The 120,211-nt window shown below is 34.6% G+C and overlaps 9 protein-coding genes across 24 annotated transcripts in view; 7 read left to right on the top strand and 2 right to left on the bottom strand.

Moving 5' to 3' along the window:
• Positions 1 to 14,112: 14,112 nt before the first annotated feature.
• Positions 14,113 to 14,893, bottom strand: LOC147399543 (transcription factor bHLH113-like; the record flags this gene model as incomplete). Its single annotated transcript, XM_086446536.1, has 4 exons — positions 14,113 to 14,375; positions 14,478 to 14,528; positions 14,612 to 14,677; positions 14,843 to 14,893. Coding segments are annotated over 4 exons (324 nt in total), but the record flags the coding sequence as incomplete, so codon positions are not given.
• A 3,458-nt stretch (positions 14,894 to 18,351) lies between these two features.
• On the top strand, positions 18,352 to 50,632 carry LOC147399540 (UPF0481 protein At3g47200-like). Its single transcript, XM_086446534.1, has 4 exons — positions 18,352 to 18,481; positions 42,140 to 42,211; positions 42,359 to 43,459; positions 50,138 to 50,632. Exons 2-4 carry the CDS (start codon positions 42,205 to 42,207, stop codon positions 50,437 to 50,439), a joined length of 1,410 nt encoding a protein of 469 aa, XP_086302660.1. The 5' UTR covers positions 18,352 to 18,481; positions 42,140 to 42,204; the 3' UTR covers positions 50,440 to 50,632.
• On the top strand, positions 26,032 to 38,410 carry LOC147399542 (uncharacterized). The gene is made up of 4 exons (XM_086446535.1): positions 26,032 to 26,197; positions 26,365 to 27,736; positions 29,689 to 30,220; positions 36,904 to 38,410. Exons 2-4 carry the CDS (start codon positions 26,430 to 26,432, stop codon positions 38,371 to 38,373), a joined length of 3,309 nt encoding a protein of 1,102 aa, XP_086302661.1. The 5' UTR covers positions 26,032 to 26,197; positions 26,365 to 26,429; the 3' UTR covers positions 38,374 to 38,410.
• Positions 43,810 to 49,914, bottom strand: LOC147399541 (cysteine-rich receptor-like protein kinase 2). 12 transcript variants are annotated; one of them, XR_015179084.1, is made up of 9 exons: positions 49,483 to 49,913; positions 46,942 to 47,130; positions 46,662 to 46,713; positions 46,480 to 46,594; positions 46,194 to 46,395; positions 45,833 to 46,053; positions 45,200 to 45,250; positions 44,720 to 44,870; positions 43,810 to 44,237 (listed from the first exon to the last, which is right to left on the bottom strand). XR_015179084.1 is itself a non-coding variant. In XM_086444935.1 (8 exons), the coding sequence occupies exons 5-8, from the start codon at positions 45,907 to 45,909 to the stop codon at positions 44,136 to 44,138; spliced, it is 381 nt and encodes a 126-aa protein (XP_086301061.1). In that variant the 5' UTR covers positions 45,910 to 46,053; positions 46,194 to 46,395; positions 46,480 to 46,713; positions 46,942 to 47,130; positions 47,214 to 47,418; the 3' UTR covers positions 43,814 to 44,135. The 12 variants fall into 12 exon arrangements, 6 of the variants coding, with proteins under 6 accessions (XP_086301062.1, XP_086301059.1, XP_086301061.1 ...); XR_015179085.1 differs by having other exon boundaries at positions 46,480 to 46,713; positions 46,942 to 47,099; positions 49,483 to 49,914; XM_086444935.1 differs by lacking the exon at positions 49,483 to 49,913 and adding an exon at positions 47,214 to 47,418 and having other exon boundaries at positions 43,814 to 44,237; positions 46,480 to 46,713.
• A 4,448-nt stretch (positions 50,633 to 55,080) lies between the features above and the next one.
• Positions 55,081 to 57,025, top strand: LOC147399539 (UPF0481 protein At3g47200-like). The gene is made up of 2 exons (XM_086444932.1): positions 55,081 to 55,203; positions 55,513 to 57,025. Exon 2 carries the CDS (start codon positions 55,598 to 55,600, stop codon positions 56,882 to 56,884), a length of 1,287 nt encoding a protein of 428 aa, XP_086301058.1. The 5' UTR covers positions 55,081 to 55,203; positions 55,513 to 55,597; the 3' UTR covers positions 56,885 to 57,025.
• A 17,692-nt stretch (positions 57,026 to 74,717) lies between these two features.
• On the top strand, positions 74,718 to 76,732 carry LOC147399538 (UPF0481 protein At3g47200-like). Of its 2 annotated transcripts, XM_086444930.1 has the most exons (3): positions 74,718 to 74,833; positions 74,935 to 75,006; positions 75,182 to 76,732. In XM_086444930.1, exon 3 carries the CDS (start codon positions 75,247 to 75,249, stop codon positions 76,555 to 76,557), a length of 1,311 nt encoding a protein of 436 aa, XP_086301056.1. In that variant the 5' UTR covers positions 74,718 to 74,833; positions 74,935 to 75,006; positions 75,182 to 75,246; the 3' UTR covers positions 76,558 to 76,732. The 2 variants fall into 2 exon arrangements, with proteins under 2 accessions (XP_086301056.1, XP_086301057.1); XM_086444931.1 differs by lacking the exon at positions 74,718 to 74,833 and having other exon boundaries at positions 74,842 to 75,006.
• A 1,105-nt stretch (positions 76,733 to 77,837) lies between these two features.
• LOC147399537 (UPF0481 protein At3g47200-like) lies at positions 77,838 to 78,737 on the top strand. The gene has a single exon (XM_086446532.1). The coding sequence runs from the start codon at positions 77,838 to 77,840 to the stop codon at positions 78,735 to 78,737; it is 900 nt and encodes a 299-aa protein (XP_086302658.1).
• Positions 78,738 to 78,812: 75 nt separating this feature from the next.
• Positions 78,813 to 96,822, top strand: LOC147399536 (uncharacterized). The gene is made up of 6 exons (XM_086446531.1): positions 78,813 to 79,106; positions 85,809 to 87,227; positions 90,516 to 91,927; positions 92,387 to 92,916; positions 95,351 to 95,369; positions 95,451 to 96,822. Exons 1-6 carry the CDS (start codon positions 78,813 to 78,815, stop codon positions 96,793 to 96,795), a joined length of 5,019 nt encoding a protein of 1,672 aa, XP_086302657.1. The 3' UTR covers positions 96,796 to 96,822.
• An 8,918-nt stretch (positions 96,823 to 105,740) lies between these two features.
• Positions 105,741 to 120,211, top strand: part of LOC147399535 (anthranilate synthase alpha subunit 2, chloroplastic-like) — a 14,994-nt gene continuing 523 nt past the window's right edge. Inside the window, exons 1-10 of one of the 4 annotated variants that reach the window (XM_086444926.1) lie at positions 105,741 to 105,921; positions 106,018 to 106,202; positions 106,284 to 106,473; positions 116,110 to 116,261; positions 116,895 to 117,010; positions 117,116 to 117,362; positions 117,531 to 117,587; positions 117,883 to 118,035; positions 118,837 to 118,917; positions 119,567 to 119,653. In XM_086444926.1, the coding sequence (XP_086301052.1) occupies positions 105,756 to 105,921; positions 106,018 to 106,202; positions 106,284 to 106,473; positions 116,110 to 116,261; positions 116,895 to 117,010; positions 117,116 to 117,362; positions 117,531 to 117,587; positions 117,883 to 118,035; positions 118,837 to 118,917; positions 119,567 to 119,653 (1,434 nt within the window). In that variant the 5' untranslated portion in view covers positions 105,741 to 105,755. Of the gene's footprint in view, positions 105,922 to 106,017; positions 106,203 to 106,283; positions 106,474 to 114,513; positions 114,800 to 114,891; positions 115,077 to 115,173; positions 115,372 to 116,109; positions 116,262 to 116,894; positions 117,011 to 117,115; positions 117,363 to 117,530; positions 117,588 to 117,882; positions 118,036 to 118,836; positions 118,918 to 119,566; positions 119,654 to 120,211 lie in introns of those variants that run through there. The other 3 variants (XM_086444925.1, XM_086444927.1, XM_086444928.1) reach the window with 3 other exon arrangements.

Below are 120,211 nucleotides of genomic sequence, written 5' to 3'. Positions count from 1 at the left end.
AGACATAGGGTGGGACAACTTGACGTGGTAGCGTGTGTGTGTCTATAAATGCGTTTTATTAGTATCTCAGAGAAAACGCATCTATAGACATGCACGTGCCACCATGTCAAGATGCCTCCTGTGTATCCCCCACTGAGGTCACTCTTAACAATAATCATCCATATAAGATCACCTACTAAGAAATTTCATTAAAACCCTCATTTGATCGTCCTAGCCCCCGGTGGGTTAAGACCAACTATAGATTGGTCTTCAATTTACATTAAAAATAAAAATTATTATATGTAAGAGTAAGTTTTAAAAATGCTATTGCGGCAGATGCCCCATTTGGTAAAAAAACCCTAACCAGAGGCCAATATAGTAATTTTGGCTTCTTGCATACCCGGTCTTAATTTTCCCATTTACCAAACCACCATTTTCTATATATATATATTGGGTCAGGCTACAAACAAACCAAGACATGGCATAAAGAGGATTCCAATCTAATTTTCTTTATTTCTTCTAGATAAAAGAAAGGAAATCAACAAAACTTTTGGTCAAGCCCTTAAAGAGATCAAATTTCTTCTAGATTAAATAATTAAACAAGCAACGTTATTATAAATAAATTAGTCTGGGATCAAAGAAAGGATCAAGAAATGAAGGAGAAAGTCTAAGGTGTTGAGGAGGATTCATAAATTGAATCCGTTATGAATTATGCCATTTTGGAATTGAGGTAACCTCACTCACTCTCTGTTTCTTGTTTAGAAGAAGGAATCTCCATTCAAACAAATTGAGACTTCGATGGGTGGCAATTATCAAGCAAAATAGATTGCTAGAAAACATGTCCCGATCTCTCCATCAAAGATACATATTGAGATTGAGGTGAGGGAAAACACAGCTTTTCTAGAGATCTATTTTGCCCTAGAATTGTTAAGATTATTGTATCATATGTCTCTTATATAATGGTTTATAATTTCCTTGAATTGTGGTTTACATTGGTTTATAATCCATCATGTATGATCTTTACGAAATCCATCTTGGATTATGGTTTATGTGGCATGTATTGTGGCGTGGAAGGAGGGTTTCCACCCTCCACCCTGTGTGCATACAATCCAGACTCTTTTTTGACTTGGCTTTTATACACTTTTCCACTAAATATTTTAAAAGTGGGTCTGGTGCTGTTTCATTATTTTATTGCCTTTTATTTTAGGGACTGACGAGTTGCACTCCACCCATTACCAATTGCACTCCATCACTTGAAAATTCTCCTTTGCACATCATTTGGATGATTACACTCCAAAAATAATTACAAAATGTTGCACTTCTTTTTTTTTTTTTGTTCTTCCTCAACTACGCCCAAAGAAATTATTGCTAGTTCAATAATTTTTACAAGAAATATTTTTTTTTGTTTTTGAATCATTTTTACAAAATTATGTTCTCTTGAAATATATAGGCTCAATTTAAACCTAAACAAAGGTTAGAAAATCAGTGCCTTAATTAAGTTGGAGTAAAGAAAACACGAACAAAATCAATCACAAAACACGGTCAAAGTAGACCATGAGCAAAATAATACAAAATTACAAGTTAAAATAAAGTTTAAATCCTAAAAGGTTGGATATTTGGAGTGCAAGTAGTTTGTTAAAATAGAGGTTATAAAAATAACCCCCCCCCCCCCACCCCCTCCCCAAAAAATAAAAAAAATGATTTTTTAAGGTTGGTGTGCAACTAATCAGCCCTGTTTTATTTTATTTTTTGTGGGGTGGGTGGGTGTGGGGGTACTTCCTTGCACTCTCTCTTCAATGTCTCTCATATTAAACATATTACTCTCTGTTCTCCCACTTTGAATCCATTAAACCCATTCAACTCTATCTTAATTTCATCAAAAGAGATGGTAAATCAGTCAACAATGTCAACGAAAAATATCAAATCTTTAAGATTCATCAAAGCTTCTAGTATTCTATAAGCCAGTTTTGTAAAGATGAGTTAGGCCATGGGCTTCTACAAGATAACCTGGAAACATAAGTTGGAGATGATGACATTCTTTATTTATTTTTACAATCAACTCTATGGTACAGTTTGTTGGTTTGTTTTCCTTGAACCACTTAAAGAGAGAGTGTAACATGTAACACATAATATGGGTCAATTGACCTGCTTTTGGGTCAATGAGCAAATAATTCTTGGTAGGTTGGTAGTTGGTTATTAATTTGGGAGATCGTCAATGATGTCAGTAGCTAATCTTATTTGATGTTTGGTTTAATGGAAATTTTTACCAAAAAAAGTGAGGAAGATTTAGAAATTACAGGAAATAATTACATTAAAAACTTTTAAAAAAAAAAAAAGAATTGTCTGAGGGTACTTCTATAATTTTGAAAAACGTTTTTTTTACTACATTGGCCGCTCATCTTTGTGGCATCGAAAAATGTGATTGGAATTTTAGGAAAGTTAAATGATATATTTTTTTCGATTAAAAATCAATGGTTTACCTAACGAGTTCGAATCCGGGGTTAAAAAAAAATTATCTTAGATAGGAGGAGAATCAGAGGCCCTTTATTTTGTGGTTGAAGATAAGAAAATTTAGATCATTTCAATAACTGATGTGAAGGGGATGTATCAAAGGGGTATCTTAAATATTGAACAAGACTAGGAAGGACAGAATCAAGAAACAGAGAGAGAAGACAAGAGGGGTTAAGGTGTGAGACATTTCTAACCTCAAACGTTCCTTTAAAACTAGTACAACTAATAGAAGAAATTGTATTGAATTATTTTATAACTACTTTGAAAAATGAATTTATATGAGTCGAGACGTCAAAACGAATTTTAGGATTTTCTGAGAGGGCGGTACATGTGACCGTGGGATTAGTCCCACTAGAAGGGTGAGGAAACCCGCAATATAAAATAAATAAATAAAAATTAAATAAGATTCAAGACTTTGATTTTAAAACTTGTTTTGACATCTCGACTTGTCCGTAAACGAGATTAAATCATGGCTTTAAATCTTGTCCGAGTCAAAGTTTTTGAAAAACCTACACTCGAATGATAGTTTTTTCATGCTAACTTGAGAACATACCATTCAAGAGTAGGTTTTCCATGTTTAGCCAAAAAATGGCTCTTCAATAGCCACTCCAAGTTTGTTTTTGTAAATTTGAAAAAATCGTATCTTTTATTAAAAATAATATTTAATTTAGATTTAAAAAAAAAAAAATTCCACTTTCATCTTTGGTCCTATGTAGAGATTTCTAAATCCCTGATCCTACTACATGGCATCCTGACTATATTACTTGAAGAGATGTTGAAATATGTCAATTTTCAAACGTACCCTAGATAGTGAGCTACGTAGTGAACACTACTCACTCGAAGGATGTGCCCATTGGTTCAATATAGAGTAATCAATTATAGAAAGAAAGAAATCAATTTCTATTCAACTTCAAAAGATCAGAATATAATGTTGGTGCAACAAAAAGTATTTGTGATTTCTCTCTAATGTAATTACCATACATTCAATTGAAGGGAAGGGAGAGAAGTAAGGAAGATAAAATCAAGAATACAAATCAAATCATACAAGAGAAGTTGATTGTACATTATGGGAATCTAATCCCTGAAAGCTTTACTAATAATAGATTGCATATTTAGGAAATGTAACCCCTTGATGCAAAAATGTTGCTCCTTCATGAACTCTCCAAATAATATTTAGCGATCTCAAACCCAGACTCAACTTTTAGTTCCATCGTTGCCGGTTCAAGCGATCCCATGATAATATTTGATTTTATTAATTAAAGGATCTTGCCTGTTGCAGGAACAATTGGAATTTGTAATTGGATCCTTTGTCATAATATCTGTGGAAGAGTAACCATTATTATTAAACAAATAAATGGGAAGTTATACAAGTTTGTAAACCTACAAAATTAAATGAAAGAAAATAAATGCCTTAACCCAAAATATTTTGGTGGGCTGAGTGAAATTTGTTCCTTAATTCAATTCTATACTTCTATACAGGAGTAATCCAAAAATAAGTGGATTCCAGAACCAAAAAATCTGCAAAAAGATATTTTACGGGAATTGCTATTACCACACCAACTTTTACTAATGCCACATTAATTCCTATGTAAACCACCAAAACATTACACCTAATTGGTGTGGCGTTAGTAAAAGTATCCGAAACAGAACCGAATGTGTTTTGCTTGAAACAGAAGTCAAACGAACAGAAAAAAATTGAAAAAAATTTCATTACAATTCTCAAGATATAAAAAAACCATTTCCAATTTGAAAAATCGATTTTCATCAAAATTTTACCGCGCTACGGTTGTCCCTTGGTGCGCCGCGGTGACGTGGCAATATTTTCTGCTGATTTTTGTTGGACAAGTTTCTGACATCATGGACATTGTAATGGTCATATTGGTTTTTTTTTTCTTAGTATTCTGATTTGAATAATTTTGTTCTGTTCAGGTGAAGGACTCGACGGAAGGCGACACGTGAAATTTTTTATCCACTAAATTGGTTCTATCACCAAGAAGATCATCACATTCAAATTTTCTCTGCATTTTTATTTTTCTTAGAAAACAATTTGTATTAGGTACTTGAATTTGTATTAAATTTTAATTGTATCCGAGAGGGCTCGGATTGTAATAGAATTAAGGACGGACGATAGTGGGACGAAACTATCTCAGCCCCTCGGGTTCGTACACCAAGTTTGGTGTTGGTGGCCCGAGTCGACTCAAATCGATCATCCCCCGTCTAGAACGGGAGGTAAATTTCGAAACACTCACGCATCACTCGCTAGTGAGTTTCTGTATTTCTTTTGAGTGACTAATTTGTACACATTGGATTGCACCTAGTAACAAGGGCACCCTTACGAGGATGGCACCATAAGATAAGAATCGGAGTTCATTACCAATTTCTTGCCCTTCTAGGAAAATCAAATTCACAGCAAATTAATTAATTAAAATTTGATTAGACTGGACTCTAGGTTTCATCGAGCTCATTAAGCAAAGCTAATCAAAAGTTGCACCAATTGCACTTCTTGATCGTGAACAGTGCCTAGCGCAATCTTGCCCTGTAGTTCTACGTGAATTCAGGGGATAGACTACGTCTATTCAAGACGAGAGGTGATCTAAGAGTGCCCTTGCTCAGCATTGTGCGCCACCTCTCCTCTGGAGATTAAACTGACTGTTTCGATTTCAGAGATTTGGGTTGGAGGCTTTGATTAATCCTTTGAACCAGTTAGGAGCTGTCTAGTAATAGGCACCCAGTTCTCACGTGTAAATTTCTCCCTCCTATTGTGTGCAATTTGGTAGTGTATGTTAGGTAAGAGATCGCAGAAAAATCCAATTGTATTTGATCCGGAGATCACAAGGTCTCACCCTCTACCTAAGGTTAGAAGAGAAAGCGACACCGTTCTCACTCCACCAGTCCCAGAAATGGATCCACATCCACTTCCACCTCATTACATCCATGAGGATCAACGAACACTCAATGAGTTGTTCGCACCTATTACTGCCAACCCTCCATCATGTATAATTCTACCTGCCGCTAACGTGGCACAATTTGAAATTCGGGCAGCCACCATCAATATGCTGTCCAAATTCCACAGTTTCGAAAGCGAACAACCGTACAATCACCTCAATAAATTCTTGACCTTATGCCAGACATTCAAAAATGGTCACCTCGACGATGAGAATGTCAAGCTTAGGTTATTTCCACTCTCTCTTGAAGACCATGCTGCGACTTGGTTAAACTCTTTGTCCTCCAACTCTATCACTACGTGAGATGAGTTGTCGAGAAAATTCATGGCCAAATTCTTCCCTATGGCGAAGACGGAACAATTCAAAAATGCCATTCGGAACTTCAAGGGAAGACCGGATGAAGAATTCTCCCAGACTTGGGAAAGGTTCAATGACCTTCTTGTCAAGTGTCCGCATCATGGGATAGACAAAGCCCAATTAGTTAATTTCTTTTACCGAGGTCTCCCAACAGCCCAGCGTATTCTTCTCGAGTCTATGCATCAGGGTAAATTCATGAATCAACTCCTAATCAAGCTTATGAATTCTTAGTCGAATTGGCTGAGAATGCTCGAAATTGGAGCACAAACATAGGAGATTTCGATAGAGGAGATTTAGGAGCCAAGAAGTCGGGCATGTATGAGGTTAAGTCTGACCCTGAACTCAAGAATGTCATGAATAGCCTTGTGAGTAGCTTACAAAGTCTCAATAAGAAGTTCGACGCTTTCAGTGTCAAATCCAATTTCCAAGAAGTCACTCCAATTTTGCAAGTCGCCACAGAGACATTTTCATCATGTCAGCTGTGTGAGAATTTTAATCATTCTACGGAGAATTGTCCCACCTTGACTCTCTCGCAGTCAGAGCAAGCCAATGCTGTTGGAAATTACAACACATATAGGAAACTCCCTGCTAACTCCTATAGTCAGACGTACCATCCCGATAATAGGTTTCACCCCAATTTCTCCTATCGACAAAGTGAACCTATCCAATCAGGAGGTCCTCCAGGGTTTCAAAAAAGTTTCAATCGTCAAACTCATGCTAGTACGAACCTATCTTTGGTTCCGCAACAATCCTATTCTTCACCTCAAAATTCTGATCAACGGGCGATCGTTGTCGACCCTATGACTAATTACTCTCCTCCGGTTGCTCAACCAAACTCAGCATTAGAATCAATGATGGCTGAGATATTAAAGCAACAACAGCAACTTATACATCAACAAATCCAAACTACCCAGAACCAGTCTCAGACCAACCAGGTCACTGCGCAAGCAATCAAAAATTTAGAGGTTCAGATGGGTCAGTTAGCTTCATCCATAGGAGAGAAAAATAAAGGCCAGTTTCCCAGTCAAACTGTGCCAAATCCAGCGGGAACTGTTCCAAGAGGACAGTATGAAATCAATAGTCAGGCAGGTCCCTCTAATTCTGTCCAAGCCGTCCACACCTTACGATCTGGCAAATTAGTAGACAATAAAGTTGAAATGCCTGAGGAGGTTCTATCCAAAGAAACAACCTCTAGTGCACCTTCCACAGAAAAAGAAGACCAGTCTAAGGAAACACCTCCTCCTCTCGAAAGTCGAGTGATCATTCCCAAAGCTCCGTTCCCTCGTAGACTTCTAGACAACAAAAAGGAAAAATAATTGGAAGGAATTCTAGAAGTATTCAAAAATGTTCAAATAAATATTCCCTTCCTTGACGCAATTCGTCAAATTCCCTCATATGCCAAGTTTCTCAAAGATCTCACCACAGTGAAGCGAAAAACTCCTGTGCCAAGAGAGGCTGTGATGACAGCCCAGTCTTCCTGTCTGATTCAGCAGATAATTGTTCCCAAATTCAAGGACCCAGGCTGTCCTACAATTTCTGTGCACATTGGAGATACGATGATTGAGAAATGCCTATTAGATCTTGGGACTAATGTGAATCTTCTTCCTTTCTCAGTCTACCAGCAATTAGGTTTAGGGGAACTTAAACCTACGGATATCACTCTAAGTCTAGCAGATAGATCGGTGAAGATTCCCAAGGGCATAGTGGAGGATGTGATTATCAAAGTGAAGGATTTCTACTTTCCTGCTGACTTCGTGGTTCTTGACACTGAACCTGTCATTAACCCAAATTCTCATGTTCCAGTCATCTTAGGAAGACCCTTTTTAGCCACTTCCGATGCAGTCATCAAGTGTCGCAATGGTATCATGACCCTATCATTTGGGGACATGAAGGTCAAAATGAACGTCTTCCAAAATAAATTTCAATCTACTGACATGGATGATTTTGAAGAAGTCAATATGATCGACACCCTGATCAGTAGCACATTTAAAGAAGTGGAGAACAAGGATCCGCTAGAAGAATATTTTGGCCAATTCGACCTTGAGTTCGATACTGAGAAATCCATCAGGGAGGTGAACTCTCTTCTTGAATCTGTCCCTATGATGGATTGGCAGCCAAAAATTCAGAGTCTGTCCTCTCTCTCGTCATCTCCAATTGTGGAAGAAATTCCAAAGCTCGAGTTAAAGCAATTACCTGATACGCTGAAATACGCATTTCTGGGTAATGCTGAAACTTTTCCTGTCATTATCTCCCCTACTCTAGAAAAATCACAAGAAAATCGGTTACTTGACGTTCTGCGTGAAAATCGAGAAGCTATTGGGTGGACCATAGCTGATATCAAAGGCATCAGTCCTTCTGTGGTCATGCATCAAATTCATCTTGAGGAAAATTTCAAACCATCGAGAGAACCACAGAGGCGACTCAATCCGGTGTTACAAGAGGTCGTTCGAAAATAAGTCATCAAACTTTTAGATGCGGGTATTATATACCCCATCTCGGATAGTAAATGGGTTAGTCCAGCTCAGGTTGTCCCTAAATAGTCGGGTGTCACAGTTGTGACAAATCAGGATAATGAACTCATACCTACTCGAGTCTAAACCGGATGGAGAGTTTGTATAGACTACCGAAAACTGAATACGATGACACGTAAGGATCACTTCCCTCTTCCATTCATCGATTAGATGCTTGAACGTTTAGCCGGTCATGCTTATTACTGTTTTCTTGACGGATATTCGGGATACAACCAGATCCCAATTGCTCATGAAGACCAAGAAAAGACAACGTTTACCTGTCCATTTGGGACCTTCGCCTATCGACGTATGCTCTTTGGGCTATGTAATGCTCCTGCCACCTTTTAAAGGTGCATGTTGAGTATATTTTCTGATATGGTCGAAGACTTTCTTGAAGTCTTCATGGACGATTTTTCTGTATTTGGATCGAGTTTTGATGACTGTTTGGATCATTTGAAGTTAGTTTTGAAAAGATGTCGAGAGAAGCACCTCGTGCTAAATTGGAAAAAATGTCACTTCATGGTCACTTCTGGGATAGTTCTAGGGCACATTATTTCCCACAAAGGAATTGAGGTAGATAAAGCCAAAGTCGATCTCATCGCAAATCTCCCTCCACCTAGAACTGTGAAAGAAGTTCGTTCATTCCTAGGGCACGCAGGGTTTTACAGAAGGTTCATCAAAGACTTCGGAAAAATTTCAAAACCCCTGTGTGATTTGTTAGCCAAAGACATTTCTTTCGAGTTTTCTACAGCTTGTTTATCCGTTTTTGAGAAGCTGAAAATTGAGTTGACCTCAGCACCTATTATCCAACCACCCAATTGGGATCTCCCATTTGAGGTGATGTGTGATGCATCCGATTACGCTATAGGTACTGTATTGGGGCAACGAGTTGACAAACTCCCCCCATGTCATCCAGTATGCCAGCAAGACGCTTAATGATGCCCAGCTCAATTATTCCACCACGGAAAAGGAACTACTAGCAGTAGTTTTTGCCTTAGATAAATTCCGTTCCTATCTTATAGGGTCCAAAGTAGTCATTTTCACTGATCACGCAGCGCTGAAATACCTTCTTACCAAGAAGGATGCGAAGGCGAGGTTGATACGATGGATCCTTCTTCTTCAAGAGTTTGATCTCGAAATTCGAGACAAAAAGGGATGCGAAAATGTGGTTGCAGACCACCTATCTAGGCTAGTAGTTGAAACTCTCTCTGACTCTCTTCCGATTTCTAAAATTTTTCCTGACGAGCAAATCATGGCAATTTCTAATTCTGACACACCTTGTTACGCTGACATTGTCAACTACCTGGTAACAGGTCAAACTCCCACCTCTTGGAGTAAACAAAATCGCCTGTGCTTCCTCGCCCAAGCCAAATGGTTCTTCTGGGATGATCCGTATTTATTTAAATACTGCCCAGACCAGATAATTCGTCGGTGTGTTGATGAGAGAGAACAGAGTGGTATTCTCGAGTTCTGCCACAATCACGCTTGTGGTGGGCATTTTGGAGGAAAGAAAACAGCAGCTAAAATCTTGCAGTGTGGTTTTTATTGGCCCACAATATTTCGTGACCCTCATCTCTTTACTAAATCTTGTGATAGATGTCAACGTCTAGGAAAAATCAGTCGAAGAAATGAGATGCCCCAACAACCAATTTTGATAATCGAAATCTTCGATGTTTGGGGCATTGACTTCATGGGTCCCTTCCCCATTTCACACGGATTCCAATACATTTTAGTCGCAGTCGACTACGTGTCAAAATGGGTTGAAGCCACAGCTTGTCGAACGAATGATCATAAGGTTGTTGTTCAATTCCTCAAAAACACAGTGTTTGCCCGATTTGGTACCCCTCGTGCTATCATTAGTGATGGAGGGAAACATTTCTGTAACAGAGTTTTCGAAAGCTTGATGCGCAAATATTCAATCACTCATAAGATAGCTACTCCGTATCACCCACAAACTAGTGGGCAGGTTGAAATTTCTAATCGTGAGATCAAAACCATTCTTGAAAAAACCGTCAATCCGACTCGTAAAGATTGGTCCTTACGATTATCTGATGCCTTGTGGGCCTACAGAATAGCGTTCAAAACTCCAATAGGAATGTCCCCTTATCGTTTAATCGGTAGGGCTTGTCATTTGCCAGTCGAACTCGAGCATCGAGCTTATTGGGCGATAAAACATTTAAATTTTGATCTAGCAAAAGCCGACGAGCTTAGAAAGCTCCAACTCACTGAGTTGGAAGAATTAAGGAATGATGCTTACGATAGCGCAAAACTATACAAAGATCGAACGAAAATCTGGCATGATAGGCACATTCAGAGAAAATCTTTCCACGTAGGCCAGAAAGTGCTCCTGTATAACTCTCACCTTCATTTATTTCTAGGGAAATTAAAGTCCCATTGGACTGGACCATTTTTGATTCACAATATTCACCCTCATGGAAACATCGAGGTACTCAATCCAGCCAATGGAAATATTTTCCAAGTCAATGGCCAACGGCTGAAGCCATTTCAGACTCTCCCTCTTTCATCAGAAAAAGACTCATTTTTGAGTAATCCTGTGTACCAGGATTAGTTCCAGTTCCATGTCTGGCTGAAGACATTAAACTTAGCGCTATTTCGGGAGGCAACCCTTGATTTTTGTGCATATTCTGTCAATTTTTTTCCACATTTACTCACCTTCTCAAAAAGTTTAAATTTCGAAAAAAAAAAAAATTCGGACCACTTATTTTGGCATACTTTCTATTGCTTGAACTCTATGTGGCGTGCTTCTTCGCTTCTACATCTTATGCGGAACATTTCTTTTGGTTGTACCCACAACTTCTGCGATGTAATGCAATCCGTTTTCAGGTGTATTCTAAACACATATTTTTTAATCATTGAGGACAATGCTAAATTTAGGTTTGGGGGTGTGGGATAGCACATTTTAATTTTTGTACATTGTTTTCGGTACATTTTCAAAAATACCTTCATCAAAATTTTTATATGTACTGTCATCATACGAATTTTTAAACCAAGCTCATGTCCAAGTTGTTTATAAATTCTTATTCCTCAAAAACAAGATATTTTGAAAAATAAAATTCACGCCACTTCTGATTGTAGTGAAAAAGTTATTTTGGATTAAGAGTTGTCTTCTTCGTTGTCTAGAATGAGAAGGAAAGCCTGAAAAATACTGAACTTTGACCTCATTGTCCTTTGGTTGGCTGAATAGAAGAAAAACAGAACTGTAGTTGATATTTTTGAGACAGCAACCATAGGATTAGACTGGGTACCTTGAAAAGGGCTACCTGCTTTTTGAAAAAAAAAAAAAAAAAGAGTATCAGAAAAATGATAAAGGGTGAAAAAGGTTGAAAAGAAAAGTAGAAAGTTGTGAAGGTTAGAACTGAAAAAGTACAAATTGTGAAAAGAGTCCAATGAGACCAAAATAGTTCAGTAGGGTGAAAGCCGTCAATGGTAAAAACGTGAGTACACTGGAATATCACAGATAAAGCCCCTTAGAGGTATTAAAGTGAACATCCATACTTCTCACAATCCCAGACAGGAGGCTCAGTTTCGAGTTAGAAGTTAGGCAGACCCAACCATTTTAACAGTTAAGAAGGGAAACCCTGTTCTGAAAAATCTTTGTTACAATCAGAAAAATTTGTGCACACACTCAAGATATTTCTGAAAATGAGGAATAAAAAAGAATTTTTACTCAAATAGACCTTTGACTGGATTTTGAAAATGGGTGTGATGGCACTATATGCAATAATTTTGAAGTTGTTATATTTCAAAATGTTAAAATTTTGTGGGTATATTCACTGTAAACCCTCACGAGTCAAACTCGTCCACTAGGGGTAACCTAGGGGTTTAAGGGCTTACTGCATAAGTTAAATGCAGTCGGGAACCTCACGAAAGAAGAGTTGTTTAGATTTAAGTTTTGCTCGGGACTAGCAAAATTGAGATTTGGGGGTGTGATAAGGTCCCAATTATTCGATTTTGAGACCGTAATTGCATTAAGATTACCATTGCATAAATGTTAGTTCCTTTAAATAATTGCAAAATTATTTTATTTATCCAAATTAATAGAGCTAATGATATATTAGTGTTAATTGTAGCGCACGTGGAAGTTATCAAATCGTGAAACAATTACGGTTACAATACACGAGCCGAAAGGAAGCATCCAGAAAAATCTCGAGGATTTTGGGCGCCACGTCACCGCGCCGCGGCTAGCCATGACCACGCCGCGGTCATTTCGAGGAATTGGCCCTCGAGATTTTTATAGAAGCTTCGGTGGTTGTAACTGATTGGGTCATTCGAATCGAATTATCCGCCAAATCACTCCGATTACCCCAATACGAACATTATAAATTGGGAGGTTGATTTCAAAGGAAATGGTTCTTCTCCTCCTCTCTTCTTCCATAATTTTTGGTTTTTCTTCTTTTAATTCTCTGTAATTTTTCCTTTGGTTGAGCTTTTGAGTGTAGTGAGAACATCAAGAGTAAGCCATTGGCTCTATTGTAACTCTTTTGAGAGATTATCAAGAAAGGAATCAAGCTGCATTTCTATTTTACCTTTTCTTTCCATCTATCTTCTTGCTTTTAGTATTGTTGAAATTATGAATCTTGCAATGAGTGGCTTGAACTCTCTAACCCCTCTCTCTTAAAATTTCAATCTTTATTTTCTGTTTAAATTTCAATTTAGTTTCTACTACAACTCTGTTTTGTTTTTAAAACTAATCTGTTTTTGTTTCTAAATTCTGTTTTGACCTTTTATTCGAATGAGATCTTGAATCCAAACTGTCCCTATGGAACGAATTCGACTTACCCAAAGTCCATTTCTTAATCTCTATCTCTGCATCTTTATTGCAAGATCTACAATCGATCAAGGGTTATAAATGTAATTTTACATTTTTATTCCATATGGATCATGCCCCTTTTAAATTAAAAAAAAAAAAAATTTATTTGCTAATAATATATATATATATATATATATATATATATATATATATATATATATATATATATATATATGGGAAATGTTCAGCACCCTAAGCTTTACCACACACTTTAACAAACGTTTTTTGTCCTACATGGGTTAGAAGTTTTGGAATGGGTTGATTTTTGGTGAGGATGATCTCTATGATTAGAAGATCATCCTCCCCAAAAATCAGCCCATTCCGAAATGTTTAGCCCCATGTTTACAAGTTGAAAAATCGTGGACCATCTATTTTTTGTAAATCATTTTTGAGGGGGTTAGAAGTTTTGGAATGAGCTGATTTTTGGTGAGGATGATCTCCTCACCATAGAGATCATCCTCACCAAAAATCAGCCCATTCCAAAACTTCTAACCCATGTAGGACAAAACACGTTTGTTAAAGTGTGTGGTAAAGCTTAGGGTGTTGAACATTTCCTTATATATATATATATATATATATATATATATATATATATATATAGGGGGCGGTTCGAGGGACGTGTAAGAAACCTGCTCAAAAACTGATGGATGTCAATCATTAGATTTGGGAAAAACAACGGTTTGGATCGAGTGAAACGTCAATTCAAGTCTTTTATAATATTTATAATTAATTCCAAACACCTCCCTCTTTTTTTTATTTTTAAAAAAAAAAATTATAAACTCTCTCTCTCTCTCTCTCTTCTCTCTCTCCCTCGTCACTGTCTCTTCTCTTTATTGATGCAGAAAATGAGTTTACAACACATGCAATCCTCCATTATGTGTGATAGTCAAGGTTGTTTCAAAGAGTTTGATGGGTTGGGCTCTCTCTCTCCACCACCATCTTCTCTTCCTCCTAGTTTTTGGATTTCTAAGATGGGTTTTCAGGATTTAAATCCTCCATTGGAGCAACATAAGAAAGGTTGGACCTTTCAGCCCTTTGATGGTAGCAAGAACATGAATGAGAGTGATGGGGAGGAGAAGCAAATATTCAGTGCTTTGATGAGGTACTTCCCATAGCTGGCGACCAGAAATCAGCACCGTTACTTTTTGCCACCTGTACAGTACATGCAACTGGGACCAGACATAGTCCCCTGCTCCTCAAATCGTATTTCGTTTCATCTTCGTCAACTCCTCCTCTTTCATCCTATATAATTAAAGAAATAAATTAATCACTAAAAATTACTACTTTAAAAATAATAATAATATTAAATAATAGAAATTAGAGAAGGGAATTGTCTTTATTTACAAGCTTATGAACAAATGAAGGTAGGCGTTGCAAATATGGAGAACTCAGGACCTGAATCAAACCATTAAAAAAAAAAGATATTAATAGATGTCTAGACGCTATATTTTAAATAATTTTCCTATAATTTTTCTTACCTGAACTTGGTCGTGAAGAAATCTGATGTACCCCATTGCTTCATGAAGAACTGAAGCTGTGTCTGTCTGCATTTTAGTCAAAGTTAAACAGTACAAATATCATTGTCGTTATTTCAGTATTAATTTTCTTTCAAGTGTTTAACTTTCAACCTACAATAAAATATTAAAACTACACAACAGATTTACAGTTTTTTTTTTTTTTTAAATTCTCTAATACTTGTTCTACTTCACCTTTCCAAAGGGAGAAACTAATTGTTGTAACGCTGTTATTCGTTCTCCAATTTTGAGAGAGAGAAGAGACAGTGACGAGAGAGAGAGAGAGAGAGAGAGAGAGAGAGTTTATAATTTAAAAAAATAAAAATAAAAAAAGAGGGAGGTGTTTGGAATTAATTATAAATATATAAAAGACTTGAATTGACGTTTCACTCGATCAAAACCGTTGTTTTTCCCAAATCTAACGATTGACATCCATCAGTTTTTGAGCAGGTTTCTTACACGTCCCTCGAACCGCCCCCATATATATATATATATATATATATATATATATATATATATATATATATATATATATATATGGGAAATGTTCAGCAACAAACATTTTGACAAACATTTTGGCAAAACATTTTTCAAAACATGGGTTAGAGGTTTTGGAATGGGCTGATTTTTGGTGAGGATGATCTCTACTGTGAAGAGATCATCATCGCCAAAAATCAGCCCATTCCAAAACTTCTAACCCCATAAAAAATGATTTACAAAAAATGGATGGTCCACGATTTTTCAACTTGTAAACTGGGGCTAGAAGTTTTGGAATGGGCTGATTTTTGGTGAGGATGATCTCCTCACCGTAGAGATTATCCTCACCAAAAATCAGCCCATTCCAAAACCTCTAACCCATGTTTTGAAAAATATTTTGCCAAAATGTTTGTCAAAATGTTTGTTGTTGAACGGGACCTTATATGTATATATGTATGTATGCATCTGTTTTTGAAACTATTTTGAAAATATAATTGGATCCATGATTTACATTCTGATTTTTATAACTCTATGTAAAAATGGGATGTGATAGCACTGTTTATAATGAGAAACATGGGTGGATTAAGAGTGAAAATTTTTTTGTGGGGTCAATAGTGATGGATATTTTTACCCACCATTGTTATATGTCACAATAACTCTTAAATCTTTAAGATTTTGAAAATTCTTATGAGGGCAACTAAGAGAGAAAAAAATGTGGGGCCAATAGTGATGGATATTGTTATCCACCATTATCACAATAGCTCTTAAATCCCAAAGACTTTGAAAATTCTTGTGGGGATAATTAAGAGAGAAAAAATAAATTGTGGGCCCAATAGTGATGGATATTTCTATCCACCGTTGTTATATATCACAATAGCTCTTAAATCCTGAAGACTTTGAAAATTCTTGTTGGAGCAAGTGCCTCCACTGTCTTTATTGTAAATCCACCGCTAGTATAACACGTCATAAATGATTTTATTATAAATTCATCGTGAAAAAAAATCGAAGTAATGGAGAACTAAAAAACAAGATGCAATCACACACACAAGCGCATGCAATTATTGTTGAATTAAACAAAAGAGAAAAGAGAATAAAATCACACACCAAACACAATGATCTACGTAGTTTGGCAAAATTGCCTAATCCCATGGGTGGTGATGAATATATCTTATTGATGAAGTCACAAAAACAATACAATTTTAGGTTTTTTGAAGTAAAATATATAAGATTCTTTGGCTTCCAACATATTTCCTATCACCGAAAAAAAAATTCCATCACTGACAATAGGGGTTTGTTAGCCCCGAAACCCCCACACACTACCACAAACTCGAGTCTTGAATACCACAAACTGAGTGAAATTTGTTCCTTAATTCAATTCTATACTTCTAGACATGGGAGTAATCTAAAAATAAGGGGATTCCAGAACCAAAAAATTTTCAAGAAGATATTTTACGAGAATTGCTATTACCACACCAACTTTTACTAATGTCACACCAATTCCTATGTAAACCACCAAAGCATTGAACTAAATTGGTGTCGTTAGTCAAAGTTAGTGTGGCAATGGTAGCTCTCTATTTTAAAGGAGGGTTATAAATGTAATTTGACACTTTTATCCCATAAGGATCATGCCCCTTTTAGATTTAAAAAAAAAAAAAAAACTTATTTGCTAATATGTATGTATCTGTTTTTGAAACTATTTTGAAAATGTAATTAGATCCATGATTTACATTCTAATTTTTATAACTCTATGTAAAAATGGGATGTGATAGCACCATTTATAATGAGAAACACGGGGAGCCAGGATTAAAAGTGAAATTATTTTTTTTGTGTGGGCAACTAAGAGAGAAAAAAAAAAAATTTGTGGGGCCAGTAGTGATGGATATTTTTATCTACCATTGTTATATGTCACAATAACTCTTAAATCCTTAAGACTTCGAAAATTCTTGTGGGGACAATTAAGAGAAAAAAAAAACGTGGGGTCAATAGTGATAGATATATTTATCCACCATTGTCACAATAGCTCTTAAATCCTTAAGCCTTTGAAAATTCTTGTGGGGGCAACTAAGAGAGAAAAAATAAATTGTGGCCCAATAGTGATGGATATTTTTTTCTACCATTGTTATATGTCACAATGACTCTTAAATCCTTACGACTTTGAAAATTCTTTTGTGGGCAAGTGCCTCCACTACCCTCATTGTAAATCCACCCCTAGGATAACACGTCGTAAATGATTTTATTATAAATTCACTGTGAAAAAAATCGAAGTAATGGAGAACCAAATAACAAGATGCAATCATACACAAAAGCACATGTAATTATTGTTGAATTAAACAAAAGAGAAAAGAGAATAAAATCACACACAAAACACAAGGATCTACGTAGTTTGGAAAAATTGCCTAATCCCATGGATGGTGATGAATATATCTTATTGATGAAGTCACAAAAACAACACAAATTTAGGTTTTTTGAAGTAAAATGGAAACATAAGTTCGAGATGATGACATTCTTTTATTTATTTTTACAATCAAGACTATGGTATAGTTTGTTGGTTTGTTTTCCTTGAACTACTTAAAGAGAGGGTGTGTTATATGTAACACATAATATGGGTCAATTGACCTGCTTTGGGGGTCAATGAGCAAATAATTATTGGTAAGTTGGTAGTTGGTTATTAATTTGGTAGATCATCAATTATGTCCGTAGCTAACCTTATCTGATGTTGGTTTAATGGACATTTTCACCAAAACAAGTGAGGAAGATTTAGAAATTACCGGAACAGTGTAAATGTTGTTCCCAAAATAATTACAAAATCAGTAGTAGCTATTATGGATAGATTATTTTGACTACATTAAAAAGCATTGTGAGAGGGTACTTGTATAATTTTGAAAAACTTTATTTTTGACTAAATTGACCGCTCATCTTTGTGGCATCCAAAAATGTGATTGGAATTTTAAGAAAGTTAAATGATATATTTTATCCATGAAAAGTTAAATGTGATAGGTTTTACCTAACGAGTTTGAATCCAAAGTTAAAAAAAAACTTATCCTAGATTCTGAAGAGTTTGTAAACAAAAGTTCTTTAGGAGGAGAATCAGAGGGTCTTTAATTTGAGGTTGAAGATAGGACAATTTAAGTCATTTCAATAACTGATGTGAAGGGGGGTGTATCAAGGGGTATCTTAAATATTTAACTAAACTAGGAAGCACAGAATCAAGAAACAGAGAGAAGAGACAAGAGGGGTTAAGTTAAGGTGTGAGACATTTCTAATCTCAAATGTTCCTTTAAAACTAGTATTTTCCATGGGTGCATTGCAAGGATTGAGAGAAGGGGAGGATAAATTAGTAAACTGAGGTTAGGAGAGGTGAGGCTTCTTAACTTTATAGTTCTTCAAGTCTCATTTAATTAAAGAGAAAGGGAGCTTTTTAATTTTTTTTCTCCATTTTTTTCTTTCTCTATTAAACGCAGAACCTCGGAATTAAAATTTAAATCTCCATAACTTTTAATCATAAATAATAATACAAATTTACGAATAATTTCTTTGCATTACAACACCCAATTTGTATGAATTTGGAGTGACCTCAGCGGGGGACATAGGGTGGGACACCTTGACATGGTGGTGTGTGCACGTCTATAAATGCGTTTTACTAGTATCTCAGAGAAAACACATCTACGGACATGCACGTGGCACTACCTCAAGATGCCCCCTATGTATCTCCCACTGAGGTCACTCCAACATTAATCATCCATATAAGAAATTCCTTGGATTATGGTTCATGTGGCATGTATTGTGGTGTGGGAGGAGGGTTTCAATCCTCCATCCTGTGTGCATACAATCCAGACTTTTTTTGAGTTGGCTTTTATACATTTTTTCCACTAAATATTTTAAAAGTGGTTGTGGTGCAGTAATTTCATTATTTTATTGCCTTTTATTTTAGGGACTGACGAGTTGCACTCCACACATTACCAATTGCACTCCATCACTTAAAAATTCTGCCTTGCACACCATTTGGATGATTACACTCCAAAAATAATTACAAAATGTTGTACTGCTCTTTTTTTTTTTTTTTTTTTTTTGTGTTCTTACTCAACTATGCCCAAAGAAATTATTGCAAGTTCGGTAATTTGTACAAGAAATATTTTGTTGTTTTAGAATCATTTTTATAAAGTTATGTTCTCTTGAAATATATAGGTTCAATTTAAACCTAAACAAAGGTTAGAAAATCAGTGCCTTAATTAAGTTGGAGCAAAGAGAACACGAACAAAATCAATTATAAAACACGGTCAAAGTAGACTACGAGCAAATAATACAAAACTACAAGTTAAAATAAAGTTTAAATCCTAAAAGGTTGGATATTTGGAGTGCAAGTAGTATGTTAAAATAGAGGTTATAAAAATACCCCCCCCCCCCCTCCCCCACCTAAAAAAAAAAAAGATTTTTTAAGGTTGGTGTGCAACTGATCAGCCTCATTTTATTTTATTTTTTGTGGGGTGGGTAGGTAGGGGTGGTGGGGGTATGTCCTTCCACTCTCTCTTCAATGTCTCTCTTATTAAACATATCATTCTTTTTTTTCTCCCACTTTGAATCCATTAAACCCATTCAACTCTATCTTAATTTCATCAAAAGAGAAGGTAAATCAGTCAACAATGTTGGTCAACGAAAAATATCAAATCTTTAAGATTAAAGATTCATCAAAGCTTCTAGTATTCTATAAGCCGGTTTTGTAAAGATGAGTTAGGCCCATGGCTTCTACAAGACAACCTGGAAACATAAGCTGGAAATGATGAAGATGATGACATTCTTTTATTTATTTTTACAATCAACACTATGGTACAGTTTGTTGGTATGTTTTCCTTGAAAAGAGAGAGTGTGTAATATGTAACACATAATAATGGGTCAATTGACCTGCTTTTGGGGTCAATGAGCAAATAATTCTTGGTAGGTTGGTAGTTGGTTATTAATTTGGGAGATCATCAATGATGTCAGTAGCTAATCTTATTTGATGTTCGGTTTAATGGAAATTTTTACCAAAAAAAGTGAGAAAGATTGAGAAATTAGAGGAAATAATTACAAAATCAGTAGTAGCTACCATGGATAGATTATTTTGAAAGCATTAAAAAGAATTGTCTGAGGGTACTTCTATAATTTTGAAAAGCTTTTTTTTTTTTACTACATTGACCGCTCATCTTTGTGGCATCCAAAAATGTGATCGGAATTTCGATTATACGAGTCGAGACGTCAAAAACGAATTTTAGGATTTTCTGAGATGGCGGTACATGTGACAGTGGGATAAGTCCCACTAGAAGGGTGAGGGTGAGGATACCCGCAATATAAAATAAATTAATAAAAATTAAATACGATTCAAGACTTTGGTTTTAAAACTTGTTTTGACATTTCGACTCGTCCATGAAAGAGATCATATCATGGCTTTAAATCTTGTCCGAGTCAAAGTTTTTGAAAAACCTAAACTTGGATGATATTTTTTCATACTAACTTAAAAACATACCATTCAAGAGTAGGTTTTCCATGTTTTGCCAAAAAATGCCGCTCCAAGTTTGTTTTTGTAAATTTGAAATTTTTTTTATCTTTTATTAAAGTAATATTTAATTAAGATTTAAAAAAGAAAAAAAAAATCCACTTTCATCTTTGGTCCTATTTAGAGATTTCTAAATCCCTGATCCTACTACATGGCATTCTGACCATACTACTTGAAGAGATGTTGAAATATGTCAATTTTCAAACGTACCGTACATAGTGAACACTACTCACTCGAAGGATGTGCCCATTGGTTCAATATAGAGTAATCAATTATAGAAAGAAAGAAATCAATTTCTATCCAACTTCAAAGATCAAAATATAATGTTGGTGAAACAAAAAGTATTTGTGATTTCTCTCTTATGAAATTACCATACATTCAATTGAAGGGAAGAGAGGGAAGGGAGAGAGTAGTAAGGAAGATAAAATCAAGAATACAAATCAAATCATACAGGAAAAGTTGATTGTACATTATGGGAATCTAATCCCTTAAAGCTTTACTAATAATAGATTGTATATTTAGGAAATATAACCCCTTGATGCAAAAATGTTGCTCTTTCACAAGCTCTCCAACCAATATTTTCATGCATAGGATCTGACGCATCGAGGAGCTTTAATAGATTGATTGATTTAGCGATCTCAAACCCAGACTCAACTTTTAGTTCCATCGTTGACAGTTCAAGAGATCCCATGATAATGTTCGATTTTATTCAAGGATCTTGCTCGTTGCAGGAGCAATTGGAATTTGTAATTGGATCCTTTCTCATAATATCTGTGGAGAGTAACCATTATTATTAAACAAATAAATAGGAAGTTATACAAGTTTGTAAATCTACAAAATTAAATGAAAGAAAATAAAAGCCTTAACCCAAAATATTTTGGTGGGCTGAGTGAAATTTGTTCCTTAATTCAATTCTACACTTGTATACATAGGAGTAATCTAAAAATAAGAGGACTCCATAACCAAAAAAATCTGCAAGAAGATATTTTACGAGAATTGCTATTACCACACCAACTTTTACTAATGCCACATCAATTCCTATGTAAACCGCCAAAGCATTGCACGTAATTGGTATGGCATTAGTAAACATTAGTGTCGTAATAGTAGCTCTCTATTTTAAAGGAGGGTTACAAATGTAATTTTACATTTTTATTCCATATGGATCATGCCCCTTTTAGATATAAAAATAAAAATAAAAACTTATTTGCTAATATATATATATATATAGGGTCCCGTTCAGCAGCAAACATTTTGGCAAAACATTTTTCAAAACATGGGTTAGAGGTTTTGGAATGGGCTGATTTTTGGTGAGGAGATCATCCTCACCAAAAATCAGCCCATTCCAAAACTTTTAGCCCCAGTTTACAAGTTGAAAAATTGTGGACCGTCCATTTTTTGTAAAATATTTTTGATGGGTTAGAAGTTTTGGAATGGGCTGATTTTTTGGTGATGATGATCTCCTCACCGTAGAGATCATCCTCACCAAAAATAAGCCCATTCCAAAACCTCTAACCCATGTTTTGAAAAATGTTTGTCAAAATGTTTGTTGCTGAACATTTCCCATATATATATATGTATGTATCTATTTTTGAAATTATTTTGAAAATGTAATCTTATCCATGACTTACATTCTGATTTTTATAAGTCTATGTAAAAATGGGATGTGATAGCACCGTTTATAATGAGAAACACGGGTGGAGCCAGGACTAAGAGTGAATTTTTTTTTTGGTGAGGGCAACTAAGAGAGAAAAGAAAAAAAAATTGTGGGGCCAATAGCGATGGATATTTGTATTTAACATTGTTACATGTCACAATAGCTCTTAAATCCTTAAGACTTTGAAAATTCTTATAGGAGCACCTAAGAGAGAAAAAAAAAAAATTTGTGGGGCCAATAGTGATGGATATCTTTATCCACTGTTGTTATATGTCACAAAATAACTCTTAAATCCTTAAGACTTTGAAAATTCTTGTGGTGGCAATTTAAAGAGAAAAAATCAATTGTGGGCCTAATAGTGATGAATATTTTTATCCACCGTTATTATATATCACAATAGCTCTTAAATCTTTAAGACTTTGAAATTCTTTGGGGGGCAAGTTCCTCCACTGCCCTCATTGTAAATCCACCCCTAGGATAACACGTTGTAAATGATTTTATTATAAATTCACCATGAAAAAAATCGAAGTAATGGAGAACCAAAAAACAAGATGTAATCACACATACAAGCACATGTAATTATTGTTGGATTAAACAAAAGAGAAAAGAGAATAAAATCACACACAAAACACAAGGATCTACATAGTTTGGCAAAATTGCCTAATCCCATGGGTGGTGATGAATATATCTTATTGATGAAGTCACAATAACAACACAATTTTAGGTTTTTTGAAGTAAAATATATAAGATTCTTTGGCTTCCAACATATTTTCTATCATCGAAAAATAATTTCATCACTAAAAATAGGGGTCTATCAGCCCCTAAAACCACCACACGCTACCACAAACTCGAGTCTTGAATACCCCAATCTAACCAACTTGACATTAGGGCCAAAACCAACGATGATTTACATGGTTCCCTTAGGATTGAGGTGCATCCACGGATCCACACCAATTCTACTATGAAAAGAAAACTCTTTGTTATAGATTACACCCTTTTACCCAATAAAGAGAAATATATATCCCCCAAGAAACGTAGTTACGATTTTATAATAGTGAGGTTTAATATAATAGTGAACTTATGAAAATATCCTTTGTAATGATGAACAGTACACTTTTGTTGCGACCCAAGGTTCCAAAAACCACAACTGTTATGACTGTAACATGTTGACTTATACTGTGAATTTGATATTTATAATTGCGTCAGGAAAAACTTTATCATATTGTATTTTCAAATCTTTCTAAGGATCGTTGGGCTCACACGAACTATCAAATTGGTAATCCAATACCACAATCTTTTAGATTTCATGGAAAAACTTAGATTCGAAAGAAAATAATTAAAAATATATATCCTTTTGGAACTTGATCGAAGGTGTTGAAAATGGATGGTCACTAAACTCCCAAAATTAAAACTAAAATTCAAAGGTGAAAATTAACTTTTTTTTTTTATTATAAAAGTTCTTAGAACTTTGTCCTTTATAACCCTGTGACATCAGATCATGTTTTTGGATGTCACAAACTAATGTGATTATGATTCACTCCAAGGTATGTTAAGTAACAAATTAACCATATCAATTTGAATTTTATGATATGGATCCCCACTCCAAGGTTTCGTGGGTAACAAACTTGAAAAATAAGGTTTGGTGGGTAACAAGTGAAGAAGAGTAAGATATGAGTGATAGTCCCACATCATCTGGATTTCATGACCTTGGACTTATATAAACGTAGAGCAATTCTCAACTTAAAAGTTGGTTTTTGTGAGGATGAGTTAGGCTCATGGGCTTCTACATGGTATCAGAGCGAGTAACCATAGGAATATATGAGACACGTTACATGTGAGGGGGAGTGTGAGCATAGTCCCACATCATCTCGGTATTATGACCTTGGATTGTATGTAAACTTACTCAGAGCATTTCTCACCTTATAAGTCGGTTTTGTGAGGATGAGTTAGGCCCATGGGCTTCTACAAGATAACATGGAAACATAAGTTGGAGATGATGACATTCTTTTATTTAATTTTACAATCAAGACTATGGTACAGTTTGTTGTTTGTCTTCCTTGAACCACTTGAAGAGAGAGTGTGTTTTATGTAACACATGGTGGAACAATTAAATCCTTGAAAGTAATTAAAAGATAATCATGAAAACACTAGCATGATTGAGATTGCCCAACTTATCTTCTAATTTTTCACATAGCATAGTCATTCTTGAACTCATCTAAGTAATGGCTATCTAAGTTGGATCAGAATTATAAGTTGGATTACCTTAATCAGAAGAGAGTTTTCAGATTTAGAACATGTAAGCAAAACAAGAATTTAAATCTACACTAGAGGGATTAATTTGCTATGGCTTCCTTAACTTCTCTAATGAGAATTTAGCCAATCATTGCAAGAACTAAAATTGCAGAAATTAATAAAAGAGAAAAGAGAGAATGGGTGAAGAAGATGATGATTGATTAGTAATGCTCCTTTAATAGCTCTCCAAAGGATTACAAGAAGTATGAATGGATCACTCTTGAAGTTCTCACTACACTCAAGAGGTCTCTCAACAGAAAATTACAAAGAATTCTAAGAAGAAACTAAAGACAATTAAAGAAGAAAAGAGCCTAAGAGGAACCCAAGAGGGGACCCCTTCTTTGAAATCAACTCTCAAATTTATAATGTTTGTATTCGGGTAATCGGGGTGATTTGGCGGATAATTCGACTCAAATGACCCAATCAGTTACAACCACCGAAGTTTCTAGAAGCTTCTGTAAAAATCTCGAGGATAAATTCCTCGAAATGACCGCGGCGCGGTCTTGGCTAGCCGCGGCGCGGTGACGTGGCGCCCAAATCGATCGATATTTTTCTAGAAACTTCCTTTCGGCCCGCGTATTGTAACCATAATTGTTATTTCTTTTGTTGGTTTCCGAATGTGCCCTTTTCACCTGAAATTAGTAACAAACTATTGTTAGTCACATTAATTTGGGATTTAATAAAATTTATTATTATTTTAAGGGAACTAGTATTTATACGATGGTAATCTCGGTGAAATTACGGTCCCAAAATGATATTATTGGAACCTTATCACAAGATAACATGGAAACATAAGTTGGAGATGATGACAATTCTTTTATTTAATTTTACAATCAAGACTATGGTACAGTTTGTTGTTTGTCTTCCTTGAACCACTTGAAGAGAGAGTGTGTTTTATGTAACATATAATATGGGTCAATTGACCTGCTTTTGGGGTCAATGAGCAAATAATTCTTGGCAGGTTGGTAATTGGTTATTAATTTGGGAGATAATCAATGATGTCAGTAGCTAACCTTATCTGATGTTGGTTTAATGGACATTTTTACCAAAACAAGTGAGGAAGATTGAGAAATTACAGGAACAGTGTAAATGTTGTTCCCAAAATTATTACAAAATCAGTAGTAGCTATTATGTATAGATTATTTTGAATGCATTAAAAATAATTATCTAAAGTTATTTTTATAATTTTGAAAAACTTTTTTTTTACTATATTGACTGCTAATCTTTGTGGCATCCAAATGTGATTGGAATTTTAGGAAAGTTAGGTCATTTAAATAACTGATGTGAAGGGGGATGTATCAAGAGGGGATAAGGTGTGAGACATTTCTAACCCCAAATGTTCCTTTCAAACTAGTATCTTCCATGGGTGCATTGCAAGGATTGAAAGAAGGGGAGGATAAATTAGTAAACTGAGGTTAGCAGAGGTGAGGCTTCTTAACTTTATAATTCTTCAAGTCTCATTTAATTAAAGAGAAAGGGAGCTTTTTAATTTTTTTTCTCCATTTTTTCTCTCTATTAAATGCAGAACCTCGGATAATTTCGGTCGGATAGCCATTTTTAGAGCACAAGACGGAACTTGAATCCCTGAAAATGCCATGTGAGTGGACTATGTCTTTTTTTTTTTTTTTTTTTTGTTAATGTTAAATAATATACTTTTTGACTTATAGATGTCTCTCAAATCTACTTTGGCATAGGAAAGCAGACTGACATCTTCCACTAATTTAACAAAAATAATTTTTTATTTTTTATTTTTTTCCTTTGTAGTTTGGATTTGATGCAGGTGAGTTTGATCGAAACAATTGACATTTTGAAATTAAGAAGAGAATTCTATGAGGATATCGCCTGAGAGTATGTCGCGCAGAGGAGACCACACTTACATCAACATTGAAGATGCATACAAGCCATCTATGGATTCTATTGAAAAAAAGGTCATTCACATGCCTTCAACGTATTCAGGTGGTTATATTTTCAGGGTTCCTGAAACCCTTCGCAAAGTAAATGAAAAGGCCTATACCCCTAAAATAGTTTCAATTGGACCATTTCACCGTGACAATCAAAATCTGAAAGCTATGGAAAATCATAAAGGACAGTACATGCGTGACCTTTTTGGTAGATTGCGACAACCAAGAATAATTTTTGACGATTGCTGCAAAGCCATTTGGGGATTGAAAGAAATAATCAGTAAAAGCTATGCACCGACCATCGACTTTGAAAGCAATGATTTTCTAGAAATGATGCTACTTGATGGTTGTTTTATACTAGAACTGCTCCTTAAATACTCAAATAAGAAGTTGAGAGACAAAAACGACCCCTTATTCAATCAACCTTGGATGATAAATGCTGTCAAGCGCGACTTGCTATTGCTTGAAAATCAGATTCCATTTACCATCATTGAGTCTTTATATGATCGACTAGCAGTAACTTTAACCTCATACTCCCTTGCGAATCTCACCTTGCTTTTGTTTCCATCAGTTTTGAGCAGTCAGTATCTCTTGGTAAAGTCGACGTTTACACTCATAAGTGGCAAACATTTACTCGATTATTTGCACAATATTTACCGTCCATCATCGGGGCAAAAGAGAGAACCAATATGGAAAATCATACCTTGTGTAACAGACCTCATTCATGCGGGAATCGATTTTAAGAAGGGTATAGATGGAGACTTATTCGATGCAAGCTTTAGCCATGGAGTGCTGACAATCCCACCTTTAAGCATTCAAGACAACACAGAATCGTTCTTTAGAAACCTCATTGCTTTGGATCAATGTTGCCATGGTATGGACCATTACATTACTTCATATGTCATGTTCATGGATTTCCTCATCAACTCCCCACAAGACGTCAAATTACTTCAAGGTCAAAGAATTATAATCAACCACTTGGGTGATGAAGAGGCTGTTTCAGTTCTCTTCAACAATCTTTGTAAGGAAGTTACTATAACTGGTTTCTATTTCACTGAGCTCTTCGATCAGGTGGATAAATATTATCAGAAACGTCGTCACAAATGGAAAGCAATCTTTAAGCGCAATTATTTTAGTAATCCATGGAAAATCATTTCACTCATTGGTGCCATTATTCTACTCATTCTCACGATTGGGCAGACTGTATTTTCAGTCCTTTCTTACTATTCCCCCAATTAATCATGGATTTTGTCATTTTGGTTAGAGTATTAGTTAATGTTGCATTGTATTGAGATGTATGGAGTTATATCCAATCATGTTTGATGTTAATTAGGATTAGATTATGTTATTTAGTATCAAAACTACGTGGGCTACCTCTGTTTCTTCGATCCTTCTAATAGAATATCTTTGGAGATCAACATTATCTCTGCTCAATTAATTTATTAAAAAATCTTTATTAATATCAGAGCATTGACAACCAGATTTGTTAATTAATAAAGAAGGGGTGTCCACTTACAAGCATAGTCAAACAATTATGACCAAACATCCGCAATTTAATCACCAATATTAAGAATTGTTGATATGGATACTAATTGTTAAGAAAATAATTGCAATCGAAACATAAAAACGAATCAAAAAATCAAATAGAAGATGCAATCACACAAAGAAATACAAAGATTTTACGTGGTTCCTTTTAAATTGAGGTATGCCCACGGATCACACCGATTTCACTATGAAGAAAAACTCGCAGCTATACATTACACCCTTTCACCAAAAACGAGAAATGTACAAATACCTCAACTTATCTTAGGAGGAGAATGAGTGGGTCTTTAATTTGAGGTTGAAGATAAGAAAATTTAGGTCATTACAATAACTAATGTGAAGGGGATGTATCAAAGGGGTATCTTATATATTCAACAAAACTAGGAAGGACAGAATCAAGAAACAGAGAGAAGAGACAAAGAGGGGTTGAGGTGTGAGACATTTCTAACCTCAAACGTTCCTTTAACACTAGTATTTTCCATGGGTGCATTGCAAGGATTGAGAGAGGGGGATGATAAATTAGTAAACTGCGGTTAGGAGAGGTGAGGCTTTCTTAAATTTATAATTCTTCAAGTCTCATTTAATTAAAGAGAAAGGGAACTTTTTAATTATTTTCTCCATTTTTTTCTTTCTCTATTAAATGCAGAACCTCGGAAAATTTCGGCCCAAAAGCCATTTTTAGAGCACACGACAGAACTTGCATCCCTGAAAATGCCATTTGAGTGGCCTCTGTCTTTTTTTTTTTTATGTGAAACAATATTTTTTTTTGAGTAATAGATGTTTCTCAAATCAACTTTTGCATAGGAAAGCAGACTCACATCATCCACTAATTTAACATAAACAATTTATTTTTATTTTTGTTTATTTTTCCTTTGTAGTTTGGATTTGGTGCAGGTGAGTTTGATCGAAACGATTGACATTTGGAAATTAAGAAGAGAATTCTATTAGGATATTGCCTATGAGGATCTCGCGCAGAGGGATGGCTGGTAATAAAAGAGGAGACCACACTTCCATCAACATTGAAGCTGCATACAAGCTATCCATGGATTCTTTCAAAGAAAAGGTCATTAACGTGCCTACAACATATCCAGGAGGTTGTATTTACAGGATTCCTGAAAACCTTCGCAAATTAAATGAAAAGGCCTATACCCCTAAAATAGTCTCAATTGGACCATTTCACCATGGCAATCAAAATCTGAAAGCTATGGAAAATCATAAAGTGCAGTACATGCGTGACCTTTTTCGTAGAATACCACAACCAAGAATAATTTTTGATGCTTGCAGTGAAGACATTTGGGGATTAAAAGAAATAATCAGTAATAGCTATGCAGAGACCATCGACTTCGAAAGCAATGATTTTCTAGACGAAAACGACCCTTATTCAATCAACCTTGAATGGCAAATACTATCCAGCGTGACTTGCTATTGCTTGAAAATCAGATTCCATTTACCATCCTTGAGTCTTTATATGATCGACTAGCAGTACCTTCAACCTCATACTCCCATGTGGAACTCACCTTGTCTTTCTTTCAATCGACTTTGTGCATTGAGGATCCATTGTTAAAGTCGAAGGGTGAACGCCTAAGTGGCAACCATTTATTGGATCTTTTGCGCAATTTTTACCTTCCATCGTCTACTGAAATAGGGCCAAAGAGCGGAGAATAAGGGAAATCATACCTTGTGTAACAGACCTCCATCAAGCGGGAATCGATTTTAAGAAGGGTACAGATGGAAACTTATTCGATGCAAGCTTTTGGCTTGGAGTGCTGACAATCCCACCTTTAAACATTCAAGACAGGACAGAATCGTTCTTTAGAAACCTCATTGCTTTGGAGCAATGTTGGCATGGTTGGGACCATTACATTACTTCATATGTCATGTTCATGGATTTCCTCATCAACTCCACACAAGATGTCGAATTACTTCAACGTAAAAGAATTATAACCGACCACTTGGGTGATGAAGAAGCTGTTTCAGTTCTCTTCAACAATCTTTGTAAGGAAGTTACTGCAACTGGTTTCCATTTCACCGAGCTCTTCGATGAGGTGTATAACTATTATAAGTTCCCTTGTCACGAGTGGAAAGCAATCTTGAAGCGCGATTATTTTAGTAATCCATGGACTATCATTTCATTCATTGCTGCCATTATTCTACTCATTCTCACGATCGCGCAGACTGTATTTTCAGTCCTTTCTTATTATTTCCCCAATTAATCATGGATTTTGTCGTTTTGGTTAGAGTACAAGTTAATGTTGCATTGTATTGAGATGTATGGAGATATCGAACCATGTTTGATGTTAATTAGGATTAGATTATGTTATTTAGTATCAAAACTAGGTGCACTACCTCTGTTTCTTCCATCTTTTTTGTGGAATATCTTGGGATATCAATATTATCTCTGCTCAATTAATTTATTAAAAAATCTTTATTTGTATTAGAGCATTGTCAACCAGATTTGTTAATTAACAAATAAGGGGTGACCACTTAGGAGCATAATCAAACAATTATGACCAAACATCCGCAATTTAATCATTAATATCAAGAGTTGTTGATATAGATACCAATTGTTAAGAAAACAATTACAATCGAAGTAAGAAAATGAATCGAAAAATCTAACACAAGAGGCAATCACACAAAGAAACACAGAGATTTTACGTGATTTCTTCTATATTGAGGTACATCCACGGATCACACCAATTACACTATGAAGAAAAACTCGCAATTACAGATTACACCATTTCACCAAAAATGAGAAATATATAAATATCTCAAGAAATCCTGCTAGTGTTTTATATAATATTAGTGAAATTGCAAAAATACCCTGAAAAAAATTTCTTCATAAAAATTATTTAAGTTGGATGAGCATGAAGGCATGACTTGATTTATTGTACCTCCTTGTTGACCAGTACTATCACACTCCACGAACCCCAAAGTAATCAATATATTGCAAGTTTCTTATTCAAAGAAACATGCATTTGTGAGAGACAGTATTAGTTTATTTCGCATCTTATCAAGGTATATGCAATTGCGTGGAAACATGTTTGATGTTAATCAATGATGGATCTGATTTATGATTACCATTAAATTAACATTTGGATCGTATGGTCTTGAGTGGCTCCGTACAGATCCCTAAAACAACATAGTTACGACTATCAAGGATCAACCTACTCCATACTACAGTTTTATGGGAATTTTAAGAATACTCCTGAAGAATTGGAAATATTAGGTTTAACTCCTGCAAGCAAAACGAAAGATTAGGTTAGCCTTAAGTGAAAGTCAACCCGCATTTCATATATGAATCCTTTGATAAATCTACAGATCTTCTATTGGCCCCCCAATCAAATTTAAAAATTCAAAAATTAATAAGGTGAGAATGTCATTCTCTCGCACTTAAGGAAACAACGGTATGTTTGAATATTTTCTTCTCTTTGATGGAGAAATTTCGAAGAGGGAAAAGCATGAGATTAACATTAAGAGGTCAAATTAGAGGATAGTCTTTAATGTCAATTTATTCTTTTTTATGGTTTATTGTCAATACTAGCAAATCGTAATTTTTTTTTTATCTTTTGCGTGGTTACGAACAAAAATTTTGATGTAAAAATGTTAATTTCTATTTTAAATGGGGTGCGTAAATTTTTAGTTAGGAATTGATAAATAATAAAGTAATTGGAGTATTACAAGTAATTTGGGGTGCCAATATAATTTATCTAAACCTAGGATTTGAGAAAGAGAGATTCTATTGCCACATCAACTTTTGCTAAGACCACCCCAATTCATGTGCAAATCACTAAAGATTAACACGAATCTTGGGGTTGCATTAGTAAAAGTTAGTGTGGCAATAGCAGCTCTCTTTGAAAAATTCTTCGCTAATTTAGACTCGTCCCCATTGTTTTGTTGAATATTAGAGATACCCCTTGTGTTTTAAAACTCCATAGTATATCTACTCAATTTTTTTTCAATTCATCGTTTTCAACCAAGAACTAATCCATTTACATAAAACCCAAGATTTTTCTCCCTAAAATCCATTGTTTTCAATTTCTCCAAAATTCCCCTTTATTTTTTACTTCCCAAAACAAGTCATCTTCAAGATCTTCAACCTCTATGATAATTTTATCTTCGTCCACCATTTTTTACCTTGTTTCTTTCATAGAAAATCCTAGATTTTTATATCCAAAATTTCATCATTTTAATACTTCTTGTAAAATTGTATCTTATTTTGATATTTGAATATTGAAAACTTGAAGTAGATAAAATCTTAAGTTAGATGATTAGTGTTAAATTTGTATTAAAAAAGATTGAAGACGATAGGTTTTGAGATGAAAAATTTGAGCTTTTGACTAGAGGTTGAAGGTGAGGGCATTTCAGTCTTTTCCCATTAGTTTATTTAGAAGACTAAGGTCAAGAGATGCATGTCATCAATTTTAAAATACAGGGAATATCTCTAATATTCAATAAAACATATCTAAATTACCCGAAAACTCTTTTATAGATCCAATTAAACATATTCAAGTGTGAATCCTTTGATTGAAATAATTTTAAATCACAATTTTCATTGATTCATCAAAAAAAAAAAAAAAAAATTCAATCTGTGTTCTAATAATAATTGTTGTGATTTAATCCCCAAAACACATACATAAAGCATGATCTAGAGCTTTATAATTAATTAGAACCAAAAGTTTTGATTATCATATATCTATGAAATTTAAATCTCCACCATTTTTAATCATAAATAATAATTCAAATTTATGAATAATTTCTTTTCATTACAACCCCCAATTTTATCAATATGGAGTGACCTCAACGGGGGAATAGGGTGGGACACCTTGACGTGGTGGCGCGTGCATGTCTATAAATGCGTTTTACTAGTATCTCAAAGAAAACGCATCTACAGACATGCACGTGCCACCACGTCAGGATGCCGCCTGTGTATCCCCCACTGAGGTCACTCCAACATTAATTATCCATATAAGATCACCAACTAAGAAATTTCATTAAAACCCTCATTTGATCGTCCTAGCCCCTGGTGGGTTAGGTCCAACTATAGATTGTTCTTCAATTTACATTAAAAATAAAAATTATAAAATAATAATGTTTTATTTAAAAAAAAGGTTCCAACATATATCACCCTGATGGAAGCCAACTACCTTCCTCTTTTATTTATTTAATTTTTTTTTTAACATTGATTGTTAACTATATAATAAAGTTGTTCTTATAAAAGTCCATATAATTTTACGGACATAGTTTCAAGACTTTGTCTGACGTCTCATCTGGTTCATGAACAAGACCGAATTGTCTTAGACGAGTTAATTTGTCTCGGACGAGATAAACCATTTAATTCGATTTATAATTATTTATTCACGTGTATATATATGGGAAATGTTCGGCACTATATTGTTTACCCTACATTTTGCCCCTGCGTGTTTTTTCCAACATGAGTTTTAGGAGATCATCCTCACAAAAAATTAGCTCATTTCAAAACTTCTAACCCATGTAGGATTAAACACATAGGGAGAATAGTAGGGTGCCGAACATATATATATATATATATATGAAACTAATTATAATTCTATTTGATAAAATAAAGTAGATTAGAGGATGTTTAATCATATTTTATTTAGATAATAAATATTTAAATTTAAAAAATAATAATATGTACAAAATCCCAATTGACTAGAACGAGTTTTACTAAATCAAACAAGATTTTCAAAATATTGCCCCAATAATCTTGTTTGTCTTGCGAGATTTTGCATTTGTGAGACACTTAGCCTATCCGTCTCGGATGAGATTTAAAACCATGATTGGTGGCAACTCAACGAATCAAAAAACACATCACTATTTGTGATTAATTAGTTCACTTTGCAAAATAATGAAACCTTTAGTCATATAAAAATTTTCTTTGCTTCTAGCTAACTTTAGGATTGGATGAGAATTTTCATGATCTTTTCAATGCACTTCCACATAGGCCATATAGTTAGACCCCACCATTAGATTGTCTACTTTTATTTAAATAAAATAATATAATTATGATTTAATATTAATTAATTTTCCCATTAAAAAATTCCAGTGGCATACTCAAATGACTCCATGACATGACAAGTTTGGGTATTGTAAATCTGATCGCCTCTGGATAAACAATTGCACTTCTCCAAAAAAAAGTTATCCCAAGGGAATGGTGTATCCCTAGGCATACAGATCTACGGTTCTCGAATTTATCCTCGTCATTGAGTCATTTGATTATGCCACCTGACAAGTCATATTATCGGGACTCTTTAAAAAATGACCTTGAGACATTACATGTCGTAGATATATATACAATCCACATTGGATTGGGTCATCAAGGTTAATCCTGAACTGATCCAATAGATTGTCAGATCACGTACAAGGGTCCAAAATCGATCAAGTGTTGAAAATCCCACGAAGCTATGAATTTCTTGGGGCCACCCTCTAGGGTCATTTGACCCTTGACTTATCCTTTTGCCTGTAGGACTTTCTTAGGGGGACAGTGACAGTTGGATCAGTCCTACCCAAAGAGTGGGAATATCCATGATATCTAAAAAAAAAAATGTGGAGAAAGTCCATTCAAACTTATCATAAAATAATAAGCCACCGGAAATATGTAATGTAAAGAGACTCAGGATCCAATACAATGTCCCGTGCCTATAAAATAGGTTAGGTGTCTACATGGCAAAATTTGATTAGGAAATAAATACATTGATTAGGAGTCTTAAGATGTTTAAAAGATCAATTAAAACCTGCCACGTAGACATCTAACTTATATATAGAAACGGGACACTGCATGGGATCTTGACTTATGTAAAGAATTCAAGTCAATTTGTGTTTGGTTAGAGGAAAAAAAATATAACAATACTTTTCCGATTTATGACAACAAATGCAAGATTGTTGCCACATTAAATATTTAAACATGCAAGTTTATACATAGGGGCACGTTATTATAAATAACAAAGTCTGAGATCAAAGAAAGGATCAAGAAATGAAGGAGAAGGGACTAACGGTGTTGGGGAGGATTCATAAATTCAAACTTTTATGAATTATGCCATTTTGGAATCAAGGTAACTTCACTCACTCTCTATTTCTTGTTTAGAAGAAGGAATCTCCATGAAATGAATTGAACGACTTAGATGGGTGGCGATTATCAGGCAAAATAGATTAATTGCTAGAAAACATGTCCTGATCACTATGAATCTTGTATATATATATATATATATAGATATATATATATATATCCATCAAAGATACATATTGAGATTGAGATGAGGGAAAGTGCGACTTTTCTAGAGATCTATTTTGCCTTCGAATCGTTATGATTATTGTCCCATATCTCTCACATCTAACCGTTTCTAATTAATTATTATAATTTTCTCGAATTATGGCTTACATGGAATGTATTTAGGTGTGGGTGGAGGGTTTCAATTCTCCACCCCGAGTTTATATGATTTGGATGCTTTATGAAATCTGCCATGTATGGTCTTTTAATGATTATGCTTTCGTACTTTAACTAACCTAGCAAGCCTGCACCTTTTAAAAATTGTGGTCATTTATTTCAATTTGTGAATAGTAGAAGGGACAGTCCAATCAAAAATTTCGTTCTAAATAAGATTTGAATTGAGTATAAAAAAATATAAATGAATCCATTGTTTTCTAATGAAAAACAACGAATTTGTTGTTTGGCATTGAAGAAAGCAACGAATTCGCTGCTTGGTATTGAATTATTTCTTCCCCAAAGAGTGCTAGATGGAATGAGTATTTTTTTTTTTTTTTTACATGGCTTTTATACACTTTTTTTTCTAATTTTTTTAAAAGTGGGTGTGGTGTGGTATTTTATTTGCTTTTTTTTTTTTTGGTTGGAGGGGTTGTGTAAATGTCTTGTATATTGTTGCGTTACACAAAGCTGTTGGGATGGAGCTCCCGACCTGAATTTTTTAAGGGATATGAAAAGGGCAATCGTGTAATATTTTTTTTAAGGGTTTTCTAATTTATGGGGTTCTCTGTTTTGGGAAGTTCTACATGTTTTGGTAACTCTCAGTTATATATATAGATATCTCTAGGGCTGTAAAATAATATGAGAAAATAGTGATTATTCTTGTTATGTTCCGTGGACGTAGGCACACTGTCGAACTACGTAAATCCTTATGTTTTGGGAGATTATGTTGTCTTTGTTATTTCGATTTTTCACAGAGGGGTGGGTGGAGGTATTTCTTCGCATTCTTTCTCTTCTGTTTCTCTCATGTTGAACATTTTCCTCTTTCTTTTCTCCCACTTTGAATCCATTCAACTCTTGTCTTAATTGCATCGAAAGAGATGGTAAATTAATCAACAATTTTGATCGAAAAAAAATATCAGATCTCGCTATAAGATTTGTCAAAGCTTCTAGTAGTCTATCATATTTTGATATGTACTATGTGTTGTGCAAAAGCGTGCAATGAATAAAGCCAACTATGAGCAAGAAATCTAAAGCAAAAATAAAATAGAGAAAACAAAACAGAAGACATGATTTACGTGGTTCATCAAGATGCCGACGTCCACAGGCAGCGATGATCAATCCACTATATCAAAACGAGATTTCTACAAACTTCTTTAGAAAACCCTAGTCCCCTGTTACACCCATTCTAATCTCTCTCTCTTGCGGCTCTTATTTCTCACACAAAGAATGAATCCTAAAAAATACCCTAATCAGATCATACGGTCGTTAACGGATCATCAAGAATTCGAGTTGAATTCATGACAACTCTCCAACACTATGTTGACAATCTTTTCTCAAAAACAAATTACATATTTTTTTTATAGGTAATTGCATGTTGTATTGTTATAATGGGTTAATCAAGTATAATTATTATCATTTCTATTTTTTTTTTTCTTGCTCCATAAGACTAGTAGTGATGCAGGTGAGTTTGATATTGAAACAATTAAGGGCTTGAAATTACAAAAGACATCTCTACAAGCCCATTGCATAGGGATGGCCGGTAGCTGTAGTGGAGCATCGCAAAATGAAAGAAAAAGCCATACTTGCATTTATCTTGAAGACCCATACAAGCTTTATATGAATTCTATCAAAGAGAGGCTTGAAAAAGTGCCCCCAACATACAAAGGTTGTAGTATCTATAGAGTCCCTCGATTACTTCGCAATCTAAATGAAAGTGCATATAACCCTCAAATAGTCTCAATTGGACCATATCATCATGGCAAACAAAATTTGCAAGCTATGGAAAAGCTTAAATGGCGGTACATGCACAACTTACTTCATCGAGCATCAGAAGAAGGAGTAAGCTTGGATGATATTGGCAAAGCTATTTGGGGATTGAAAGAAAGAGCTAATAGTTACTATGGAGAGGCCATTGATCTTGAAAACAATAATTTTGTTCAAATAATGCTAGTTGATGGTTGTTTCATACTAGAGTTATTCCTTAAGTACTCGAAATGGGAATTGAGAGACAAATGTTACCCCTTATACAATACAGCTTGGATGTTTAATGTTACTATGCGCGACTTGCTATTGTTAGAAAATCAGATTCTGTTTATCGTCCTTGAGTCTTTATATAATCTTCTAGTGGGGCGTGTGTCAGATCTTCCATCCTACTCTCTTGTGCTTCTCATCTTCGATTTCTTTGGACCAATTTTGAACATGGAGCAAGAAGTGTTACAAAAGAAGAGCAATCTAAGTAATGGCAAACATTTACTCGATCTTTTGCACAATTGTTACCTTCCCTCGTCACCTAAAACGATGACAACATGCAATGTGAAGTGGGGATCCTTGCGTTGTGCAACAGAGCTCAATCGTGCAGGAATCCATTTTAAGATGGGTAAGAGTAATAATTTATTCGACATGTCGTTTAACCATGGAGTGCTAGAAATCCCACCTTTAATCATTCAAGAATCGACAGAGTGGCTATTTAGAAACTTTATTGCCTTGGAGCAGTGTTCCCATGGTATTACACATCACATTATATCATACACAGCATTCATGGATTTCCTTATCAACTCGACGGAAGACGTCGAATTACTTCAAAAGAAAAGAATTATAAACAACTACTTGGGTAGTGAGGAAGATGTTTCAGTTCTCTTCAGCAATCTCTGCAAAGAAGTGACCATAGAGGACTTTTATTTTACTAAGCTTTGTGAGCAGATGGAAGCATATTATATGACCCGTTGGCACACATGGAAAGCAATCCATTGGCACAAATGGAAAACGATATTGAAGCGTGAATATTTCAATAGTCCATGGGCAGTCCTTAAATTCATTGCTGCTGTTGTACTCCTCATTCTCACATTCATACAGACTTTAATTTCAGTCGGTCCTTATGTTCATCATTAATCTTGGGTTTTATGTCAATTATTCTCTATTAATCCTTATGAAGCATTTACATGTGTCAAAACACTTGTGCACCTTACATGCCCAATAGCAAGAAATCTGATTTTTCTTTCATACCTCAAGATTTCTGCCACAAATCATTAGGATTGGATTACTTCTATAAATAATCTCGAGATTAATTTTTTCCTTGATCTCTATAAAATTTTCAGGTTAATTGATTTCTCTGCTCGTATACACTAACACTATAGTTTACTCTAAGAGCTTTTATCTCCCTCCAACAAGTAGAGTTTTCCAAAAAATTTCGAAGTCATCCAAAACGATTGGGGTAGTGCTCTCTTGCTCTTTTGATCTTACCTCTACAGATTGCTATTTTTAGACCCTCGGTTCATCTTCTTATAAGAATAATGATTTCTGACTCCCCCTTCTCACAAACTCTCCCCAAACTCTCTTGACGTGGCGTGTGCATGAACCACTCGGGTGCACAACTGCACATATTTATGGGGATGTGCAATTGTGTATCCCAATGAAAAATCTATGGTTCATGTGCATGCCACGTCAGGAGAGTTTGTGAGGAGTCAGAAAATCACAACTCTTCTAATAAATGCCAATTTCGAAGATGAGTCATGATTTTCTAACTCCCCCCGACAAACTCTCCCCACGTGGCTGTGCAGTTGTGTATCCCAAGGAAAAAAAGATATAGTTCTATGCACAGCCATGTGGGGAGAGTTTGGGGGCAGTTTGTCTGAGGGGGGAGGCAATTTGTCATTGTTCTTTCGAAAGATGTAAGAGTAAGTTTTAAAAATGCTATTGCAGCAGATGCCCCATTTAGTAAAAATACCCTTAGCAGAGGCCAACATAGTAATTTTGGCTTCTTGCATACCCCATCTTACTTTTGCCATTGACCGAACCACCATTTTCAATATATATAGGGTCAGGCTCCAATCAAACCAAAACACTGCCTTAAAGAGGATTCCAATCTAATTTTCTTTATTTCTTCTGGATAAAAGAAAGGAAATCAACAAAACTTTGGTCAAGCCCTTAAAGAGATCAAATTTCCTTGTGTAATTCTATTTGTGTGCTTGAATAGGGTGGCCAGAATATTGCATTATTGTGAAACCTTTGAAAAAAAAAGTAAAACATATAAAAGAAATATTGTTTTTGACGCATGATATAGAGTGAATGATTGTTTTTTTTTAATGAAAAGTAATACAGAGTGAATGATTGTTGTCATACAATGTTGTCGGTATTTAATGAGACTGGGCATAATTTTATTTTTTTTCCCAAACTCCCCCTTTAAGGAAATGAAAGAAGAGGGAAAAAGGCTTTTAAGAACAGAGAAAATATTATGACTACTTAACACTCCAAGTATAAATGAAACAAATGATTGAGAAAGTCCTAAACTAAAGAGATTCTGTTGGGTTTTGGTAAATACAAAATCATCATCTTTTGTTTCCTAATGTTGATGGGTATTTTGGGTAATACCATTTCATTAGTTTAAGGGAATCCCTAGATGGTAGTTATGATCCATAAAAGGGATTTTCTTTTTTGTATAAAGTATTGAATATTTGTGTGTATTTTTCTTTTTTGTAAAATCTAGAAGTTCAAGGTCATTGAGGATGATCTTCATATTATTGTAATGGGTTTGTAACAATAGGAGTGGGATTGAGATTTCTTGTTTGGATTTTTACTGTAGTTGAATGTAGAGATTTGGTGAGTGCTGGAGATAAGTTTAGATTTTCATTCTTGTAATTTCTTCCTTGATTAGTGCATTTTGTTGTCGGATTGCCCGTGGATGTAATCTCATTGTGGGTGAACTAAGTAAATCTTGTATTATTGTTGCGTTCATTTCGTTACTCTCTTTATTGTTACTTGTATTTTTTTTTGCAAGACATTCTTGGGATTTAGTTGTTGGCGTTGATTGTTTGGTTGTTAGAGGAGATTAATTTCGATAGTCGATTTCCATGTGTGGCTAGTGATCTAACCACAACAGATTCCTATTGGAGCATCAAAATTTATAAACTAAAGAAAATCCTATTAATTCTGGTCTTAATAATCCTTCCTCAAGTAAAGAATGAGTTAAATATTTGTTATGTTGAAACAAGGATAACCTGACCGAAGTGCTTTAATAAAGATTCTGACTACTTGTTTACTTGGGAAAGCAGATAAGAACTCACTCCCATTAACAAAAGACTTGGCTTCCAATAGAGTGGAATAGAAGAACAAAATTTGTTTAGTCGATCCCAAATCATTGGAATAAGGTTTTGTTATTGTCAATGAACTAATTAACCTTTAAAGTTAAAAAACAAAGAAAAAAGAATATTGTTTGAAGAGAGGACGGATGAAGGTTGGGTGGGGTCAGCCCAAGGCTTTTAAATATCGTTCTCTATCACCTATATGCTATATCCAAATCCATCTTGCAAAGTGCTCCATATCTCTATCTGTTTCAAGTAAGTCTCTCTGACTCTCTCCTCTAATATTTTTATAATTAAGTCTCTCTTAAATGAATGAAGACGTATTCTAGTGTATGCTTACTATAGAACATAGATTTGCTGTTTTCAAAGTTATGTGCTAAGCTGATGAACCAATGGCACGATGCCATGTGTACTAAAAAAAATAAAGTGCTTAACAGCTCATAAATTTTCTCCTGAAATTTTCTCTCATGACCAATCACTTTTGCTCATTTAATACACATGGCCGGCATCATGCCATTGGTTAATCAGTTTAGCGCATAAATTTCAAAACAGCAAATCTCAGTGCCTTACTATATCAGTCTACCTCTCTCACGTAAATGATTAATGGGGAACCTTTTTTTAGCCACCCATTAATATTAGACACACCTGGTGACTATATGGCCCTGCTTGGTACGCTACAAATCATTTGCACTACAAATGATTTGCGATGAATGATTAACTATTTATTGGTAAGCATTGGAAAATTTCTTACAAATCTTTTTTTTGTGATTGGTTGAACTTTGCAATAAAAAATTCCATTGTAGTTTTGCAAATGATTTGCGGGATAAAAAGTAGAGCAAATCATATGCCGAAATTTCTTAAGAATCTAGGTGATCCATGCAAAGTTTTTGAAATGCAAATCATTTGTATTGTGTAACCAAGCACCAGTAAAATTTATTTCTGAAAATTATTTGCATTCGTAAATGATTTGCAACGTACAAAGCAGGGCCTACACATATCAGAAATAAAATTGATTTCGGTAAAAAAAAATTATAAATACATATGATTGTTGGATTACCGAAAGAGAGTGAATCTTTTTAGTTGGATTTTCATTTTTTTAAGGTTAAAATTGTAAATATATATGTAAAACAAAAAAAGGGTATTTTCCGTAAAAAAAAAATATATTTTACTGTTTTTACCGTTTTGGTAAAAAATATTAATTCCGAAAATGATAAATTTACCGTTATCGGAATTAATTGCTACAATGTACCGTTTTGATAATTAATTTCGAAAACTCTACCGTTTTGGTAAATTATTCTATATTTTATCCATGAAAAGTTAAATGTGATAGGTTTTACCTAAAGAAGTTAAAAAAAACTTATCCTAGATTCTGAAGAGTTTGTAAACGAAAGTTCTTTAGGAGGAGAATCAGAGGGTCTTTAATTTGAGGTTGAAGATGGGACAATTTAAGTCATTTCAATAACTGATGTGAAGGGGATGTATCAAGGGGTATAGTTCTTCAAGTCTCATTTAATTAAAGAGAAAGGGAGCTTTTTAATTTTTTTTTCTCCATTTTTTTCTTTCTCTATTAAATGCAGAACCTCGGAAAATTTCGGTCGAAAAGCCATTTTTAGAGCACAAGACAGAACTTGAATCCCTGAAAATGCCATGTGAGTGGATTTTGTCTCTTTTTTTATGTTAAACAATATACTTTTTGAGTTATAGATGTCTCTCAAATCAACTTTGGCATAGGAAAGCAGACTCACATCTTCCACTAATTTAACCAAAACAATTTATTTTTATTTTTTCCTTTGTAGTTAGGAGACAAAATAAAAGAGGAGACCACACTTCCATCAACATTGAAGATGAATACAAGAAATCTATGGATTCTATCAAACAAAAGGTCATTCACATGCCTCCAACGAATTCAGGTTGTTGTATTTACAGGGTTCCTGAAAACCTTCGCAAATTAAATGAAAAAGCCTATACCCCTCAAATGGTCTCAATTGGACCATTTCACCGTGGCAATCCATATCTGAAAGCAATGGAAAATCATAAATGGCAGTACATGCGTGACCTTTTTAATAGAATGCAACAACCAGAAATTTTTTTATACGAGTGCGGTGAAGACATTTGGAAATCAAAAGAAATAATCTGTATTAACTATGCAGAGACCATCCGCTTCAAAAGCAATAAGTTTCTAGAAATGATGCTACTTGATGGTTGTTTTATACTAGAATATTTCTTTAAATGCTTATTTCGGAAGTCGAGAAACCAAGAAGACCCCTTATTCAATACACCTTGGATGGATAATGCGGTCCTGCGCGACTTGCTATTGTTTGAAAATCAGATTCCATTTACCATCCTCAAGTCTTTATATGATCGACTAGCAGTAGGGGTTATGTCACCTTCAACCTCATGCTCCCTTGTGGAACTCACCTTGCTTTTCTTTCAATTGAATTTTAGCATTGAAGGTTGTTCACTATCAAAGTTGAAGTGTGAATCCCTAAGTGGCAAACATTTACTCGATCTTGTGCGCAATTTTTACCGTCCGTCTACTGAAATGTGGCAAGGGGGCGTCCCAAGATATAAAAGCATACATTGTGCAACAGACCTCAAACTAGCAGGGATCGATTTTAAGGAGTGTATAGATGGAAACTTCTTCGATGCAAGCTTTAACCATGGAGTGCTGACAATCCCACCTTTAAGCATTCACGACAACACAGAATCGTTCTTTAGAAACCTCATTGCTTTGGAGCAATGTTGCTATGGTTTTGACCATTACATTACTTCATATGTCCTGTTCATGGATTTCCTCATCAACTCCACACAAGATGTCAAATTACTTCACTACGTCATAATGCGTCAAAACCGACTGTCCAAGACAGTCGTTTTTGAAAAAAACGACTGCCCTTGCAGTCGGAAAAAAAGTCGTTTAAAAAGGAGTGGTTTTTGAAAAACGACTGCCCTTGACAGTCGGCAAAAAACGACTGTCTTTGACAGTCGGCAAAAGCGACGGTAAAAACGACTGTCTTTGACAGTCGGCAAAAACGACGGTACAAACGACTGTCTTTGACAGTCGGTAAAAACGACGGAAATAACGACTGTCTTTGACAGTCGGCTAAAACGACGGTCTTTAACCGTTGTTTTTTTTTTCTGCAATACGATTTTTTTTTTTTTTTTTTTAATTAAAAAATTATTCAATATCTAAAAAAGTGCAAATTGAGGCTGCATCATCATTTCTATTATTCATTTCAATGTAATAATTTTTTTATTAAAAAGAATGTGAGATCCAATAGAAGACCCTACAATGTCACAGCAAATTAGGGGGATACAACAATGACTTCCCCTCGATTGTAATAGTTTGGGTATCACTTAATGAAAATGGTTCCATGATAGGTTGAGTTCAGATTCCTATGGAAGAAATTAGGGAGATAATGCTCTCTGCACTTGTTATCTAATCTCTATGCAACTGCACCCATTATTTCTTCTCAAGCTCCTCTTCATCATCTTCTTCAACCTTTCAACGTCTCCCCAATCGCCATTATCCGCATATAAGTTCGACAACAACAAGCAGCTCCCTGCACTCTCAAGTCATGTAAATATCACTAGTGCCATCACGTACTCATAGCCCCTCGCTTTGACAGAACTCCACAACCCTATGGTCTTCATCACCGGCCTGCATGCTTGCGATATCTGTTCACCAGACACCCATAATTGAATTTAAGATAAAGTGATGAATCTCAATATCATATATATATGACAAATCGTATTTGCCAAATAGTTGGCACACCAACTATTTTTATAACATGCCAAACAAACAATTAGAGACAAAAGGGATGAAAACAAAGAGGAAGAACAGAGCAGTGGCAACATTTAGAGCTCGAAAACCCAAACTGAAGAGCCTCTTGAGAGAAGTAAATGACAAGGTGGAGCAGTCATTAAAACAATATAATAGTTATCTGCACCTCAGATGACATATTTATTTCCATTGTTGGGTGTGTTATAAGTAAGAATCAGGATCAGGTAAGGTGTTCCGTTCTAGAAACGGTGTCCACATGGCATATAATAAAAAAAGTCGATTGAGATGGTTTGGTTATGTATAACAAATACAAGTGTGAGAACTTTGGTGCAGGGCATTGTAAATGATGTCAATGAAATATAAGTGTAGAATTTACATCTGTTAAGAGACTGTCCAAGTAATTAGAGGTTTTGTTCCTGTTGTTCTGTCTCCCGGCTACAATCTCTATCAAAAGTACCCCAAAGCTGTACACATCTGCCTTTTCTGTTAGCTGACCGTGGGCTAGATATTCGAGAGCCATATATCCACTGTAAATTAAATAAATAAAAAACCATAGTCATCATAAACATAGTCCATTATATACACACATCAGACCTAAACACCTTCATGTAGATAGATTAGTTGTGGGCAGTTCTTGTCCAGGGGCATAAATATGTTATACGTGCATGTGTGCACATAGAACAAATGTTTGTGGAGAAAGAAATTTATCATCCCCCCAGGAGGTTGCATAGTTGCATGATGCTTTCTATGGAAGATGAATCACAAGGATGTTAAAGTTAGGAGTAGTTATAGAGATCAAATCATTCTAACAAACGAAAATTCACTTTACAACTATTCTAAAGGTATACATACTTACAGTGTTCCTGCAATTACAGTGCTTATGTGGCTTTTATCATCTTGGAAAGACCTTGCCAACCCAAACGTGTTATTTGTTTCTTGTTCATGTGTCATTTTTATTATCTCACATAATTGGTTAATTGTCTCCACAAACAATAACAACATTCCCATTGTGATAGTAAATATTCTCATAGCAATGAAATATTTGACGTCAAGCTAGCATTAGAAAGTGTTTATGTGCTGGCTGTTAAAACTATGCTGACTTCCCTAATACTCAATCTTGATGCCAATTTCTAACAATGAAAGACTAACAATGGACTAATATAATGTAGTGAAGCAAATTCTACGAACTAAAAATGGTACCATGGATTGAATTATGTTTCCAATATTTTTTTTCTAATCAAGCAAAGTGATAGTTTTGTGATTAATATAATATAAGATAAGAATGTGCGGTTGGAACATCTATTAATTCAGAATATAACAATACATAATAAGCTTCAATTTATATACCTTGATTTTTCAATTTATTGTCAGACAGATTTGACAACGCTTGGGCTTGAGAACCTCCAGTCGATATAAGTTGACATTTCGCAAAATAACTTGGATGAGTCAAATAGAAATAAATCCAATTTAAAAAAAAAACAAAAATTACCAGTCCCATTCACTATCAATTTGCTTGAAATCGACACCTTGTTGGATAATTCGACGATTTCGATTAAGGAATAACATGTTGCAGTAAGAACACCATGAAACATAAACAGTAACTCTAAGAAGACAGATGATGAGAAGATGTAGGCACCAATCATCCTTTTGGGCATCCTCATAAACCCATGAGTAGAGAACTTTTGCAATGAGAGGTCCATACAACAAATACTGCTCCACAAAAGGAAAAAAATTAAAATTAAAAAATAAAGAAAATGATCCATGAAGCAAGACAGAAAAATAGATGGATGGATTATAGTTTGTATAGATGGATGGAGGGATAGTGCCATACGGACTATGGGAGTATGGACCTTTGGTGAGACATGAACTAGTTGAACCGTAGATATTTAGGGATACCCCTCGTTATTTAGGTGATATTTGAGATGTCATTGTGCTGTAATCTATGATACACCTCTATGGGCACTAAGTACTCCATAGCACTATCAGATCATCGCTCGTCTTTAATCGAAGAATCCACAGAGTTGGAACTTCCAAGTCTCAACTACTTCCATACTGAGGACAGAAATTCAGATTTGTAGGAAATTTCTTTTTGAAGAGTGACACATTAATTAATATTTATAAACTAAAGAAACATACCTAAGATTAGGCCAGCTGAAAGCCATCCTCCTGTTTTGGATCTGTCAACTGGATTTCCTCTGAAGTCTACTGCTGTTCTATTATCTTCACTGTCACCATGGGTTGCAGCCGAAACCTACAAAAAAAAAAATAAGGAAAATGGATAAGAAAGAGAACCCATTAGCATGTTTTTTCATAATTACCTTCCTAGAGTTTTGTGGTGCAAAATGAGCCCCAATCCAACACCATCCACTCCTGCTCAAGTCAATTGACAATTAGAACCCAATAATGAAATCTCCTACTTACCCACACACACACATTTAATTAAATTAAATGTAAAGGAAGAACAAATAGAAAAATAGAATCCATCTCTTGTCAATGAAAAACTACACCTGATGAGACAAATTGGTAAAATACATTGAAATCACAAGACCTATTGAATGCACTTGGCCTCCCTGATTGAATGCACTATACAATGTTTACCTCGGCTAAGAAGCTGAACTCAATATATTTCTTCCAATTTCTTCACTCTGGTTACTATGCCTTTACTTACTTCAGCATTGCCATAATAGAACACGTTGTCCCATAAGACCGATTCTTCCTTCCTAAACCTCTTCAGTTTCAAGTTTCTCTGGAGTTACCTTTCAAACACAATTCCTCATTTTAAGCCCACTGTCATCCATTCACTAAAAAGTAAGTTTCATAAAGCAAGAATAGCAAATTCAGAATTTATTGAATTGGAACAAAACAAATACCTTTGAAAGCGGGGAAAGGGAGAAGTGATCGTTTCAAACAAATACCTCCAACAGTCATCCGAACTTGGGACCATCCTTTTCCCTCCTCCTTTATCCGGGCTTGGGACCGGCAATGTAAAACATATAATTTTACATTGGCGGAGTTAAAAAGGGGTTAATTAACAACAACAAAAATAGTTATAAAAGAAATCATAAAACATACGTAGGTAAAAAGTCTATGTAGTGAGATTAAAAGAACAGTTCATGAAGAACAGTTCAAATTGTTCAAAAGACCCGGAGGCACAAACAGGACGTATGAATGAATGGTAGAATTCGCAAAACAAGGATTTGGATAAATTATGTTACCTTTACGGAACAAAGTGGTGGTTGTGCAGTTGTAGAAAAAGAGCAGATTGGCAACATTGGGCCCAAATTTGAAGGTGAAGTTCTGAAACATCTGGTTCAATCAATGACCCCTTCTTTATTTACCATCCAGACAGCTCTCCGCATAGCAGAAAATCTGGTCTTTCATTAACAGACCAAATACATAGACCTTGGTGTCATTTTGTTCGTAAAAAGATTTTATCCCAGTTCTTAGCACAGCAATACATCTATAACCCACAACAGATAGCACACATTTTTTACAAAAACATTGGGCAAATAGTATTTGCAATACTTAAATCAGCAAATTAGGTGCTGTGTCCTTGATGTGCACACTCCAATGTTGGACCAAGGATCAGTCCTGTTTATCTATCTCATCCCTACAACTTAGGGGATTAACTCTTTTTATATGTGCATATAATTTAGTCATATATATATCTATGGTGATGCGTGAACTGTTGACAGTGGTGGATAAGGATAACTGGTAATAATTATGGTTTACATGAAACAAATAAAGCGAGTAAAAGAAGAATGTCAATTAAACTAAATAATTGAAAGAAAGAATATGAAACCTATTAGTCATAGAAAATTATCTTAAAATATATATATATATATATATAAAGACATGAAAGTGTATAACCCATACTATTAGATTAAGATAATGTTCTAGTATATGAATTTACACCTTAATACTCTGATAATATTATCTAATAATCTAATACTTTCAGAAGTTTCTGAAGAACCCAATATGACCCCCATTAGATGATCTGATCATCGCTTTACATCATGAAGGATGCATATATTCCCTTGTGAATTCCTAGGAAATTTGTTCACATTTAAGCAGTTAATTTGTTGGACATATATATATATAGCTGAACGTTAGAAGAGTCCTAAAAAAAATTATACAACCAAAGTAAGATATTTGGCACGTGCCCTGCTTCTCCAGCATGGCTCACCCATGTACACCTTGTCTTCTCTCTCTCGATCATCCAGATTTGTACCTCATGTGATCTAATAGCTAACACATGTGAACTAACTAAATTGGAAATATATGAACCAGAAAGTGATACATATTCAGCCCATACAGACCACAGACCACAGACCAAAATTATGTGGGGCCACAATAGAGTAAAGCTGTTGTAACCGTCAATGTGGCTATAACTATATTTGCAATCAACCCAATCAGATGGGTCCACCACTTGTTGACAGTCCAGATTGATGATAGCCAAGTAATGTTATAAGAAGGAATTAGTGGAACATATCCACAATATGAAAGGAAAGATAGCTAGGAATAGTATTCTTGTGGGATTTTAGTTCATCTTAAGTCTTCGCATTCTTCACGTAATGTAACGACATAAAGGCAGACCTGTTTGAAGTTTGGACCCTCCGTCACGCTCTTCACAATATATACCTCATTTTTCTATTTCTTTAAGTCTGGTGATCCATTATGACATCCCTTATGGGGTACTCTTACTCTATACCCTAACGCTCCGTGCAAGTCACATTTTTTGTTTTACAAATAATTTGGCAATGACATACTAGATTAAACAAATAATTTCAACAAGAGTAGATCATCTACCTACTGCTTAAATTGGATACTTCCCCAGCTAGTCTCATTTTACAAGTTTTCCAAAACATTCCCCCAGAAATGAACACATTAGAACTACTAAATTCTTTCAAATATTTGTTTTAAATTAACTTATAGTTGTTTAGTCACAATAATGTTTAAAAACTCAATCGTGGCTAGGGATTTGTTGGTGGATCTTAGTTCTGTGAACATGATATGAATTGCTACAATTAGAAATCAGGAATAGGCGATTCAAATAAGGTTATTTTCCAACATAATATCAATTAAAAACCTTTAATGCCTTCAAACGTAAGAAATAATTTGAGATGGGCGAATCCGTACCTCCTTCTTCTTCAAATCTGCTAAAGATGACGCTGGTAATTTGAGAGAATCGAGTGAGAGATCGAAGCCCTAGATCAACGATTTTGAAATCTGATTGCGTCTGGAAACCCTAGTTATTTTTCTTCAAAAGCCGAGATCCTGTGAGTGAGAGATCGAGCGAAGAATTAATGTTCAAAATCAGATCGATTCTGTGAGTGAAAGAGAGTCGATCTAACGAAATCTAGTGTGAGTGAACGAGAGAGAATCGATCGAACGAAAACAAGTGTGAGTAGAAGAGAGAGATTCGATCGAACAAAACCGGTGAGTGAGAGACAGAGAGATTCGATCGAAGAAAAGCCGGTGAGTGAGAGAGAGAGAGAGAGAGAGATCGATCGAAGAAAAACCAGTGAGTGAAAGAGAGAGAGACAGAGAGAGTCGAGAAAGAGAGAGACACAGAAGAGTCGATCGAACAAAATCGAGTGTGTGAGTCGAGTTTGAGTCAATAATAACGATACGAATTGACTCAAACGAAAAAACGCCTGAGTCGAGTCGAGTTTGAGGCGGAAATGTATCATTTTGTGGATTAGCGACTGCGGGAATCCGTCGCTTAAAACGACAGCTCAAAGCTGTCGTTTTTTCCGTAAAATTGCGTCGCTCTTTACCCATTATGACGTAGTGCTTCAAGGTCAAAGAATTATAACCAACCCCTTGGGTGGTGAAGAAGCTGTTTCAGTTCTCTTCAACAATCTTTGTAAGGAAGTTACTACAACTGGTTTCCATTTCTCTAAGCTCTTCGATGAGGTGGATGCATATTGTCAGATCCCTCGTCAAAAATGGAAAGCAATCTGTCACGAATGGAAAGCAATCTTGAAGCGCAATTATTTTAGTAATCCATGGACAATCATTTCACTCATTGGTGCCATTATTCTACTCATTCTCACGATCGTGCAGACTGTATTTTCAGTCCTTTCTTATTAGTTCCCCAATTAATCATGGATTTTGTCGTTTTGGTTAGAGTATTAGTTAATGTTGCATTGTATTGATATGTATGGAGTTATATCGAATCATGTTTGATGTTAATTAGGATTAGATTATGTTATTTAGTATCAAAACTACGTGCGCTACCTCTGTTTCTTCGATCCTTCTAGTAGAATATCTTTGGAGATCAATATTATCTCTGCTCAATTAATTTATTAAAAACTCTTTATTGGTATCAGAGCATTTACAACCAGATTTGTTAATTAACAAATAAGGGGTTACTAGTTACAAGCATAGTCAAACAATTATGACCAAACATCCGCAATTTAATCACTGAGGTATGTTGATATAGATACCAGTTATTAAGAAAACAATTGCAATTGAAACAAGAAAATGAATCGAAAACCAAATACAAGGTGCAATCACACAAAGAAACACAAAGATTTTACGTGGTTCTTTCTAACTTGAGGTATGTTCACAGATCACACCAATTTCACCATGAAGAAAAACTCGTAATTACAGATTATACCCTTCCATAAAAAACAAGAAATATATAAATACCTCGAGAAATTCAACAAAGATTTTATATAATTTTAGTACAAATTATGAAAATACCCTTAAAAAATTTCTTCATAAAAATACATAAAATTATTTAAGCTTGACCAACGTGAAGACATGACTTGACTTACCGTACCTCCTTTCACCAGTAGTATCACCGTCCACAAACCCCAATAACCGATATATTGCAAGTTTCTTCTTCAAAGAAACATGCATTAGTGAGAGATGGTATTAGTTTATTTTGCATTGTATCATGGTATATGCAATTGCATGGAATCGTGTTTGATGCTAATCAGTGATAGTAGATCCGATGGATAGTACACATTTACTGATCTGATTAACGGTACCATTAAATTAACATGTGGATCGTATGGTCTTGAGTGTCTCCGTACAGATCGCTACAACAACATAGTTACGACTATAAACCTACTTCATACTATAGTTTTAGGGGAATTTTAGTAATATCCCTGAAGAATTGGAAATATTAGGTTTAACTCCTGCAAGCAAAAACGAAATATTAGGTTAGCCTGAAGTGAAAGTCAACCTCCATTTCATATACGAATCCTTTGATAAATCTAGAGAACTTCTATTGGCACTCCAACCAAATTTAAAAATTCAAAAATCAATAAGGTGAGAGTATCATTCTCTGGCACTTAAGGAAACTATGGTACAAAATCCCAATTGACTAGAATGAGTTTTATCAACTCAAACAAGATTTTCAAAATATCACCTCTGTAATCTCGTTTGTCTCGTAAGATTTTGCATATGTGAGACACTTAGTCTATCCATCTCGGATGAGATTTAAAACCATAATCGGTGGCAACTCAACGAATGAAAAACACATCAATATTTGTGATTAATTATTTCACTTGCAAAATAATGAGACCTTTAGTCATATAAAAATTTTCTTTGCTTCTAGCTATCTGTAGGATTGGATGAGAATTTTCATGATCTTTTCAATAAACTTCAACAAACGCCATATAGTTAGACCCCACCATTAGATTACCTACTTTTATTTAAATAAAATAATATAATTATGATTTAATAATTAATTAATTTTCCCATTAAAAAATAGAGTCCTGATAATATGACTCACGAGTAAATGACTCCATGACGTGACAAGTTCGGGTACCGAAGATCTGATTGCCTTGGGATACATGATTCCACTTCCAAATAAGAAGGTATCCCAAGGGAATGATGTATCCTGAGGCATACAAATCTACGGTTCCCAAACTTATCCTCGTCATTGAGTCATTTGATTATGCCACCTGGCAAGTCATATTATCAGGACTCTTTAAAAAATGACCTTGAGACATTATATGTCATAGATACATATACAATCCACATTGGATTGGGTCATCAAGGTTAATCCCGAACTGTTCCAATAGATTGTCAGATCACGTTCTTGGGTCCAAAATCAATCAACTGGACCCAATAACTGGTTCAAGACTAGATAATATTGGATCGTAATTAATTGTATTATTGGGCTAACCTAGACCATTGAAAGCTTTAATTGTGCTACATAAAGGTAGAGTTTGAGTCAACATATGTGGAAAAAGTCAAGTGTTCAAAATCCCGCAAAGCTATGAATTTCTTGAACCCTCTATGGTCATTTGACCCTTGATACAACCTTTTGCTTGTAGGACTTTTTGAGGGGCGGTGCATGTGACAATTGGATAAGTCCATTCAGACTTAATCATAAAATAATAAGCCACCAGAAATACGTAATGTAAAGAGACTCAGGATCCAATACGGTGTTCTGTTCCTATAAAATAGGTTACGTGCCTACATGGTACATTTTGATTAGGAAATAAATACATTGATTAATACTCTCAAGATGTTTAAAAGACCAATTAAAACGGGCCATGTAGACATCTAACCTATATATATAGAAATGTGAAACCGCATGGGATCTTGACTTATGTAAAGAATTCAATTAAGTCAATTTGCGTTTGGTTAGAGGAAAGAAAATATAACAATACTTTTTTGATTCAAGACAACAAATGCAAGACTTTAGCCACATTAAATATTTAAACATGCAAGTTTATACATAGGGGCACATTATTATAAATAACATAGTTTGAGATCAAAGAAAGGATCAAGAAATGAAGGAGAAGGGACCAGAGGTGTTGGGGGAGGATTCATAAATTCAAACTGTTATGAATTATGCCATTTTGGAATCAAGGTAACCTCATTCACTCTCTATTTCTTGTTTAGAAGAAGGAATCTCCATCAAACGAATTGTAGGACTTAGATGGGTGGCGATTATCAGGCACAATAGATTAATTTCTAGAAAACATGTCCTGATCACTATGAATCTTATATATATACATCAAAGATACATATTGAGATTTAGATGAGGGTAAGCGCAACTTTTCTAGAGATCTATTTTGCCTTAGAATTGTTATGATTATTGTCCCATATCTCTTACATCTAACCGTTTCTAATTAATTATTTTAATTTCTTCGAATTATGGATTTCAATTCTCCACCCTGAGTTTATACGATTTGGACGCTTTACGAAATCTGCCATCTATGGTCTTTTCAAGATTATGATTTCATATTTCAACTAACCTTGCAAGCCTGCACCTTCTTAGAAATTACAAGAACAGTGTAAATGTTGCCCCCAAAATAATTACAAAATCAGCAGTAGTTATTATGGATGGATTATTTGTTGAGAAAAATTTAGAGTATTCAACTTTAAATGTTCAAATATTAAATATAAATAAGTAAACAAATTACTTGTACCATAGTCTCAATAAAAAATATCACTCACAATTTGAAGAAGAAAATACAACATTTACAAATACTCATATTTTATACAACCTCTCCACTTAAGACCTCTTACTTATTTTTTTATTACTACTTGATATTTCTCACAACTTGAGATAAAATAAAGGAACTCTCCCCTATTTATATTAGTGGAACCTCCTTAACCAATGGATAGAATTGTGCCAACACATTTTTAATCTAATGGTTACAATTTGTCATCTAGAACTTTCTATCAAAATATCTACTATTCTAAAATTTTTTACTTTTCTTTCATCCAAAAATATCTAGAGTTTTTTCTAGGAAGATTCTAGAAATTAGACTCTAAATTGTCATTGGATTTAGACAATAAGTTTGGACTTTTCCCAATTGGATTGGTATTAAATTTTAACATTATTTTGAATGCATTAAAAAGAATTGACTCAGGGTACTTCTATAATTTTGAAAAATTTTCTTTTTAATTAAATTGACCGCCCTTCTTTGTGGCATTAAAAAAATATGATTAGAATTTTAGAAAAGTTAAATGATATATTTTATTCATGAAAATCAATGGTTTTACCTAACAAGTTTGAATCCGAAATAAAAAAAACTTATCTTAGATTTTGAAGTGTTTGTTAACAAAAGTTCTTTAGGAGGAGAGTGAAAGGGTCTTTAATTTGAGGTTAAAGATAAGAAAATTCAAGTTATTTCAATAACTGATGTGAAGGGGATGTATCAAATGTTGAGGAAAAACTAGAGTACTTGACTCTAAATGCACAAATATTGGATATAAACAAGTAAACAATTTACTTGTACTATACCCTCAATAAAGATATCACTCACAAGTTGAAGAAGAAAATAACACTCTATTAAGAAAAATAAATTTTACAAACACTCACACTTTTTACAACCTCTCAAGACCTCTTACTCACAACTTATTTCTCACAACTTGTTTCTTACTACTTGATTCAAAATGAGAGGACTCACCCTTATTTATACTAGTGGCACTTCCTTAATTAATGGCTAGGATTGTGCCAACACATTTTAAATCTAGTGGTTACAATTTTGTCATCTAGAACTTTCCAAAAATATCTATTAGTCTAGAGTTTTCTACCAAAATATCTACAATTCTAGAATCTTCTATTTTTCTTTTATCTAAAAACATCTAGAATTTTCTCTAAGAAGATTCTAGAAATTGGACTCTAAATAGCCATTGGGCTTGGACAATAAATGTCGGCTTTTCTCAATTTGGGCTGATGTTGAATTTTAACATCAAAGGGGTATCTTATATACAAAACTAGGAAGGATAGAATCAAGAAACAGAGAGAAGAGACAAAGAGGGGTTAAGGTGTGAGACATTTCTAACCTCAAACGTTCCTTTAACACTAGTATCTTCCATGGGTGCATTGCAAGAATTGAGAGAAGGGGAGGATAAATTAGTAAACTGCGGTTAGGAGAGGTGAGGCTTCTTAACTTTATAATTTTTCAAGTCTCATTTAATTAAAGAGAAAGGGAACTTTTTAATTATTTTCTCCATTTTTTTCTTTCCAAAAGCCATTTTTAGAGCACAAGACAGAACTTGCATCCCTGAAAAAGCCATATGAGTGGCCTTTGTCTCTTTTTTTATGTGAAATAATATACTTTTTTGAGTTATAGATGTTTCTCAAATCAACTTTTGCATAGGAAAGCAGACTCACATCTTCCACTAATTTAACGTAAACAATTTATTTTTGTTTATTTTTTCCTTTGTAGTTTGGATTCGATGCAGGTGAGTTTGATCGAAACGATTGACATTTTGAAATTAAGAAGAGAATTCTATTAGGATATCGCCTAAGACGATCTCGCGCAGAGGGATGGCTGGTAATAAAAGAGGAGACCACACTTCCATCAACATTGAAGCTGCATACAAGCTATCCATGGATTCTTTCAAAGAAAAGGTCATTAACGTGCCTACAACGTATCCAGGTGGTTGTATTTACAGGATTCCTGAAAACCTTCGGAAACTAAATGAAAAGGCCTATACCCCTAAAATAGTCTCAATTGGACCATTTCACCATGGCAATCAAAATCTGAAAGCTATGGAAAATCATAAAGTGCAGTACATGCGTGACCTTTTTCTTAGAATACCACAACCAAGAATAATTTTTGATGCTTGCAGTGAAGACATTTGGGGATTAAAAGAAATAATCAGTAATAGCTATGCAGAGACCATCGACTTCGAAAGCAATGATTTTCTAAAAATGATGTTACTTGATGGTTGTTTTATACTAGAACTGCTCCTTAAATACTCAATTCCGAAGTTGATTAACAAAGACGACCCCTTATTCCATCAACCTTGGATGAAAAGTGCTATCAAGAGCGACTTGCTATTGCTTGAAAATCAGATTCCATTTACCATCCTTGAGTCTTTATATGATCGACTAGCAGTACCTTCAACCTCATGCTCCCTTGTGAAACTCACTTTGTCATTCTTTCAATTGACTTTGTGCATTGAGGATCCCTTGTTAATAAGTGGCAAACATTTATTGGATCTTTTGCGCAATTTTTACCTTCCATCGCCTACTGAAACAGGGCCAAAGAGCGGAAAATTAAGGGAAATCATACCTTGTGTAACAGACCTCCATCAAGCGGGAATCGATTTTAAGAAGGGTACAGATGGAAACTTATTCGATGCAAGCTTTAGGCATGGAGTGCTGACAATCCCACCTTTAAACATTCAAGACAGGACAGAATCGTTCTTTAGAAACCTCATTGCTTTGGAGCAATGTTGCCATGGTTGGGACCATTACATTACTTCATATGTCATGTTCATGAATTTCCTCATCAACTCCACACAAGATGTCGAATTACTTCAACGTAAAAGAATTATAACCAACCACTTGGGTGATGAAGAAGCTGTTTCAGTTCTCTTCAACAATCTTGGTAAGGAAGTTACTGCAACTGGTTTCCATTTCACCGAGCTCTGCGATGAGGTGTATAAGTATTATAAGTTCCCTTGCCACAAGTGGAAAGCAATCTTGAAGCGCGATTATTTTAGTAATCCATGGACTATCATCTCATTCATTGGTGCCATTATTCTACTCATTCTCACGATCGCGCAGACTGTATTTTCAGTCCTTTCTTATTATTTCCCCAATTAATCATGGATTTTGTCGTTTTGGTTAGAGTATTAGTTAATGTTGCGTTGTATTGAGATGTATGGAGTTCTATTGAATCATGTTTGATGTTAATTAGGATTAGATTATGTTATTTAGTATCAAAACTACGTGCGCTACCTCTGTTTCTTCGATCCTTCTAGTAGAATATCTTTGAAGATCAATATTATCTCTGCTCAATTCATTTATTAAAAACTCTTTATTGGTGTCAGAGCATTGACAACCAGAATTGTTAATTAACAAATAAGGGGTGACCAGTTAGGAGCATAATCAAACAATTATGACCAAACATCTGCAATTTAATCACTGATATCAAAGAGTTGTTGATATAGATACCAGTTGTTAAGAAAACAATTGCAATCGAAACAAGAAAATGAATTGAAAACCAAACATAAGATGCAATCACACAAAGAAACACAAAAATTTTACATGATTCCTTCTAGATTGAAGTGTGTCCATAGATCACACCGATTCCACTATGAAGAAAAACTCGTAACTACAGATTACACCATTTCACCAAAAATGAGAAATATATAAATACCTCGTGAAATCCAATCAGGGTTTTATATAATATTAGTGAAATTACGAAAATAACCTTAACAAATTTCTTCATAAAAATACATAAAAATTATTTAAGTTAGATGAGAGTGAAGGCATGACTTGATTTACTGTACCTCCTTGTTCACCAATACTATCACGCTCCACAAACCCCAATAAGAAGTAATCAATATATTGCAAGTTTCTTATTCAAAGAAACATGCATTTTTGAAATACACTATTAGTTTATTTCGCATTGTATCAAGGTATATGCAGTTGCATGGAATCATGTTTGCTGTTTATCAATGATGGATCTGATTTATGGTACCATTAAATTAACATTTGGATTGTATGGTCTTGAGTGTCTCCGTACAGATTGCTAAAACAACATAGTTAAGACTATCAACCTACTTCATACTATAGTTTTATGGGAATTTTAGTAATACCCCTGAAGATTTGGAAATATTAGGTTTAACTCCTGCAAGCAAAACGAAAGATTAGGTTAGATCTTAAGTGAAAGTCAACCTCCATTTCATATACGAATCCTTTGATAAGTCTAGAGAACTTCCATTGGCACCCCAACCAAATTTAAAAATTCAAAAATTAATAAGGTGAGAATATCATTCTCTCGCACTTAAGGAAACAACAGTATGTTTGAATATTTTCTTCTCTTTGGTGGAGAAATTTCGAAGAGGAATTAACATTAAGAGGTCAAAGTAAACGATAGTTGTTGATGTCAATTTATTCTTTTTTATGGTTTATTGTCGATACTAGCAATTCGTAATTTTTTTTTTATGTCTTTTGCGTGGTTACGAACGAAAATTTTGATGTGAAAAAGTTAATTTCTATTTTAAATGGGGTGCGTTAAATCACTAAAGATTAACACGAATCTTGGGGTTGCATTAGTGAAAGTTAGTGTGGCAATAGCAGCTCTCTTTGAAAAATTCTTCGGTAATTTAGACTCATCCCCATTGTTTTGTTGAATATTAGAGATACCCCTTGTATTTTAAAACTCCATAGTATATCTTCTCAATTTATTTCCAATTTATCGTTTTCAACCTAGAACTAATCCATTTACATAAAACCCAAGATTTTTCTCCCTAAAATCCATTGTTTTCAATTTCTCCAAAATTCCTCTTTATTTTTTTACTTTCCAAAACAAGCTATCTTCAAGATCTTCAACCTCTATGGTAATTTGATCTTCATCCACCATTTTTTACCTTGTTTCCTTTGTTGAAAATCTTAGATTTTTCTATCCAAAATTTCATCATTTTAATATTTCTTCTAAGGGTCAGGTTCAAGGGTTATATGAGAAAACATATGTAAAAACTTTCGTTTTTAATAAAATTTTAAAATATGAGTTAGAAATTTTGGATTGAGCTAATTTTTTGTGAGGATGATTTCTATGATGGGAAGATCATCCAAAAAAAAAAAAACAATCAGCCCAATCTGAAACTTCTAACCCCATTAAAAGTGATTTAGAATGTGGACCGTCGATTTTTTACCAATTTTTATCACTAATTTGTAAATCACTTTTGATGGATTTAGAAATTTCTGATTGAGCTGATTTTTTGTGAGGATGATCTTTTCATCATAGTGACCATCCTTGCAAAAAATCAGCTCAATCCAAAACCTCTAACTCTTATTTTGAAAAACGAAAGTTTTTTCATATGTTTTCTCATATGGCCCTTGAACCGCCCCCTTCTTCTAAAATTGTATCTTATTTTGATATTTGAATATTGAAAACTTGAAGTAGATAAAATCTTAAGTTAGATGATTAGTGTTAAATTTGTATTCGAAAATATTGAAGATGATAGGTTTTGAGATGAAAAATTTGAGCTTTTGACTAGAGGTTGAAGGTGAGGGTATTTCGGTCTTTTCCCATCAATCTATTTAGAAGACTAAGGTCAAGAGATGCATGCCATCAATTTTAAAATACAGGGAATATCTCTAATATTCAATAAAACATATCTAAATTACCCAAAAACTCTTTTATAGATCCAATTAAACATATTCAAGTGTGAATCCTTTGATTAAAATAATTTTAAATTACGATTTTCATTGATTCATCAAAAAAAAAAAAAATACTCAATCTGTGTTCTAATAACAATTGTTGTGATTTAATCCCCAAAACACATACATAAAGCATGATCTAGAGCTTTATAATTAATTAGAACCAAAAGTTTTGATTATCATATATCTTTGAAATTTAAAACTCCATAACTTTTAATCATAAATAATAATTCAAATTTACGAATAATTTCTTTACATTACAACACCCAATTTGTATCAATTTGGAGTGACCTCAGCGAGGGACCTAGGGTGGGACATCTTGATGTGGTGGCACAGATGCATTTTACTAGTATCTCAGAGAGAACGCATCTACGGAACATGCACGTGTCACCACATCAAGATGCCCCCTATGTATCCCAACTGTGGTCACTCCAACATTAATCAGCCTTCTAAGATCGCCAACTAAGAAATTTCATTAAAACCCTCATTTAATCGTCCTAGCCCCCGGTGGGTTAGGACCAATTATAGATTGTTCTTCAATTTACATTAAAAATAAAAATTATAAAATAATAATGTTTTATTTGAAAAAGTTTCCAACATATATCACCCTGATGGAAGCCAACTACCTTCCTCTTTTATTTTGTAATTTTTTTTTTAAACATTAATTGTTAATTATATAATAAAGTTGTTCTTATAAAAGTCCATATAATTTTACGGACATGGTTCTTTTGAGGAGTAGGTAGTAATACTCGTCCCATTTGATTAAGTGAGCTTATTTAATATGTATGGACTACCTCGCCATCCTACCTAATGCTTTAATAATCGAATTGGTGACATGGTTTCAAGACTTGGTTTGACATCTCATCTAGTTCATAAACAAGACTGATTTGTCTTAGACGAGTCAATTTTTCTTGGATGAGATAAACCATTGAATTTGATTTATAATTATTTATTCGCGTGTATATATATGTGAAATGTTCGGCACTATATTGTTTACCCTACATTTTACCCTTGCGTATTTTTCCCAACACGAGTTTTAGTAGATCATCCTCATAAAAAATTAGCTCATTTCAAAACTTCTAATCCATGTAGGATTAAACACGTAGGGCAAATAGTAGGGTGCCGAATCAAACAAAGTATAATTCTATTGGATAAAATAAAGTAGATTAGAGGATGTTTAATCATATTTTATTTAAATAATAAATATTTAAATTAATAAAAAAATTAGTATATACAAAATTCCAATTGACTAGAACGAATTTTACCAAATCAAACAAGATTTTCAAAATATCGCCCCAGTAATCTTGTTTGTCTCGCGAGATTTTGCTTTTGTCTCGGATGAGATTTAAAACCATGATTGGTGGCAGCTCAATTGATAAAAAAACACATCACTATTTGTGATTAATTAGTTCACTTTGCAAAATAATGAAACCTTTAGTCATATAAAAATTTTCTTTTCTTCTAGTTATCTTTAGGATTGGATGAGAATTTTCATGATCTTTTCAATAAACTTCCACGTAGGCCATATTAAGGCTGTCAACGGATAGGTATCCCATCGGATAATGCTATATCCGAATTCGAATCCCAAAAAAAATAATGATATCCGAATTCGAATTCAAATTTGAATCTGATAGGATATCATGAATCAAAATTCGAATTCAAAAAATATATCGGATATCCGAAAATATCTGATTCGATAAAAACCCTAACAAAATTAGATTCGATGTATACATCTTCAATCAGCAAAAACCAAATCGATTTTCTAATTTTTTTTACTTCAGAAGTTATAATCTTAAACTTATTTCAGTCTTAAAATCGAATAAACTTTGATTTTTGAAAAAAAAATGGTTTTAAAATCAAATAAACTTTGATATTTTTAAAAAAATTATGAAAAATTCGAATAAAACATAGGGTTTTACTGTGATATATATATATATATAGAGAGAGAGAGAGAGAGAGAGAGAGAGAGAGAGAGAGAGAGAGAGAGAGAGAGAGAGAGAGAAAGAGAGAGATGAAGTATAATGCTCACCAACCGGAGAAGATGGTGGTTATGCCGTTATGGAGCTCGCACAATATAAAAAAAAGAGGGTTTTAGTTTACATTAAGAGAGAGAGAGAGAGGGAGAGTGAGAGATGAAATACCTACCTTGATGCTCGCCGGTCGGAGAAGAGGGTGGCTAATGGGAGCTTGCACAGTCGACACGGCGAAACCCACTTTGCGGTTCTGCTTTTTGAGTTTTGGTCGAAGAAGATAAAGATTTGAAGTTTAATTTCGTTGTAAAACTTGAATACACAAGAATGCTTATATATATATAGGGTCACGTTCCTAAGACTCATATTGAGACTCACATTGCGACACACCATTTTGTCTTATATGGGCAAAAATATTTGGAATGAGCTGATTTTTTGTGAGGATGATCTCTGATGAGGGGATCATCTTGGCAAAAAATCATCCCATTCCAAAACTTCTAACCCCATCAAAATTGATTTACAAAAATTGGACGGTCTATAATTTTTCAACAAAAATTGGACGGTCTATAATTTTTCAATAAAAATTAGACGGTCTAGAAGTTTCATAATGAGCTGATTTTTGGCAAGGATGATCTCCTCACCATAGAGATCATCCTCACAAAAAATCAGCCCATTCCAAATATTTTTGCTTATATAAGACAAAACGGTGTGTCGCAATGTGAGTCCCAATATGAGTCTTAGGAACGCTGTTCATATATATATAGGGTCAGGTTCAAAGGACAACCATTTCAACACACATATAGACAACGTGTTTTGTCTTATATGGGCAAAAATGTTTGGAATGGACTGATTTTTTGTGAGGATGATCTCTGTGAAGAGGAGATCATCCTTGCCAAAAATCAGCTCATTATGAAAACTTCTAGACCGTCCAATTTTTGTAAATCAATTTTGATGGGGTTACAAGTTTTGGAATGTGATGATTTTTTGCCAGGATGATCCCCTCATCACAGAGATCATCCTCACCAAAAATCAGTCCATTCCAAACATTTTTGCCCATATAAGACAAAACACGTTGTCTATATGTGTGTTGAAATGATTGTCCTTTGAACCTGACCCATATATATATATGGGAAATGTTCAGCACCCTAAGTTTTACCACACATTTTAACAAATGTTTTTTGTCCTACATAGGTTATAAGTTTTGGAATGGGCTGATTTTTGGTGAGGATGATCTCTATGATTAGAAGATCATCCTCTCTAAAAATCGGCCCATTCCGAAATGTTTAGTCCCATGTTTACACGTTGAAAAATCGTGGACCGTCCATTTTTTGTAAACCATTTTTGATGGGGTTACAAGTTTTGGAATGGGCTGATTTTTGGTGAGGATGATCTCTACACCATAGAGATCATCCTCACGTAGAGATCATCCTCACCAAAAATCAGCCCATTCCAAAACTTCTAACCCATATAAGACAAAACACATTTGTTAAAGTGTGTGGTAAAACTTAGGGTGCTGAACGGGATCCTATATATATATATATATATATATATATATATATATATATATATATATATATATATATATAGGGGACTGTTCAGCAGCCCTAAAGTTTGCCAAGTTTGGTAACAAACATTTTTCAAAATATGGGTTAGAAGCTTTGGAATGAGCTGATTTTTTGTGAGGATGATCTCTATGACGAGGAGATCATCCTCACAAAAAATCAGCATATTCCAAAACTTCTAACCCCATCAAAAGTGATTTACAAAAATTGGACGGTCCACGATTCTTCAACTTCTAAACTAGGGTTAGAAGTTTCAAAATGAGCTGATTTTTTGTGAGGATGATCTCTTCACCATAGAGATCATCCTCACAAAAAATCAGCCTATTCCAAAACTTCTAACCCCATCAAAAGTGATTTACAAAAAATGTTTGGCACCAAACTTGGCAAACTTTAAGGCTGCCGAACCGCTCCCATATATATATATATATATATATATATATATATATATATATATATATATATATATATGGGGACAGTTCAGCAACCCTAAAGTTTGCCAACTTTGGTGCCAAACATTTTTCAAAATATGGGTTAGAAGCTTTGGAATGAGCAGATTTTTTGTGAGGATGATCTCTATGATGAGGAGATCATCCTCACTAAAAATCAGCCTATTCCAAAACTTCTAACCCCATCAAAAGTGATTTACAAAAATTTGATGATCCACGATTCTTCAACTTGTAAACTAGGGTTAGAAGTTTCAAAATGAGCTGATTTCTTGTGAGGATGATCTCTTCATCGTAGAGATCATCCTCACAAAAAATCAGCCTATTCCAAAACTTCTAACCCCGTCAAAAGTGATTTACAAAAAATGTTTGGCACCAAACTTGGCAAACTTTAGGGTTTTTGCCGAACCGCTCCCTATATATATAGAGGGTCCCGTTCAGCAACAAACATTTTGACAAACATTTCGGCAAAACATTTTTCAAAACATGGGTTAGAGGTTTTGGAATAGGCTGATTTTTGGTGAGGAGGATCTCTACGGTGAGGAGATCATCCTCACCAAAAATCAGCCCATTCCAAAGCTTCTAGTCCCAGTTTACAAGTTGAAAAATCGTGGACCGTCCATTTTTTGTAAATCATTTTTGATGGGGTTAGAAATTTTGGAATGGGCTGATTTTTGGTGATGATCTCCTCACCGTAGAGATCATCCTCACCAAAAATCAGCCCATTCCAAAACCTCTAACCTATATTTTGAAAAATGTTTTGCCAAAATGTTTGTTGTTGAACATTTCCCATATATATATATATATAAATAAGTTTTGCTGTATAACATGAATACATAACACATGTCTTTATAATCAGAGCGGATATTATCGAATCGGATCTTATAACATCCGAATTCGTATCCAAAATTCATTCGAATGTTAAAATAACATCCGAATCCAAATCCAAATCCAATATCCAAAAATTTCGGATAAAATCTAATTTTTCGAATTCGAATTCAAATTTGGATTCGGATTTCGGCTACCATTGACACCCCTAGGCCATATAGTTAGACCTCATCATTAGATTACCAACTTTTATTTAAATAAAACAATATAATTATGATTTAATAATAATTAATTTTCCCATTAAAAATATAGTCTTGATAATATGACTTACCAGTGGCATACTCAAATGACTCCATGACGTGACAAGTTTGGGTATCGTAGATCTGATCGCCCGGGATACATGATTGCACATCTCCAGAAAAAGGTATCCCAAGGGAATGGTGTATCCCTAGGCGTACAGATCTACAGTTCCCAAATTTATCCTCGTCATTGAGTCATTTGAGTATTGAGTATGCCACTTGGCAAGTCATATTATCGGGACTCTTAAATAAATGACCTTGAGACAATATATGTCATAGATACATATGTAATTCACGTTGGATTGGGTCATCAAGGTTGATCCCCAACTGATCCAATAGATTGTCAGATAACGTTCATGGGTCCAAAATCAATCAACTGGACCTAATAACTTGCTCAGTACTAGATCATATTGGATCGGAATTAATTGTATTATTGGGCTAACCTAGACCATTGAAAGCTTTAATTGTGCTACATAAAAGGCAAAGTTTGGGTCAATTTATATGGAAAAAGTCAAGCGTTCAAAAGCCCATGAAGGTATGAATTTCTTTGGGGCCACCCTCTAGGGTCATTTGACCCTTGACTTAACCTTTTGCGTGCAGGACTTTCTTAGGGGGGTGGTGACAGTTGGATTAGTCCTACCCAAAGAGACTCAGGATCCAATACAATGTCCATTCAGACTTGATCATAAAATAATAAGTCACCGGAAATATGTAATGTGATCGGTTGTAAAGCTTGCAATAGAGATGCAGAGATTAAGATTAAGAAATGGACTTTGGGTAAGTCGAATTTGTTCCACAGGGACAATGAGGATTCAAGGATTCATTCGGATAAAAATGCCAAAACAGAATTTAGAAACAAAAACATATTAGTTTTAAAAACAAAACAAAGTTGTAGTAGAAACTAAATTGAAATCTAAACAGAAAATAAAGATTGAAATTCTAAGAGAGAGGGATTAGAGAGGTCAAGTAAACCTTTGCAAGTAATCCATAGTGTAGATAAATTCTGAAATTAACTCAATCCATGGAGCAAGTCATTGCTCATGGATCGGAAGATGGATCAATTAAATTTTTGAAAGAAATTAGAAGCTATTCATGAAAATCCTAATATGATGGAGATTGCCCAATTTATATTCTGATTATTCACATAGCATAGCCATTCTTGAACTTATCTAAGTAATGGCTATCTAAGTTGGATCAGAATTATAAGTTGGATTACCTTAATCAGAATAGAATTTTCAGAATTAAAATATGTAAGCAAGCAAGAATTTAAATCTACACTAGAGGGATTAATTTGCTATGGCTTCCTTCACTTCTCTAATGAGAATTTAGCCAATCATTGCAAGCATTGTAATTGCAGAAAAATAATAAAAGAGAAAAGAGAGAATAGGTGAAGAAGATGAAGATGATGATCGATCCGAATTCTTCTTTTATAGCTCTCCCAACAATTTACAAAGAAAAAGAATTGAGCACTCTTGATGTTCTCACTACACTCAAGAGATCTCTCAATAGAAAATTATAGAAAATTAAAGAGAGGAACAATCAAAAATTGGAGAAGAAGAGAGCAAGGAGAGGGACCCTTCTCTAAAATCAACCCTTCAATTTATAACATTTGTATTCGGGTAATCGGGTCAACTTTTCGGATGATTTGCTTCGAACTACCCATTCAGTTACAACCACCGAAGTAATTGGAAGCTTCTGTGAAAATCTCGAGGACAAATTCCTCGAGATGACCGCGGCGCGGTCATGGCTAGCCGCGGCGCGGTGACGTGGCGCCCAAATCCTTCGAGGTTTTTCTGGATGCTTCCTTTCGGCTCGTGTATTGTAACCGTAATTGTTTCGCGATTTGTTAGCTTCCACGTGCGCTACAATTAACACTAATATATCATTAGCTCTATTAATTTGGATAAATAAAATAATTTTGCAATTATTTAAAGGAATTAACATTTATGCAATGGTAATCTTAATGCAATTAAGGTCCCAAAATCGAATAATTGGGACCTTATCATAATGTAAAGAGACTCAGGATCCAATACAATGTCCCGTTCCTATAAAATGGTTTAGGTGTCTACATGGCACAATTTGATTAGAAAATAAATACATTGATTAGGAGTCTCAAGATGTTAACAAGACCAACTAAAATGTGTCACGTAGACATCTAACTTATATATAGAATCGGGACACCACATGGGATCTTGACTTATGTAAAGAATTCAAGTCAATTTGTGTTTGGTTTAGAGGAAAAAAAATAAAACAGTACTTTTCCCATTTATGACAACAAATGCAACATTTTAGCCACATTAAATATTTAAACATGCAAGTTCATACATAGGGGCACGTTATTATAAATAACAAAGTCTGAGATCAAAGAAAGGATTAAGAAATGAAGGAGAAGGGACTAAGGTGTTGGGGAGGATTCATAAATTCAAACTGTTATGAATTATTCCATTTTGGAATTAAGGTAACCTCACTCACTCTCTGTTTCTTGTTTAGAAGGAATCTCCATGAAGCGAATTGAACGACTTAGATGGGTGGCGATTATCAGGCAATATAGATTAATTGCTAGAAAACATGTCCTGATCACTATGGATCTTGTATATATATCTCCATCAAAAATACATATTGAGATTGAGATGAGGGAAAGCACAACTTTCTAGAGATCTATTTTGCCTTAGAGTCATTATGATTAATGTCCCATATCTCTCACATCTAACTGTTTCTAATTAATTATTATAATTTCCTCGAATTATGGCTTACATGGAATGTATTTAGGTGTGGGTGGAGGGTTTCAATTCTCCACGCTGAGTTTATACGATTTGGATGCTTTATGAAATCTGCCTTGTATGGTCTTTTCATGATTATGGTTTCGTACTTAAACTAACCTAGCACGACTGCACCTTCTTAAAATTGTGGTGGTTTATTTCAATTTGTGAATAGTAGAACGGACAGTCCGATCAAAAATTTTGTTCTAAATAAGTTTGGAATTGAATATTAAAATAAATAAATAAAAAGAATCCATTGTTTTGTAATGAAAAAACAACGAATTTGTTGTTTGGCATTGAAGAAAGCAACAAATTCACTGTTCGGTATTGATTTATTTCTTCTCCAAAGAGTGCTAGATGGAATGAGTATATTTTTTTACATGACTTTTATATACATTTTTTGCTAATTTTTTTAAAAGTGGGTGTGGTATGTTTTTTTTTTTTTTTTTTTTGGGGGGGTGGGTTATGTAAATGTCTTGTATTTTGTTGTGCTATGCATAGCTGCTAGGGTGGAGCTCCCTACCCAAATTTTTTAAGGGGTATGAAAAGAGCAATCATGTAATATTTTTTTTTAAGGATTTTCTAATTTTGAGGGTTTTCTGTTTTGGTAACTTTCAGGTATATAAATAAATATCTCTAGGGTTGTAAAACAATATAAGAAAATAGTGATTATTCTTGTTATGTTCTGTGGACGTAGGCACATTGCCAAACTACGTAAATCCTTGTGTTTTGTGTGATTATGTTGTCTTTGCTATTTCGATTTTTCACAAAGGGGTTGGTAGAGGTATTTCTTTGCATTTTTTCTTTTCTGTTTCTCTCATATTAAACATATTCCTCTCTCTCTCTCTTCTCACACTTTGAATCCATTAAATCCATTCAACTCTTGTTTCAATTGCATAAAAAAGAGATGGTAAATTAATCAACAATTTTGGTTGAAGAAAAATATCATATCTCGCTATAAGATTCGTCAAAGCTTCTAATATTCTATCATATTTTGATTTGTACTATGTGTTGTGCAAAAGCGCGCAACGAATAAAGCGAACTACGAGCAAGAAATTTAAAGCCAAAAAACAAAATAGAGAAAGCAGAACAAAAGACACAATTTACGTGGTTCGGCAACATGCCTACGTCCACGGGCAGCAATGACCAATCCACTATATCAAAACGAGATTTCTACAAACTTCTTTAAATAACCCTAGTCCCCTGTTACACCCATTCTAATCTCTCTCTTGCGGTCTCATTTCTCACACAAAGAATGAATCCTAAAAAATACCTTAATCAGATCATACGGGTCATTAACGGATCATCAAGAATTTCGGTTGAATCATGACAACTCTCCAACACTATGTTGACAATCTTTTCTGAAAAACAAATTACAAATATATGTTTTTTAGGTAATTGCATGTTGTATTGTTATAATGGGTCAATCAAGTATAATTATTATGTAGTGGAGCATCGCAAAATGAAAGAAAAAGCCATACTTGAATTGATATTGAAGACCCATACAAGCTTTATATGAATGCTATCAAAGAGAGGCTCCAAAAAGTGCCTCCAACACACAAAGGTTGTAGTATCTATAGAGTCCCTCGGTTACTTCGCAACCTAAATGAAAATGCATATAACCCTCAAATAGTCTCAATTGGACCATATCGCCATGGCAAACAAAATTTGCAAGCTATGGAAAAGCTTAAATGGCGGTACACGCACAACTTACTTCATTGAGCATCAAAAGGAGTAAGCTTGGATGATATTGGCAAAGCTATTTGGGGATTGAAAGAAAGAGCTAATAGTTACTATGGAGAGGCCATTGATCTCGAAAACAATAATTCTGTTCAAATAATGCTAGTTGATGGTTGTTTCATACTAGAGTTATTCCTTAAGTACTCGAAATGGGAATTGAGAAACACATGTCACCCCTTATTCAATACAGCTTGGATGTTTAATGTTACTATGTGCGACTTGCTATTGTTAGAAAATCAGATTCTGTTTATCATCCTTGAGTCTTTATATAATCTTCTAGGGGGCGTGTGTCAGGTCTTCCGTCCTACTCTCTTGTGCATCTCATCTTCAATTTCTTTGGACCAATTTTGAACATGGAGCAAGAAGTGTTACAAACGAAGAGCAATCTAAATAATGAAAAACATTTACTCAATGTTTTGCACAATTGTTACCTTCCCTTGTCACCTAAAACAATGACAACATGCAATCCGAAGTGGTGATCTTTGCATTGTGCAACAGAGCTCAATCGTGCAGGAATCCATTTTAAGAGGGGTAAGAGTAATAACTTATTCGACTTGTTGTTTAACCATGGAGTGCTAGAAATCCCACCTTTAATCATTCGAGAATCGACAGAGTGGCTATTTAGAAACTTTATTGCCGTGGAGCAGTGTTCCCATGGTATTACACATCACATTATATCATACCCAGCATTCATGGATTTCCTCATCAACTAAACGGAAGACGTCGAATTACTTCAAAAGAAAAGAATTATAAACAACTACTTGGGTAGTGAGGAAGATGTTTCAGTTCTCTTCAGCAATCTCTGCAAAGAAGTGTCCATAGAAGACTTTTATTTTGCTAAGCTTTGCGAGCAGATGGAAGCATATTATGACCTGTTGGCACACATGGAAAGCAATCCATTGACACAAATGGAAAAGGATATTGAAGCACGAATATTTCAATAGTCCATGGGCGGTCCTTAAATTCATTGCTGCTGTTGTACTCCTCATTCTCACATTCATACAGACTTTAATTTCAGTCAGTCCTTATGTTCACCATTAAGCTTGGGTTTTATGTCAATTATTCTCTATTAATCCTTATGAAGCATTTACATGTGTCCAAACACTAGTGCACCTTACACGCCCAATAGCAAGAAATCTGATTTTTCTTTCATACCTCAAGATTTCTGCCACAAATCATTAGGATTGGATTACTTCTATAAATAACTCGAGATTAATTTTTTCTTTGATCTTTATAAAATTTTCAGGTTAAGTGATTTCTCTGCTCGTATACACTAACACCATAGTTTACTCTGAGAGCTTTTGTCCTCCTCCAACAAGTAGAATTTTCCAAAAATTTCGAAGTCTTCCAAAAGGATTGTGGTAGTGCTCTCTTGCTCTTTTGATCATACTTCTACAGATTGCTATTTTTAGACCCTCGGTTCAACTTCTTATAAGAATAATGATTTCTGACTCCCCGAAACTCTCCTGACATGGCATGTGCATGAACTACTCGGATATACAACTGCACATATTTATGGGGATGTGCAATTGTGTATTCCAATGAAAAATCTATGGTTGTGTATCCCAATGAAAATCTATGGTTCATGTGCATGCGACCTCAGGAGAGTTTGTGGGGAGTCAGAAAATCACAACTCTTCTAATAAATGCCAATTCGAGGATGAGTCATGATTTTCAAACTTCCCCCGACAAACTCTCCCCATGTGGCTGTGCAGTTGTGTATCCCGAGGAAAATTTACAGCCACATGGGGAGAGTTTGAGGGCAGCTTGTCAGAGGGGGGAGTCAATTTATCATTGTTCTTTCCAAGATGTAAGAGTAAGTTTTAAAAATGCTATTGCAGCAGATGCCCCATTTGGTAAAAATACCCTTACCAGAGGCCAACATAGTAATTTTGGCTTCTTGCATAGCGATCTTACTTTTCCTATTGACTGAACCACCATTTTCAATACATATATATATATATATATATATATATATATATATCTTCTAGATAAAAGAAGGGAAATCAACAAAACTTTTGGTGCCCTTAAAGAGATCAAATTTCTTCTAGATTAAATATTTAAACAAGCAACGTTATTATAAATAAAATAGTCTGAGATCAAAGAAAGGATTAAGAAATGAAGGAGAAGGGACTAAGGTGTTGAGGAGGATTCATAAATTGAATCCATAATGAATTATTCCATTTTGGAATTGAGGTAACCTCACTCACTCTCTGTTTCTTGTTTAGAAGAAGGAATCTCCATCAAACGAATTGAACGACTTAGATGGGTGGCAATTATCAGGCAAAAAATAAATGAATTCATCGTTTTTGAATGGAAAAACAACTAATTTGTTGTTTGGAATTGAAGAAAGCAACGAATTCACTGCTAGGTATTGAATTATTTCTTCCCAAAAGAGTACTAAATGGAATGAATATTTTTTTGACAAGTCGGGATCATATACACCCAGTGATGGAGGATTGATAAGCCATAATCCAAGGAATTCCTTGGATTATGGCTTATGTGGTGTGTATTGGAAGTGTGGTAGGAGGGTTTCAATTCTCCACCCTAGGTGCATACGATCTGAGACTCTTTTTTAACTTGGCTTTTATACCCTTTTTCTACTAAATATTTTACAAGTGGGTGTGGTGCAGTAATTTCTTTATTTTATTGCCTTTTATTTTAGGGACTGACTAGTTGCACACCACCCATTACCAATTGCACTCCATCACTTAAAAATTCCCCTTTGCACACCATTTGGATGATTACACTCCAAAAATAATAAAAAAATATTGCACTCATATTTTTTTTTTTTTTGTTCTTCCTCAATTATGCCCAAAGAAATTATTGCTTATTTGGTAATTTTTACAAGAAATATTTTTTTTCGTTTTGGGACAATGTTTACAAAATTATATTCTCTTGAAATATATAGGTTCAATTTAAACCTAAACGAAGATTAGAAAATCAATGCTTTAATTAAGTTGGAGCAAAGAGAGTACAAATAAAATCAATCACAAAACACGGTCAAAGTAGAGCACACGCAAATAATACAAAACTACAAGTTAAAATAAAGTTTAAATTCTAAAAGGTTGGAAATTTGGATTGCTAAGTAGTATGTTAAAATAGAGGTTATAAAAATACCAACAAAAAAGAAAAAAGATTTTTTAAGGTTGGTGTGCAACCAACAATTAGTGGTGTGCAACTAATCGGCCCCTTATTTTTATTTTTTTTATTTATTTTTAGGGGGTGTGTGTGTGAGGAGGGGGGAGGGTAGAGCTCTTCTATTAAACATATTACTCTCTTTTTCTCCCACTTTAAATCCATCAAACCCATTCAACTCTATCTAAATTTCATCAAAAGAGATGGTAAATCAATCAACAATGGTGATCAACGAAAACTATCAAATCTTTAAGATTCATCAAAGCTTCTAGTATTCTATAAGCCAGTTTTGTGAGGATGAATTAGGCCCATGGGCTTCTATAAGATAACCTGGAAACATAAGTTGCAGATGAGGATGAGTTATGCCCATGGGCTTCTACAAGATACCCAGGAAACATAAGTTGGGGATGACGACATTCTCTTATTTATTTTTACAATCAAGACTGTGGTACAGTTTGTTGGTTTGTTTTCCTTGAATCACTTAAAGAGATGGTGTGTTATATGACAAACATAATATGGGTCAATTGACTTGCTTTTGGGATCAATGAGCAAATAATTCATGGTAGGTACGTAGTGGGTTATTAATTTTTGGAGATCATCAATGATGTCAGCAGCTAACCTTATCTGAAGTTGGGACATTTTTACCAAAACAAGTGGGGTAGATTGAGAAATTATAGGAACGGTGTAAATGTTGTTCCCAAAATAATTACAAAATCAGTAGTTGCTATTATGGATAGTTTATTTTGAATGCATTAAAAAGAATTGTCTGAGGGTACTTCTATAATTTTGAAAAACTTTATTTTTAACTAAATTGACCACTAATCCTTGTGGCATCCAAAAATGTGATTGGAATTTTAGGAAAGTTAAATGATATATTTTATCCATGAAAAATCAATGGTTTTACCTAACGAGTTCGAATCCTAAGTTACAAAAAAATTATCTTAGATTTTGAAGAGTTTGTAAACAAAATTTCTTTAGGAGGAGAATCAGAGGTCTTTAAGTTGAGGTTGAAGATAAGAAAATTTAGGTCATTTCAATAACTGATGTGAAGGGGATGTATTAAAGGGTTATCTTATATATTCAAACTAGGAAGGACAGAATCAAGAAACAGAGAGGAGACAAGAGGGGATAAGGTGTGAGACATTTCCAATCTCAAACGTTCCTTTAAAACTAGTATCTTCCATGGGTGCATTGCAAGGATTGAGAGAAGGGGAGGATAAATTAGTAAACTGAGGTTAGCATAGGCGAGGCTTCATAACTTTATATTTCTTTAATTAAAGAGAAAGGGAGCTTTTTAATTTTTTTTTCTTTCTCTATCAAATGCAGAACCTCGGATAATTTCGGTCGAAAATCCATTTTTAGAGCACAAGACAGAACTTGCATTCCTGAAAATGCCATGTGAGTGGACTTTCTCTCTTTTTTTCTTTTATGTGAAATAATATACTAATTGAGTTATGGATGTCTCTCAAATCAACTTTGGCAGAGGAAAGCATACTCACATCTTCCACTAATTTAACAAAAACAATTTAATTAATTTATTTTTTCCTTCGTAGTTTGTATTTGATGTAGGTGAGTTTGATCGAAGCAATTGACATTTGAAATTAAGAAGAGAATTCTAAGAGGATGTTGCCTAAGAGGAGATTAATTTCGATAGTCGATTTTCGTGTGTGTGGCTTGTGATCTAGCCACATCATCTGGATTAATTTCGATAGTCCCACATCATCTGGATTTCATGACCTTGGACTATATATAAACCTAGAGCAATTCTCAACTTAAAAGTCGATTTTTGTGAGGATGAGTTAGGTTCATGGGCTTCTACATGATATCAGAGTGAGTAACCATAGGAATGTATGAGACACGTTACATGTGAGGGGGAGTGTGAGCATAGTCCCACATCATTTGAGTATTATGACCTTGGATTGTATGTAAACTTACCCGGAGCATTTCTCACCTTATAAGTCGGTTTTGTGAGGATGAGTTAGGCCCATGGGCTTCTACAAGATAACATGGAAACATAAGTTGGAGATGATGACATTCTTTTATTTAATTTTACAATCAAGACTATGGTACAGTTTGTTGTTTGTCTTCCTTGAACCACTTGAAGAGAGAGTGTGTTATATGTAACACATAATATAGGTCAATTGACCTGCTTTTGGGGTCAATGAGCAAATAATTCTTGGTAGGTTGGTAATTGGTTATTAATTTGGGAGATAATCAATGATGTCAGTAGCTAACCTTATCTGATGTTGGTTTAATGGACATTTTTACCAAAACAAGTGAGGAAGATTGAGAAATTACAGGAACAGTGTAAATGTTGTTCCCAAAATAATTACAAAATCAGTAGTAGCTATTATGTATAGATTATTTTGAATGCATTAAAAATAATTATCTAAAGTTATTTTTATAATTTTGAAAAACTTTTTTTTTACTATATTGACTGCTAATCTTTGTGGCATCCAAATGTGATTGGAATTTTAGGAAAGTTAGGCCATTTAAATAACTGATGTGAAGGGGGATGTATCAAGAGGGGATAAGGTGTGAGACATTTCTAACCCCAAATGTTCCTTTCAAACTAGTATCTTCCATGGGTGCATTGCAAGGATTGAAAGAAGGGGAGGATAAATTAGTAAACTGAGGTTAGCAGAGGTGAGGCTTCTTAACTTTATAATTCTTCAAGTCTCATTTAATTAAAGAGAAAGGGAGCTTTTTAATTTTTTTTCTCCATTTTTTCTCTCTATTAAATGCAGAACCTCGGATAATTTCGGTCGGATAGCCATTTTTAGAGCACAAGACGGAACTTGAATCCCTGAAAATGCCATGTGAGTGGACTATGTCTTTTTTTTTTTTTTTTTTTTTTTTTTTTTTAATGTTAAATAATATACTTTTTGACTTATAGATGTCTCTCAAATCTACTTTGGCATAGGAAAGCAGACTGACATCTTCCACTAATTTAACAAAAATAATTTTTTATTTTTTATTTTTTTTCCTTTGTAGTTTGGATTTGATGCAGGTGAGTTTGATCGAAACAATTGACATTTTGAAATTAAGAAGAGAATTCTATGAGGATATCGCCTGAGAGTATGTCGCGCAGAGGAGACCACACTTACATCAACATTGAAGATGCATACAAGCCATCTATGGATTCTATTGAAAAAAAGGTCATTCACATGCCTTCAACGTATTCAGGTGGTTATATTTTCAGGGTTCCTGAAACCCTTCGCAAAGTAAATGAAAAGGCCTATACCCCTAAAATAGTTTCAATTGGACCATTTCACCGTGACAATCAAAATCTGAAAGCTATGGAAAATCATAAAGGACAGTACATGCGTGACCTTTTTGGTAGATTGCGACAACCAAGAATAATTTTTGACGATTGCTGCAAAGCCATTTGGGGATTGAAAGAAATAATCAGTAAAAGCTATGCACCGACCATCGACTTTGAAAGCAATGATTTTCTAGAAATGATGCTACTTGATGGTTGTTTTATACTAGAACTGCTCCTTAAATACTCAAATAAGAAGTTGAGAGACAAAAACGACCCCTTATTCAATCAACCTTGGATGATAAATGCTGTCAATCGCGACTTGCTATTGCTTGAAAATCAGATTCCATTTACCATCATTGAGTCTTTATATGATCGACTAGCAGTAACTTCAACCTCATACTCCCTTGCGAATCTCACCTTGCTTTTGTTTCCATCAGTTTTGAGCAGTCAGTATCTCTTGGTAAAGTCGACGTTTAGACTCATAAGTGGCAAACATTTACTCGATTATTTGCACAATATTTACCGTCCATCATTGAGGCAAAAGAGAGAACCAATATGGAAAATCATACCTTGTGTAACAGACCTCATTCATGCGGGAATCGATATTAAGAAGGGTATAGATGGAGACTTATTCGATGCAAGCTTTAGCCATGGAGTGCTGACAATCCCACCTTTAAGCATTCAAGACAACACAGAATCGTTCTTTAGAAACCTCATTGCTTTGGAGCAATGTTGCCATGGTATGGACCATTACATTACTTCATATGTCATGTTCATGGATTTCCTCATCAACTCCCCACAAGACGTCAAATTACTTCAAGGTCAAGGAATTATAATCAACCACTTGGGTGATGAAAAAGCTGTTTCAGTTCTCTTCAACAATCTTTGTAAGGAAGTTACTATAACTGGTTTCTATTTCACTGAGCTCTTCGATCAGGTGGATAAATATTATCAGAAACGTCGTCACAAATGGAAAGCAATCTTGAAGCGCAATTATTTTAGTAATCCATGGAAAATCATTTCACTCATTGGTGCCATTATTCTACTCATTCTCACGATTGGGCAGACTGTATTTTCAGTCCTTTCTTATTATTCCCCCAATTAATCATGGATTTTGTCCTTTTGGTTAGAGTATTAGTTAATGTTGCATTGTATTGAGATGTATGGAGTTATATCGAATGTTTGATGTTAATTAGGATTAGATTATGTTATTTAGTATCAAAACTACGTGGGCTACCTCTGTTTCTTCGATCCTTCTAATAGAATATCTTTGGAGATCAATATTATCTCTGCTCAATTAATTTATTAAAAAATCTTTATTAATATCAGAGCATTGACAACCAGATTTGTTAATTAATAAAGAAGGGGTGTCCACTTACAAGCATAGTCAAACAATTATGACCAAACATCCGCAATTTAATTACCAATATTAAGAATTGTTGATATGGATACTAATTGTTAAGAAAATAATTGCAATCGAAACAAAAAAACGAATCAAAAAATCAAATAGAAGATGCAATCACACAAAGAAATACAAAGATTTTACGTGGCTCCTTTTAGATTGAGGTATGCCCACGGATCACACCGATTTCACTATGAAGAAAAACTCGCAGCTATACATTACACCTTTTCACCAAAAACGAGAAATGTACAAATACCTCAACTTATCCTAGGAGGAGAATGAGTGGGTCTTTAATTTGAGGTAGAAGATAAGAAAATTTAGGTCATTACAATAACTAATGTGAAGGGGATGTATCAAAGGGGTATCTTATATATTCAACAAAACTAGGAAGGACAGAATCAAGAAACAGAGAGAAGAGACAAAGAGGGGTTGAGGTGTGAGACATTTCTAACCTCAAACGTTCCTTTAACACTAGTATTTTCCATGGGTGCATTGCAAGGATTGAGAGAAGGGGAGGATAAATTAGTAAACTGCGGTTAGGAGAGGTGAGGCTTTCTTAACTTTATAATTCTTCAAGTCTCATTTAATTAAAGAGAAAGGGAACTTTTTAATTATTTTCTCCATTTTTTTCTTTCTCTATTAAATGCAGAACCTCGGAAAATTTCGGCCCAAAAGCCATTTTTAGAGCACACGACAGAACTTGCATCCCTGAAAATGCCATTTGAGTGGCCTCTGTCTCTTTTTTTTTTTATGTGAAACAATATTTTTTTTTGAGTTATAGATGTTTCTCAAATCAACTTTTGCATAGGAAAGCAGACTCACATCATCCACTAATTTAACATAAACAATTTATTTTTATTTTTGTTTATTTTTCCTTTGTAGTTTGGATTTGGTGCAGGTGAGTTTGATCCAAACGATTGACATTTGGAAATTAAGAAGAGAATTCTATTAGGATATTGCCTAAGAGGATCTCGCGCAGAGGGATGGCTGGTAATAAAAGAGGAGACCACACTTCCATCAACATTGAAGCTGCATACAAGCTATCCATGGATTCTTTCAAAGAAAAGGTCATTAACGTGCCTACAACATATCCAGGAGGTTGTATTTACAGGATTCCTGAAAACCTTCGCAAATTAAATGAAAAGGCCTATACCCCTAAAATAGTCTCAATTGGACCATTTTACCAATACAATCAAAATCTGAAAGCTATGGAAAATCATAAAGTGCAGTACATGCGTGACCTTTTTCGTAGAATACCACAACCAAGAATAATTTTTGATGCTTGCAGTGAAGACATTTGGGGATTAAAAGAAATAATCAGTAATAGCTATGCAGAGACCATCGACTTCGAAAGCAATGATTTTCTAGAAATGATGTTACTTGATGGTTGTTTTATACTAGAACTGCTCCTTAAATGCTCAAATGGGATGTTGATAGACGAAAACGACCCCTTATTCAATCAACCTTGGATGGCAAATACTATCCAGCACGACTTGCTATTGCTTGAAAATCAGATTCCATTTACCATCCTTGAGTCTTTATATGATCGACTAGCAGTACCTTCAACCTCATGCTCCCTTGTGGAACTCACTTTGTCTTTCTTTCAATTGACTTTGTGCATTGAGGATCCATTGTTAAAGTCGAAGGGTGAATGCTTAAGTGGCAAACATTTATTGGATCTTTTGCGCAATTTTTACCTTCCATCGTCTACTGAAATGGGGCCAAAGAGCGGAGAATTAAGGGAAATCATACCTTGTGTAACAGACCTCCATCAAGCGGGAATCGATTTTAAGAAGGGTACAGATGGAAACTTACTCCATGCAAGCTTTAGGCATGGAGTGCTGACAATCCCACCTATAAGCATTCAGGACAGGACAGAATAGTTCTTTAGAAACCTCATTGCTTTGGAGCAATGTTGCCATGGTTGGGACCATTACATTACTTCATATGTCATGTTCATGGATTTCCTCATCAACTCCACACAAGATGTCGAATTACTTCAACGTAAAAGAATTATAACCAACCACTTGGGTGATGAAGAAGCTGTTTCAGTTCTCTTCAACAATCTTGGTAAGGAAGTTACTGCAACTGGTTTCCATTTCACTGAGCTCTTCGATGAGGTGTATAACTATTATAAGTTCCCTTGTCACGAGTGGAAAGCAATCTTGAAGCGCGATTATTTTAGTAATCCATGGACTATCATCTCATTCATTGGTGCCATTATTCTACTCATTCTCACGATCGCGCAGACTGTATTTTCAGTCCTTTCTTATTATTTCCCCAATTAATCATGGATTTTGTTGTTTTGGTTAGAGTATTAGTTAATGTTGCGTTGTATTAGATTATGCTATTTAGTATCAAAACTACGTGAGCTACCTCTGTTTCTTCGATCCTTCTAGTAGAATATCTTTGAAGATCAATATTATCTCTGCTCAATTAATTTATTAAAAACTCTTTATTGGTATCACAGCATTGATAACCAGATTTGTTAATTAACAACTAAGGGGTGACCAGTTACAAGCATAATCAAACAATTATGACCAAACATCCGCAATTTAATCACTGATATCAAAGAGTTGTTGATATAGATAGCAGTTGTTAAGAAAACAATTGCAATCGAAACAAGAAAACGAATTGAGATGCAATCACACAAAGAAACACAAATATTTTACATGATTCCTTCTAGATTGAGGTATGTCCACATATCACACCGATTCCACTATGAAGAAAAACTCACAATTACAGATTACACCATTTCACCAAAAATGAGAAATATATAAGTACCTCATGAAATCCAATCAGGGTTTTATATAATATTAGTGAAATTATGAAAATACCCTTAATAAATTTCTTCATAAAAATACATAAAAATTATTTAAGTTGGATGAACGTGAAGGCATGACTTGATTTACTGTACCTCCTTGTTGACCAATACTATCACGCTCCACAAACCCCAATAAGAAGTAATCAAATATATTGCAAGTTTCTTATTCAAAGAAACATGCATTTTTGAGATACAGTATTAGTTTATTTCGCATTGTATCAAGGTATATGCAATTGCATGGAATCATGTTTGATGTTTATCAATGATGGATCTGATTTATGGTACCATGTATGGTCTTGGGTGTCTCCGTACAGATCGCTAAAACTACATAGTTATGACTATCAACCTACTTCATACTATAGTTTTATGGGAATTTTAGTAATACCCCTGAAGATTTGGAAATATTAGGTTTAACTCCTGCAAGCAAAACGAAAGATTAGGTTAGCCTTAAGTGAAAGTCAACCTCCATTTCATATACGAATCCTTTGATAAATCTAGAGAACTTCTATTGGCACCCCAACCAAATTTAAAAATTCAAAAATTAATAAGGTGAGAATATCATTCTCTAGCACTTAAGGAAACAACAGTATGTTTGAATATTTTCTTCTCTTTGATGGAGAAATTTCAAAGAGGGAAAAGCATGAGATTAACATTAAAAGGTCAAATTAGAGGATAGTCGTTGATGTCAATTTATTCTTTTTTATGGTTTATGGTCAATACTAGCAATTCGTAATTTTTTTTTATCTTTTGCGTGGTTACAAACAAAAATTTTGATGTGAAAATGTTACTTTCTATTTTAAATGGGGTGCGTAAATTTTTAGTTAGGAATTGATAAATAATAAAGTAATTGGAGTATCACTAGTAATTTGGAGTGCCAATATAATTTATCTAAACCTAGGATTTGAGAAAGAGAGATTCTATTGCCACATCAACTTTTGCTAACACCACCCCAATTCATGTGCAAATCACTAAAGATTAACACGAATCTTGGGGTTGCATTAGTAAAAGTTAGTGTGGCAATAGCAACTCTCTTTGAAAAATTCTTCGGTAATTTAGACTCGTCCCCATTGTTTTGTTGAATATTAGAGATACCCTTGTGTTTTAAAACTTCATAGTATATCTACTCAATTTATTTTCAATTCATCGTTTTCAACCAATAACTAATTCATTTACATAAAACCCAAGATTTTTCTCCCTAAAATCCATTTTTTTTAATTTCTCCAAAATTTCTCTTTATTTTTTACTTCCCAGAACAAGTCATCTTCAAGATCTTCAACCTCTATGGTAATTTTATCTTCGTCCACCATTTTTTACCTTGTTTCCTTTGTAGAAAATCCTAGATTTTTCTATCCAAAATTTCATCATTTTAATACTTCTTCTAAAATTGTATCTTATTTTGATATTTGAATGTTGAAAACTTGAAGTAAATAAAATCTTAAGTTAGATGATTAGTGTTAAATTTGTATTAAAAAAGATAGAAGATGATAGGTTTTGAGATGAAAATTTTGAGCTTTTGACTAGATGTTGAAGGTGAGGGCATTCCAGTCTTTTTTCCATTAGTCTATTAGAAGACTAAGGTCAAGAGATGCACGTCATCAATTTTAAAATACAGGGAATATCTCTAATATTCAATAAAACATATCTAAATTACCCAAAAACTCTTTTATAGATCCAATTAAACATATTCAAGTGTGAATCCTATGATTAAAATAATTTTAAATCACGATTTTCATTGATTCATCAAAAAAAAAAAAACTCAATCTGTGTTCTAATAACAATTGTTGTGATTTAATCCCCAAAACACACACATAAAGCATGATCTAGAGCTTTATAATTAATTAGAACCAAAAGTTTTGATTATCATATATCTACGAAATTTAAATCTCCATAACTTTTAATCAAAAATAATAATTCAAATTTACAAATAATTTCTTTACATTACAACACCCAATTTGTATCAATTTGGAGTGACCTCAGCGGGGGACATAGGGTGGGACACCTTGACGTGGTGGCACGTGCATGTTTATAGATGCATTTTACTAGTATCTCAGAGAAAATGCATCTACGGACATGCACGTGCCACCACATCAAGATACCCCCTGTGTATCCCCCACTGCGGTCACTCCAACATTAATCATTCATATAAGATCACCAATTAAGAAATTTCATTAAACCCTCATTTGATCGTCCTAGCCCCCGGTGGGTTAGGACCAACTATAGATTGTTCTTCAATTTACATTAAAAATAAAAATTATAAAATAATAATGTTTTATTCAAAAAAGTTTCCAACATATATCACCCAGACGGAAGCCAACTACCTTCCTCTTTTATTTTTTATTAATTTTTTTTAACATTGATTGTTAACTATATAATAAAGTTGTTCTTATAAAAGTCCATATAATTTTACGGACATAGTTCTTTTGAGGAGTAGGTATTAATACTTGTCCCATTTGTTAAGTGAGTTTATTTAATATGTATAGACTACCTCGCCATCCTACCTAATGCTTTAATAAATGGAATTGGTGACATGGTTTCAAGACTTGGCTTGACATCTCATCTGGTTTATGAACAATTTAATTCGATTGAAAGAAAGACAAGGTGATATATGTTGTCTTGGACGAGATAAATCATTTAATGTGATTTATAATTATTTATTCACTTGTATATATATATGGGAAATGTTCGGCACTATATTGTTTACCCTACATTTTGCCCCTGTGTGTTTTTTCTAACATGAGTTTTAGGAGATCATCTCACAAAAAATTAACTCATTTCAAAACTTCTAACCCATGTAGGATTAAACATGCAGGGAAAATGGTAGGGTGCCGAACATGACCCTATATATATATGAAATTAATTATAATTCTATTTGATAAAATAAAGTAGATTAGAGGATGTTTAATCATATTTTATTTAGATAACAAATATTTAAATTTAAAAAAAATTAATATATATAAAATCCCAATTGACTAGAATGAGTTTTACCGAATCAAACAAGATTTTCAAAATATCACCCCAGTAATCTTGCTTGTCTCGCGAGATTTTGCATTTGTGAGACACTTAGCCTATCTGTCTCGGATGAGATTTAAAACCATGATTGGTGGCAACTCAACGAATCAAAAAACACATCACTATTTGTGATTAATTAGTTCACTTTGCAAACTAATTAAACCTTTAGTCATATAAAAATTTTCTTTGCTTCTAGCAATCTTTAGGATTGGATGAGAATTTTCATGATCTTTTCAATAAACTTCCACATAAGCCATATAGTTAGACCCCACCATTAGATTACCTACTTTTACTTAAATAAAATAATTTAATTATGATTTAATATTAATTAATTTTCCCATTAAAAAATATAGTGTTGATAATATGACTCGCCAGTGGCATAATCAAATGACTCCATGACATGACAAGTTTGGGTACCGTAAATCTGATCGCCTCGGGATAAATGATTGCACTTTTCCAAAAAAAATGTATCCCAAGGGAATGGTGTATCCCTAGTCATACAAATCTACGGTTCCCAAATTTATCCTTGTCATTGAGTCATTAGATTATGCCACCTGGCAAGTCATATTATTGGGACTTTAAAAGATAACCTTAAGACATTATATGTTGTAGATACATATGCAATCCACATTGGATTGGGTCATCAAGGTTAATCCCGAACTGATCCAATAGATTGTCAGATCATGTTCATGGGTCCAAAATCCGTAAGCTAAGAATTTCTTGTGTGTAGGACTTTCTTAGGGAGATGGTGATAGTTGCCCGTAAATATGTAATGTAAAGTGACTCAGGATCCAATACAATGGCCCGTGCCTATAAAATAGGTTAGGTTTCTACGTGAGACAATTTGATTAGGAAATAAATACATTGATTAAGAGTCTCAAGATGTTTAAAAGACCAACTAAAATGTGCCACGTAGGCATCTAACTTATATATAGAAACGGGACACCGCATGGGACCTTGACTCATGTAAAGAATTCAAGTCAATTTGTGTTTGGTTAGAGGAAAAAAAATATAACAATACTTTTCCGATTTATGACAACAAATGCAAGATTTTAGCCACATTAAATATTTAAACATACAAGTTTATACATAGGGGCACGTTATTATAAATAACAAAGTCTGAGATTAAAGAAAGGATCAAGAAATGAAGGAGAAGGGACTAAAGGTGTTGGGGAGGATTCATAAATTCAAACTGTTATGAATTATGCCATTTTGGAATCGAGGTAACCTCACTCACTCTCTGTTTCTTGTTTAGAAGAAGGAATCTCCATGAAACGAATTGAACGGCTTAGATGGGTGGCGGTTATCAGGTAAAATAGATTAATTGTTAGAAAACATGTCCCGATCACTATGAATCTTGTTTATATATATCTCCATCAAAGATACATATTGAGATTGAGATGAGGGAAAGCGCGACTTTTCTAGAGATCTATTTTGCCTTCGAATCGTTATGATTATTGTCCCATATCTCTCACATCTAACCGTTTCTAATTAATTATTATAATTTCCTCGAATTATGGCTTACATGGAATGTATTTAGGTGTGGGTGGAGGGTTTCAATTCTCCACCCCGAGTTTACATGATTTGGACGCTTTACGAAGTCTGCCATGTATGGTCTTTTAATGATTATGCTTTCGTACTTTAACTAACCTAGCAAGCCTGCACCTTCTAAAAATTGTGGTCATTTATTTGAATTTGTGAATAGTAGAAGGGACAGTCCAATCAAAAATTTCGTTCTAAATAAGATTTGAATTGAATATTAAAAAATATAAATGAATCCATTGTTTTTGAATGAAAAACAATGAATTTGTTGTTTGGCATTGAAGAAAGCAATGAATTCGCTGCTTGGTATTGAATTATTTCTTCCCCAAAGAGTGCTAGATGGAATGAGTATTTTTTTTTACATGGCTTTTATACACTTTTTTTTCTAATTTTTTTAAAAGTGGGTGTGGTGTGGTATTTTATTTGCTTTTTTTTTTTTTTGGTTTGGAGGGGGAGGGGGGGGGGGGGGGGGGGGGGTTGTGTAAACACTACGTCATATTGCGGGATAAACGACTGTCTTGAACAGTCGTTTTTGACAAAAACGACTGCCCTTACAGTCGTTTGCGCAGTCGTTTTAAAAGGAGTCGCGATTAAAATGCGACTGCTGAAGAAAGTCGGAAAAAACGACCTGAATTTTTTAAGAGATATGAAAAGGGCAATCATGTAATATTTTTTTAAGGATTTTCTAATTTATGGGGTTCTCTGTTTTGGGAAGTTCTACATGTTTTGGTAACTCTTAGTTATATATATAGATATCTCTAGGGTTGTAAAATAATATGAGAAAATAGTGATTATTCTTTTTATGTTCCATGGACGTAGGAACACTGCCGAACTATGTAAATCCATGTGTTTTGTACGATTATGTTGTCTTTGCTATTTCAATTTTTCATAGAGGGGTGGGTGGAGGTATTTCTTCGCATTCTTTCTCTTCTGTTTCTCTCATATTAAACATATTCCTCTCTCTTTTCTCCCACTTTGAATCCATTCAACTCTTGTCTTAATTGCATCAAAAGAGATGGTAAATTAATCAACAATTTTGGTCGAAGAAAAATATCAGATCTCGCTATAAGATTCGTCAAAGCTTCTAATTTTCTCTCATATTTTGATATGTACTATGTGTTGTGCAAAAGCGTGAAACAAATAAAGCGAACTATGAGCAAGAAATTTAAAGTAAAAACAAAATAGAGAAAACAAAACAGAAGACACGATTTACGTGGTTCATCAAGATGCCGACGTCCACGGGTAGCGATGATCAATCCACTATGTCAAAACGAGATTTCTACAAACTTCTTTAGAAAACCCTAGTCCCCTGGTACACCCATTCTAATCTCTCTCTCTTGCAGCTCTCATTTCTCACACAAAGAATGAATCCTAAAAAGTACCCTAATCAAATCATACGGTCGTTAAAGGATCATCAAGAATTTGAGTTGAATTCATGACAACTCTCCAACACTATGTTAACAATCTTTTTTGAAAGACAAATTACATTTTTTTTTTTATAGGTAATTGCATGTTGTATTGTTATAATGGGTTAATCAAGTATAATTATTATCATTTCTATTTTTTTTTTCTTCCTAAGACTAGTAGTGATGCAGGTGAGTTTGATATTGAAACAATTAAGGGCTTGAAATTACAAAAGACTGATCTACATGCCCATTGCATAGGGATGGCCGGTAGCTGTAGCGGAGCATCGCAAAATGAAAGAAAAAGCCATACTTGCATTGATATTGAAGACCCATACAAGTTTTATATGAATTCTATCAAAGAGAGGCTTGAAAAAGTGCCTCCAACATACAAAGGTTGTAGTATCTATAGAGTCCCTCGATTACTTCGCAATCTAAATGAAAGTGCATATAACCCTCAAATAGTCTCAATTGGACCATATCACCATGGCAAACAAAATTTGCAAGCTATGGAAAAGCTTAAATGGCGGTACACACACAACTTACTTCATCGAGCATCAGAAGAAGGAGTAAGCTTGGATGATATTGGCAAAGCTATTTGGGGATTGAAAGAAAGAGCTAATAGTTACTATGGAGAGGCCATTGATCTTGAAAACAATAATTTTGTTCAAATATTGCTAGTTGATGGTTGTTTCACACTAGAGTTATTCCTCAAGTACTCGAAATGGGAATTGAGAGACAAATGTGACCCCTTATTCAATACAGCTTGGATGTTTAATGTTACTATGCGCGACTTGCTATTGTTAGAAAATCAGATTCCGTTTATCGTCCTTGAGTCTTTATATAATCTTCTAGTGGGGCGTGTGTCAGATCTTCCGTCCTACTCTCTTGTGCATCTCATCTTCGATTTCTTTGGACCAATTTTGAACATGGAGCAAGAAGTGTTACAAAAGAAGAGCAATCTAAGTAATGGCAAACATTTACTCGATCTTTTGCACAATTGTTACCTTCCCTCGTCACCTAAAACGATGACAACATGCAATGTGAAGTGGGGATCCTTGCGTTGTGCAACAGAGCTCAATCGTGCAGGAATCCATTTTAAGAGGGGTAAGAGTAATAACTTATTCGACATGTCGTTTAACCATGGAGTGCTAGAAATCCCACCTTTAATCATTCGAGAATCGACAGAGTGGCTATTTAGAAACTTTATTGCCTTGGAGCAGTGTTCCCATGGTATTACACATCACATTATATCATACACAGCATTCATGGATTTCCTTATCAACTCGACGGAAGATGTCGAATTACTTCAAAAGAAAAGAATTATAAACAACTACTTGGGTAGTGAGGAAGATGTTTCAGTTCTCTTCAGCAATCTCTGCAAAGAAGTGACCATAGAGGACTTTTATTTTACTAAGCTTTGTGAGCAGATGGAAGCATATTATATGACCCGTTGGCACACATGGAAAGCAATCCATTGGCACAAATGGAAAACGATATTGAAGCGTGAATATTTCAATAGTCCATGGGCAGTCCTTAAATTCATTGCTGCTGTTGTACTCCTCATTCTCACATTCATACAGACTTTAATTTCAGTCAGTCCTTATGTTCATCATTAATCTTGGGTTTTATGCCAATTATTCTCTATTAATCCTTATGAAGCATTTACATGTGTCCAAACACTTGTGCACCTTACATGCCCAATAGCAAGAAATCTGATTTTTCTTTCATACCTCAAGATTTCTGCCACAAATCATTAGGATTGGATTATTTCTATAAATAATCTCGAGATTAATTTTTTTCTTGATCTGTATAAAATTTTCAGGTTAATTGATTTCTCTGCTCGTATACACTAACACTATAGTTTACTCTGAGAGCTTTTGTCCCCCTCCAACAAGTATAGTTTTTTAAAATCTTCTAAGTCTTCCAAAAGGATTGTGGTAGTGCTCTCTTCTTGCTCTTTTGATCTTACTTCTACAGATTGCTATTTTTAGACCCTCGGTTCAACTTCTTATAAGAATAATGATTTCTGACTCCCCCTAAATTCTCCTGACGTGGCATATGTGCATGAACCAGTCAGATGCACAACTGCACATATTTATGGGGATGTGCAATTGTGTATCCCAATGAAAAATCTATGGTTCATGTGCATGCCACCTCAGGAGAGTTTGTGGGGAGTTAGAAAATCAAAACTCTTCTAATAAATGCCAATTTCGAAGATGAGTCATGATATTCTAACTTCCCCCGAGACGTGACTTGCAGTTGTGTATCCCGAGGAAAAATCTATGGTTCTATGCGCAGCCACGTGGGGAGAGTCAATTTATCATTGTTCTTTGGAAGATGTAAGAGAAAGTTTTAAAAATGCTATTGCAGCAGATGCCCCATTTGGTAAAAATACCCTTACCAGAGGCCAGCATAGTAATTTTGGCTTCTTGCATGCCCGATCTTACTTTCCCATTGACCGAACCACCATTTTCAATATATATATATATATATTGGGTCGGGCTCCAATCAAACCAAAACACTGCCTTAAAGAGGATTCCAACCTAATTTTCTTTATTTCTTCTAGACAAAAGAAATGAAATCAACAAAACTTTTGGTCAAGCCCTTAAAAAGAGATCAAATTTCCTAATGTAATTCTATTTGTGTGCTTGAATAGGGTGGCCAGAATATTGCATTATTGTGAAACCTTTGAAAAAGAAAAAACAAAGAAGTAAAACAGATAAAAGAAATATTGTTTTTGACGCTTCAGGGAATGATATAGAGTGAATGATCATTGTTATACAATGATGTCGGTCTTGCATGAGACTGGGCATAATTTTTTTTCCCCAAACTCCCCCTTTAAGGACATGAAAGAAGAGGGAATAAGGCTTTTAAGAAAAGAGAAAATATTATGACAGCTAACACTCCAAGTATAAAGGAAACAAATGATTGAGAAAGTCTTAAACTAAAGAGATTCTATTGGGTTTTCGTGATACAAAATCATCATCTTTTGTTTCTTAATGTTGATGGGTATTTTCCAAAGGTAGTTTGGGTAATGTCATTTCATTAGTTTAAGGGAGTCTCCTGATGGTAGTTATGGTCCATAAAACAGGATTTTCTCTTTGGTAAATAGTGTGACAAAGTATTGAATATTTGTGTGTGTATCTTTCTTTTCTTGTAATCTTCATATTGTTGTAATGGGTTTGTGACAATGGGAGTGAGATCGAGATTTCTTGTTTGGGTTCTTACTATAATTGGATGTAAAGATTTGGTAAGTGTAGAACTCCATTCTTGTAATTACTTCCTTGATTAGTGCAATTTACTTGCCGACTTGCCCGTGGATGAAACTCCATTATGGGTGAACTAAGTAAATCTTGTGTTGTAGTTGTATTAATTTCTCTACTCTCTTTAGTGTTACTTGTATTTCCTTTGCAACACATTCTTGGGGTTTGAATGTTGGAGTTGATTATTTGGTTGTTAGAGAAGATTAATTTTGATAGTCGATTTCCGTGTGTGGCTTGTGATCTAGCCACAATAGATTCCTATTGGAGCATCAAAATTTATAAACTAAAGAAAATCCTATTAATTCTAGTCTTAATAATCCTTCCTCAAGTAAAGAATGAGTTAAATATTTGCTATGTTGAAACAAGGATAACCTGATCAAAGTGCTTTAATAAAGATTCTAACTATTTATTTACTTGGGAAAGTAGATAAGAACTCATTCCCAATAGCAAAAGACTTGACTTCCAATAGTGTGGAACAGAAGAACAAAATTTGTTTAGTCGATCCAAAATCTATGGAATAAGGTTTTCTTATTGTCAATGAACTAATTAATCCCTAAAGTTAAAAAACAAAAAACAAAAAAGAATATAGTTTAAAGAGAGGACCGATGAAGGTTGGGTGGGGTCAGCTCAAGGCATTTAAATATAGTTCTCTACACCTATATGCTATATCCAAATCCATCTTGCAAAGTGTTCCATATCTCTATCTGTTTCAAGTAAGTCTTGTTAAAATTCAACACCAGCCCAAATTGGGAAAAGCCCACATTTATTGTCCAAGCCCAATAGTTATTTATAGCCCAATTTCTAGAATCTTCCTAGAGAAAACTCTAGATGTCTTTAGATAAGAGAAAAATAGAAGATTCTAGAATTATAGATATTTTGGTAGAAAACTCTAGACTAATAGATATTTTTAGAAAGTTCTAGATGACAAAATTGTAACCACTAGATTAAAAATGTATTAGCACAATCCTAGCCATTAGTTAAAGAGGTGCCACTAGTATAAATAGGGGTGAGTCCTCTCATTTTGTATTAAGTAGTAAGAAACAAGTTGTGAGAAATAAGTTGTGAGTAAGAGGTTTTGAGAGGTTGTAAAAAGTGTGAGTGTTTGTAAAAGTGTGTTTTTCTTAATAGAGTGTTATTTTCTTCTTCAACTTGTGAGTGATATCTTTATTGAGGGTATAGTACAAGTAAATCGTTTACTTGTTTATATCCAACATTTGAGTATTTAGAGTCGAGTATTCTAGATTTTTCCTCAACAATTGGTATCAGAGCCAGGTTGCCAAGGATCGATTTTGGTGGAGTTATCTTGAGTCGTGAGGAGTTTACTACTCTACAAGATCGTTAGTCAAGTTTGTTCCGTTCAGTCGAAGCTCTGTCAGCACAATGGGTGACCTTCAAGTAGTTGGAGGAATCAATAAGCTCAACAACCAAAACTACAACACGTGGGCAACATGCATGGAGTCTTACCTACAAGGTCAAGACCTTTGGGAGATTGTCGGTGGTAGTGAAGTTACACAACCGACAACAGAAGATGCCAATGGCATTTTGAGAAAATGGAAGATTAAAGCAGGCAAGGCGATGTTTGCTTTAAAGACTACAATTGAAGAAGAAATGTTATAGCACATTCGAGATGCCAAAACACCGAAAGAAGCATGGAACACCTTCGCTACACTCCTTTCAAAGAAAAATGATATAAAGTTACAACTTCTCGAGAACGAGCTACTATCAATCGCGCAACGTGATATGACGATCGCCCAATACTTTCATAAGGTGAAGTCAATATGCCGTGAAATTTCAGAGTTAGATCCGAATGCTGCTATTGGAGAAACCAGTATAAAAAGAATAATTATCCATGGTTTGCGACCCGAATACCGAGGCTTTATTGTTGCAGTACAAGGATGGCCGACACAACCATCACTTGTTGAGTTCGAAAATTTGCTTGTTGGTCAAGAAGCTTTGGCTAAGCAAATGAGAGGAGTCTTGTTGAAGGGTGAGGAAGAAGCACTCTACACAAGCAAAAACAAAGGTAAATTCAAGCAGCACGTCAGAGGTGGATCTAAAACGAATGGTGACAAGATAAGAGGTCATCAAAGAGTGGGAGGCTCTCGTTCAAGGGGAGCTTCAAAGAATCACGGTAATAGTAGAAGGTTCGAAGGCGATTGCTACAATTGCGGGAAGAAGGACCACATGGCGAAAGACTGCTGGTCTAAGAAAAAGCATGCTGAAAGTAATGCTGCTACTTCCAGTTCTAAAGAGAAAATCGAAGATGAATGGGATGCTGAAGCATCGTTTGTAAAGGAAGAAGAAGAAGTAGCTCTTACAGCTACATCTGAACGGATTGACTACGAGAATGACTGGATCGTAGACTCGGGGTGCTCAAATCACATGACAGGTGATAGACAGAAGTTGCAAAACTTGTCTGAGTACAAGGGAAGTCGTGTGGTGGTGACGGCTGACAACTCAAGGTTACCGATAGCTCACATCGGTAAGACGATAGTCACACCTCGTTATAATTCTAACCAGGTGCCACTTCAAGATGTCTACCATGTTCCAGAAATGAAGAAAATTTTGTTATCCGTAGCTCAACTAACATCATCAGGCTACTATGTCTTGTTCGGTCCCCAAAATGTGAAGGTATATCGTGACATCAAAATCTCAGAAAAGCCAACGATGGAGGGACGACGATTGGAGTCAGTTTACGTAATGTCAGCAGAGTCTGCATATGTAGATAAGACAAGAAGGAACGAGACAGCAGATTTGTGGCACATGCGATTGAGTCATGTTAGCTATTCCAAGTTAAGTGTGATGGTAAAGAAGTCGATGCTTAAGGGACTTCCTCAGCTTGACGTGAGAACAGACACGGTCTGTGCAGGATGCCAGTATGGCAAATCACATCAATTACCATACAAGAAATCGAATTTTAAAGCAAAAGAACCATTAGAGTTAGTTCACTCTGATGTGTTCGGGCCAGTCAAGCAACCATCAGTCGGCGAAATGCGGTACATGGTGACCTTCATTGATGACTTCTCTAGGTATGTGTGGGTTTTCTTTATGAAAGAAAAATCTAAAACATTTTCAAAGTTTAAAGAGTTCAAAGAGATAGCTGAAGGAGAAGTAGGAAAGAAGATCCGTTGCTTGCGCACAGACAACAGAGGAGAATATAGCTCGGACGAGTTCTTTCTATACCTACGAGAATGCAAAATACGTCGTCAGTATACATGTGCCAATACACCACAACAGAATGGTGTAGTAGAAAGAAAGAATCGACATCTTGTAGAAACTTGTCGGAGTATGCTACATGCAAAGAATGTACCGGGAAGATTTTGGGCCGAAGCTATGAGAACAGCAGCCCATGTGATCAACAGACTTCCTCAACCAAGGTTAGAGTTTGTTTCACCCTTTGAGAAACTGTGGGACATAAAACCTATAGTTAGCTACTTTCGAGTATTTGGATGTGTATACTATGTATTTGTTCCTAATCATTTACGTAGCAAGTTCGATAAGAAAGCAGTCAGATGTATCTTTGTTGGATACGATAATCAGAGAAAGGGGTGGAGATGTTGTGATCCTACAACTGGAAGGTGTCATACATCGCGGGATGTGGTATTCGACGAAGCATCTTCTTGGTGGTCCTCAGGAAAAGAGGTGTTGCCAGACTCAAGAGAATTCGAAGACAAACTACAACAAAAGATGGAGGAGCACACTATCAATATTCAACCAAGTTCAGATGAGGCTGGAGATCTGCATGACAGTGATGGTGATCAAGAGATGGCCCAGAATCCTTGGGAAACTGGTGTGTATCAACAAGAAGATCATCATGGAGAAACGGAAGTATCAACTCCACAATCACAACTGAGAAGGTCAAACAGAATCCGCAAACCAAATCCCAAATATGTCAATGCAGCCATAGTTGAAGAAGCAACTGCTAAAGAACCTGAGATATTTGAAAAATTCACAACGCTAAAGCAAAATCAGACCTGGGATCTGGTGCCAAAGCCAAAAGATGTGAAACCCATATCCTGTAAATTAGGTTTACAAGATAAAGCATCATCCAAATGGATCGAGCGAGAGGTCTAAGGCTAGACTAGTGGCTTGAGGGTTTTCTCAACAATATGGGCTAGACTATGATGAAACGTTTAGTCCGGTGGCGAAACTTTCACGTCAACTCAACATGGTGCAAAGAGTAAGAGCTGGTGTTGAGGGGGAGTGTTAAAATTCAACACCAGCCCAAATTGGGAAAAGCCCACATTTATTGTCCAAGCCCAATAGTTATTTATAGCCCAATTTCTAGAATCTTCCTAGAGAAAACTCTAGATGTCTTTAGATAAGAGAAAAATAGAAGATTCTAGAATTATAGATATTTTGGTAGAAAACTCTAGACTAATAGATATTTTTAGAAAGTTCTAGATGACAAAATTGTAACCACTAGATTAAAAATGTGTTGGCACAATCCTAGCCATTAGTTAAGGAGGTGCCACTAGTATAAATAGGGGTGAGTCCTCTCATTTTGTATTAAGTAGTAAGAAACAAGTTGTGAGAAATAAGTTGTGAGTAAGAGGTTTTGAGAGATTGTAAAAAGTGTCAGTGTTTGTAAAAGTGTGTTTTTCTTAATAGAGTGTTATTTTCTTCTTCAACTTGTGAGTGATATCTTTATTGAGGGTATAGTACAAGTAAATCGTTTACTTGTTTATATCCAACATTTGAGTATTTAGAGTCGAGTACTCTAGATTTTTCCTCAACAAGTCTCTCTGACTCTCCATCTCTAATATTTTTATAATCAAGTCTCCCTTAAATGAATGAACACGTATTCTAGTGTATGCTTACTATAGAACAGAGATTTGCTATTTTGAAAGTTATGTGCTAAGCTGATGAACCAATGGCACGACGCCAGTTGTACTAAAAAATAAAATGCTTAACTGCTCATAAATTTTCTCCCAGAATTTTCTCAGTGACCAATCACTTTTGCTCATTTAATACACATGGCCGGCGTCATGCTATTGGTTCATCAGCTTAGCACATAACTTTCAAAACAGCAAATCTCAGTTCCTTACTATATCAGTCTACCTCCCTCACGTAAATGCTTAATGGGGAACCTTTTTTTTAGTCACCCATTAATATTAGACACAACTGGTGACTATATGGCCCTGCTTGGTACACTACAAATCATTTGCACTGCAAATGGTTTGCGATGAATGATTAACTATTTAGTGGTAAGCATTGGAAAATTTCTTACGAATATTTTTTTTGTGATTGGTTGATCTTTGCAATAAAAAATTCCATTGTAATTTTGCAAATGATTTGTTCTACTTTTTGTGCCACAAATCATTTGCCGAAATTTCTTAAGAATCTAGGTGATCCATGCAAAGTTTTTGAAATGCAAATCATTTGTATTGTGTAACAAGCACCAGTAAAATTTATTTCAAAAAATTATTTGCATTCATAAATGATTTGTAGTGTACAAAGCAGGGCCTACACATATCAAAAAATTAACTTAATCCATCCATGATAGTTAAATTTGAGCATTGTTCAATGAAAATTCTAAAATATGGGTGTTTTAGAGTCTAGGGGATAACCCCTGTTGTAAATTTTAATTAAATGGAACTTCTATCAAATAAGGACCCAATTATATTTGCATTTCCTTAAATTTACATTTATACAGTCTTTTTCATAGTTCTCCTCTTGGTTGAGTGTATATTTTCCTCCACTCTCGGGTGTGTCATACCCAAGTTAAGCCTTGTGACCCTTTTATATTCATAGCTCTCCTCCTCTTTAACAGATCGGTCTTTTGCAGTAGTTGGTTGGTTAACATGGTATCAGAACACAAGGCACATATAAGTCATGGGTTCCATTCTTTTCACCCTTATGGGTGAGGGGGAGTGTTGAGTGTATGTGTGTGATCATACCCCCACGCTTAGCCCCTTCACCCTCTTATATTCATGGTTCTCCCCATCTCTAACATTTTAGTCTTTTGGAGTGGTTGGTTGGCTAGCAATGAATAGTACATTAAATAAAATAAAAAACTTATAATTATTAGTACATAAAGATCATATTTGATAATTAAAAAAAAAAATCCATTATAATTTAGGGATTATCACCTATGTACTCTAAATATTTAAAAAATGCATATAACATGATAATTTGAACTTCTTGCAAGCCCTGTTTTGCACTTTCCCCTTAAAACATTGTCTTAATTTTGACATATATTAGTTACTTGGATTTCTCGGTTAGGAAAAGAACACCAAACCTAGTTTACTCAGCCAAGTTTATGACTGCAAACTTGGCTGGTTCACATCAACTTGGTCTATATTTTCATATACCCCATGAATCATCTTGAACCTTTGACAAGCCAATGTGATATGCAATCACATTGACTATCTTGCTTAGTTGCATCCAAGATCAAGATGAGTCATCTAGGTTGCGGATGACTATTAAAACCGTTTCTTTCAATAATTTAGGGAAACAATTTGATATGAAGTAAGGTTGATGCTTGGTAATGATGCAGGTAAGTTTGATCAAAATGACTAATTGGTTGAAATTACAAAGATAATTCTGAAGGACCTTCACGCACAACATAGGGATGGCTCGTAGCTGTAGTGCAACAAAACAAAATGAAATAGGAGACTATACTGCAATTGACATTGAAGAAGATCCGAAAGAGTGGTCTATGGTTTCTATCAAAGAGAAGCTCGACAAATTGTCTCCACCAACACACTCAGAACATTGTATCTACAGGGTTCCCGAGTGTATTCGCAAAGTAAATGAAGATGCCTATACCCCTCAAATGCTCTCAATCGGACCATTACATCATCACAACCCAAATCTGAAAGCTATGGAAGAGCATAAATGGTGGTACATGAATGACCTACTTCGTCGATCACCAGGAGTAAGTTTGGATGATTGCGGCAAAGCCATTTTGGCATTGAAAGAAAAAGCTAGAAATTGCTATGTGGAGACCATTGATCTTGATCAAAACAATCATTTTGTAGAAATGATGTTACTTGATGGTTGTTTTATAATAGAATTCTTTTTGAAGTGCTTTAAAATGGAATTGAGAAACAAAGACGATCCCATATTTAATGTAGCTTGGATGCGCAAGCATCTCAAACATGACTTGCTAATTCTTGAAAACCAAATTCCATTTATTGTCCTCGAGCCTTTATATGATCTTTTAGTTGGGGGTATGCCAATTCGGCTCTCTCACTCCTTTGTTGACCTTACCTTGGTTTTCTTTTTTTCATCTTTCGAGATGAATCTAAAGGAGTTACGAGAGAAGTACAATCTATGTGGGCGTGCAAACCATTTACTCCATCTCTTCCACCACTGCTACCTCCCATTGTCGCTTGAAATTGAACATGAGGATTGGGATTTCTTACAATGTGTGACAGAGTTGAGACGAGGGGGAATCACTTTTACAAAGGGTGTATCTGACAACGTTAAGTTTAACCCTGAAAATGGAGTTCTAGAAATCCCACCTTTACGCGTTGAAGATGATACCGAGAGGATCTTTAGAAACCTCATTGCTTTGGAGCAGTGTTCCCAGAGAATTACCCATCACTTTACATCTTATGCTACCTTCATGGATATGCTCATCAACTCCAAACAAGACGTAGAGTTACTTGAACGACAAGGAATCATAAATAACCAATTAGGAGACAAGGAAGAAGTTTCAGTTCTCTTCAACAAACTCGGTAAGGGACTTGTTGTAAGAAAGTTCTATCTCGGTGGGCTTTGCAAGAAGATTGATAAATATTATAATACACCTTGGCACAAAAGGAAGGCAACCTTGAAGCGTGACTATTTCAACAGTCCATGGGCATACTTTTCATTCGGTGCTGCCATTGCTCTCCTCCTAGCTACCTTACAGACTGTTTTTTCAATCGTTTCTTATGTTCATATATGATAAGTCTAAGGGTTGAGACCCATGCTTGTACCCTCAATTATCTTTATATGAGAAATAATGATATCATTTCTTGCTCTTTTCATATACACATATAATATTTACTATTCTAATGAGAGAAGGCAGAGTAGAAGTGGTTTGACATGCCAAATTTTGGCACCCACAAATGCCCCTGCTTTTACGTTTAAACTTAATACAATCAGTGTTATTTTGGTCAAAATCCAAGAAAACTGCAGCCCACGCCCCCATGAATTATTTTCAAAGGAGTCGTGATACTTTGACTGACTAACCCACGTGGTATACTCAATCGACGCCCCTGACGTGACATGTTCGGGAACCGTAGAACTGCTCTCCTTGGGATACGGAACTGCACTGCATTTATTTATCCTGAGGAGAGCAGATCTACGATTCCTGAACATGTCACATCAGGGGTGTCGATTGAGTATGCCATGTGGGTAAGTCAGATTATCACAATTCCTTTCAAAATTCCAAAATTAATTTTTTACTAGCAAATTGAAGTGAGGAAAAGCGTTGCAAAGAGTCCATTAACGGCCAAAGATCTCTAAGTAGGGGTGTTAATGGGTTGGTTCCGGTTCGGTTCCTAAGCAACCTAGAATCGCAAATCATTTATTTTATCGGTTCCGGTTCTAATTTTAAATTATTTGGAATCGAAACCGGAATCAATAAAACTCACGGTTACCCATTGGTTCCGGGTCCATCCACATGACACCAATTGGAAAATTAATTTATTTGTTTAAGATTTCATATAAAATCTCATAAAAAAATATGAGATCAGAATTTTCAAGCAAACTCACTAGTGGTCCTGATTACACATTTTAATTGTCATAATGCTAATAAAAACATGGTTACTAATTATCTTTTTACATGTGTTTTCTCTCTATTCTATCTGGTAGTGAATATAATTTTCCTTCCTATGACAAGTTTCTAAGGAATTTTTTAGCATATGTATTGCCACTACAATGCCCAACAACACTATGCAATGGACAAATCAAACACACACACACACACACACACATAAAAAAACACCTTTTAATCTTTCTAATAATAAACTACATCTTTCCTAAAGAAATTTATTAAGATTATGTGAGAATCAGCCATGTTTCTAACCAACCGACAAGAAAATTAATCTTGAAAGTCATCAAAAGTTCTCAAAATTAGCTCCTATACTTTCAAAAAGAAAACAGATCAAACCCTAAGCAATCATTTTTTCATTTCAAACACATACATGCTCATGAACAAACATCAACAAAATTATATAATAAAGAAACCTTATAGTTCAACCACTCGCAAGATCCAAATCCACAAAAAATAGATCCAATAGAATAATACTCTATTTCTACACAAATTAAACAGAAATAAATTGAAATTTAAAACAACAAACAAAACTTCACCAAATAATTAGCACACATCTTGGGGTGATTAGCAAAAGTTGGTAATAGAGGCTCTCTTATTTTTTGACAACTTGGGAAACAATTGTATGATGGAGAATACCATTTACTTAGTCCACCAAATCAAAAAAAAAATATTGACAAATTGTGTACCATTTAAGAAAAAGAAAGGAAACAAATTAAAAAAAATAGTGGAAAACAAGAAAAATGTCAAATTCCTATATATAACTTGAAACTAAGCAAAAAAATCTTAATAACTACAAAACTAGTGATCTTCTTTTCCTCTTCAACAATTAAACATGTAAACAAATAATAAAGGATCAAGGAAAAGTCAAATTCCAATCAAAGCTTTTGGATTAATATAATTAAAATTAAGAAAAATAAAATAAAAATAAATTTATAAATACCTATACTTACTTGATATTTTATAGATCTAGTGTTATAATTTTATTCTCATCATCAGGGTCTTCTTGAACAATGGGATCACAATTCTCATTCAGATGGATTTCATCAATAGCCTTAAGCATAATTTCAAGTGCATAGTTGTCTTTAACAACTCCTTCATTAACACAAAATAACATATAGAAAAAATCATAATTTATAAGTAATTTAATAATGTAGCAAATTGATTCACAAATAAATTAAAATTTTACCTTCTAGCTTTTTTCTAATCCAATCTTGCATACATATCAATGTTTCAACAGTTTTTGGATGCATAGTAAATCGATATCGGTCGATTACTCTCCCACCAATACTAAAGGTTGATTCTGAAGCAATGGTAGATGCAAAAATCGCTAAGATATCACGTGCCATTTTTCCCATAATAGAAAATTTATGTGCATTATACTTCCACCAACCTAAGATGTCAAATGTCTCATCATCCAAACATTTTTCATTTCTTATTAAGTACATAACTTCTTTCAAATAAGACTTCAAATCTGTTTTCACTTGAATATTTTTTGAACTTTTTTCAAAGTATGTTTCAAAACTCTTTAACTTTGACATAGTGGTATTACGTGAGGTCACGCTACTAATTTCATTAGTATCATGACTCTTAAGTCTCACACTTACCAATGTGCAACAAAAAGAGGAAAATAAAACAAGGAAAATGTTGCAGTAACATTGAAATTTACATCATTTAACACATTGCTAACTTGGATGTGTGTATAGAACCATAGATGTTTTTCATCAAGATACGAGTGAAGCATCTATGGTTCTGGACACACCAATGTGTGAAAGGATGTCAATTTCAATGTTGCTCCAGCCCGACTCATAAAACAAAAGGGAGAGGAAGTCTAGTAATGAGTAATTAGCAAAACACTAAGCTAACTAAGGTTGTTTGGCCTTCTTGTTCAAAATTGTTGTGGGAGAGGAAGTCTAGCTTCTCTCATTCCTCAATATTTAGAATCGTGATAATCTAACTACCCCACGTGGCAAACTCAATCAACTACCAAGGTGTGACAAGTTCGGGAATCGTAGATCTGCATTCCTCGGGATACACAGTTTCAAAGAGTATAGATCTACGATTCCCGAACTTGCCACGTCAGGTAGTCAATTGAGTTTGCCACGTGGGGTAGTCAGATTGTCACGAGTCCAATATTTGTGCCACAAATCATTAGGAATCAAGATTTTGTGACACTGATACCTACATTCTAACACTCATGAATAATTAATGCAATATTCAAATCTATTCATGGAGATATTCGAAGAAATCCTTTGGTTTAATTCACTTATTAGGTTCTCCAGCATACCTTTTAGCAAGATTTTTGATATCTATAATTATCAGGATGATCCCAGTTCCAATAATCTTTTAGATGTGTCTTTATGTTTTTTTCTTCCCAATTGTTATCTCCTCATACACTACAATTTGTGGGCTTATGAGTGTGCTACAGTTTGTTTGGGTTTGAGATTCTTAGCCCCAACCCAAGCCCACCCCCAAGTTGTGTTGGGCCATCGGACTCAAACGGGGCCCACCCAAGTTGCACTCTCATCCCACGTTTTATACATGCTCACAAGCAAAAGCAGGACAGCTGACAAGGGGCAGAGCTAGTAAGGAGCTGGTGGGGGTAATTGCCCACACAGAACTTTGAGACACCCTTATATTTTCAATTAATTACATGTCTCATTTGTCCCCACTCCCTCACTTCTCTCCCCATTTGCCCCCACACCCTCACCTCCCTCCAATTTTTGCCCTCACAGAACTTTGAGACACTCCTATATTTTCAATTAATTACATGCCCCATTTGTCCGCATTCCCTCACCTCTCTCCCCATTTGCCCCCACACCCTCACCTCCCTCCAATTTTTGCCTCCATAGAACTTTGAAACACCCTTATATTTTCAACTAATTACATGCCCCATTTGTCCCCACTCCCTCACCTCTTCAATTTTTTGTTGATGACATTACCTCTTGAGAGGGACTTCTCAAATATTAATTGGAAATGACCTAAATGTCATTTTCTTCAACTTCTAACTAAAAACTTCTTAAATGAAAATCACAACTTATTCTTAAATGAAATATGAAAATCCAAAGAAAATTATTTCAATGCTTCTGATTTTCATTTTTTGTACTTCATTATAAGAAATTTAGTCCTACATTGACTAAAGAAAGAATAGTAAAGTACGTTATAAGCATTTTTGGCTAACTTATGATAAGAGCTAAGCTGAATAACGACTATGTAGACCATGAATTCTTGCACCCATTTCTCACTCCGCCTTGTCATTAGGAATTTCTTCTCAATTTAGAATAATCCACTTTTGCTAGTTTTAATTTTAGTTTCTTCACCCAAACCCTGGAACGATGAAAGATTCTCATCCTCTTGAGAGCATATATAGAGAAATCCTAGTTTGAATAATTTATTATAATCATATGCATATGGTTATTCAAGGGATCCTGACCCTATATAAAATTTTATGTTCATTATTTATTTATTTATTAAATAAAATATGTTGCTTCGAAGCAAGTTTGTAGAATATTGGCAATTCATAGAACCGAATTTAACCAAACCGAATCGATTTTAATTCGGTTTGATTTTGTTGATGACATTTATCCCCACTCTCTCACCTCTTCAATTTTTTGTTGATGACATTGCCTCTTGATCGGGACTTGTCATATATTAATTAGAAATGACCTAAATATCATTTTCTTCAACTTCTAACTAAAAACCTCTTAATTTCTCCCTAAAACCATTTATTTTTACTATACAACTAACCATATTTTGCCCCCACTACAGGAAAACCCTGGCTCCGCCCCTGGCTGGACAGGTAACCGATGAATATGGTTTTGCAAAGAAAACTAACTGTCTTTCCATTCAAAATTTTGGAATACTTAAGTAAAGACCTTTCACATTATGAGTGTGAGATCAAAATTTCTCGATAGATAGCCATCCTACAGGCTCGAGTAGGGCTAGCAATGGGTTGGTAAGCATATATCCATATTCACATCCAATTAGCGATACCCATATCCAACTATTTGTCACACTATTTAAAGAATATCCATTTCATACCCAAATTTCATACAAATATATATACCTCATTGTGAGGAGGAATCATGATGAATGCACACAATTGAGTATATGGCTGATGTGACAAGGACACAAAACCACACATCATGCCCTTGCCACGTCAATCACGTACCCAACCACATGCATTCATCACGGCTCTTTTAAGATATATGTAAATCTTATTGAAAATTTATCGTTTTAAACTTTAAATAAGTCTATATAATGCAACAATGACCCCAAACACAACTGTGGGGTCTACTTTTGTGGGGGACAAATTATATGTATGCTTCTATAATAAATTATATCATAAAAAACAATTAAGCTTTAGTCTCATCACTAACCATTTTTTAACTAAGATTGAGATTGGACCCCTACTCAGATGAAAATAGTATCAAATAACTTTTGTGACTTTAGATGATGCATGAATTTATAATTTTATAAGAACCAAAAATCAATTTGAATCCCACCCGAATCCATTAGAACTAGGCTTGAGAATAACCAATTTATGCCTAATGGGGTGCTAGGGCTGCTCTAAGGTACAACTCACCCCTTTAGGGTTCTTCCAAACTCAGACCAAACCCACCCATTGACCGCCCTATCCCCCATAGTTTTTTTTTCTTCATTAATATCATTATATTTTATATCACATTAATATTAATAATAATATATAAGAGTTTTATTAAATAATAAATAGAAAGTGTCATGTGCAAATGCATATGTATTTGAATGACTTATCTGTAATTTAAAATATTAATTAAATGATGATTTTGAAGATTACATAATAAAAAGGATAGTTTTGCAATTTTAAAAACTAACCAACCTAATTTTAGGAATGTGCAATTATAATTTTCTTGATTTTTGACCAAAATGACCTTGATTAAATTAAGTTAAAATGTTAAAGTGGGGGGCATTTTTGAAATCCAAATTTTGGTGTGGAACCACTTATACTTCGGCTTCTCTCATTATTAATATTAAAGATAATAAATGTCATTGCTAAGATAAAACAAGGACATTTAGCAAAAAAAATCCATAGGTTTATGATAATAGCAAAAAATGACCACTTTTTTTTTAATGCCAAAAACATTCCATTTACTATAATAACTCATATTTTTTTAATATAAAAATGCCATTCACTTCATCTTCTTTATTAAACCTTTTGTAAATTATAACTTCCTCCCTCCTAACCATTTTCAAATTTTACAAAGGAGAGAACTCTCCATTCTCACTCCAAAACCAACCAAATAGCTATTGGAATTAATAAAAATGATCCAATTATGAGAAACAACCAATATCTTGTTGATCTTGGTGAATCTTGTGTTCTATCCATGACCTATTGGACATTTTTATCAAATGTTATCCCTCTCTCCTCCCTTTATTTTATTTCCTCTAAAATCCTTTGTAAAATTTAATCCTCGTAGTTATACAAATGGGAAATGAAAAATGGTAGCAAAAATTTAAATGATTTTGCGATTTTTTTAGGGCATAGACCATAAAAAAAATTTAGGGAATAAAACAGAACTATCATTGAAGCAATACTTAATATATAATCGTTGAGGTTTGACGCTACAAAAGTTTTATTTACTTATAGTAATATTTTGTTATAAATTTATTGTTGAACCTCTACAATATTATTATAGTTGAACCTCTAGTTAATATACAATCATTGAGGTTCGACGATGTAAACAATTTTTATTTACAGAAGAAACGTTATGTTAGTCATTCGTCGAGGTTTAATGATAGGTAATGTTGAACCTCGACAATAGTTATATTCTAATGTTGAGCCTCGACACTACAAAATATTTATGATTTATGCCCTAAAAAATTTGCAAAGTCATTTAGATTTTTGCTACCATTTTCCATTTTCCATTTTCCATTTTCTATTTATATAATTACGAGGATAAAATTATATAAGAGTATACAAAGGATTTTAAAACAAATGAATAAAAGAGAGGAGAGAGAGGGATAACATATGGTGAAAATGTCTAATAAATCATGGATGGAACACGGATTCACCAAGATCAACAAGATGTTGGTCGTTCCTCACAGCCGGATATTTTTTTTATGATTTCAATAGTTTTTTATTTTTTTGCTAAGCAAGAAAGGAAATTATATTAAAATTGTAAAAAGTATACAATAGGGAGATCCCTAGCGAATTACAGAGCGAAATTGATTTCAATAGTTATTTGGTGGGTTTTGGAGTGAGAATGAGGAGTTCTCTCATTCGTAACATTTGAAAGTGATTAGGAGGGAAGAAGTTGTAATTTACAAAAGGTTTAATAAAGAAGATGACATGCCATTTTTATCTAAAAACCTGAGTTATTGTAGCAAATGAAATGCTTTTGAGTATTAAAAAAAGGATAATGTTGAAGTAACATTAAAATGTACATCATGGGGGGCATTTCTAACGTGAATGCATGTCAAAACCATAGATGCTTTCAACAAGATCTTACTCGTATCTTGATGAAAGCATCTATGGTTCTGACACACATCCACGTCCGAAATGTCCCCCATGATGTATATTTCAATGTTACTCCAACACGACTCTTAAAAAAATGTGGCCCTTTTTTTTGCCATTTTCATAATCCTATGAAATTTTTATTCTAAATGTCCATAAAACAAACAAGGAATAACTAAGCACAAAAAGAAAAGAAAAGAGAAAAAAAAAAAAAAAGCAGGACACATGAAATTTAACTTGGAAAACATTTTGTTATGAAAGAAAAAAATCACGGGACAATCTCCAAAATTCTCCACGATAAAATAATGGGAATACAATGATGTTTCTATTCTCTATCAAAACTACAGGAAACAATCTTCACCTTAGGAATGGTGGTTTACAACAAAGAAGAGAAACTAAATTACCTCAAGTTTCTGTTGGGGATTAAAGCTTCTAAAACACCTTAAAAAGAGTACATGTTTCTCTTCTTCTTCTTCTTCTTTAAGATGAAGGATACTTCAAATAGATTTGGTGGAGTTTCTCATTCTCTACAGTATCCTCTTTCTTTCTTGCTTCCCTAGAAATACACTAACTTGGGATGATAACCTGTAGTCTAATACACATATGTGTTTAATACCCTATATATACACCATGTGAGTCCCACATCCCCATTTATTACGAGAGGAGGGGAAAAACCTCACCAAACGTCAATGAATGGAGTTATGTCTCGTCTGTCTGTGTCTTTACTGGTTCTCTTTCATTTAATCCTACATCACAGTTAAGAGTAGAGCTGCCTACATTAAAAAACTTAAAGAAGCCATTAATTAGCTCAGTCTCTACTATCAACCTGAGTCTAAGATATATCCATAAATACTGTAGAAGCCCATGGGCCTAACTCATTTGTGAGAATTTCCCCAGATTTATATATGGCTCACACTCCCCCCCTTGCATGTAACGTGTCTCCTTGTAGTTACCCGCTCTGATACCATGTAGAAGCTCATAGGTCTAATTCATCCTCACAAAACTGGCTTGTAAGGTGATGATTGCCCTAAATTTATTTATAACCCAAAATTATGATACCCAACATGGGACTATCACTCACAAATATAAAACAAGTTATACCATGGTTTCAAAACTCGTCTGAGACCGAGACATATCACCCTAGTCGTCTAGGTATTAGGCATGTGTATGGACAAACAAGTTAATTTTTCGGATGAGATTTAAAACCCCGCGTTCATTTTTCAAATTTTTGAATGAGATGTCTCAAATGTATTGAAAAACTCATCCTAGACGACTTGGTATCTGGCATGGACGAGAGGAGACGCGAAACCGAGTTTTAAAACCATAATCTTATCAAGTAAATATGTTTGATTTGAATTATACAATCTGATTCTTTACCCAAAATCCAGTTCTAGAGTCCAATGTTACATGGATTTAATTTACAAAATTATAGTTGGCAATTCTTCCTTAATCAAACAAAGAAATTTAATTTTCCAAAACAACATTTTCCACCAGGAACACTTGACCATTATAATAGAAGTGAACTTCTATTCTCAATTGGAGAACGATATTAGATATCTCTGCTTATTGTGTCTAATTTCTCAACTGAGATACAAAGATGGAAGCCCTCGCCGTGTCGCCGCTTTCTAAACCATTAATCATCTGCGCAACTAACGTGTTTCCAATTAACGCCGTTAGTAACAGAAGCTCTCTAAGTTTCCTCTACTCCCACTCTGTCCTCCCTACATTCAAATGTTCCACCACCATTGCTACTCCATCATTAAGTATCTATCTCTCTCTCTCTCTCAATACTTTTTCTTCCAGATCTCCATTTATCAAATCTAATCATGTTTATCTGATCTATATGGTTCGATTTCAAGCTAACGATGCAGCGAAGTTCGTTGAAGCTTCGAAGAACTTCAACCTTCTACCACTGTTTCGCTGCTTATTCTCTGATAATTTGACGCCAGTACTTGCTTATCGTTGTCTAGTTAAAGAAGAAGATCGAGATACTCCAAGCTTTCTGATCGATTCGTTTGGAGAAGGTTTTCGAGAATCGATTTTAGTAAGTTTATCCTATTTTGTTTTGAATTTATTTCTTATTTTGAATTTCTTCTTTTATGTGACTTTCAGTTAATTGTGTTAGGGACGTTATAGTGTGGTGGGAGATCAACCAATGATGGAGATAGTAGCGAAGCAGAATCGGGTGATAATTATGGATCACGAGGAAGGACGAAGGACAGAAGAGTTTGTGGATGATCCAATGGTGATTCCTCAGAGAATCATGGAAGGATGGATTCCACAACATAACGAAGAGCTTCCAGATTTCTTTTGCGGTAAGATCATTATTAATCTTCTTTTCTGAACGTAGATGATGTTTATCAACTTTAATGGTGGGCTGATCCACATAATGCAATTTGATTGTCCTGATTGGTGATTTTTAGCCATTTGATTTGAGTATCTGGATAAACTTAAATCCAAGAGCCAGAAATCATCAATGGGACAATTTTTTCTTTTTTGTGCTAATGCTGGAGTGACACTGGAATTACTGCAATTTTTACATTTCTGACGTGGAATTACCGCAGTAAATCTAATGCCTCTCCCAGCACCACTCTTTGTTTTTTTTGGGTGTTGGTCCACTCAGAGGTGGGCCAAATATTTATGAGCTAGTCGCTTGTTCATGGCACTCGTCTCTATCTCCGTATGGAAAAAAAAAAAAGTAAACACAACAAATGTTCACTTTGCGCCATGTGGCATATTCTATATGATTGATTAGGATTAAAGATTTCACTTATTTAGGGTATATTTGATTGCATGGAAATCCATGGAAAATAAGTAGGTGAAAAAATAAGTTACGCGCACTTGATTGCATCCTGAAAATATCAGGAAAAAAAATCCAAGAGAAAAATAAGAGAAGAGAGAGAGAGAGAGAGAGAGATATGTGGAGTGAAGTGGCAATGGACGGAGCTAAAGAAGAAGAGAATGAGGAGATGAGCCAGGGGCAGAGATGAAGGCAAGGAAAAGAATAAGAAGGAGAGAGAGAGAGAGAGAGTGAGAGAGAGAGAGAGAGAGAGAGAGAGAGAGATGTGGAGTGAAGTGAGAGAGGATGGAGCTAAAAAGGAAGAAGATGAGGAAAGAGAGGTGGAGTGAAGTGGCGACCGAAAGAGTTGAAGAAGGGGAAGAGGAGGAGGACATGAACCAAGGGCGGAAGTGAAGACAAGGAAAATAATAAGGAGAGAGAGAAAGAGAGAGGTAGCGTTGACGTGACATCACTGATGTTAACCACAATCAATGTTGATGTTGGTGGCGGAGGTGATGGTGGGAGGGGAAATAAGAAGAAGAGAGGCGGGTTTTTTTTAGGGTGGATTTTATTTTCTTAGGATTTCATTTTTTCATGGGATAAGGTGAGAAAATGGAATCTAGTATTGGGTGGACTTTTTTAAGAAGGCGGAAATTTAATTTCCTTAAAAATTTTCAATCAATTGCATGGAACTTGTGATTTTTCATGTATAGTCAAACATACCCTTAAGTCTTTCAATGGATAATTGATTATATTATTATGATTTAGACGTGCTTGATTGACGCTCTTGACATGACAATGCACAAAATCATGGATTTTTTTTTTGGATGCACTAGGAAAAGGATTTATGATTCCATACCCATGCCACGTCAAAAGCATCAACCAATTGTGTGAGCTTATCATTAGTATATTATTATAAGAATAACGATTATATTAGATTAGAATGTGGATAAAATTGTAGAATCATATATTCGAATAGTTATGATCCATACATCAAAGTTTCTATCCCAATAATTTCTTAGTCAAATTTGCATGTGCTAGTCCTTTCTAGAGTTAAAGGTGTGAAAGAAGAAAGACAATAAAATAGATGTGCAACTTGGTTCGATTTGGTTAGGTTTGAGGTCAAATTGGAACCAAATCAACATAGGTTGATTCCACTAATAACAATCAGAACTAAACTAAATTCCAGTAGAACCAAATCAAATTAAAGTTGGTTCGGTTCTACGGATTGCCAATATTCTATAAATTCTAAATAATATTTTTTAATGAAAAAACAAACATAAAATTTCATACAATAAATCACAAATCTATCCATAAAAAATCATTAGTTTATTCATAAAAGATCACTAATCTATGTCCTAACTTAAAAAAAAAAAAAAAAAAATCCATAATAATTATTATATATATATATGGGTCAGGTTCAAGGGCCATATGAGAAAACATATGAGAAAACTTTCGTTTTTCAAAATAAGGGTTAGAGGTTTTGGATTGAACTGATTTTTTGCAAGGATGGTCACTATGATGAGAAGATCATCCTCACAAAAAATCAGCTCAATCAGAAACTTATAAATCCATCAAAAGTGATTTACAAATTAGTGATAAAAATTGGTAAAAAATCGACGGTCCACATTCTAAATCACTTTTAATGGAGTTAGAAGTTTCAGATTGGGCTGATTTTTTTTTTTTTGGATGATCTTCCCATCATAGAGATCATCCTCACAAAAAATCAGCTCAATCCAAAATTTCTAACCCATATTTTAAAATTTTATTTACCGTCGAAAGTTTTCTCATATGGCCCTTGAACTTGACCCTATATATATATATATATATATACTTATTTCATAAGAGTTCAGTTCTATACAAGCTTGATCCGAGAGTCGAACCAAATTGATCGATTCACCATTTTCGTAACTCGAAACCGATCTGCAACTTATTCCAAACCACCCAAAAACTACCAATTTGGTTCGGTTCTCAGTTTGAACTAGATCAAATTGCACCCCTACAATAAAGTTAGAAGGGTATTATTAGAAAAATGAGAGAAAGAGAAAGACAATATATAAAATTGAAGGGGTATTCTTGAAAAGGTATAAAATTAAAAATTATTTTCGAGATTTATGGCAAGATTAAATCCCAACTCCTCTTTATACAACAATAATAATTGAGATAAGGGGGGAGAGAGAGAGAGAACCCGACGTCTTGGTTTATTATATAAGTATTATATAATCTGATATTTGATAAGATATTCAAATTTAAATATTGATTTAGAGCATTTGACAGATTTTATATTAGTATTTGGATGTTAGATTATTTATTTATTTTTGGAGTGGGATACTAACATATTCCATCTCTCTCTCTCTCTCTCTCTCTCTCTCTCTCTCTCTCTCTCTCTCTCTCTCTATATATATATATATATATATATATATATATATATATATATATATAGGGTCCCGTTCGCCACCCTTAGTTTTACCACACACTTTAACAAACGCGTTTTGTCTTACATGGGTTAGAAGTTTCGGAATGAGCTGATTTTTGGTGAGGATGATCTCTATGGTGAGGAGATCATCCTCACCAAAAATCAGCTCATTCCAAAACTTCTAACCCCATCAAAATTGATTTACAAAAAATGGACGGTCCACGATTTTTCAACGTGTAAACATGGGGCTAAACATTTCGGAATGGGCTGATTTTTGGGGAGGATGATCTTTTAATCATAGAGATCATCCTCACCAAAAATCAACTCATTCCAAAACTTCTAACCCATGTAGGACAAAAAACGTTTGTTAAAGTGTGTGGTAAAACTTAGGGTGCTGAACATTTCCCATATATATATATATATATATATATATGGGTCCCGTTCAACACCCTAAGCTTTACCACACACTTTAACAAACATGTTTTGTCTTACATGGGTTAGAAGTTTTGGAATGGGCTGATTTTTGGTGAGGATGATCTCTATGGTGAGGAGATCATCCTCACCAAAAATCAACTCATTCCAAAACTTCTAACCCCATCAAAAATGATTTACAAAAAATTGACGGTCCACGATTTTTCAATGTGTAAACATGAGGCTAAACATTTCGGAATGGGCTGATTTTTGGGGAGGATGATCTTCTAATCATAGAGATCATCCTCACCAAAAATCAGCCCATTCCAAAACTTCTAACCCATATAGGGAAATATTCAGCACCCTAAGTTTTACCACACACTTTAACAAACGTTTTTTGTCCTACATGGGTTAGAAGTTTTGGAATGGGCTGATTTTTGATGAGGATGATCTCTATGATTAGAAGATCATCCTCCCCAAAAATCAGCCCATTCTGAAATGTTTAGCCCCATGTTTACACGTTGAAAAATCGTGAACCGTCCATTTTTTGTAAACCATTTTTTATGGGGTTAGAAGTTTTGGAATGAGCTGATTTTTGGTGAGGATGATCTCCTCATCATAGAGATCATCCTCACCAAAAATCAGCCCATTCCAAAACTTCTAACCCGTGTAAGACAAAACACGTTTGTTAAAGTGTGTGGTAAAACTTAGGGCATATATATATGAGTAGCGTTCAATGGCCAACAGTTTGGCAAACATTTTGGCAAACACATTTTTCAAAACATGGGTTAGAGGTCTTGGAATGGGCTGATTTTTGGTGAGGATGATCTCTATGGTGAGGAGATCATCATCACCAAAATCAGCCCATTCCAAAACTTCTAACCTCATCAAAAATGGTTTACAAAAAATGGACGGTTCACGATTTTTCAACTTGTAAAATGGGCTAGAAGTTTTGGAATGAGCTGATTTTTGGTGAGGATGATCTCCTCACCGTAGAGATCATCCTCACCAAAAATCAGCCCATTCCAAGACCTCTAACCCATGTTTTGAAAAAGTGTTTGCCAAAATGTTTGCCAAACTGTTGGCCACGGATAGGGACCCTATATATATATATATATATATATGGGTCCCATTTAGCAACAAACATTTTGGCAAAACATTTTTCAAAACATGGGTTAGAGGTTTTGGAATGGACTGATTTTTGGTGAGGATGATCTCTACAGTAAGAAGATCATTCTCACAAAAAATCAGCCCATTCCAAAACTTCTAGCCCCATGTTTACAAGTTGAAAAATTGTGGACCATCTATTTTTTGTAAACCATTTTTGATGGGTTAGAAGTTTTGGAATGGGCTGATTTTTGGTGATGATAATCTCCTCACCGTAGAGATCATCCTCACCAAAAATCAACCCATTCCAAAACCTCTAACCCATATTTTGAAAAATGTTTTGCCAAAATGTTTGTTGCTGAACATTTCCATATATATATATGGGTCAGGTTCAAGGGCCATATGAGAAAACATATGTAAAAACTTTCGTTTTTAATAAAATTTTAAAATATGGGTTAGAAATTTTGGATTGAGCTGATTTTTTGTGAGGATGATCTCTATGATGGGAAGATCATCTGAAAAAAGAAATCAGCCCAATCTAAAACTTCTAACCCCATTAAAAGTGATTTAGAATGTGGACCATCGATTTTTTACCAATTTTTATCACTAATTTGTAAATCACTTTTGATGGATTTAGAAGTTTCTGATTGAGCTGATTTTTTGTGAGGATGATCTTTTCATCATAATGACCATCCTTGCAAAAAATCAGCTCAATCCAAAACCTCTAACACTTAGTTTGAAAAACGAAAGTTTTTTCATATGTTTTTTCATATGGCCCTTGAACCACCCCTATATATATATATATATATATATATATATATGTTTTTTTTTTTTTTTTTTTTGAGAAATAGTCCCCCAGTTTTCAAATTGGTGACATGACTTAGGTTTTGTTGGATTTTGGTTTAATACTTGGATATTAGATATTTCTTTTGGAGTTGAATATTAACATATTCGATCTTATTAATATCTATTGACAGCCCTCGTTTCAATCATGTATGGATTCATTTCTTTTATTATTTAGGCATACCGTCCACATTTTGGTCAATATTAGAAATAGTCCCGTATTTTCAAATTGATGACATGCCCCTTTGACTTAGTTTTTGCATAAGAGATTTATATAAAACAAACTAAGTTCCCATACACCTTCAACCTTTGGCTAAAATATTTGATTTTGTCCTAGAAACATGTTTCAATCATTTACTCTAGGGTAAATTATTTTTAACCTATTCAACCTCATATGATAATCTATCGTAAAAATCATCGATTTTTCTACCCCAAAAGTCCATCCACATCCAAGAATCCTATTTTGTTCTTGGGGTATGAAGGAGATAGAATCTTATTGAAAATTAGATTCATCTTCAAGTTTACCTAAGGGTAAACATTTTTTAAACTATTCAATCTCATCTTTGGTCTTAAATGCCAAGTAAACTCATGATTTTCGATTTAAAAACACATTCTCGTACTTCATTAAAAATTTATCTTGCTCTTGAGATTTGAAAAATATGAAATCTAGCTGTTAAAGAAAAGGGTAAAAACTTTACCCTAAATTTTATTGAAGATGATTCACTTAGGAGAGAAAATCAAAGTGCTTTGACTAGGGGTTGATGATGAAGACATTTATGATAGTCTCTAATAGAAGTCATAATTTGTAAATATGGCTTATCTCTAAATTTGTTAAAAATGTATGTAAAATTAGTTTTTTCTACAAGCATGTTTAAACGACCTTTCTTTGGGATTTGCTTGTTATGAGTTTGGAATCCACTTGTGCATGTTTAGATCCTTTTATGTTGAAAGTTGAATGCATGTCTAGCAAAAGGCCTGGTAAAAGGGCTAAGAAAGTGTGATTGAGACATGTCCTCCACATTTTTTCTGATTATTTACGAAATCCATTATGTTTTCAAATTGATAGCACATCTCTTGAGTTCAGTCTTTTCAGAGGAACTAATGAAACTGACCTCCATACCATCATGCCCAAGGGCGGAGCTAGTAAGGAGCTGGTGGGGGCAATTGCCCTCACAGAAGTTTGAGACACTTATATTTTCAATTAATTACATGCCCCATTTGTTCACCTTCTTTCAATTTGTGTTGATGACATTGCCTATTACCTCTTGACTGGGCCTGACCTTCTCATATACTACTTGGAAATGACCTAAATATCATTTTCTTCAACTTGTAATAAAAAACCTTTAAATTTCTCTTTAAAACCATTTATCTTTAAGTTCTTCAACTATACTACTAACCATAGTTTGCCCCCACTACAAGAAAATCTTGGCTTCTTCCCTAATCATGCCCTAGATGAAAACCTTGTCTTCAATCTTTGGAGTGAAAAAATTTTGTCCCCACATCATCAATTTTAAGAATCTATCTCTTTCAAACTCAAAGACAAGATAAGATTTTTGAGGAGGTAGTAGTTGAAAGTAATTTTCAATAGAATGATAAAGAGTTCATTGCATGAGATTAAGATAAGATTGAAAATGATTGATCGAACATGAGGTTGAATTAGTTACAAATGACTAACTCTCAGAGATTGATGTAATCACTTTATAAGAAATGGCTTACCCAATTAAATCAAAATCCCTAACATGCATGATAGCACATGTTTTAAGAAGAAACACGTTAAAAATCTATAATTTTATACTATAAAAAGCTGTTGATAGCTTTCAAACTCTGTAGAGGATTTGTCTTCAACTGAGTGCCCACTGAAGTACTACTTCATAGTTACCATCAAGCCCGTGGCCTAGCTAAAGGTATCATTGGTCTAACTTAGCCAATCAATTTACTAGGAATAATGCATCAGACTAATTGGTGCGACTTATTCCTAAAATTCGCATTAAAGACTTATTTTTACTATTACAATGTGAGAATGATGGGTAATACTTACAATAATCTTTGTAACTAATTTTTTTAAATTATAAAAATGCCATTATTTTTTTGATTCGTAAACTATTTTTAATAAGTTCAATAACTTGGTGCTTGGCGGGATTTGAACCCATCTGATATCACCCAAAGACTTTACCAAATTGTTTCTTATCTCTATATGGTAATTACTATTGAGTGTGTTATCTTTCTAACAAGGAAATAACCTGCAATTGGAAAATCGATCTTTCAATTTTTGCACAAGCGCAAAATTGAAATTCCCAAAACATGATTTTGAGAAATCGGACAAGATGAAAATTATGGGATTTTTTTCACATAACTTATTTGATTACATGGGAAATTTGCTGGAAAAATAAGAAGGCAATTGTATGATTACACATTTATTCAAAAAATCATTTTTTTAAAGAAATAAAATCTGACCCAAAACTCCAAGGCAAATGATTTCCTCCCCAGGTCAGGAAATCCTCATGTTACTTGCTCCCAAAAAATTAAAATCATCGCTCACTTTGACATTTCCCAAAGTACAATCAAATTTCAATTAATATTTTACTGAAAATTAATTTTCTCTGAATAATTTTCTCAAGAAATAATCTTTTTTTTCTTTAGAAAACATTTTCTTCATAATCATCACATCCCATGGTGATCTTTTTACTTCTCATCTTTCATTTTTCACCATACCTGTAGAAATGATTTTGGGGGAAAACACGTAGTTTTCAAACAGAGCCTAAGCTGAAAATTCGCTTTTCGTTATAAATTGGTTCGTTTTACAAATGTCACTCAATTCAAACCTTCGTCAGCGGAGAGACAGCAAAAAGCAAGACTACCTGTTTGTAGTTCTCTGATTCAAGACTCCAAGGCCACCATTCTGTAACGCTCTCAACCATGGAAACCCTAGCCGTTTCACACCGTTTGTTTCCGTCATCTCCCCGTCTATTTCCAGCGTTTACCGTTAACGCTGTTGGCCGCAGAAGTTCATGCTCTCTCAGTTTCTTCAACTCCCGTTCATCTCTTCCTACTTTGAAATGCTCAGCTCTATCTGCTTCGCCAACAGGTCTCTCTCTAAATCTGCGTCGTTATTGGGTAAAATGGAGAAAATTATGAAAATTTTACTTTTTTCTGATTTTTCTTGTTCGATTTCTCTAGTTGATGATGCTGTGAGGTTCGCAGAAGCTTCGAAGAATGGAAATTTAATTCCTCTCTATCGTTGCATATTTTCTGACCACTTGACGCCTGTTCTTGCTTATCGGTGCCTGGTTAAAGAAGATGATAGAGAGGCGCCAAGTTTTCTGTTTGAATCGGTCGAACAAGGGTACCGAGCTACAAATGTTGTAAGCCTTGGTTCTTTTATTTTATTGGGTTCTTTTGTTTATTTGAAAATTTGGGGTTTTTTTTTTTCTTTTGGGTTTTTGTTAAATGGATTTTTAGTTTAATAGGGACGGTATAGTGTGATTGGGGCTCAGCCGACAATGGAAATTGTGGCGAAAGGCAATTTTGTTACAATTATGGACCATGAAGAGGAACGTAGGACTGAGGAAATTGTTGAGGATCCAATGGTTATTCCTCGGAGAATAATGGAGGGATGGAGTCCCCAACTTATTGATGAGCTTCCAGATGCATTTTGTGGTAAGGGGACTGGATCGATAACTTATTTCTTGCATTGTAAAATCCCATTACATGTAATTCAAAACACATAAGGACAATTACTCATAGATTTACGGCCCAATTTCAATTTTAAACCTTTGCATGCTTGTTTTGATTTGAATCCAATAATCCCTTTTTGAATGCATGTGCATGGAAGGGTGTGTTAGCCTGGATGGATCTATTGATCATGGGTTATTTGGGTTTTCATACTTAGTTGGGTGAAGGGCTTAATTCAGAGGGTTAGGTTGTTTGGGTAATTGCCCAGTGATGGATTGATGATACTCTTCATCTGATTTCTTTGTTCATTAGGTTCTCCAATTTTTATAGATAAAATCTTTGATATAACATATTAAGTTTCTTGTGAATTATTGCAATGAATAACTCGCATGGAGCTGACACATAGAAAAATTGGGGTGTACTAAATGCAATGCTCACATCTTGTGCATCTTTAGCCATAGACAATACTTAAAATATATTTTATAATTAGCTTAGACATCTTTCTATATTACATTTAAAATCTCTCGGTATATACATTAATTTTTTTATGTTGTAAATTCACTACAAAGATTTCCTTGAGATGTAGTTGGAGGGAAAATGCTCCTTTTTTTCACTCATGTACAGTTAGTATAAAAATTCTCTCCCAATATTTCTTCTCATGTACCAATATTAGTTATAAAACCTTGAAAACCATTTATGTATGGTCAGTGTCATTTTGAACAGGTGGATGGGTGGGGTATTTCTCATATGATACCGTGCGGTATGTGGAAAGGAAAAAGCTTCCATTCTCAAGTGCACCTATGGATGATAGAAACCTTGCAGATGTTCATCTAGGCCTTTATGATGACGTGATAGTGTTTGATCATGTGGAGAAGGTAGTTTATCTTTTGGCCCATCGACCGTATTTAAGTTATTACAGAAGACTAAAATTCAAGTTGGATATTTTTTTTTTTTCCATTTATCACTTATCGTGCTCAATGTGATTGTATTGGATAAGATGTGTTTTTTATTTTTATTTTTTATAAATGTGATAGGGTGTCACCACCCCCTTTGGAAGTGGGACTAATCCCTACGGATGCACCCTGCCACCGCAAATAGCCATATTAGGTAAAGTCAGGGGGTGGGGAGGCTCAATCTCAGAGCACACCCAGGTCGATGAACCACTGTTCCATCACTCAAGTGGTTAAAGAATCCATGTCAAACATCTTTATTTGGCACACATTTCTCATGGTCATTGATGGTATTGTCTTAGGTTATTAGTCCCTTTTTTTTCAGCCTAACCTATGCTTTAATTATTGTTCCTTTATCCTTTTACAATTTTCCAGAAATTTAGCTAATATAGAACTGAGGAAAGCATATGTTGAGATTTCTCGTGCTGGGAAATTCCCATGAATAAATTGTGACATTAATTTGTTGTAGCTTTGAGTGTTTTTTCCTTTTTCAAATGGTATGAGGTTTTGCTTATTCATTCAACTGAGGTATTGTTGACTATTCTCTTTTTTCTTCAGAAAGCCTATGTGATTCACTGGGTGCGGCTAGATCGGTATTCTTCAGTTGAGGAAGCCTATGACGATGGAATGAACCGGTTAGCACGTTTAGTTGCTAGAGTACAAGATATAGATATGTGAGTTGATCGTTTATACCCATGTTCCTTTTCCTAATTACCGTTTTTAACATTAGTTTCCTTTGAGCAGCAACTTACTGCATTAATTTGGTTGTATACTGTTAGCCCAAGGTTATCTTCTGGTTCTGTGAAATTCTATACTAGTCTTTTTGGTACTTCATTGAACAAGTCATCGATGACAAGTGAAGCATACAAGAAGGCTGTACTGCAGGCAAAGGAACATATTCTGGCAGGAGATATATTCCAGATTGTGTTAAGTCAACGTTTTGAGCGCCGAACATTTGCAGACCCGTTTGAAGTATACAGAGCATTAAGAGTTGTGAACCCAAGTCCATATATGACTTATTTACAAGTATGTTTGTTGTCTACCGTTTTCTATAATTTGGAAAAACTTACAAGTGTCATGCCTGAGTAATTTAGTTTATATTGTACATGTACTCTATTTTCCTTTTCTGCTTGTCTATATTGCGATTTTGGGTAGTGGTTTTCCTGATTTCTATTATATTTCTTTCTCAATCAGGCCAGAGGATGCATTTTGGTGGCTTCAAGCCCAGAAATTCTTACTCGTGTGAAGAAGGTGAACTGATGCTACTGCTTATGATACTACTGTGTTTCAAGACCCTAATTGACGTTCTCATTCGATCTGAGAGTTGGCCTTCCATGCACTATACATGACCTAGTTTTGGCTATTTCTTATCGTGTTATTATTCTTAGGGGTTCTAGATCTTGCACATAATGGCGTTCACTTGTGGTTTAGTATTGGTACTAAACAGTTTGGTTTACAATTGTATTGCATGTTTTCCTTCCACCTTCATTTTCTTGATATAATGGCATTAAAAAACAATAACAATGTGCTCTGTTTGTGTTTACAGACGAAGATTACTAACCGACCGCTTGCTGGGACCGTTAGAAGGGGGAAGTCAGACAAGGAGGATGAAATGATGGAAAAGCAGCTTCTGAATGATGAAAAACAATGTGCTGAGCATACTATGCTGGTTGATTTGGGACGTAATGATGTCGGAAAGGTTCTTTTCGTTTTTTTTTTTTTTTTTAAATATTTGAAATCATATTTAACTCATCCTAGTCTTTGTCTCATCCCCCATACCCTCTTCCCTCTCCAATCTATTTAATTCAACTTGCAAAGTAATGCTAAGTTTGGCATATTATTTTTCACTTAATAGGATGCATATTTGAGATCTCAGTGAGAGCTTTCTTATTTTGTATCGCAATTATGGCGTTTCAAAACATCTGATTGGTTGTTCTACAAATATATTTATCTTAGGGATGGTTCGTGTTCCTCTTCAACACATCCACCCAAAAGATAATACAGAACTTCCCTAGGTGATAGTATTTCCTTAAGCAGATGGTATAAGGTCTCTTTTGAAAGCATGAAAAAAATAGCGAAAACCCATATCAATGTATGATCACAAGAGGTGTGGGTTCATTGTACATAGTACAGATAATCTCTGGGTACTTGTTCTTTTTGTGTGAAGTCTGTGCAGATGTATGAGGCCAACATTCGATGATAAGAATGATAATTGTACCATGTTTGCAGGGCTAGGTTAACTCGTGAAAGAATATTACCTAAAAAAAAACTTGTGAAAGGATATTAAACACAGGTGCTTGGGACTTTGATTTGGCACAACCAGTAATCTGGGGCCCTCCAGTTAACACTTAATTCATGCTCATGTTATCTACTTATGTGTTCTGTATTCTATTATTTAATCCATATTCCATTTTCTTCCTTTAACTGTATCATTAGATATTATACTTTGAAAAGTGATATGAATGACAAGAACTTGTATCTAAATGGCCTATTGCTGCAGGTCTCAAAACCTGGTTCTGTGAAGGTGGAGAAACTGATGAATATTGAACGTTACTCCCATGTGATGCACATCAGCTCCACAGTGAGAATATCTGCCTTCTGTTCTATTTGTGGATCAATTTTGACACAATTAAACTAATTTGAACTCGTAATTTTTACTACTTAATGAGGTAGGTGCAAGTGCATCACCAATCTCATGTGAATCTCTAAAATATTGCCATAACCATCTTGGCATGGTATAGTAAGATGGTTTCAGGGGGCACCAATGTGATCAACTTTGTACATAGGTGACACTGATTTAACTTAATATTGACTCATTTTGTTTCGTATTGACCAAGTACACACCAAAACTGTGTCTATAATGCTTGATCTAGATAATACCTAATTACAGGTATAAATGATGATGATGTTCATACTGATTTTGATTGGCAGTGATAAAGTATTGAATAATAGTTGCAATTAAACATTCATACTTTTATCATCGACTGAAAATTCATGATGCATGAGGCAATATTTTAAATATGCCTAGCAGGCAAGCACACAATTCTGGTCTGTCTGTCTATGGTTTCTGAATCTTTTGCATTGTTTATGTCATTCTTTTATTTGTTTTTATGTCTAATATGTGCATATATATAGTTCCTCAATCTTTCGAAGGTTTATATGTTAGAGAAAAAGATTTTTCTATATGTACTGGCACAAAGCCCTAAGGATAATCCCATGCCTTTTTGCAGGTTACTGGAGAGTTACTTGATCATCTGACATCCTGGGATGCTCTACGTGCTGCATTGCCCGTTGGAACAGTTAGTGGGGCACCTAAGGTTCAGTAACTGGCCCTATTCAATTTCTCATCTTTGACTTTTCATTATTCAATTTTCTATTCTTCGTATAGTTGGTTGTTTATCTTGAGTAGTCTGAGTTTCCGCCAAGGATACGGAATCTTTGTGCTAGTTACATGGACGAATACTCTAAGCCAGGAAAAATGAGTGGGAAGAAGACATCCTTCCCTGGGTGTTATATACACCTCATGTGCTTTCAGCAAAATCAGGTCACCTAACCATTCCGGTTATTGCATTATTGGACTTTACCCAAGAAATGCCTGCAAATTGGATTTGTTAGTACACCAATCAGACCAATGTGGGGCTCATAAAATGGTGAGTCTGGATATAGGGAGGGAACTTTTTTCCAGTCTAGTCCTGGCTTTAGTATTCTCCTCCCGACAATTTGGCCTTACTTCTGAATTCTCATGGCCATGAACATAGAAATCTAAAGGCCTTAGTCTGAGTTTCTGAATAAATTGTTTCATCTATAAGCCAGTTTATATTTGTATTTAACTTAATCTCCCTCGAGTTCTTTCTTGTTATTTACATTTTTATCTC

The sequence above is a fragment of the Akebia trifoliata genome, chromosome 6 (assembly GCF_017979445.1).
Source record: "Akebia trifoliata isolate Shusen 1 chromosome 6, ASM1797944v1, whole genome shotgun sequence".
NCBI lineage: Eukaryota > Viridiplantae > Streptophyta > Magnoliopsida > Ranunculales > Lardizabalaceae > Akebia > Akebia trifoliata.
The sequence above is the reverse complement of the archived record's forward strand: the minus strand, read 5'-3'. Positions and strand labels throughout refer to the sequence as shown.

What these genes read in the sequence shown, in the direction of transcription:
- LOC147399542 (XM_086446535.1), top strand. Translation starts at nt 26,430, where the DNA reads ATGAGGATATCGCCTGAGAGTATGTCGCGCAGAGGAGACCACACTTAC. An exon ending in CTTTCTTACTATTCCCCCAA is followed by an intron (nt 27,737 to 29,688) that starts TTAATCATGGAT and finishes CTACTGAAATAG; the next exon opens with GGCCAAAGAGCGGAGAATAA. An exon ending in TTCTCACGATCGCGCAGACT is followed by an intron (nt 30,221 to 36,903) that starts GTATTTTCAGTC and finishes TTATTATCATTT; the next exon opens with CTATTTTTTTTTTTCTTGCT.
- LOC147399540 (XM_086446534.1), top strand. An exon ending in AAAAAACGACTGCCCTTGCA is followed by an intron (nt 43,460 to 50,137) that starts GTCGGAAAAAAA and finishes ATTATGACGTAG; the next exon opens with TGCTTCAAGGTCAAAGAATT.
- LOC147399541 (XM_086444933.1), bottom strand. Translation starts at nt 45,372, where the DNA reads ATGAGAATATTTACTATCACAATGGGAATGTTGTTATTGTTTGTGGAG. An exon ending in ACTGTAATTGCAGGAACACT is followed by an intron (nt 44,871 to 45,199) that starts GTAAGTATGTAT and finishes TTTAATTTACAG; the next exon opens with TGGATATATGGCTCTCGAAT. An exon ending in TGGACAGTCTCTTAACAGAT is followed by an intron (nt 44,238 to 44,719) that starts GTAAATTCTACA and finishes TCTGGTGAACAG; the next exon opens with ATATCGCAAGCATGCAGGCC.
- LOC147399539 (XM_086444932.1), top strand. Translation starts at nt 55,598, where the DNA reads ATGGCTGGTAATAAAAGAGGAGACCACACTTCCATCAACATTGAAGCT.
- LOC147399538 (XM_086444930.1), top strand. Translation starts at nt 75,247, where the DNA reads ATGAGGATATCGCCTGAGAGTATGTCGCGCAGAGGAGACCACACTTAC.
- LOC147399537 (XM_086446532.1), top strand. Translation starts at nt 77,838, where the DNA reads ATGGCTGGTAATAAAAGAGGAGACCACACTTCCATCAACATTGAAGCT.
- LOC147399536 (XM_086446531.1), top strand. Translation starts at nt 78,813, where the DNA reads ATGGATTTCCTCATCAACTCCACACAAGATGTCGAATTACTTCAACGT. An exon ending in TTCTCACGATCGCGCAGACT is followed by an intron (nt 79,107 to 85,808) that starts GTATTTTCAGTC and finishes TTTCTTCCTAAG; the next exon opens with ACTAGTAGTGATGCAGGTGA. An exon ending in TTCATTGATGACTTCTCTAG is followed by an intron (nt 91,928 to 92,386) that starts GTATGTGTGGGT and finishes TCATTTACGTAG; the next exon opens with CAAGTTCGATAAGAAAGCAG.